This window comes from Pogoniulus pusillus, chromosome 38, assembly GCF_015220805.1.
Source record: "Pogoniulus pusillus isolate bPogPus1 chromosome 38, bPogPus1.pri, whole genome shotgun sequence".
NCBI classification, from domain to species: Eukaryota; Metazoa; Chordata; class Aves; order Piciformes; family Lybiidae; genus Pogoniulus; species Pogoniulus pusillus.
The window spans coordinates 9,256,277-9,389,639 of NC_087301.1; the positions used below are offsets into that span (position 1 = coordinate 9,256,277).

Below are 133,363 nucleotides of genomic sequence, written 5' to 3' on the forward strand. Positions count from 1 at the left end.
GCCATTTCCTCCTGTCCCTTGTTCCCTGGCAGCAGAGCCCAGCCCCAGCTGGCTCCAGGCTCCTGGCAGGGAGCTGCAGAGAGCAATGAGGTCTCCTCTCAGCCTCCTCTGCTCCACGCTCAGCACCCCCAGCTCCCTCAGCTGCCCCTCCCCAGCCCTCTTCTCCAGACCCTTCCCCACCTTTGCTGCCCTTCTCTGGCCCTGCTCCAGCTCCTCAGTGTCCTCCTGGCACTCAGGGCCCACAGCTGAACCCAGCACTCAAGGGGTGGCCTCAGCAGTGCCCAGCCCAGGGGCACAATCCCTGCCCTGCTCCTGCTGCCCACACCACTGCTGAGCCAGGCCAGGCTGCTGCTGCCCTTCCTGCCCACCTGGGCACCCCCTGGCTCCCCTTCAGCTGCTGCCACCCAGCACCCCCAGGGCCTTTCCTGCTGGCCACTTTCCAGCCACTCTGCCCCAGCCTGGAGCCCTCCTGGGGCTGCTGTGCCCCAAGGGCAGGACCCAGCCCTGGGCTTTGCTGAACCTCATCCCATTGCCCTTGGCCCATCCCTGCAGCCTGGCCTGGTCCCTCTGCAGAGCCTCCAACCCTGCAGCAGAGCACAGCCACCCAGCTTGGTGCCATCTGCACACTGCCTGGGCGACAGGGCGCAGGCAGGGCGCAGGCTGCAGGCAGGGTGCAGGCAGGATGCAGGGTGCAGGCAGGGTTCAGGCAGGGTGCAGGCAGGGCACAGGGCGCAGGCTGCAGGCAGGGTGCAGGCAGAGTGCAGGGTGCAGGCAGAATGCAGGGTGCAGGGTGCAGGCAGGGTGCAGGCAGGGCACAGGCAGAGTGCAGGGTGCAGGCAGGCTGCAGGCAGGGTGCAGGCAGGGCACAGGGCGCAGGCAGAGTGCAGGGTGCAGGCAGAGTGCAGGGTGCAGGCAGGCTGCAGGCAGGGTGCAGGCAGGGTGCAGGCAGGGCACAGGGCGCAGGCTGCAGGCAGGGTGCAGGCAGGGCGCAGGCAGAGTGCAGGGTGCAGGCAGGGTGCAGGCAGGGCACAGGCAGAGTGCAGGGTGCAGGCAGGCTGCAGGCAGGGTGCAGGCAGGGTGCAGGCAGGGCACAGGGCGCAGGCTGCAGGCAGGGTGCAGGCAGGGCGCAGGCAGGGTGCAGGCAGGGCCCATGGTGCTGACTCTCTCTCCTTGCTTGCAGGGCTGCCCAGGTGCTCCCCGGACCCCCGCCAGCACCCGCCGAGCCCCAGGACCCCCTGCTTCTCCCCGCTGCTGCCCCCCGCATGCCGCCCCCGGGGCCCCCCCGCCGCCGGGGCCTCCCCCGCCCCAGCCCCCCCACGCCCCAATAAAGGTCCCTGCCAGAGGCTCTGCTGTCCTTGGCACCGTTCCACGGCACTCCGGGGAGCGGTGAGGTGGTGGTGTGGGGGTGGGCAGGCGGTGGGGATGTCACAGTGATGTCAGCAGCAGGCAGGGGCTGGGGTGACCTCGTGCAGGGGCTGTGACATCATACAGGGGGGTGTGGCATCAGCACAGGGAGCGCCGTGGCTGGCATGGCCTCACACCCGTGTGGCTGGCCTGGGGGCACTCACAGCTGGGAGATGGCAGCTGTGACACTGGGGGCAGTGTGACGTCATGCAGGGGGCGTGGTATCACCACTGGATGTGTGATGTCAAATGGGGGGGGAGTGTGACATCACTGCTGGATGTGTGACATCATATGGGGGTGTGATGTCACTGCTGCACACATGACATCATACGGGGGGGTGACATCACTGTTGCATGTGTAACATCACACAGGAGGTGTGACATCACTGCTGGGTGTGTGACATCATACAAGGGGGTGTGACATCACTGCTGCATGTGTGACATCATTGCTGGGCGTGCTTAGGGGTGTGACACCATAAGGGCTGTGCCATGCCACTGTGGGCGGTGTGATGGGGGCATGGTGTGACATTGCTCAGGCCTGCATGACATCACCAATGGCCACATGACAGCCAGCTGATGTCACACAGGCGCCGTGACAGCACACTGAGACAGGTTGTGAGGTGTGACAACATCCACACACTGTGGCACCATCCCAAGGACCCTGTCTGGCATAGTGTGACCATCACACAGCCACAGTGACATCACCCAGGCATGGTGACCTCACAGCTGCAGTGACACCACACAGCCACAGTGACATCACCCAGGCATGGTGACCTCACAGCTGCAGTGACACCACACAGCCACAGTGACATCACCCAGGCATGGTGACCTCCCCAAGAGGCCCTAAGTCCCCACGAGTGGATCCAAGCAGCCTGCGTGGGGTCCTGCGGCCACCTTTTAATCAGAAACCATAAAAAAACATCCTCTGTGTCCCCTCTGCCCCCTGCCCTTTGTGTGCCCCCCCAGCCTCTGCCCCCTGCCCTTTGTGTGCCCCCTCTCTGCCCCCCTGCCCTTTGAGTGCCCCCCCAGCCTCTGCTCCCCACACACCTTTGTGTGCCCCCCCAGCCTCTGTGCCCCCTGCCCTTTGAGTGCCCCCCCAGCCTCTGCTCCCCTGACCTTTGTGTGCCCCCTCTCTGCCCCCCTGCCCTTTGAGTGCCCCCCCAGCCTCTGCCCCCCCTGCTCTTTGTATGTCCTCCCTCTGCCCCCCCCCGCCCTTTGTGTGTCCCCCGGCCCCTGTGCCCCCGCAGCTTCCGATGCTCTTTGCCAGACCTCCCCCACTGCCACCCAAACACGGATACAAAATTCCACCCAGCACCACCCCCACTCGGGCAGGGCCGAGGCTGCTCTGGGGGGCTGGGGAGGGTCTGCTCGGGGGAGATGTGCCCCCCCCAAGCCCAGCCCCATTAAACACCCCCAGCCGAGTCCAGCTGCTGGAGGCGTCTCTGGGACAGAAGCGCCCCCCCGGAGGGGGCGGCTGAGCCCCGCGGGGGTCACACCAAGGACCCCGCTCGGCTCTGCGCGGGCACCATGACCGGGACGGCTCCCGCCCGGGCCAGGCTGGAGGGGGGCAGCGCGGCCGGACCGGCGGGCGGCTCTCGGCGGGGAGCGGTCCCGTTAGAGGCCTGGGGAGAGAAGTTTGGGGCTCTCCCCGCTGGCCGGGGCGGGGGTCCCCGGTAGCTGGTGGCGGCTGTGAGGACGGAGGCGGTGTCGGAGGGGGGGGGCGCGCCCGTAGGGTCTGTCGCGGGTGCCGCCGATGGAGGACAAGGTGCTGGTCTTAGAGATGGTGTCCGAGGCTGCTCTCCGGGGCCACGACGGCGTCTTGGGGGCCACGGCGTCTTCCCTGCCGAGAGGAGAGGGCCGTCAGGTGGCACCGGGGGACCCTCCCCCGCCCCCCTCCCTGGGAGCTTCCCCACCAAAGGAAGAGGATCCCTGAGACTGTACAGAGCTGCTGGGCCCCGAAAGTGGGGTAAGAGTGGGAAATGCGGGAGACAGAGAGGGGAAGGCTCTTGTTAGCTCTGGCACCTGCGACGGCTCCTCCCTTCGCCCTGCCTGCCTCCCGCCCGCGGTGCCAGCGCGCAGGGACAGCGCTCGGCAGCCTCCTGCTGCTGACTGACACCCAGCGACGGCTGGGCACAGGTTGGAGCTTCCTCCCTGGCTCCTGTTAACTCTGAAACCTATCGATAACCTGGCAGAGATGGAAACCTCCTCTCTTCTTGTTAGCTCTGAAACCTAGTGACGGCAGGGCAGTGGCAGCCTCCCCCTGCCCTCTTCACCCTGAAGCCAACTGACGGCAGGGCAGTGGCAGCCTCCCCCTGCCCTCTTCACCCTGAAGCCAACTGATGGCAGGGCAGTGGCAGCCTCCCCCTGCCCTCTTCACCCTGAAGCCAACTGACGGCAGGGCAGTGGCAGCCTCCCCCTGCCCTCTTCACCCTGAAGCCCAGCGCGGGCAGTCTGAACCTCGCCCAGGGCAGGGGTGGCCTCACTTGATCTCGTTGGCTGCCTCCTCCTGGCCGTCTCGTTTCTTCCTGCGGTAGCTGATGAGGCGCTGGGTGAAGAAGACAACGGTGGCCAGAGCCGCCAGGGAGCCCAGCACGGCGCCGGCGATCACCGCTTTGGTGCTAGCTGTAGGGGAGAGACCGAGAGGCAGCGGCGGGGGTGGGTCACCTCCCACCTATTCCCACAGGGAGCCCATGGGGGTGCCCTGGGGACTTGGCAGGGACCATGTCCCACCCCAGCCCTGAGGACACGTACTCACTTGAGTGCACCTCCAGGGCGATGCTGCAGTTGGCTGAGCCTGCTCTGTTCTTGGCCACGCAGAGGTAGACGCCTGACATCTCCAGGGACAGGTTGGTCAGCTTGAGGGTGCCCCTGGCATGGTCTGCAGGTGAGAAATTCAGGTGTTGCCCCATGCCCACTCCCTATGTCCCCCCCACAACGATGGACAGAGTTAATTCCAGACTGGTTTGGGTGGGAAGGGACATCCAAAGCTCACCCAGCACAGCCCCCAGGACCATCCCCAGCCAGGGCAGGCTGCTCACAGCCCCACGCACCCTGCCCTGCAGTGCTGCCAGCCAGGGGGCAGCTCCCAGCTCTCTGGGCAGCCTGGCACAGGCTCTCCACACCCTCAGTGCCAAACACTTCTCCCTTCTCTCCACTCTCAAGCTCCCTCTTGCACTTCCAACCCATCCCCCCTTGGCCTGGCCCAACAGCTCCTGCTCCACACTCTGTGCCCAGCTTGCTTCAAGCCCTGCAAGGCCACCAGAAGGGCTCCCTGGAGCCTTCCCTGCTGCAGGCTGCCCAAGGCCACCTCTGCCAGCCTGGGCTGCCAGCACAGCCCTGCCAGCCCTGCTGTGGCCTCCTCTGGCCCTGCTGCAGCAGGTCCCTGTGCTGTGCTGAGGGCTCCAGAGCTGCCCCAGCACTGCAGGGGGGTCTCAGCAGGCACAGCAGAGGGGCAGAATCCCCCTCCCTGCCCCTGCTGCCCACCCTGCTGGGGACCAGCCCAGGGCAGGCTGGGGCTGGGCTGGCAGCGCTCAGTGCTGGCTCCTGTCCAGCTCTGCACCCCCAGCACCCCCAAGTCCTTCTCCCCAGGGCTGCTCTCAGCCCTTCAGCTCCAGCCTGGGCTGCCACTGGAGGTTGTCCTGAGCAGCTGCAGGATCTTGCCCTTGCTGAACGTCAGGAGGTTCACACAGCCCATCCAGACACCTCTGGCAGGTCGCTTGGGTGCATCACCTGCACCACTCAGCTCGGTGTCATCTCCGACCTCACTGAAGGTCACTCAGTGCTGGTCTCCACAGCAGTGATGAAGACACTAAGCAGCACTGGTTCCAGTACAGTCCCTGAGCCACCACTTGTCACCAGCCTCCATCTGGAGACATCACCACTCCCCTCTGGACACCACCATCCAGCCAATTCCATGCCCACCCACCCAGTCCCCCTTTCTCCAGTGTGGAGAGAAGGAGGTTTTGGAGGGAGCATGACAACAGCCTGTGGAGCAGCACCCGTGGGCCTTGCAGGAGCCCAGGTGGATGTCTTCAGTAGCCCTTCCCGTGCCCACTAATGTCCTCATCCGCGGAAGTGCAGAGCCTTCGGGCAGGGCACTGGGAGGGTTTGGGCTGAAGCTGAAGCTTCCAGGGGTTCTCAGCCCCCTCCCCGGTCCCACCTTACCCTGGGCCGGTGGGAAGAAGAAGCGCAGGTTGGGCGGAGCTCGCTGCCACTCGTAGGTGGGTGAGGGCTTCCCCTTCCTGGAGGTGCAGCTCAAGGTGACGTTGGCGCCCACGGCAGGGTCACCGTGCAGCTGGCAGGCGGGGGCAGCCGGCGGCACTGCGGGCACCAAGGTTGGTGGCTGAGGACAGGGCGGAGGGGACGTGAGGGGGCAGGGGGCGCCTGGCGCGGCCCTCACCCAGCACGGTCAGGTTGATGACGCCAACGTTCTTGCGCGCGCTGTTGTCGTCGTCCGCCACGTCCACCATCACCGTGTACTGGCCGGAGTCCCGCTCCCGGGAGGCGTTGATGAAGACAGAGATGTTGTGGGTGACGATTGGGTACAGGAACCCCACGCGGGGCTTCAGCTCTGTCTCCCTCACCTTCACCTCCCCTTCCATGTAGGTCAGGATCTGAGTGGGGGAAAAAACCACTTGGTCACCTCTGGCGAGGGCTGTGGCACAGGAGCCCCCTGAGGTGCCAGACCTTGTGAAGGAGCAGTTGTGTGAGTCTTCTCCACCCTCACCTGCCCTGGGCATCCACAGCACAGGAACCATGGGCACCTCCCCATCGTGGGCACCACGAGCATGCTCTGCCTCATGGGCACCTCCCCATGGAGGGCATCACTAGCACCTCCCCACTGTGGGCACCACAGGCACCTGCTCATTGCAGGTACCACAGTCATGTCCCCATCATGGCCACCACCTCATGGTGAACATCTCTCCATCATGGACACATGAACATCTCTCCATCATGGGCATCTCCCCATCATGGACCCTTCCCATTGTGGGCACCATTAAGTTCTCCCATGGTCACATCCCTGTGGTGAGCACAAGCTTCAACCCGTTGTGGGCACCACTCCATCATGGGCACCACAAGTATGCTGCTACACCATGGGCAGCACAAGTGCCTCCGCACGGCAGGTATGCCAGGCGTGTGCCCATCGTGGGCACTTTGCCATGGTGGACACTTTCCCACCATGGACACTTCCCCGTTGTGGGCACCAGGAATTCCTCCACATCATGAGCACCACCCATGGCAGTCACCTTCTCATGGTAGGTACCAAGAGCATCACTCCACCATGGGCACTGCCTCCTCATGACCAACATAAGCTTCTGCCCCACCATGGCCACCTCTTTATGGTGGGCACCACAAGCACCCACTCAGCCATGCTGGCTTGTGCCACTCCCTCCTGGCCCCACCGTGTGTCACCTGGAAGGGCTGGGCACCGTCCTTCGTCAGCAGCCAGGTGACGTAGAGCTGCTTCTGGGAGTGGCTGGTGTACCAGGCTGGCAGCACTGCCTGCTGCCCTTCCACCGAGAAGACTGTGCCTGTGCCCACGTGGACCTCCAGCGCCGCCGAGGAGAGGCCTGCAGAGGGAAGGGAGCAGGATGGGACCCAGCCACAGCTGCCCTTTTCCCATGGAACCACAACCCTCCGTGGGAAACCCTCCCTGTTCCTAAGGGAAAACCCAACGATTCCAGGCCAGCAGCAGGAAGCTGCCCCGGGAGGACCTTTCTGCTCCTTCTCCACCATGGGAAGGGCTTCCTGCCTGCTCCGCAGGATGCAGGACAAGGGCGCTCCTGCCTGGCCCTGCTCCCCCTGGAATCTCACCCCCTTCCTGGGCCTCCAGCCCATGGGATGTATTGGGGTAGGAGGGGGCATCCCACAAGCCCTCCCCAGCATCTCAGCATCCCCCCCCATGATGGTGCTGGTGGTAAATTGGAATTGCTGATGGGTGGCTTCTCCTGACCCTCCCATCCTCATCCCATCCCTTTCCAGCTCCTTCCCATCCCAAACACCCCAGCCTAGCTCAGCTCATCCCAGCCAAAGCACCCTAGCCCCACATCCCCAGCAGCCCAGCATCCCCACCGTGCTGCTGCCAGCGTTAAACCTGGATCGTTCACAGGTGGCCTCCCCATCCCATCCCATCCCATCCTATCCCATCCCATCCCATCCACCTCATCCTGTTTTATCTCATCCCACCCTGAACCTCTATCGTCCTCAGCATCTCCACTTTTCCCTGCCAGTGCCAAACTGGGATTATTCATGGGTGACTTCTCCTGATCTCCCATCTCATCCTGGACATCTCATCCCTTCACTTCCCAACCTACCCCACCCAATCTCATTCCAAATACTCCATTCCAACTGAAAGATCCCATCCAAAACCTCCCATCAAAATGTCCTTCACTTTCCAGAATCCCTCCCACAGTGCTGCCAGCATTAAACTGGGATTACTCATGGCTGGCTTTTCCTGACCTCCCATCCCAAATACTGCCTCCCACCTTGAGTAGCTCCTCTCACCTCATTCTATCCCATTCCATCCCATCCAAACCCATCCACCACATCCCCATGTCCACTGCCTCCCAGCATCCTCCCTTTTTGCTACTTGTGCCAAATTGGGATTATTCATGAGAGGCCTCTCCTGACTCCTCATCCCATCCCATCCCATCCCAATCCCCAGCATCCCCTTTTTTTGCTGCCAGTGCTAACCTGGGGTTTTTCATAGGTGGCTTCTCCTGACCTCCCATCCCAAATCCTCTATCCCAGCACCTCATCCCTCTCTGCCCTGCATCCCAATATGCTCTCTTTGTTGCTGGGACTAAATGGGATAACTAATGGATGTCTTCTGCTGATTCCATGTCTCATCCTAAACATTTTATCCTCATTTTCCCTGCATCCTGAACCCTCCTGGGCTGATTCAGTGGGACAGGAGTGGGTTCTGTGGCCTGAAGGATGCTTGGCTCCCAGGGAAGATTATTCCCTGGCTTTTCCCATCGGGCTCAGCCAGGAAGTTAATCGGCTCAGGCAAGGCTGAGCTGATCCTGGAGGTTTTTTTCCCTAGGGAATGCATCCCAGCAGCTCCATCCCTGCATCCCACCCATCGATCCCTGTCCCCAGCTGGCCCCGCTCCTGCCAGTGCCTCAGGGCTGCTCCGGTCGTGGGGACTGAGTGAGGCCACCAAATCACCCCAGATTCCTGCTGCCAGGAATCCTGGGATTGGAAGCAGGGGTTTAGGGAGCACTCTGACAGCCTCAGCCTTTTCCCTACGGACTGGGAGGCCTGCAGCAGGATTGTCCCAGGGTGGGAAGAAGGAAGCGAGGCGCTGCAGGGCTATTTTTAGCCTCCTCCTCGCATCCGTTCCTGATCCCAGCTCAGTTTCCGGACGGAGCCTTCTAGCTCCCAGCAGGAAATTCTGCTCGGGGCTGATAAAGTCTTCCCAGGGTTGGAACAATTAATCCATTAATTAATTAATTACTTCTCCTTCCTTGGGCATAAAAAAAAGGGGGGGGGAGGGGGTAAGAAACCTGCCCTGCTGCAGGGAGGATGTGCAGAAATAGCTCAGCCAGGCTAAGAACTTAAATCCCTAAATCCCGGCCTGCGGGGGGAAAGGGCTGGAGGCAGCAGCGGGAAGTGGGATCGAGGGCGGGGACACAATAACTGCGATTAGTGCTATTAATCGGTGCTATCAGTGTTATTAATTGGCATTATTGGTGGTGTTAAGTGGAGTCGTTAGCGTTATCGGCGAGCGCAGGGAGGCGGCGGGAATGACCTGGGATGGTGCTGGGATTCTCCGGAGAGTCAGCCGAAATTTAGGGAATCCTGAGGGGATTCCAAAGGGTTGGATAATGAAGTGGTGAATGAGATAATAAAATCGTTAATAGCCAATGAAAGTGACGTCATGACGGTGGGCTAATTAGCGGAGGGATAGCAGTGGGGATGGGATTGGGATAACCGAGATCGTGGTCGGGATAATCGGGATAATAATGATTAGAGTGATTAATGGTAATGGTGTTAATAACGATTATAGTTATGGTTAGTAATAATGGTATTAATAGTGATAGTGACTTGGTAAGGGCTTGATAATTGTATTAATAGCGATACTGATCTAATTATCAGTAATGCTTATATTAATAATTATAACAAGATAATAATTGATTAATAAATACATTGATGTTGATTTAATGATTATCTTAATAGTGATACTGATTTAATTATTGTCTTAGTAATTATAACAAGACACTAATTGATTAATAATTACATTAATAATGATGTTGGTTTAATGATTATCTTAATAGTGATACTGATTTAATGAGTATCTTAGTAATGATAATGAAATAATAATTATATTAATTGTGATAATGAATTAACAGCGATTTAATAATGAGAATGATAATGATATTAGTAATGCTAATAGTGACCGTAATGAGGGTCGTAATAACAATACTAACAATATAAATCAGCCTAATGATGAGCTCTTTAATATTAATGAGGATAGTGATAGCAATTAATTAATAGTGATGATCATCATCAGAATGATAATTAATGATATTAAAGATATTGCTAATAACGATGATAGAAGTGCTCATTATAATTACAGTAATCAGGATAATTGATCTCGGTGATCATGATAGCAGTGATGACAATAATGGCAATAATCATCACCAATAATTAGCTTAATGACGGCAACAATGCCATTAGTGATGATTAGAAGGATAATAAGGGTGACAGAGATTCAAGGTGATGATAATTAATAATGAAAACAATAGTGATAATAATGGGAGTAATCATGACGACGCTAATAATAACGCTAATGATGATGCTAATGGTGATGCTAATAATGATGCCAGCAATGCTAATAATTATCTAATAGTAATGTTAAGGATGCTAATGTTGGTGATGATGACAAACAATGGCAATGCTGAGCAACGCTCATTAATGATGCCAATGTTCATTAGTGATGCCAAATACCTCACGAAGCGACCCCCCCAGCTCCTGACCCTCCCAGCAGCCTCAGAATCCTGGGAAATCCCAACCTGTCCCCCCCCCACCGCCGAGCTGCTTCTATTAGCTTGGGAAACCTGGATCAAAGCGAGCAGAGCTCTCACCACTTCTGCTGCCTGCACCGAGGTCAGCTCCGAATTAGCAGGAGGACAACAATTTTTTACCAGAATAATAGTGGCAATAGCAATAGTGATGATAATGCTACACGTAGTGCTAATAATCACACTAATGATGCTAATAATCACTCTAATAATGCTAATAATCACTTTAATAACTCTAGTAATGCTAATAACTCTAATATAAACACTATTAATGTTAATGAGCACATTCATAGCTCTAATTATGCTAATAACTCAAATAATAACACTAATAATGCTAATAATCACAGTAATTACTCTAACAAAAGCACTGATAATGCTGATACACTAATGACTCTAATAATACTGATAACTCAAATAATAACAGTATTAGGGCTAATAATAACACGAATAATGCTAATAATTATGCTAATAATGCTGCTAACAGTACCAACACAGGTCACTAGTGATGCAGAGGGTATCATCAGGTGCCCCCTCGGCTCCTAAGCCTCCTGGTATCCCCAAATCCAGGAAAATTCCCATGTTTTCATCCTGGCTCTTCCGTCAGCCTCACTATGGGGGCACATAAGGAGGCTGTGCCAGCGCCTGGGATAGAGCTCCGGATGGGGGAAGAGCTGCGCCGGCCCCGGCTGGAGGCTTCCTGGGGTGCCCCACGGCAGGAAAAGAGCCCCGAAGCTGCCAGCGCCTGCCACGGGCCGGGCGCCCTGCGTGTGTTAACTCGGGAACCCACCGATGGCAGTGCCAGCTGTGCCCTGCGGCTGCAGCTGCGCTTTGCCACCCCTGAACCACGGCGAGGGGACATCGTGACCCTGGCATCGCTCCTCCAGCACCCTGAGGAGAGGCAGGTGGATCCGGATTCGGATCCGGATTCAGATCACTTCCGAAAACGCCAATCCTTTGTCCTGTTGCTCTCATCCCCAGACCCCTCACCGGGGATGGATTTGGCCCTAAGGAGGGGCTGGGAACGCTGCTGGCGGAGCGGCGGTGCCGGGATGGGACCCGTTGGCATCAGCCGCGGCTTTAGCCACCTCGGCGCTCCAAATCCTCTAATGCTTTAACCAGATCGGAAAAATTAAGCCGCTGCCGGCGCTCCTGCGCGGAGCGAGGCGGAGCGGGGGCGTGTGGACAGCGCACGCAGGACCTCGGCACCTCCCTGCTGCGCTTGGGGTGGAAAACCTGGAATTGGAGCCAGCTGCCTCCAGCTAAACACCTGCCCTGGGGCTTTCCCTCCGCTCCAGCCCATCTGCCAGGGGCCTTTCCCTAGGGAAAAATCTACCTTTGAATTCAAAAGACCTTTTGGAACGCTCCTGGATTGTTTCCCTGTGGGAAAAAAACCACTGCCTATAGAAGTACCTTTGCATTTATTACTTCTGGGGGGGAAAAAAAGCCTTTAAATTTAACTTTCAAAATACCCTTCAATTCCTCCCCTATGGAAAAAAAAAGAATACCTTTAAATTTAGCTGCAAATGTTCCCAGTGGAAATAAAAATCCTTTAAAATTTAGCTTAGAATGTTCCTTGTGGAAATAAAATATCTTAAATTCACCTTAAAAAAAATCCCTATGGAAATAAAAATCCCTTTAATTTTTCCTGATTTTTTTTCCCTACGGGGAAAAAAACAAAACACAAAGACCTTTAAAAGTAGTCTCAATGTTTTTCCCAGTGGGAAAAAAAAATCATAGAATCCTGGAATCAGGCAGGTTGGAAGAGAGCTCCAAGCTCCTGCAGGCCAACCTAGCCCCCAGCCCTGCCCAACCAACCAGACCATGGCACTAAGTGCCCCAGCCAGGCTTGGCTGCAACACCTCCAGCCACAGCCACTCCACCACCTCCCTGGGCAGCCCATTCCAATGCCAATCACTCTCTCTGCCAGCAACTTCCTAACAACATCCAGCCTGAACCTGCCCTGGCACAGCTTGAGGCTGTGTCCCCTTCTTCTGTTACTGGCTGCCTGAGGGAAGAGCCCAACCCCACCTGGCTACAGCCTCCCTGCAGGCAGCTGCAGACAGCAATGAGCTCTGCCCTGAGCCTCCTCTGCTGCAGGCTGCACCCCCCCAGCTCCCTCAGCCTCTCCTCACAGGGTTTGTGTTCCTAAATCCTTATTTTTTGCCTCCTCAGGAATAAATAACTTCACATTTGCCTTTCAAAATGTCCTCAATTTTTTCCCTATGGAAAAAAAAGAACTTTTACAACCCCCTTTTGCTTTTCTTCCCTGAGGAATATTTTTTCCTTAATATTTCTCTTGGTTTTCTTTTCCCCAGAGGCAAAATTCCCTTAAATTCACCTTCTAAAATACCTGGAAATTTATTCTCTATGGGAAAAAAATTGCTTTAAAACACCTTTACAAAATACCCCTCAGTTAATTCTCTGTGGGAAAACAATTCCCTTTAAATCTGATATTTAAATTACTCTTAAATTTCTTCCCAGTGGAGAAAAAAATCCTTTGGAATTTACTTCCCAAACACTTTGAATTTTCTTTTTTCCTCATGGAAAAAGAAGTCCCTTTCAATATATCCTTACATTTTTCCACATGGGGAAAAAATATTTACAAAGCCTTTTAAAAGATCCTGAACTTTATTCCCTATGGGGGAAAAAATTCCCTTTAAATCTACCTTTTCAATACATCCTCAGTTCTTATCCTCATGGAATAATAAAACCCTTTGAAAGGATCCTTAGCATTATTCCCTATGGAAAAAAGAACTCCAAAGGATCCCTTTAAATTTAGCTTTCAATACATCCTCAGGTTTTTTTTTTCCCTATGGAAAACAAAATCCCTTCAAATCTACTTTCCAAAATAAACTTCAATTCTTGGGAAAAAAACCCCACCAACTTTAAAAAATCCTTAAATTTATTCCCTAAGGAAAAAAATCTCCTTCCCATTTAACTTTCTAATCCCTCTATTCCCTCCCTCCCCTCCGGGAAAAAAACCCCTCTTTTATAATCCTTGTTGAAATCATTTCCCTATGGAAAAAAACCAAACCTACCTTTAAATCTACCTTCCCATTTTTTTCCATATGGATAAAAAAATGTTTTCCTATGGACAAAATTCCCTTTAAATCCCCCCCCCCCCCCCCCCCCCCGCAACCTCGTTCTGAATCCCTGTGCCCGCAGCCAACCTCTCGCTCGCACCACAGGTCCCATCGGTTCAGCCCAAATAAGCCCAAAGCCAATTCCTTGCTCATGGCACAGCTGGAATGCCCCAAATCCATAACTTCCCCCCCCAAAATCCATTCCCTCCCTCCCCTCCTCTCCCCCCCCAGTCTGACCCTATTAACTGGGGGGGAATTAAGGGGGAGGCGGTTTGATGACCCAGCTCGATGGGATTAAGGCACCAGAGCCATGTGAAACCCAGCCCCAAATTAAATCCCTGTGGATCCAGCTTGAATCCAGCCGGAGAAATGATCCCAAGGAGCTGTGGGAAGGGCTCTGGAGCATCCCAGCCCTCTCTGGCATTTTGTAGGGATTTTTGTTTGTTCCTCCCCTCAGCTCTGACTATTTATATCGGGGCAGATAGGAGATTCCGGGCTGCAGAGCAGTATCCCTTGGGAAAATCCAAGGAGCCTTTTCTCATGACCCCAGGGTGGCAGCAGCAGGAGGGGGGGGTCAGGGGGAGCTGAAGTCTTCAGAGAGGCCAAATTTGGGAAAAGAGCAATAAAATGAAATAATAAAAATGAGAGGATGAGGCTGGGCTCGGAGAGAGCTGCTCCGGGCCGGGAGCAGGAGGTGGACACAGGATGGGAACAAGGATGGGATTGGGGGTTGGATGAGGGTGAGATGGGATTGGGGACTGGGTGGGGTGAGAGTGAGGAAGGGGATGAGGATGGAAATGGAAGTGGTAACAGGTTGGGGAAGAGGATGTGTCTGGGGATGGGGATTGGATGGCATGGAGACAAGGACAGGCTTGGGAATGGGGATGGGAAGGGATGGGATTAGATTGGGGATGGGAATCAGGTGGGGATGGGATTGGGGATGAGAAGGGGAATGGAATGAGAATGGGGATGGGATTGCGGATTGGATGGCAAGGGAATGGTGATGATAGGAACAAGGATGGGATAGGTATGGGATTGAGATGAGGATAGGGATGGGATTGGATTTATTATGGGAAGAGGATGAGGCTGGGGATGAGAACAAGATGAGAATGGGAATGGAATGGGACTGGGGATGAAAATACACCTGGGATGGGATTGGATTGAAGATGGGATAGGGATAGGGATGAAGTGGGGATGGGGATAAAGATGGGACTGGGGATGGGGAGAGGAAAGCAGAGCATTGCCCTTCCTGTTGCTTTTCCCCATGACGATCCTGATTGACCCTGCAGGGTGGGAAGCAGCTGCTGGGGAGGAAACCCACCCAGGTGGGGCTCAACAGCCAAGGAGCATCCTGGGGGGATTTCAGGCTGGAGCAATCCCCATGCCTCATCCCAGCATCCTTGAATTACTTTTTATCCTGGAAAACAAACCTTCAAGGAGGAAAAGGGCTGCAGGACCTCCACCCAGCGTCCCGCCGTGGAGGAAATGGCACTGCCATTGTTTTGGGGCCGTTTCCTCTCCCCAAAGGCCTCTCCTTCTGGCTGGGAATGCCAAGGGATATTTCCCTTTGGAGCAGCCATGCTTCTTCCAAACAAAATACAAATCAGGATGGAATATATGGGGGGGAGGAACCCCACAGACAGAGAAAGATGAGAACTGTAACCCCAAAACCAGCTGGAGTGGCCTTGGAATGGAGAAATGAGGGAGCTGGGAGGATTTCACCCAGGGATGGAAAGGGGGGAATGGATTTCATGGATGTGTTCCCCTCCTGGCACCGTGTCGGGAGGTTAATTCTTGCCTCCAGCACGTCGGAGCCCCAGAGCTGGACGCCCTGCAGAGAGGCTTTTGGTCTGGGGCTGCTGGAAGGTGCTGCCCAGCAGGACAAGAAGCCAAGAGGTTTCTCTCAGAGGGTTCAGAGTCCCTCCCTCAGCGCACCCCAAAGAAGGATAGGAGTGGATCGAGTCCTCCTCAGCACCTACCTGCCTGGCGTGGGGGCAGAGAGTGATACACAGGGTCCTACCCAGTGCCCACCACCCAAGCACCTCCACGCCCTGCCTGGTGTGTCTCAGTTCTGCTTCTTGCCTTGTGCCCTCCCCAGTACCCCCAAATCCTGCCCGATGGCCCCAAGGTCCTGCCCACGACCCCCAAGACTGCCGCATGTCCTGCCTAGTTCCAGCCTTGGTACTGCTGGATCCTGCCAGGTGTCCCCAGTGTTCCCCAACATCTTGACCCATGGCCCCAATGTTACCCCCATGCCCTGCTGTCTGAAAGTGACACCTGCCCAGTACCCCTGCCCGGGCAAATTGGTGCTGCTCCAGCACCCTCTGCCCTGCCCAGTGCACCCCACCCTAGTCCAGCCTAGTATCCCCTCTGCCCCCCTGGAACCGTCAGCTCCTGCTCCATGCCCCTCTCCAATACCGAATGCCTTGCCCCATGTTGCCCTCCCTGTTCCTGTGCATCCTGGTCCGTGCCCCCTCCCGGTACCCCAATACCCACCCTGTACCTCTGGCTCCTGACCGGTTCAATCCCGTGTCCTGCCCAGCGTCCTTCAGTACGCCCAGTTCCTGCCCGGTGTCCCCCAAGTTCCCGTGCCAGCCGAGTTCTGATCGGTATCTCCCGAGTTCTGCTCGGTGTCCTCGCACCGGTAACTCAGTGCCCCCCCGAAACCTTTGGATCCTGCCCGGAGCCCCCCGCGGTCCTACCTGCGCTCCCGCCGTAACCCCCGGTCCTGCCCGGCGCTCCGCCGGTCTCCGCACATCCTTCCCGGGGCCCCCCGTGCCCTGCCCGATGCTCAGTGCCGCTGCAGCACCCCGCACCCTACCCAACGCCTTCCCCCGTGTACCCCGCACCCTCCCCGGTGTCACGCCCTGCTGCCCGCTCCCGGTGCCCCCGCGGTGCTCACCCAGCAGCGCAGCGAGCGCCAGCGCCGCCCGGCTCAGCGCGCCCATGGCCGCAGCAGGTGCCGGTAGCGGAGGGGGGGACGGACCGGGAACGGCCCCCCCCCGCACCATCCCCTTCGCCCCCCCACTTCGCAGGTGGTGGGCGTGGTCTGTGGCGGTGGGCGTGGTTTAGAGGCGTGGTTTCCTCGTGGGCGTGGTGTAGCCCCACCCCGGGGTGGGATGTCCCAGCCCCAAGGCAGCGCCCCCGCGTAATAAACAGCAGCCAAGTTTGAGACGATTAATTAATCGTTAGGGCTCCTACTAATTAATTGCGGTATTAGGGATAAGGGGGGGGGAATGCGGCACCTCGATGCCACCTCGCTCTGTAGCAGGGTGGCAAAGGGACCCCCTCAACTCTTTCCCCCTCTTCCACCCTTCGCCTTCCTCCTGCATTAAATCCTTACAAGGACGTGGGCAAAATACCCCAAAAAGGCCATTTTGGGGCTCTCCAGGTCTCGAGTGGATCCTTCCCGGTTCGGCCGAGGTTATCCCGGTTCCTGCGGCCAGGGTCAGCCCCCGGAGCGCCAGCGGGAAGGGATTATGCGAAGGAGGAGGAGGAAGGCGGGGGGGGGGGGGTGTTAATCCGTGCTCGCCCTCGGCTCCCCCCGCAAATCCAGCGCGGCCGCCGGGGCCGCGGGATCCGCCCCCGGAGGATTTAGGGGGATGGATCCCGATGGATCCCACGGGATCCCACCTTTTCCCTCCGTCAGTGCGGGCTCCCGGGAGAGCCTCATCCGCACTATTTTGGGGTACATTCTCCCACCCTGGGGCAACTTCGCCCTCCTCGGGAGGAATTTGCCCTATTTTGAGCGAAATTAACTCTCCCTGAGGGCGATTAACTCCACTTCGGGCCAGACTCGCTCGATTTGGGGCCGAGTTCACTCCATCTGGGGGAAAATTCATCCTATTTTGGAGCAAATTTAGCCTACTTCGAGCCAAACTCGTTCTATTTTCTGGGTGACTCACCCTATTTCGGGCCGAATTCACTCGGGTTTGGGGTAGATTCATCTTATTTTCGGGCAATTCTACCCCCTTTGGGCTGAATTCGCCCCCTTCCTGGGCAAATTTACCCAATTTGGGGCCACACTGACCCAATTTCAGGGAGATTCACCATATTTTGAGGCAAGTGATCCTATTTTGGGGGCATTCCTCATGTATTGAGGTGATCCACCTGATTTTGGGACAGATTATTTCTATTTCAGGGCAACTCACCCCTATTTCAGGTCAGATTAATTCTATTTTGCAGCAATTTACCCTCTTTTGGGGCAATTTCCTGTATTTTGGGGCAATTCACTCTGTTTTGGAGTGATTCAGACTCTTTTGGGGTAAATTCATCCTACTTGGGGCCAAAATTTGCTCTTTCTGAGGCAAATTCACTGTATTTGGGGGTGATTCAATTTGTTTGGGGGCAATTTGTCCTATTTTGAAATTATTCACCCTATGGGGGGGTTAATTTACCCTATTTGGGGAAATTTTTCCTTATTTTGGGGCAAACACCCTGTTTCATGCCAAATTCACCCTATTTGGGGCCAAATTTACCATACTGGCAGCAATTCACCCTATTCTGAAGTGATTTGCCCCATGTTGGGGTTAATTTACCTTATTTTGGGTCAAGTTATCATCCTTTTGAAGCATACACTCTACTTCACGCCAAATTCATCCTATTTTGTCCCAAATCCATCCTGTTTGGGGTGAAATTCACACTCTTTGGAGGGAATTCACTTTATTTTGGGGCAATTTGCCTTATGGTGAAGTGCTTTACCCTGCCTCAGGGTGCATTCACCCTATTTTGGGGTAAATTCACCTCATTTTGCAGCACCTTGCCCTAACTTAAAGTGATTCACTCCATTTTGAGGCAAACATGCCTATTTCATGCCAAATGCACCCTATTTGGGGGCAAACTTACCATATCTGGGCCAATTCACTCTCTTTTGGGGTAAATTTGTCCTTTTTGGGGGGCAAATTTACCATATTTGGAGTAATTCCCCCTTTTTTAAAGCAATTCATCCTATTTTGGAGTTCATTCACCTCATTTGGCACCGAATTTACCATACTTGGGGCAATTCACTCTATTTTGGGGTGAATTCACCCTGGTTTGGGGCCAAATTCTCCCTATTACGAGGCATGCACCAAATTTCATGCCAAACCCACCCTATCTGGGGGGCAAATTCTCCCTGTTTGGGGCCAGATTCATTCAGTTTTGAGGCCAACTCATCCTGTTTGAGGCCAAGCTCCTATCGGGCAGCACCAGACTCCAGCTTTGGCCACCTCCACAAGGGTGAACTCAGAACTCAGCCCACTCCCCCCTCAAAAATAACCCAATTAATGACACCTCCTGCTAACGAAGCCTCAGGTGGGAATCCCAACGGCTCCCTGGGCCCCTCAGAGTTCCCCCGTGGCGGGGAGGAGGAGAAAGACCTTTGGCAAAGCTGCTCTGTGTTTGCTCGGATTTTATTAGGACCGACACATTCATCGTATGCCACAACGCCACCGATCGATGAGCTGCAGGGATAAAAAACCCCGGGGGAAGGGCCGGCGCCAGCCAGCGGGGACATGGGGCTGATATAGAACACGTCTGAAAAAGGCATTAAATGCGTCCTCCCCCTCCCTCCCCCCATCCCCCACCCCCAAAACCCCTCCCTCTTCCCCCCGCCCCCCACCCTTCCACCCCCATTCTCACAGCTTTTGATTGTATTCCGTAAGCGTGGCTCAACCCAACCCCAGAGCTCCTGGCTGCCAGGAAGGATGAGACCAACCAGAAGAATAAACCCAGAGGAGCAAAGTAAAAAAACAAATAAAGAAACAACGACCCCCCCCCAAAAAAAAGGTAAGAAACCCCAAACAAAACAAGCTAAACCCCTCCACAAGCCAAACAAAAAAGCAAAACAAGAAAAACCTCCCCGAAGTTAAAAAAAACCTGAAGTAAAAAAAGCCCAAAATAAAAATAATCACAAAGTAAAACAAAAAAACAAACAAAAAACAAAACATAGAAACCAACCTAAAAAAAACCAAACAAAACCCCCAAACCAATAACAACAAACTAATTAAACCCAAAACGAAGTAAAACGAACTGGGAAAAACCCTCACACCCTAAAAAAAAATAACCTGGGGAAAAAGGAAACAGAAGCTTTAAAAAAAAGGGCAAAAAACCCAAACCAAAACACCCCCAAACTTTAAAAACAAACAAACAAACAAACAAAATACTGGGGGAAAAAAAAAACACCAAAACCAACCAACCAAACCAAGAAAAAAAGCAAAACCCAGCACCCAAACTGAAAAAAAAAAGAAAAATGAAAAGGAAAACGAAAAGGAAAAAATAAATAAAGGAAAAATAATTAAAAGGGAAAAAAAAAAAGAAAGAAAAGAAAGAAAAAAGAAAAATAATTTAAAAAAAAAAGAAAATGAAATCCAGAAGGAAAATGGAGCAAGGAGCAGGAATTCTTTTAATGGTAAAAAAACCCCAAACGAAACCCCCCAAACAAACAGAGTGGATATGGATATGGCAACGCTAACAGGAACAGGTGGATACAGGATGCGAACCCAAAGTCTCGCCGCAGGCAGCGCTGCCGGAGCCCGGAGCAGGCTCGGCCGGGCGCAGCCAGCGCGGAACCTGCAGTCCGCGCAAAGCGCTGCGGGGGGGCGGCTCCGGAGAAGTCTCCCTGGGCTGAGCCCAGCCTGCGCCGCTCCTATTGCTTAGTGACCCAGAGCCGCAGTAACACTGACCCAGACGGATGCGTCCCACAGACACGGTGGAAGAAAGGGAAAACAAAAGACCCTCCCCAAAAAACGACTCTGTCCGAAAAGCTTCCCCCCCCCCGCGCCGCTCCTGTCCCGTGTGGAATGTACCTAAAGGTGGAGGCTCCTCCTCGCCGCGGGCGGAAAGGAGCCGGGATGCGCTCGCTCGCCGGGATGCGCTCGCCGGGGGCTGGGGATGAGCTGGTGGGAAGGGCCCTCAGCGGGGGGCTTCTCATCCCCAAACAATCCCCGTTCCCAGGCGGGAAAGGCCCGGCCGCGATGGAAAAAAAAGGGAGCAGGAAGCCCTTGATCCTTATGAAGGAGGAGCCTCAGTTGTTGAACTTTAAAGGGTATCCGATGGCTTTTTCCAGGCACTCTACCAGCGAGCCGGCCGACAGAAAATCCCTCTCCACTTCCACAAATTTGATGTAGATGGATTTGGGGGAGACGCCAGGCTCCACCACGCAGTTCTGGGATAAAAAGGCGTTGATGCCCAGCCAATCCTTGCTGAAGGTTTTGGTGTTGGCCTGGAAGTGTAAGAACAGGCACTGCTGCAGGGTCCGCACCTCGGCGATGCCGAGGTAACAGTAGATGATGCGGGCGGCCTCCATCTCCACCCGCAGCGAGGCCTGAGGCGAGGGCGCCTCCAGCTCGCCCTGAGTCTCGGGGAGGGGCTCTGCCCCCCTGTGCTCGGCCAGGGGCGAGAGGGGCTTGTCGTGGCACTCCTCGTAGCCGATGGCGTAGAGCCCGGGGCTCTTGGGGATCCCCCCCGGCAGCAAATACTGCACCACGTTGCCGCCGGTGGGCTTGGAGTGGGCGATGGGGATCCAGTCGATCTCCATGTGCAGCTCCAGGCAGCGCGCCTCGCTGATGGTGATCTCCAGGAACTTGTAGTAAACGTTCTTCCAGTTCATCTTCTGCACCCGGGTCATGATGACCCTGCCCTCCGGCTTCTCCGAGTTGAAGTACTCGCGCAGGCGCTTGCCGAGCGGCACCTGGGAGCTGATCTCGGCGTAGTGGTAGCGAATGTCCTCCTTCCAGCGCGTGTTGTAGCCGATGCCGAAGATCGCCAGCTTGTTGGACAGGTGCAGCCGCGAGAAGTCCGTCCAGCTCTGGAACAGCTCCCACTTCAGCTGCACCGACTCCAGGATCTGCATGATGTTCTGCATCACATCGCGCTTCCTGCGGGAACACCGAGGCCGGGATGAGGGCGGCAGGGGCAGGGCTGCAGCAGCCTCCCGCCCGGCCGCCCCCTCTGCCCCCGCGGCAGCACAGCTCAGCTACTCCACGCGGCACCAGGGAAGGTTGTTCAGGCTGGATGTCAGGGAATATTTCTGCACTGGAAGCGTTCCCAAACTTTGGAATGGGCTGCCCGGGGCAGTGCTGGAGAGCACTGGGGGTGCACTCTGCAGCAGGGCTGCAGTCACCTCCTGCCCGGCTGCCTCCTCTGCGGCACAGCTCAGCCACTTGCAAGCTGCCCTGGAGGGGGCTCAGGAAATATTTCTGCACTGGAAAGGTTCCCAAACCTTGGAATGGGCTGCCCAGGGCAGTGCTGGAGTCACCATCCCTGGTTGGGGGGAGGTTCCAGCACTGTGTGGGCCTGATGCTTGGGAACATGGTTTGGTGCTGAGGGCTGGGCTGGAGGAGCTGAGAGGGCTCTTTCAAACAGAAGGACTCTGGGATTCTGTGACTCCAGGCTTATACAGAATGTCAGGGGTTGGAAGGGGCCTCCAGAGATCATCCAGCAGCATCACCCAGGACAGGTCACACAGGAACACACCCAGGCAGGTTTTCAAGGTCTCCACACAAGGAGACTCTGCAACCTCTCTGGGCAGCCTGCTCCAGGCCTCCAGCACCCTCACACCAGGTAAGTTTCCCCTGGGTTCCAGAAGGTACTGGGCATCACCAAAGACCTTGGCACCTTCCTCTTGGCACCCACCTCTCAGATAGTTATGGACAGTGATAAGATCCCCCCTCAGTCTCCCCTCGAGGCTAAACAGCCCCAGATCACCGAGTCCAAACCCCTGCCAAAGCAGGATCCCCTAGGGTAGGTCACAGAGGAACCACTGTGGTTGGATGAGCTCCTGAAGATCATGGAAAAGACCTTTCAGGATCGTTGAGTCCAACCCCTACCCAGCACTGTCAGGCCAGCACTAAGCCAGGTCCCTCAGCACCAGAGCTCCATGGCTCTGAAACCCCTTCAGGGCTGGGGGCTCCACCACTGCTGGGGTTCAGACGCAGCTGGCTCTGGGCTGGCAGTGCTCAGTGCCAGCTCATGCTCAGTTTTTCTCCCTTAGCACCCCCAAGACCTTCTCCACAGGGCTGCTCTCCAGCCCTTCGGCCCCAGCCTGCACGGCTACAGGAGGCTGCCCTGACCCAGGTGCAGGACCTTGCTGGAGCTCAGGAGGTTCACTCAGGCCCTAATTACCACGGGGCTGGTGGTACAAAGACCACAAAGCAAGGGCCCAGCTGCTCCAAAAGGCTCAGTCCCAGCACCGGATCAGAATCATGGCTCATGGGACTGAGCCCATGGAGCAGACGACCTGACCCATGGTCAGACACAAGCCACTGCGGGAGGGACAGCAGAAATCCCTCTGGATGTCCAGGAACCAGATCCCTGCTTTCCAGCGCTGAGAAGAGAGTGCCTGAGGCAAGCTGGAACAGCTTCCTCCGGGCTGGCTGGATGAGACGCTGGGGGTGTAATTAGCTCGTAAGGAGAACCACTAATTGCAGGAGTTATTGTCCTCTAATCAGAGTGGTGGGAAGATAATTTGACTCGTTTGGCAACGGAGAAACCTCCGGAGGTCCAACAAAGGGGATCCCGCAGCTCCCCCCTTTTATCTGCTGCGAGGCTGAAGAGCGCTCACAGGGAGGTCACCGGAGCCCCGAGGGGCTGCTCCTGCTCCCGCGTCCCCCCGGGACAGCCTGCAGCCCCTCCCGGCCCCAGCGGACAGCAGCTTCCCTCGGGCACAGAACTCCCTCCTCTTGTGGGCTCCTTTGCTGCTCTTCGGCTCTCTACAATCAGCTGTCCCCAGCAGCTCACCCACGGGGGCAGGGGTGGGGGCCACGATGGCCTTCAAGCAGGAGCAGATGTGACACAAACCACGCGAGGCTGAGACCCTGGCAGCTGCGGTTCTGTCCCACGTGGAACATTAAGTCCCCATCGAGGGTTCAGAGGAAAAAGGTTTTGGAGCTGCAGCTCCTTCCCACAGTGCTGGAGGGGTCCAACCTGGCAGCCTCTTGCCTCAAAGCCCTGCTCCTGTCGGTGCCAACAGAAGACACTGATGGTAGGAAGGTTCTGCAAGTGCTGGTTGGCATTCAGACATCTGGTGCCAGAGGTGCCAAGCTGCAGACCACAAAGCTCGGCACGGAGCAGCTGGGCACAGGGCAGTGCAGAGCCATGGCACTGTGTGGGCTGGAAAGGACCCTGAAGATCAGAGTCCAGCCCTTACCCAGCAGTGCCAGGGCAGCACCAAGCCATGGCCTCAGCACCACAGCTCCAGAGCCCTGAAACCTCTCAAGGGATGGGGACTCCACCACTGCCCTGGGCAGCCTGGGACAGGGGAGAATTTGTTCCTCATGGCCCCCCTGAACCTCCTCTGTGGCAACCTGAGGCTATTTCCTCTTGTTCTATCTCCTTTCTTGGCAGCAGAGCCCAGCCCCAGCTGGCTGCAGGCTCCTGGCAGGGAGCTGCAGAGAGCAATGAGGTCTCCTCTCAGCATCCTCTGCTCCACGCTCAGCACCCCCAGCTCCCTCAGCTGCCCCTCCCCAGCCCTCTTCTCCAGACCCTTCCCCACCTTTGCTGCCTTTCTCTGGCCCTGCTCCAGCTCCTCAGTGTCCTCCTGGCACTCAGGGCCCACAGCTGAACCCAGCACTCAAGGGGTGGCCTCAGCAGTGCCCAGCCCAGGGGCACAATCCCTGCCCTGCTCCTGCTGCCCACACCACTGCTGAGCCAGGCCAGGCTGCTGCTGCCCTTCTTGCCCACCTGGGCACCCCCTGGCTCCCCTTCAGCTGCTGCCACCCAGCACCCCCAGGGCCTCTCCTGCTGGGCACTTTCCAGCCACTCTGCCCCAGCCTGGAGCCTTCCTGGGGCTGCTGTGCCCCAAGGGCAGGACCCAGCCCTGGTCCAAACAATCCAACTGGCTTGAGAGTCCAGCAGCAGCAGGCACATTAGGAAGATTCCTCAAGTGCCCTTACAAGGCATTTTCCCATCTCACCTCCACCACATCACTGGAATTGCAAAGTGGAAACCTTCTGGGGACCAGACAGAGCAGGGGAACAGGCAGATGAGGAAAGCAGCATAGTGAGGGGAGCAGGACGGGGAGGGCAGCAGGCAGGGGTGGGCAGCAGGCAAACTCTGCAGCACAGGGCTGGGGTTTCACTCCTCTGCTTGCAGGCAGCTGAGCTGCACTTCAAGCACACGAGGCCCACCCAAAGGCAGAGATAGGAGCCAGCAGTGTGGGCAGGATTTCATTCGACAGAGGCAGAGCAGAGCTGAGCCCCAACCCTCCTGAAGTGCCCTACAGATACTCTGCCAGGCTTGGCACAAGGCAGAGCTGAAGAGCTGCTGGAAAGAAATTTTCACTCACCAAACTGCTGCTGTTGGCTGAGGAGTGGCTGCACCAGCAGCACCTGATGAAGTTCACCATGTGCAGGGTCCTGGCCCTGGGCAGGAACAACCTCCTGCAGCAGCACAGCTGAGGGGGAGCTGCTGGGAAGCAGCTGCAAGGAGCAGGAGCTGGCAGTACTGGGGGGCACAAGTGGGCAGGAGGCAGCAGTATGGGCTGGGGGCCAAGGAGGGCAAAGGTGTGGTGGGGGGCATGGAGCAGAGTGTGGGCAGCAGGGCAAGGGAGGTTGTGCTGCCCTGTGCTGTGCCCTGCTGAGGCCACGTGTGCAGTGCTGGGCCCAGCTGTGTGGTGCCCAGGGGCAGAGGCAGGGCAGTGGTGCAGAGAGTGCAGTGGGGGCTGGGAAGCTGCTGAGGGGCCTGGAGCAGCTGTGTGAGGAGCAAAGGCTGAGAGCCCTGGGGCTGAGAGGCTGCAGGAGAGCAGCCCCAGAGGGCACCTGCTGAGTGCTCAGCAGCAAGAGCTGAAGGAGCTGTGGGGGGCAGGAGCCTGGGGCCAGGCTCTTGCCAGTGGTGGGCAGGGGCAGGCCAAGGGGCAGAGAGTGGCAGGCAGGAGGCTGCCTGTGGAGAGGAGGAGAAAGTTGTTTGTTGTGAGGGTGCTGGAGCCTGGAGCAGGCTGCCCAGAGAAGCTGTGGAGTGTCCTTGTGTGGAGAGCTTCCAACCCCCCTGGCACTGTGCTGCTGGGCAAGCTGCTGGGGGTGCCCTGCTGGATCCCCAGAGGTCCCTTCCACCCACTCCATGCTGTGTCCTGTGTAAGGGAGGGAAGGGCTTTCTCCAGAGGGAATCTTTCACTTCCAACATGGAAGGAACTGGGAAAAAAAGCCATTTTCAGAAGCTGTGCTGCTTGGTCTGCACATGTCCTCTTCCTCCAGCACTCAGTGCTTCTGCAGCCATCCTGCTGAGCTCCACTTCCCCAGGCTCTATGCAGCACCTCCATGGCTTGGCCCAGCAGCCAGGGTCACATTGTCACTGCTGTTCAGTTTTGCCCAGGACAAGCCAAGCCAGCAGAGGGTTTCCCCTGCCTGCAGCCTGTGCCAGGCAATCTCATCACTCATCTGCAGAAGGTGCCCTAGAGCTGCATCTCAGCCATCACCCAGCTGCAGCCTGGCCCAGCTGCATCTCCTCCTCCTTGGAAGCTTTTGCAGTGCAGGTGAGGGAAGAGGAGAGAGAAGATTCGGTGGAAATCTGTTCTGTTTCCAAACAAACAGCCCAGGCAGCTGGTCTGAGTGCAGGATGTGGCTCCTCCTGCCTCTAGTGCATCCTCACCAAGCCCACAGCCTACAGAGTGCTCCTCAAACAAATTTACCCAGCAGAAAGGAGCCTGGAGTGGCATTTCACTCCTCAAGGCACTTGACTTGGTGGCAGAGTGGCAAGGGGAAGCAGCAGCAGAGCCAGCACTGCTGGGGAAGGAGAGCACAGCTGCTGCAGCCCAGGACCTGGACAGGGCTCACCTTCTGCTCCTCACTTCCTCCCCTGCCAAAAACAGGCAATGCAGGAAGTGCAGGAAGCCCTCGTGTGGGAGGTCAGCTCCTGGCTGCCTGCAGCTCAGAGAGGCAGTGCAGTCCCTGCTGAGGTGCCATGCAGAAGGGATGTGCTGGGTTTGGGGTTGGGGGTTCACGATGAGGCCCAATGCTGCAGGAGCAGCTGAAGCCCCCACAGGCAGCAGGAGGGAGCTGAGGTCCCAGTTCTGCCCTTTGTGGCCAGCTGGCAGCAGCAGCAGCCTCGAGTGTTCCAGCAAGAAGAGGACCCAGACCAGCACCCAGAGAGCTCAACCTCCTACAGCAAGGACTATGGCAGCACTCTCCAACCCTCTGTGCTTAAAAGGCAGCAGCAGGGTGCAGGTCTGCTCCCCTGGCTTGCTGCAGGCCCCAAACACCCTTCCAAAATCCCAAGGGAAGGACAAGAGGAAGCAAAGCCACAACATTCAGCACTGCAGCTGCTTACAGCCCAGCACAGGCACAGCTAAGGGGCTGAAGGTGCTGCTGCTGCTCCTCTGATGCAGTCGAGCTGCTCTCTGCTGGAAACCTGCACAGGCACAGAGGAGCTGAAGCCCAAACTGCTGGGAAATGAGTTACAGATGTGCTAAACAAGGCCAGAAGGTGGAGGCTGTGCTGTGCCCTGCTGAGGCCACGTGTGCAGTGCTGGGCCCAGCTGTGTGGTGCCCAGGGGCAGAGGCAGGGCAGTGGTGCAGAGAGTGCAGTGGGGGCTGGGAAGCTGCTGAGGGGCCTGGAGCAGCTGTGTGAGGAGCAAAGGCTGAGAGCCCTGGGGCTGAGAGGCTGCAGGAGAGCAGCCCCAGAGGGCATCTGCTGAGTGCTCAGCAGCAAGAGCTGAAGGAGCTGTGGGGGGCAGGAGCCTGGGGCCAGGCTCTTGCCAGTGGTGGGCAGTGGCAGGCCAAGGGGCAAGGGGCAGAGAGTGGCAGGCAGGAGGCTGCCTGTGGAGAGGAGGAGAAAGTTGTTTGCTGTGAGGGTGCTGGAGCCTGGAGCAGGCTGCCCAGAGAGGCTGTGGAGTGTCCTTGTGTGGAGAGCTTCCAACCCCCCTGGCACTGTGCTGCTGGGCAAGCTGCTGGGGGTGGCTGTTTTCCAGAGGTCACTTCCCACCCACACCAACTTCCATGTTTCTTCTGACTGCTTTGGATCTGCCAAGCCAGAATTGTAAAGTTCTGTGCTCTCCTGCTGGGGGAAATCCCAGGAATTTTCAGCAGCTGAGAGATGTTTTGTGCCTCCACTGAGCACAGAGCCTGGGCTCAGCACCTGCAGGCTTCAGAAAATGCCTGAGAGTTCAGAGTGCTCTGTGCATTTAGAGAGGAATTGATGGGGAAGGAAACCATGACCAGAGAATTCTGAAAGGTCTGAATTCAGCAGACCTGCCCCATCCACCCCTCTGCACATGAAGACCTGCAGGATCCAGGCAGTCTCAGCTCCTATCCCCAAAAAAATCAGGATTATTTTTTTCATGCACCTCTCCAAAACACAGCTTGAAAGGTAAAATGTCTGTGTCAAAAGAAAGGTGAGCAGGATGGAGAGAGGGCATCCTGCCCCTCTGCTCTGCTGAGCCCCACCTGCAGCACTGCCTCCAGTTCTGGGGCCCCCAGCACAAGGAGAACCTGGAGCTGCTGGAGCAGATCCAGGAGGCCACAAAGACTATCAGAGAGCTGCAGAACCTCCCCCGTGGGATAGGCTGGGGCAGTTGTGGCTGTTCAGCCTAGAGAAGAGAAGGTTCCAGGGAGACCTTAGAGATGTCACAGAAGGTGACTGAAGATCCCATTTGGGGATTCTGTGCTCTAGAACCTCCCTGGGCAACCTGTGCCAGTCTCTCACCACCCCCACTTCTTCCTCACATCCAGTTTCAATCTCCCCTCTGCCAGCTCAAACCCATTCCTCCTCCTCCTCTCATTACCAGACCTTGTCAATAGTCCTTCCCCAGCCCTCCTGCTGCCCCCTCCAGATCCTGCAAGGCCACTCCAAGGTCTCCTGGAAGCCTTCTCCTCTCCAAGCTACAGAGCCCAAACTCTCTCAGTCTGTGCTCAGAGCAGAGCTGCTGCAGCCCTCTGAGCATCTTTCTGACACTCCAGCCCTGCCTCCAGTTCTGGTGGCCCCAGCAGAAAAAGGACTCAGAGCTGCTGGAGTGAGCCCAGAAGAGGCCACAAAGATGCTGCCAGGGCTGCAGCAGCTCTGCTGTGAGCACAGGCTGAGGGAGCTGGGGGGGTGCAGCCTGCAGGGGAGAAGGCTCCAGGGGCACCTCAGAGCTGCTGCCAGTGCCTGAAGGGAGCCTGCAGGAAGGCTGCAGAGAGACTTCTGCTGAGAGTGCCAGAGCCAGGCCAAGGGGGAATGGAGGCAGAGTAGGCTGAGAGTGGAGCTGAGGCAGAAGCTCTGCAGTAGGAGGGTGCTGAGAGCCTGCCCAGGGAGGCTGTGGCTGCCTCCTGCCTGGGGGTGCTGAAGGCCTTGAGCAGCTGAGTCCAGCTGAGAGCTGTCTGGGCCCATGGCAGGGGCTTGGAGGAGATGAGCTTTGAGCTCCCTTCCAGCCTGAGCCATTCTTGGGTTCATTCCTCTGGTGTTGGAAGGGTTTGTGTGCTCTGTTTGTGTTTGGTACTGGTTTAACTGGCCCAAAGGGTTACAGGTCAGCTCTGGAGAGCTGTCCAGATGACAACATGAAACCAGTCCCAAGCCTTTGGGCCTGTTTCCTGTCTTCCCACCCAGGAGGGGAAATGCACAAACCTCTCTCATGTTTGCTCACCTCCACAGGGCCAAACTTCAGACAAATGGAAAAATACCCCCAGGATGACCAAGAGGTCCAAGAACTGAGCCTTGCAGCCTCCCCACACACCCCCCAGCTGTGCTCTTTGTCCCTGTTTTATTCCTGGAGTGAGCCCTGCTTGGTTCAGCAAGCCACAGAGCCCTGGAGAAGCAGAGCTGTGGAGCTCTGCAGCTGCTGTGAGGGAGCTGGGGCCAGGCCTCAAGCAGATCCAGTTTCACACTCAGAAGTTTCAACCATCCTCCCCCTCCTGCCCAGCATCCCCAGGGCAGAACAGAAGTGACTTACTGAGTGTCCTCTGAAGACTCCTGCTTGATCTTTAGTGTTCTTTTTGGGGTAGGCATCTCATCTGCAAGGGAAAAGAGGCAGCAGAGCATCAGAGGGGAACCAACCTTCCCAGGCCTTCTTTTATGTCAAGGCTGGAATTAGAAAGTGCCCCAAACCCAGAGCTGCTTCCTAAGCCAGGAGGTCCCAAATCCTCCCTAACTGAGTGGGATTTTCCACGGGAGAGATGTGGTCAGTTAAGATCTGAACCAGCCCTGCAAGGACAAAATCCTTCAGGACAAAAGGACAAGAGGATGCTGCTGGCTCTGAACTCACAAATCAATTTAACTGCAGCCTACCCTGTGAGAAACAAGGAGAAGAGGCTTTGAAGTGGCCATGTGGAGAGCCAGCAGCAGACCAAAACCATCTGCCCTGCACCGAGGTGCTGCATGCAGAGAGCTTCTCCCACCCACCTGAAGCTCAGCACCAGGCCAGGGCTGCGAACGCGCCCAAGTGAGTCACAGCAGGGCCCAGGCTGGGAAGGACCTCAAAGGTGCCACAGGCAGGGCCAGCTCTCAGCTGGGCTCAGCTGCTCAAGGCCTTCAGCACCCCCAGGCAGGAGGCCAAGAACTGGCTGGAGTGCTGGGCCCAGAGAGTGGTGGTGAATGGTGCCACATCCAGCTGGCAGCTGGCACCAGTGCTGTGCCCCAGGGATCAGTGCTGGGCACAGTCCTGCTCAATGTCTTTACTGATGATCTGGAGCAGGGGATTGAGTCCAGCAGCAGTGAGTTTGCAGAGGACACCAAGCTAGGAGCAGCGGTGGAGCTGCTGGAGGGTAGGAGAGCCCTGCAGAGGGACCTGGCCAGGCTGCATGGGTGGGCAGAGGCCAAGGGGATGAGACTGAGCAAGGCCAAGTGCAGGGTTCTGCACTTTGGCCACAACAACCCCAAGCAGCTACAGACTGGGGCCAGAGTGGCTGAGAGCAGCCAGGCAGAGAGGGCCCTGGGGGTGCTGGCAGAGAGCAGCTGCAGAGGAGGCAGCAGTGCCCAGGTGGGCAGCAGAGCCAATGGCATCCTGGGCTGGCTCAGGAGCAGTGTGGGCAGCAGGACAAGGGAGGTTCTTGTGCCCCTGTGCTCAGCACTGTTCAGGCCACCCCTGCAGTGCTGTGTCCAGTTCTGGGCTCCTCCATTGCAGAGAGATGCTGAGGTGCTGGAAGGTGTCCAGAGCAGGGCAGCAAGGCTGGGGAGGGGCCTGGAGCACAGCCCTGTGAGAAGAGGCTGAGGGAGCCGGGGGGGTGCAGCCTGGAGCAGAGGAGGCTCAGGGCAGAGCTCATTGCTGCCTGCAGCTGCCTGCAGGGAGGCTGTAGCCAGGTGGGGTTGGGCTCTGCTGCCAGGCAGCCAGGGACAGAAGAAGGGGACACAGCCTCAAGCTGTGCCAGGGCAGGTCTAGGCTGGATGTGAGGAGGAAGTTCCTGGCAGAGAGAGTGATTGGCATTGGAATGGGCTGCCCAGGGAGGTGGTGGAGTGGCTGTGGCTGGAGGTGTTGCAGCCAAGCCTGGCTGGGGCACTTAGTGCCATGGTCTGGTTGGTTGGGCAGGGCTGGGGGCTAGGTTGGGCTGCAGGAGCTTGGAGCTCTCTGCCAACCTGCCTGATTCAGCAATGATCTGGAAAACAGGACCGAGGCTCCCCCAGACAGTGTCCAGATGGCACCAAGCTGGGTGGCTGTGCTCTGCTGCAGGGTTGGAGGCTCTGCAGAGGGACCAGGCCAGGCTGCATGAATGGGCCAAGGGCAATGGGATGAGGTTCAGCAAGGCCCAGGGCTGGGTCCTGCCCTTGGGGCACAGCAGCCCCAGGAAGGCTCCAGGCTGGGCAGAGTGGCTGGAAAGTGGCCAGCAGGAAAGGCCCTGGGGGTGCTGGGTGGCAGCAGCTGAAGGGGAGCCAGGGGGTGCCCAGGTGGGCAAGAAGGGCAGCAGCAGCCTGGCCTGGCTCAGCAGTGGTGTGGGCAGCAGGAGCAGGGCAGGGATTGTGCCCCTGGGCTGGGCACTGCTGAGGCCACCCCTTGAGTGCTGGGTTCAGCTGTGGGCCCTGAGTGCCAGGAGGACACTGAGGAGCTGGAGCAGGGCCAGAGAAGGGCAGCAAAGGTGGGGAAGGGTCTGGAGAAGAGGGCTGGGGAGGGGCAGCTGAGGGAGCTGGGGGTGCTGAGCGTGGAGCAGAGGAGGCTGAGAGGAGACCTCATTGCTCTCTGCAGCTCCCTGCCAGGAGCCTGGAGCCAGCTGGGGCTGGGCTCTGCTGCCAGGGAGAGATTTGGATTGGCTACGAGGAACAATTTCTGCCCCTTGAGGGCTGCCCAGTCCTGTCCCAGGCTGCCCAGGGCAGTGGTGCAGTCCCCATCCCTGCAGGGGTTTCCTAGCCCTGCAGATGTGGTGCTGAGGGTCTTGGCTTGGCTCTGGCAGTGCTGGGCAAGGGCTGGACTCGGTGATCTTAAAGCTCTCTTCCACCCAAAACCATTCTATGGTTCTAAGCTTACAGAACCTCTCCAGGTCCCCCAACCTGCTCAGCTCCAGCTGTGCTTTGCTGCATCCCCCCAAGCTCCATGAGCCACAGGCAGTGAGCAAAGCCCCAGCTGAGCCCAGCCACTGATTCTGCTGCAGGCTTCAGTCACTCAGGCAGAGCAAGCAGGAGGAGCTCCCTTCAGGTCTCAGTCTCCACCCTGAGCCTCCCTTCTCCTCTCTTCACTTGCAGCAGGCCACACATCTGGATTCTGCACACTTCCAGATGTCCAGCAGGGCCTTGGGGGGATGCAGGGAGGAGGAGCCACAATGCCCAGCAGTTGCTGGGGCTAGCAGCAGCAGCAGCAGCTTTGAAGCCCTGCTGAGCACTTCAGGGGCAGTGGTGGCACAGCTTCAGCTGGTGCCCAGGGACCTCCGCAGCTGGAGAAAGGGAAAGTATCAGCCCAGTGCTACAAGGGGCAGTGAAAGTGAGCAGGGGAAGGGCAGGCAGGGAGTGTGTCACCACCTCCTCAACCACTCCTGGCCACGCAGTCCTCCTGCCAGGCCCTCACAACTCGAGTCCTGCTCCTAAAACACTTTGGGCACTACAGTTTGCTTTTGCTGAAGAGCTGAGGAAATGCTTCCTCCTCCTTCCCAGGACATCAAGTGTTTGTTAGACCCTTCAGAACATGGCACCTGGGACAGGAAAGGTGGCACCCAGAGAAAGTCACAGCCTGGTGGGGGGTGGAAGGGACCCTGGAGATCAGTCAGGTCCTCATCCACAGCAGCTTGCCCAGCAGCACAGTGCCAGGGGGGTTGGAAGCTCTCCACACAAGGACACTCCACAGCCTCTCTGGGCAGCCTGCTCCAGGCTCCAGCACCCTCACCACAAACAACTTTCTCCTCCTCTCCACAGGCAGCCTCCTGCCTGCCACTCTCTGCCCCTTGCCCCTTGGCCTGCCACTGCCCACCACTGCCAAGAGCCTGGCCCCAGGCTCCTGCCCCCCACAGCTCCTTCAGCTCTTGCTGCTGAGCACTCAGCAGATGCCCTCTGGGGCTGCTCTCCTGCAGCCTCTCAGCCCCAGGGCTCTCAGCCTTTGCTCCTCACACAGCTGCTCCAGGCCCCTCAGCAGCTTCCCAGCCCCCACTGCACTCTCTGCACCACTGCCCTGCCTCTGCCCCTGGGCACCACACAGCTGGGCCCAGCACTGCACACGTGGCCTCAGCAGGGCACAGCACAGGGCAGCACAACCTCCCTTGCCCTGCTGCCCACACTCTGCTCCATGCCCCCCACCACACCTTTGGCCTCCTTAGCCCCCAGCCCACACTGCTGCCTCCTGCCCACTTGTGCCCCCCAGCACTGCCAGCTCCTGCTCCTTGCAGCTGCTTCCCAGCAGCTCCCCCTCAGCTGTGCTGCTGCAGGAGGTTGTTCCTGCCCAGGGCCAGGACCTGCCCTTGCCCTGCTTGGCCTCCCTCAGGCTGCTCTCCCCAGCCCTGCACCCTGGCAGGCTGTGCTGAGCTCAGTCTGGTGCCATCAGTGGTTTCTTACCCAGCTCCTGCTCTCCAGTCTGGTAGCAGTGCAGGTCCTGGCTGTGGTTTCCCCAATCCTCCTGGGAATACTCCTCCATGGTGCTGCCATCTGACTCCAGCTCCTGGTAGAGGCCGCTGCTGTTGATGAGGACAGGCTGGCAGGGCTGTGAGTCCCATCCCCCCTGCCCAAACACCTGCTCCAGCTGCTCAAAGGTGTAGCTGCTTTTCCTCTTGCCCACGCCGTGCTCCTTCACGCGGCTGTAGCACCTGCGGAGGGTCTGAGAGAGCAGCACCAAGTTACTGCCTGGCAGCAGCTGACCTGGCAGCAGGGCACAGAGCCCCCTGCAGACAGTTGCTTGGCTGCTGGGCTGACTTTAGGGCTTGGGTTTACTTCTGCTGAGGGCATTTTGCCCCACACTCACGAGCTAAATCCTCCTGACTGACTCTGTCCCTGCCAGGAAGCATTGCCTGGCCCCAGCCCTCCTGCTGCAGCCCTCCAGCCTCAAGCAGACACCACAGCACAGAGGAGGGCAGCAGCCTCATGTCCACCAGACTCAGCTTGGGCGGCTCAGTCTCACAAGAAACTCCATCCCAGGTCAATGGAAGGTGGGAGGGCGGGGGGGGGGGGGGAAACAACAAATCCCAAGAGCCTCCCAGTCAGAGCCCCCAGGCAGCCAAGGAAACGCACACCTACAACGAGGGGGAGGAGGAAGCAGAGCTGGTGTGGTGCTCACAGCATGGAGGAGAAACAGGGAGGAGAGAGAAAGGAGAAGAGCAAGAAGAGTCCCCCAAAGCACAGATGGTGCAACCCTGCTCCTCTGCTGAGGAGCCAGGCGGCGCCGTGCGTGTGCCTGCGCCCGCAGGGTTACTTACACAGGCTGCATTCCTAACTCTGCCTCCTCAGAGCTGCTGAAATTCAAAAGAGGGCAAATCAATAACGCTGCAAGGGCCCAGCCTGCACAGCACAGCACACAGCACAGCACTGCCACGGCTCTGCCTGCTCACACCAGCCCTGGGGGGCAACCTCCCACGTGGAGAGCTCCAGCAGCCTGCCCTGCTTCTGGTCCCTCCGCTGAGCCACCAGCCTGGGACTTGCAGCCAGGTTAGCCCCTTCATCCCCAGCAGACCACCACTCCTTGGGAGAAGAAGCAACCTTCAGGGGCATCCCTCAGCCAGCACAGGATGTGCCCAGCTTTGCTGGCTCTTGGTGGGGTCTGGGCTGGCAGAAGGCTCGGAACCATCTCTCCCCCCCACCTTCCGTCGATTAGATTGCTCAGGTTGTGGCTTGAATGGGGAAGCTCAAAAGAGGCATGGAGCTTGGAAGAGCCCAATCATGGAATTGTTTGGGTTGGAAGAAAACTTTAAGATCATCCAACCACTAACCCAGCACTGCCAGGTCACCACCAAACCACACCTGCAGGGCTGGGGACTCCCTCAGCAGCCAGTCCTGAAGCTTCACAACCCTCTCAGGGAAGAGATTTTCCCTAATTTCCAATCCCATCACTTGGCCTTCTGCAGCAGGATTCTCAGGAGCACACATGCCAAAGCTGCTTGGTCTGGGGCTTTTTTTCCCCAGAAGAAGACCCTTGAGACCTCCAGATGGCTCAGACCTACCTAATGCTTCTCACCCCCTGGCTTAACAGCAGCGGCGGCAGAGGAGTTACCTCCTCACCAGTCTCCTCGGGGTACTCAGAGCCCTGGTGGGGGGCAAGAAGCAAAACTGCCAAGCAGCAGCAGCAGCAGCTCAGTTTTTACCCTGCTGTGTCAAGAAAACACACACAAAGAGAACAGAAAAATGAGAACACCCAGAAGAGCCCCAGGCAGCACCCAGCAGCGGAGAGATTCCGTGGGGTAAGGTGAAGCCCTTCCTGGGTTTGCCCAGGGGGGTGGGGGCAAAGGTGAGATCCTTTTGGATGGGCACCAACTACATGAGCTTTGGAGGTCCCTTCCAACCCAGGCCATCCTATGGTTCTATGAAATGGTAAAGGTGGTAGAGAGCAACCAACTGCCTCAAGCTGGAACCAAAGAGCTGGCCAAGAATCCTCCCAGCACTCACTGGATGCAGACTGGGGGCACAGAGAAGTCTGGGGGCTCGAATTCAGCTGTTCCCTCCCACTCCTCTCCTTCCAGCTCAAATCAGTGTTAAGCTCCAGGTCCCAAATCCCAGCTGTGATGCCTGCCCTGCTTGATTCACAGCCTCCAGCTCCACTTCTCAGCAGCTCTGCAGCTGGACAACCCAAACCCACGAATCCTCTTGGCCAAGCCCTCTGGGGAACGCTCAGCACCCACAGCCATGGGCTCTGTGCTTTGCCTTCTCTGCCTGCTCATGCAGCACTGAGCACTTCCCACCAGGCTGTAGCCTGGCAGGAGCAAACCACTTCACTTGGGCTGCAAACCATCTCCTTCTGCCATGCCAGCAGCTCAGCATCAAGTCAGAAAGAGACAGGAGGATTGGGGGGGGTGTAAAAAATCACTGAGCTCATTGCTTGTTGTCCTGCCTAGATGGATCTGCTGGCAGGAGGCCTCTCCCCTCTGCTTCTGGTGGTGGATAACCTCACATCAGGGACAGCACCTCAAATCTGGGCAGAGCACCTCAAATCTGGGTGGAGCACCTCAAATCTGGGTGGAGCACCTCAAATCTGGGTGGAGCACCTCAAAGTTCAGCAGAGAACATCAAATTTGGGTGGGAGCTCCTCAAAGGTCATCAGGAGCATCTCGAATCTGGGCAAGAGCATCTTAAACTTTACCAGGAGCACCTCACACTTGGGTGAGAGCAGCTCACAGCTGAGCAGGACCTGGGCCGTGGCTGAGAGCAGCTCAGCTTCGGTGCTTCCAGAAGCAGCAGCAGGCCTGTGGCCAGGCAGCTGCTGGCTCCTTGGTCTCCCCTCCTGGAGAATGGAGATTCCTGCCAGCTCCTGCTTCCTGGAGGCACTGCCAAAGGCCTGGGCAAGCCCTAAGCAACTGGACTTGGCCTGTGGGACTCAAGAGAAGCTCCCCTGGACATTGTGCAGCACTCCAAGGCTTCAGGTACCTTTCTCCCACAGGTTACTCTGATGGCCCAGCTCCAAATCTACTTTGATCTTCTGCACCTCCTCTACTCCTGCCGGCTTCCAGCTCAACTCCTGCTCCGTGGCTCCTGAGGTGCACAGGTTGGTAGACAAGAAACCATCAATTTAGGACAAGGACCTGAAAAGAGACCTGAGAATGGCCCAGGCTGGGAGAGACTGAAGCCTTCTGCTCACTGCTCTGCCTGCAAGCCCGAGGCAGATCTCCCCTCCCCACCTCACTCCGAGGGGGCTGCAAGCCAGAGGGGACAGCTCAGAAAGCTCAGCGTGGACCTCCTCAGCCTTTCTAACTCACAAATCCTCTTCTCTGTGAGGTCCCCACGGGACAACTGCAGCAGGATCACAGCAGCCTCAGGAGGTGACTGTGCTGCAGGCACAGCCAAAACTGCCAACAAGCCCAAGGCCATGCACAGGCTCTGGTGCCCCTCCACAGGCAGCCCCTGGCCTGCTCTCACTCAGGGATATGCTAGGGGCTCCAAGGAGCAGTTAGGTGGCTACAGACATGTCCACACCAATCTGTTTCAGTTGATTAAATGAGAGCTGCTGGCCTAGGAGAGGTCCCCATGGCCCAGAGCACCACTTAGCAAAACCTTCAGCTCTGAGGATGCTCTTCAACTTCTCAGGAGAGAGCAGCTCTTGGCTTCCCCTCCTGGATCAGCAGCAAACAGGTCTCCAGATGCTGCCAAGATGCTCACAGCCAACATGAGATGAAACTGCACCAGAAGAGAAGCTGCTGCTGCTGGAGCCTGGACTGGTGCAGGGCAGGCAGGGATGAGCTGTGGAGTGAAAGTTCTGAGATCTTCACTGCTAGGTTGGATGGAGATGGGGGGAGGGGATCCTGCCCCTCTGCTGTGCCTGCTGAGACCCCCCTGCAGTGCTGGGGCAGCTCTGGAGCCCTCAGCACAGCACAGACAGGGACCTGCTGCAGCAGGGCCAGAGGAGGCCACAGCAGGGCTGGCAGGGCTGGCAGGGCTGTGCTGGCAGCCCAGGCTGGCAGAGGTGGCCTTGGGCAGCCTGCAGCAGGGAAGGCTCCAGGGAGCCCTTCTGGTGGCCTTGCAGGGCTTGAAGCAAGCTGGGCACAGAGTGTGGAGCAGGAGCTGTTGGGCCAGGCCAAGGGGGGAGGGGTTGGAAGTGCAAGAGGGAGCTTGAGAGTGGAGAGAAGGGAGAAGTGTTTGGCACTGAGGGTGTGGAGAGCCTGTGCCAGGCTGCCCAGAGAGCTGGGAGCTGCCCCTGGCTGGCAGCACTGCAGGGCAGGGTGCGTGGGGCTGTGAGCAGCCTGCCCTGGCTGGGGGTGTCCCTGGGGGCTGCAGAGGGTTCACTGGGTGAGCTTTGGGTGTCCCTTCCCACCCAAGCCAGTCTGGAATCCTGTGTTGAGGGCAGAAGGCAGCAAAAGAGAAGCAGCTTCACCACAGGAACATCTTGGGATGATCCCAGGGTAGAGCTGTGGACTTCTTCAGAAAGAGCCCAGCAGGGCAAGGTGGTGGAGCTGCTCCTCATGGTGGAGCTGCTCCTTAGGTGTGACAGCAACTGGCTGCAGCTCTGCCCGGGGAGGGTGAAGGTGGTGATGAAGAACAGGGACAGGCTGAGGGAAGTGATTCTGCTTTGGGTGTTCACCACAGACCACAAGGCCAGGAGGAGGTCAGTGAGGGCCTTCCACAGGCCCTTACAAGATGACTCACAGAATGGTTTAGGTTGGAAGGGACCTCAAAGCTCAGCCAGCTCCAACCCCCTGCCATGGGCAGGGACACCTCCTCAAGGCCTCATCCAGCCTGGTCCTGAACACCTCCAGGGAGGCTGTGGAGCACAGAAGCACAGAATGGGATCGAAGTTCAAAGATCACATTTGGGGATTCTGTGCTCCACAACCTCCCTGAGCAACCTGTGCCAGCCTCTCACCACCCTCAACCTCTGACAGCCTCTCACCACCCTCAACCTCTGCCAGTCTCTCACCACCCTCAACCTCTGCCAGTCTCTCACCGCCTTCACTCCTTCCTCACATCCAGTTTCAGTTTCCCCTCTGCCACTTCAAACCCATTCCTCCTCCTCCTCTCATTCCCAGACCTTCTCAATAGTCCCTCCCCAGCTCTCCTGCAGATCCTGCAAGGCCACTCCAAGCTCTCCTGGAAGCCTTCTCCTCTGCAGGCTGCACAGCCCCAACTCTCTCAGCCTGTGCTCAGAGCAGAGCTGCTGCAGCCCTCTCAGCATCTTGGTGGCCTCCTCTGGGCTGGCTCAAACACTTCCATGTCCTGCTTGTGCTGGGGGCTGCAGAACTGCCCCCAGGACTGCAGAACTGCCCCCAGGACTGCAGGTGGGGTCTGAGGAGAGCAGAGCCAAGGGGCAGAATCCCCTCCCTTGCTCTGTGCCCACACTGCTCTGGCTGCAGCCCAGCACAGGGTTGTGTCTGGGCTGTGGCACATTGCTGCCTCAAAGTCCCAAGTCAAGCACCCTGGGGTCTGCCAGGAAGGCCACAGAGTGAGACACAGAGTCCAGAAGGTTCCTGCAGAGCTCTGATGGGAACTTTCTGGTGCAGTGGCTCCAGAGCTGCCAGCAGAGCTGAGCTGCTGAGCCTTGGATCAGTGAGCAAGGAGGGGCTGGGCAGGGGGGGAGGGTTGATGGCAGCCCTGGCTCTGGTGCCCATGAGATGGTGGAGGGCAGGAGCCTCCGAGGAAGAAGCTGGGCAGGGAGTGGGGCTGCAGCCCTGGGCTGCAGGAGGCCTAACTCTGCCCTCTCCAAGGAGCTCCCAGAAGGAATCCCCTGGGCTGGGGCTCCAGGAGGTTGGGTGCCCAAGAGAGCTGCTGGGCACTGTTCAAGCAGCTCCTCCAATGAGGGAGGTGAGACACTGGCACAGGTTTCCCAGGGAGGCTGTGGAGCACAGAAGCACCCAAAGATCCCATTGGGTGCTTCTGTGCTCCACAACCTCCCTGAAGGTGCCCAGGACCAGACTGGATGAGGCCTTGAGCAACCTGTTCTAGTGGGAGGTGTCCCTGCCCTGGACCTGGCTGAGCGCTGAGGTCCCTTCCAACCTAACCCATTCTGTGATTCTCTACAAAATGCAAATCCAGAAAGGCTTCTTCAAGCACACGAGCAGGGAATGGAAGAGCAGGCAAAGTGTGGGCCTGGTGCTGTGAGAGGAGGGAGCCTGGGGAAAGAGGATGTCAGGAAGGTGAAACTCCTGAGGGGCTTCTCTACTGCTAAGGCTGGAGCTCGTTCCAAGGAGGGCAGAGAGGAAGCCTGGAAGACTCTGAGTGAGGCAGGACTGGGAGAGAGGTCGCCCACGGATCCATGGGCCCTGGGGGATGCATCCACGATGCTGAAGGAGCTGCCTGAGATCCTCCAGCACTTCAGAAAGGTCCTGCAGAACAAGGGAGGTGCCGCAGGAGACCTGAGCCAGAGCCCCCAGGGAGCGCCAGGAGTGCAGAGCTGCTGCCAGGGAGTGCAGGAGGGATGGGAACTGTCAGAGCCACTATTTATTGCCGTGGAGCAGTGCCAGAGGAGTGCATCTCGGGGTTAAATGTTGCCTTTTTATACTCTTGATGCCTTCAAACTCCTTTTTTCCCCTGCTCTCTGTCCCCACCCCCAGCATGGACCTGGCCCTGGGCTGTTAGCTCCCACCAGAGCCAAAAGGAGTCTCAGCAGAGGAAAGGAGGGGACAGCCCCAGCCTGGTGGCCACCAGCACCAGAGGTGCTTCCCAGGAGCCTGAGCCAGGGGACTTTGGCCACTGGGGCTGGTGTGGAGAGCCAATGGCTGCCTCCTGCCCAGCAGCTGGGGCTGGTGGTGCTGAAACCTATCCACAGCTCCTTGGGAGTCTCCAGGGGGAGGTAAGGAATGAAGTGAGAAGTAAGAAAACAAACAACAAAGTTAAGAGCAAATTAAAGAAGAAAACAGACCAGAAGGAAGCTCTTTGGCTGTGTCCTGCAGCACAGCTGGAGGAGCAGAGCTTGGTTCAGTGGCTCCTGAGGTTGTGCTGCCCTGTGCTGTGCCCTGCTGAGGCCACGTGTGCAGTGCTGGGCCCAGCTGTGTGGTGCCCAGGGGCAGAGGCAGGGCAGTGGTGCAGAGAGTGCAGTGGGGGCTGGGAAGCTGCTGAGGGGCCTGGAGCAGCTGTGTGAGGAGCAAAGGCTGAGAGCCCTGGGGCTGAGAGGCTGCAGGAGAGCAGCCCCAGAGGGCATCTGCTGAGTGCTCAGCAGCAAGAGCTGAAGGAGCTGTGGGGGGCAGGAGCCTGGGGCCAGGCTCTTGGCAGTGGTGGGCAGTGGCAGGCCAAGGGGCAAGGGGCAGAGAGTGGCAGGCAGGAGGCTGCCTGTGGAGAGGAGGAGAAAGTTGTTTGTGGTGAGGGTGCTGGAGCCTGGAGCAGGCTGCCCAGAGAGGCTGTGGAGTGTCCTTGTGTGGAGAGCTTCCAACCCCCCTGGCACTGTGCTGCTGGGCAAGCTGCTGGGGGTGGATGACCCCCAGAGGTCCCTTCCCACCCAACCATTCCATGACTCTGTGCAGTGCCTGCAGCAGCAGAAGAGCTCTGCACAACTCATGACCTCTGAGGCTCCAAGAGGTGTGCAAGGCTCAGAAGGTCAACCAGCACCAGCAGCCCTGCTCCTGTGGTCAGCCCAGAACAAGAGGAGAGATGAACCTCCCTGGGGCTGCTGGGTGGTGGCTGTGAGTCGATGGTCTCAGGGAGCTATTCCAACTGAAACAGGTCTGAAAGAGCTCCTCAGACCCTCAAGAGGGCTCCAAAGCACCCCAGAGAGGTCCTTGCTGACTCCAAGGGTCTCCAACACGAGACACCAAGTCCTAACCCTGCTCTGCAAAGCATCAACAGCCCCACACAAACCCACCCTGGTGAGCTGCAGGTCCCAAGCACAGGAGGCTCCTTTGGCTCCAGCCCCACAGGCCTTGCCTGCGGGAGCAGGGAAGGGATGGGAATGTCCCAAGGGAAGAGGGTGGTGAGGAAGAACAAAGCCAAGGTGATGAGGTGCTAAGGGCCATGGTGCAGCACCGCAGGGCAGAGCTGCAGCATGGTTGCACTCCATGACCTCAGAGCTTTGCTCTTCCACCCAAAACCATGCCAGGAGTGCAACAGGAACCAGAGGTCTCTTCAGACAACCACCTGAAGAGGCAAAGTCACCCCAGAAGGGATCTCAGTCAAGGCTAACCACAGGTGCCCAGGTTGGGTTAGAGCTGGTCAGTGCCAGGACCCAAGGCAGAGCAGTGGTGGCTGCTGCAGCACTGCCACAGCCAGGGAAGGAGCAAAGCCTGGCCTGGACAGGGCACAGTGACAGACCCCAGCCTGGGTGAGGCAGGACTTGAGTGACCAAGGGAGAACCAAGATGGACTACAGCAAGGTCTGGCCTGGGTGGGGAGCAGCACAAGGTGGGGGGGAGCAGCCCAAGGCCGGGGGGGTGCAGCCCCCAGCGGAGCTCCCTGCAGCAGGGGAGGGCTGCAGCTACATTCTAACAGCCACCAGCTGCTGCTGTTTGGAGGTGAGGCTAAGGCTGCTCAAGCCCTTCCCAGGGATCTGATGCTGGTGGGGCTGGGCACCAGGAGAGGAGAAGCTCTCCAGTGCTGCCTGCAGAAAGAGGTTGGACACCTCCTGGCACACGGAGCTCCTGCTGTGGAGGAAGAGCAAGAAGCAGAGCTTGAGAGGGCCGAGCAGAAGAGCTCTGCTGTGCCTGGCCCCACCACAGGCCTCTTGGCTCAGTGCAGAGCTCAGGTGGGATGGATGTGTCCCAGACACAGCAGGAAGGTTCAGGCTGCTCCTCACACGACCTGCTCAAGCCCCTCGCGATGAGCTCCTGCCTCGCATGTCACAGCAAACCTGAGGCCTCATCCACCCACTGTGAGCAGGACCAACAGCTTCATGCCAGCCCCAGGCTGCAGCAGGACCAAGGAGGTCCAAAGCACAGGCAGAAGGTCAGCTTTGTGCTATCAGCAAGCCAAGAGACCACAGAGACTCAAATCCCTGCTGGGCCTTGCTCTCAGATGGACGAGGGCAATGCCAAAGGTGGCTTCAACTCCAGCTCCCACCAGGACCAGAGCTCAAGTTCAGTGAGACCTCTTAGGAGGCCTCCAGGCTCATGGACTCAGGAGGATGGAGAGCAACTGGCAAGAGTAAGGAGAGCAAACTCAGCCCCACACCACCAAACACCTCCTGCTGGCAACTCCTTCCTGACCTCAGAGCTGCCTCACTGCTGGTGGGATGCCCAAAGTGTCCACCTGGCCATGGGTGCTGGCTGAGGGCAAGCAAGAACAACCAGGAGGAGTTGTGGCACCTTCCCATGGGCAGAGAGCAGGAGACAGAGAACCTCTCTGCCCCAGGCTGAGCTGTCCTGCTGCAGTGGGCTCCTGGCCACCCACTGGGGCTGAGCCCACCTGAGAACCTCCCAGCTCACTCCCAGCTCCCCTGGGAAACATTCTGCACCCATGGGTGCCCCAGGGGTGCCCAAATGTCCAGAGCAGAGTCTGGACACAGGAGGTGGCTGCATAAGTCACTGGGCAGGGCAGACTGTGCAAAAGGAGTCAGATTCCTCCAGGCACAACACCTGCAGCAGAGGAGAGCAGCTGCAAGGTTTGCTCCACAGGATGCCTCCCTCCCAGAGATGTTCCTCTGCTGCAGCCCCACAGTACAGCCAAGGAGGGAAGCAAACAAAGCTGCCCTGGCACTGGGCACTTTGCTCTTCCCATCCTCTAAATGCCAGCAGAAAGCTGCTGGCACCTACAGAGGCCCCTGAGGTCCTCCAGCTGTGGAGAGTGCTCAGATGAAAAGCAAATGATCCAGCCAGGAAAACCCAAACCCCAAACACAGAGAGAGTGGGAAGGGAGCTCTGAGATCTTCCAGCCCAAGCCCCTCCAGCAGGGCACCCCCAGCAGCTTGCCCAGCAGCACAGTGCCAGGGGGGTTGGAAGCTCTCCACACAAGGACACTCCACAGCCTCTCTGGGCAGCCTGCTCCAGGCTCCAGCACCCTCACAACAAACAACTTTCTCCTCCTCCCCACAGGCAGCCTCCTGCCTGCCACTCTCTGCCCCTTGCCCCTTGGCCTGCCACTGCCCACCACTGCCAAGAGCCTGGCCCCAGGCTCCTGCCCCCCACAGCTCCTTCAGCTCTTGCTGCTGAGCACTCAGCAGATGCCCTCTGGGGCTGCTCTCCTGCAGCCTCTCAGCCCCAGGGCTCTCAGCCTTTGCTCCTCACACAGCTGCTCCAGGCCCCTCAGCAGCTTCCCAGCCCCCACTGCCCTCTCTGCACCACTGCCCTGCCTCTGCCCCTGGGCACCACACAGCTGGGCCCAGCACTGCACACGTGGCCTCAGCAGGGCACAGCACAGGGCAGCACAACCTCCCTTGCCCTGCTGCCCACACTCTGCTCCGTGCCCCCCACCACACCTTTGGCCTCCTTGGCCCCCAGCCCACACTGCTGCCTCCTGCCCACTTGTGCCCCCCAGCACTGCCAGCTCCTGCTCCTTGCAGCTGCTTCCCAGCAGCTCCCCCTCAGCTGTGCTGCTGCAGGAGGTTGTTCCTGCCCAGGGCCAGGACCTGCCCATGCCCTGCTTGGCCTCCCTCAGGTTGCTCTCCATATCTGCAGCTGTGAAAGCCAAAGCAGGATCAGGAGGTACCTTGAGCATGGCCTGGCCACAGCACAGCTGGAGAAGCTCCTGGGCTGATTTGCTGGGCCTGAGATAATAAGGAAAAGATCAGAGGCAGGAGGAAAGGGAAGGCAGAGCTGTCTGGAAGGGGGGCAGTGAGTGGCTGCTCCAGGACCACCTGAGCTCTTCAAACGAAATGCAGCTGCTGGGCAGCCAGCAAGGACATCTCAGCTGCAGTCCAACCTCCTGGCTGCCACAGGAGGTCCAACCAGACTGCAGCCAGTGTGGCTGCCAGCTGAGTGCCCAGCACAGCTCCTCCAGCCCGGCACACCCCCTGCGAGCACAGCACAGCCCCTGGGGCCACCACACTGCCTGCAGCCAGGGGACAGCAGCAGCTGAGGGCCTGATGCCATTTTTCACTCCTCCCTGTCCGAGGTGGGTTTGGCTCTTCCCACTGTGGCCACTCTCCCCAGAGGTGTCCCACAGGCGGCTCCAAGCTCAGGCTCCCTCTGGAGCCTCAGCCAGGTGCCAGCCACAGCTTTGGACCTGCCAGCTCCTGCAGCCCAGGGTGCTGGAGCTGCTGCTCTTGGCAGCTCCATGGGGAGGTACAGGAGGGCCAGGGGCTGCAGGGAGCCTTTCCAGAGGGATTCTCCCTGCCCCAGGAAAGCTCCTGGGCTGCAGGCAGAGCCAGGGAGCTCCCAGCAGCAGAGAGCAAAGCCAGGAGCTGGCAGCAGAGCCAGCCTGGGCATCACCTCCTGTGGGGAAAGGGCAGCAGGGCAGGAAGCCTGGAGAAAGAGTCATGGGATGGTTCTGGTTGGAAGAGACCTTCAGGCTCATCCAGTCCAACCCTCCTCTGACTCTGCCAGGGCTGGGGCTCAGCCATGGCCTCAGCACCACAGCTCTGAGGCTCTGAAACCCCTCCAGGGCTGGGGACTCCACCACTGCCCTGGGCAGCCTGGAACAGGCCTGGGCAACCCTCGAGGGGAAGAAGTTTCTTCTCAGGTCCAACCCAAACCTCTGCCCTCACCCAGCTCATGGACAGACATTAAAGAGGCCTGGGCCCTGTGCTGAGCCCTGGGGACACCCCCTGGGCCTGGCCACCAGCTGCAGTGAACTCCATCCCCACCACCTCTGGGCCTGCCTCAGGCAGTGCAGCACCCACCCATGCTGCAGCTTCACACCGTGGAGCTGAGCCTCAGCCTCCTGCTCTGGCTGAAGTGCCACCAGCTGAAGGGCACAGAGCCAGCAGGACTGGCAAGGGCTGTGCCTAATGTTCCACCAGCACCCTGAAAGGCACTGCCACGGGGAGGGCATGGCCTTGGCATACAGAGAGCCAGGCTCAGGCCTGCTCCATGGACACACAGGGGCAGTAAGGGGTGGGTGAGGCACAGGAGCTTTAGTGCAGCCAGAGAGCTGCACCCTGGGACACCCCAAAGGCATCACTGAACAGCCTGGAGCAGGGACACAGCAGGATGAGGCAACCATGGAGCACCAGAGAGCTTCTGGAGCCCAACAGCAGAGAGCACAGAACCACAGAGCTGGGGCTGGAGGAGATCACCCAGGCCAAGCCTCTGCCAGGGCAGGGCACCCAGGGCAGGGCACCCAGAACACATCCAGAGGGCTCTGGAAAGGCTCCAGGGCAGGACACTCCACAACCTCTCTGGGCAGCCTGCTCCAGGCTCCAGCACCCTCACAGGGACAAAGTTTGCCCTCCTCTTCCCCTGGCACCTCCTCTGGCCCAGCTTGCCCCCAGTGCCCTTTGGGCCACCCCTGGGCAGAGCCTGGCTGCGTCCTGCCCACACTGCCCTGCACATCTCTGGCACAGCACTGAGGGCAGCCCTCAGGCTGCTCTGCTGCCAGCTGCCAGCCTCAGCTCCCTCAGCCTGGCACCACAGGAGGTGCTCACTGCCTGCAGCAGCCTGGGGGCTCTGGGCTGGGCTCTCTGCAGCACTTCCCTGAGCTGCTTCTGCAGCTGAGTGGCCCAGAGCTGGGCACAGGCTTGCAGCTGTGGCCTCAGCAGGCAGAGCAGAGGGCAGGAGAACCTCTCTGCCCTACTCACCACAGCCCTTCTGAGCCAGCCCAGGCTGCCCTTGGCCTTCTTGCCCACCAGGGCACACTGCTGTCTCAGGGGCATCCTTCTGCCCACCAGCACCCCCAGGGCCCTTTCCCCTGTGCTCTCTGCCCCAGCTCAGTGCCCAACCTGCACTGCTCCATGGGGTTGCTCTCCCCCAGCTGCCAGGCCCTGCCCCTGCCCGTGTTGGGCTCCAGTCCATTGCTCCCCAGCCTGCTCTCCAGCCTGGCCAGGTCTGGCTGAATGGCAGCACAGCCTGAGGGCTGGCACCACTGCTGCCAGCCTGGTGTGCCCAGCACACTGCCTGGCACTGCCCTCTGTGCCCTCTGCCAAGTGGTTGATGGAGATATTGAACAGGACTGGTGCCAGTGCTGACCCCTGAGGGACTCCACTGGATCCAGGCCTCCAGCCAGACCCTGTCCCCTTGCCCACAGCTCTCTGAGTCCTTCCCTTCACCCAGCTCCCATCCACCTCCCTCCCTGCTCACCCTGCCCACAGTGCCTCTGTCCAGCTGCCAGGATGCTGTGGCAGACACCTGAGGTGTTCCAGCCCCAAACCACCAAACTGCCAAGCTCTGAGGCACGAATGGGACCCAGGTCTCACTCCAAAGGCAGGAGAAACTGCTGGGAGGGTTCTGGCTGAGTCCCTAAATCTGAAGCAGCTCTTCCTGGTGCAGCCCTGGTCTGGCCCCAGGGCACTGCTGGCTGGCACCAGAAATCCCAACCAGGACCCTGCCCTGCTCTGCAGCTGCTCTGAATTAGAGGAGAATGCACCAAAGCAGCCCAGCTGCAGAACTGCCCTGCAGGGAGATGGATTCTGCCTCGGCAGCTCCAACGCCTCAGGGCTGCAGCAGCTCTGCCATGAGGGGCTGGGGGGGTGCAGCCTGCAGAGGAGAAGGCTCCAGGGGCACCTCCGAGCTGCTGCCAGTGCCTGAAGGGAGCCTGCAGGAAGGCTGCAGAGAGACTTCTGCTGAGAGTGCCAGAGCCAGGCCAAGGGGAAATGGTTTGGAGCTGAGGCAGAGCAGGCTGAGAGTGGAGCTGAGGCAGAAGCTCTGCAGTAGGAGGGTGCTGAGAGCCTGGCACAGGCTGCACAGGGAGGCTGTGGCTGCCTCCTGCCTTGAAGGCCTTGAGGAGCTGAATCCAAGGGGGTTGGAGGAGATGAGCTCTGAGCCCCCTTCCAGCCTGAGCCATTCCAGGGCTCTATGATCTGGCCAAGCCCAGGGCAGGTGCCCTGAGCAAATCCAGCACCCAGTCTCAGGAGACAGTTTGGATCTGAGGTGGCTGAAGCACAACTCACACCACAGCAGCAAATCCTCCCTTGCTGGGCAGTAGGTGAAGGCATTGCAGCAGATGAGGGAGGCAGGGAACACTGGGGACAAGGAAGGGAATGGTGCAGCTCCTTCGTCACCAACCCAGGCCTGCTCTTGGGACTCCACAGGGCCTGCAGCCTTCCCTTGTTCCAACAGTGCCTTTGGGTCACAGAACCCAGCATGAGGGGGTGGGAAGGGACCTCTGGGATCCTCCAGCCCAAGCCCTGCTCCAGCAGGGCACCCCCAGCAGCTTGCCCAGCAGCACAGTGCCAGGGGGGTTGGAAGCTCTCCACACAAGGACACTCCACAGCCTCTCTGGGCAGCCTGCTCCAGGCTCCAGCACCCTCACCACAAACAACTTTCTCCTCCTCTCCACAGGCAGCCTCCTGCCTGCCACTCTCTGCCCCTTGCCCCTTGGCCTGCCACTGCCCACCACTGCCAAGAGCCTGGCCCCAGGCTCCTGCCCCCCACAGCTCCTTCAGCTCTTGCTGCTGAGCACTCAGCAGATGCCCTCTGGGGCTGCTCTCCTGCAGCCTCTCAGCCCCAGGGCTCTCAGCCTTTGCTCCTCACACAGCTGCTCCAGGCCCCTCAGCAGCTTCCCAGCCCCCACTGCACTCTCTGCACCACTGCCCTGCCTCTGCCCCTGGGCACCACACAGCTGGGCCCAGCACTGCACAGCACAGGGCAGCACAATCTCCCTTGCCCTGCTGCCCACACTCTGCCCCAAGCCCACCTCACATGCACAAATCATCCTACTCTGCCATCCTCTGCCTTCAAGGTGGCCTCAGGTTCTGGCCCCTCCACCCCAGGGCACAGGAGCCAAGCAGCCAACTCCACCCAGCACCTCACAGCTATTGGGAGTTTGGGGTCAGCAGCAGCTACCAAAGAGCTCTTCCAAGGCCAGCTCCTGGCTGCTGTGACAGGCTCCAGCTGCCCAGCAGTGCTCACACACACATTTCTGTGCCTCCAGGTGTGGCACCCATGAAGACCTCGTGGTGGGACCCAGGGCACGTAACAGCAGGAAAGAGGTAGGACAGCACAAGCAGCTCTGCTCTGCAGCTGCTGGAGACACCAAAAAGCCACCCTGAGCACCCTCACCAAGGGCTGGGCATGGTGATGCTGCCCACACCTGATTTCCTTCAGGCTCCAGTACTGTGGGAGCAAAGATGGTTCAAGCTCCACACCTTGAGAGAAAGGAGGAGACATCTCCTGTGCAGGGAGCTCAGAAGGCTCCCAGCAGGGTGGGACCTCCCAGCAGCCACAACCCTCAACCAGCTCCACCACAAAGCATCAGCTCAGCACACACTGGTGGCTCTGGGCTGCTTGGGCAGCCAGAGTTCTGCTCACCACTTGCTCAGCATCCCCACAGCAGTCATGGAGCAGCCCAAGTCAGTGCAGCAACTCCCAGGGCAGAGCCTCGTGGGCAAAGCCAAACCCCCTCCAGCAGCCTCCCCAGCACGCAGCAGCCCAAAGCTGGGTGGGAGGATTGAAGAGGTCTGGTGGCACAGCAACGTTCCTGCCCCCAGCACAGCTGGAAACAAATCCCTGAGCAGCAGCCCCTGGGGATGGACACCAGGAAGCCCTGAGGGCCTCATTCAGCCTCCTGAGCTCCATGCAGCTCACACACAGAAACCTCACAGCAACTCCCACCCAGGTTCCCTCCAACTGTCTGCTCTATGGGATGTGTGGAGCAGCTGCTCCCGAGCTGGACACCCAACCCAGCCTCTCCCTGTTCCCTAGGGAATGATGCAGGAAAGATCCTTCAGTTATTAAAGAGGTTTCTGAGCCTGCAGCATGCTCTGGGGCAAGCCAGCAGAAAGCAACTCCAAAGTGAGAGAGGCACAAGAGCAAGAAGGTAACCAGAGCCCCCAGCTGCTCCTTGCTACTGGGGTCACTGGGAGCCAGCTCTTCCCAGGAGGGCTTCAGAGAGCAGCCAGAGCCACCCCCCAGGGGCAGAGGCAAGGGGACAGTGACCTCTCACAGGGCCATGATGCCACCATACTCAGGGCCAAGAGAGGAATGTGGTGCCCCAAAAACCAGGAGGGAGGATGCTGGGGGGGGGTGTCCACAAGAGGGAACAGGAATGGCTGGGACAGTGCCCCCCAGTGCTCAGGGCCACCCACACCTGATGGGGAAAGCTGCTGCTGGACATGGGGCTCAGCCTGCTCCAGGCCAGAGGGGGCCACCTGGGTGCTGTGGGCACAGCCACAGGCAGGGCCAAAAGTGACCCAGGGCATGCAGAGCCTCCCCAGCCAGGCCAAAGGATGCTCTGGGAAGCTGCCAGCAGAGAGAGAAAACAGAAGCTGAGCCCAGGGCTGTGGTGCCCCCCTCAAACCAGTGCCAAAGGCTGGGCTGAGCCCAAGGGATGCCAACAGCAGGGCCAGAAGGTGCTTCAGGGGAGATCCTGAAGGGATGGAGCTCAGGGGATGTGCTGCCCCCACAGCCTGTGCCCAGGGCCAAGGATGCTGAGAACTGCCAACAGAGGGACCCCAAACTGCTGAGGCCAGGGGGCACAGGACCCCCAGACTCAGGCCCCTGGGGACACAGAGACTAAAGGGATGCCCTGGGCACGCTGAGGGGGGATCCCTGGGGGTGCAGCTCCTGCCCCCTCAGGGCAGGGGATGGCAGCAGCCGGAGCCAAGGGATGCTCTGGAGAACTGCCTGCCCCGGGAGGCCCTGAGCGACCCCAGGGGATGCTCCCACAGCCAGCACCTGAGCATGCCAGAGAAAGCTGCCAGCACAGAAAGAGCCCAGAAGCTGAGTCCCGGGGCCGTGGTGCTCCCGGAGCCAGCGCCAAGGGCTGAGCCCTGCGGACAGCCGCGGGCAGGGCCAGGGCATGCTTCAGGGACAGCCCGCAGGGACCGGCTGAGGGCAAGCGGCGCCCGGGGCCAAGGGATGCTCCGGTAAGCTGCCGGCCTGGGCTGAGCCCCAGCAGCAGCAGCAGGGCCCGGGCGGCCACACGCCGCGGCCGGAGGCGGTGCGGAGCGCGGGGAGCCTGCGCCCGGCGCCAGAGCCTGCTGCGGGAGGCAGCGCGGGAGGGAGCCCGGGGGTGCAGCGCCGCTGCATGCGGGGCCAGAGGAGAGGCGGCCCCGCGGCCGAGCCGCCCGCACCCCGCGGGCCCGCAGCCGCCCCGGGCGAGGACCCAGCCGCGGGCAGGCTGCCGGAGCCGTCCCCACCCCGCGCCCGGCGCCGAGCCGCCCGCTCCGCGCCGCGGTACCTTGATGCGCTCCCGGCACTGCGAGGGGGTGCGCTCGTAGCCCAGCTCCGCCAGGGCGCGGGACACTCGCTCGTACATGGCGGGCCCGGGGGCTTTGCTGCCGAACACGGTCCCGGCGCCCTCCAGCTGCTGGTACCGAGCCTCCACCAGCCGCTCGTTGCCCCAGACGGCGATCAGAGCGTTGGTCTCCGCCGGCGTCCAGGACATCCCTCGGCAAGCGGCGGCAGCGGCGGCGGCGGCGGCACCGCCCGGCGAGAAGGAGACCGAAGGCGAAGCTCCGCCGCGGCCCCCGGCCCCGCCGCCGCCCCCCAGCCCGGCCCCGCCAGCCGCCGGCCCCGGCCCGGAGCCGAGCGGGGAGGCGCCGCTGGGGGTGGAGGGGTCGGAGAGGCTGGGGTTGCCGTCGCTCAGCGCCCCCGGCGAGCCCGGCGACAGCACCTCCATCTTGGGCACCTTCAGCGGCGGCTCGGCGGCAGGGAGCTGCGAGGAGCCGCAGGACGCCGCCATATTGGAGCTGTCGGGCCGAGCGGGCGGAAGTGACGCGCTCCGCCCCGGCGGGAGGGACTTCCGGCGGCCGCCAGGCGGTGCTGTGCTGCCGCCGCGCGGGGGGCGGGGCTGGGGGCGGGACAATCGGGGGCGGGGCCTCAGTGTGGTGGGCGTGGTCGATGAGGGGCGGGGCGCGGTCGTGGGCGGGGCGCGGGGCAGGGGCGTGGGCGTGGGCGTGGCGCGGGGCCGGGGCTGTGGCTGGCTGCGGGCGGGGCCGGGGCTGGGAGGCTCCGGACCCCTCCCGAGCAGCGTCCCCGCAGGGTCAGACCCCCTCGGGCCCTCACCGGACCCCATCCTGCAGGCGCGGAGCAGCGCAGGGCAGAGCCCCGCACCCGCGCCGGAGCCGTCTGTGCCCCGAGGCCAAGCACCTAACGTCCTAGCGGCAAGCACCCCCCGGAGGTTGGGCTGAGCGCCCCTGCCCGGGGCTGAGCACGGCCCCGTTCCTGGAGCTGAGCATCTCACAATGCCGAGGCTGAACACCTCCAGACACAGCACTCCCAAATACCGAGCAGAGCATCCCCAAAGTGCGGCGCTGAGCACCCCTGTGTCTACCGAGCACTCCCCGTTTATTTGGCCTGAGCACCCCAAACATCAGCTCTCAGGTGATGCTTCAGACGTGGGGGCCTGACGTCTCCTAAGTGTGGAGCTGAGCACCCCCAAATGTGAGGCTGAGAACGCCCTGCCCTGCGGCTGAGCATTGCCCCGTGCCAGGGACTGAGCACCCCCAAATACCAAAGCTGAGCACCGCACAGTTTTGAGGCTGAGCGCCCCAAACTCTCGGGACGAGTACCGCCTGTACACTGGGGCCAAGCAGCCTCACAGACTGGGGCTGAGCATCCCCGTTTGGGGCACCCAAAGACCCTCCTCAGTCCTCGGGCCCGGCGGGTGGCGAATGGCGAAGAGGACACACACGGACGGGACCCGCACTGCAGCTGCGCCCCGAGCTCCTCCTGCCTGTCCCTCCCTGCCCCCGCTGGCTCCGGCCCTCCTCTGCCTGTTCTTGCCTGCTCCTGCTTGTTCCCTGCCCTCCCCTGCCTGTCCCTCCCTGTCCCTGCCGGTTCCGGCTCTCCCCTGCCCGCTGCTGCCTGTTTCTGCCTCTCCCCTGCCTGTCCCCTGCCCGCTCCAGCACCTCTGGCAGAGCTCCCCGGGAGCAATCAGGGTCCGTTAATTATCGCCCGTTAATTGCGGGGATCAGGGGCTGGCAGCGGCGTGGGGCTGGGGGACATATTCGGGGACACGGGGACGTTAACCCCTCCTTCCCGGGCCGCGGAGCGGCAGCGTCTTTGTTACCGGCTGCCTGTTCCTGGGGTGCGTCCTCAGTGCCAGACCTCTGAGTGTCTCCAGAGGGATGTCCCCGCTGCTGCCATGTCCCCAAAAGAGTGTTTCTGCTGCCACCCCTGTGTCATTTGCCCTTAAGGATGTCTTCATTGCCACTGTGCCCCCACACTGGACTCACTCCTGCTGTGTCTCCAAAGAGATGTCTCCTCTGCTAGCCTTGCAGCATGCTCCCGAAGGGATGTCCCCAATGCCACCCCTAGCTTGTATCCCCAAAAGCGATACATCTACTGCCACCATGTCCCCAAAAGGATGTCCCCACTGCCACCTCTATGTCGTGTCCCCAGCAGCCTCACCATGTGTCCCAAAAAGAGGGTCCCCAAAGGGACGCCCTCTCTGCCGCTCTGTGTCTGCTGCCAGCCCTGTGTCACGTCCACAGAACCACGTTCCTGCATCGTGCCCCTAGAGGCACCCAGTGCCACCATGTCCCCACAGAGAGATTTCCCTGCTGCCGTCTCTGTGTCCCCACTGCTGGCCCATACCCGTGGTGCTGACCCCAACCCCAGCTGCTTGCGGGGACGCACCCCTTTGCCACCCCTGTGTCCCCAAGCCGCTGTGTCCCCAAGCCCCGCCCTCGCGGTGCCCTAACCCACTGTGTGCCGCTCCCCTATCCGCTGCCCTGCATCTAATCAGACCCAAATTAGAGGGGGCTGGTGGAAGGATGCAAATTAGGTTAATTAGGGCTTGAGCAGCTGATTGCGATGCAGCCCCACGCCCTGCAGGGCCCTTCGACCCCTTGCTAATGGCCTGGCCGAGAAGGGGGGGTGCTGGGGGCCCCCGACCCACTAAATGCTGCCCAAGTCATTCCTGAGCAGAGCTGGGCGCCTGCAGTGGGCTCATGGCAGTGGTGTTCATCAGTGCCATGAGCTGGGGCTTCATCCAGGCTATGACTTGTGCCTGCCCCCAGCCAAGACCCACCCAAGCAATGAACTGTGGCTCTTCAGAGCCAGGGGTCATCTGTGAAATGAGTTGTGGCTGTTCTCAGCAGGAGCTCACTCTGCAGTGGATTGTCAGTCGGGGCTGACCTGTGCCATGAGAAGGGACTTTCCCCATCCAGGGTCACCTTCTACAATGCATTGTAGCTGTTCTCAGCCAGGGCCCACACTTGCACTGAGTTGTAGCTGGCTTCAGTGGGACTCACTCATGCGATGAGCTGTGCCTGTTCTCACCCAAGATCACCTTGTGAAATGTGGTGTGGCTATTCTCAGCCACGACGCACGCACGCAACGAGCTGTGCCTGTTCTCAGCCAGGACTCACCCATGCAATGAGCTGTGCCTGTTCTCAGCCAGGACTCACCCATGCAACGAGCTGTGCCTGTTCTCAGCCAGGACTCACCCATACAATGAGCTGTGCCTGTTCTCAGACAGGACTCACTCATGCACTTGAATCGTGGCCGTCTTCAGCTTCCTGGGAACGTGTGGGCAGCGAGATGAGCCTCTCCAGGCAGCGTCAGGGGAAGCCCCCTACTCTCCTCACTTGAGCCACCCTCCCCACCCACTAACAACGAACCGTTAGCCCAGAAGCCACTTGGACCAGCCAGGCCTCGTGTTCACTGCAATTTACTGACCCAAAACACGCAGCCAAAAATAGACACAAACTTATTAACTGCTGCAGCAGCTAATTAAAACCAAATTTCATAATTGCTCCGAGCCAGGGCCATGGGCAGGAACCGGTGGTGCCCGCTGCAGGGCGAGAACGCAGGATGCTGAGCCGCCGCCACGCCCTGGTACCCACGGATCATCCTCGGAGCCTGCACCCCGCTTCCAGCCGCACAAAGGGGACCCAGGCGGGGTAATTCGGCGCGGGGAAGCGCGTCCCGCCTCCGCCTTTGTCTCCCTTTCAAAGCCAATATCCCGGCCCCAGATGGGTTAATACATAATGCAGACAAGCAAGTAATTGCCTGCCTTTGTAGGGCCGTCAGCGCTGGGTCCCCGGCCCTCTGATCCCCCATTAAGGGCCAGGCAAACAAGCCTTCCACCCAATTAAGCCCAGCTTTGATAGAGCCTTTCCCAATGATGTGACGGTCCCAGACTGGCGATTCGCACATGAGCCACTACCTGTTAGACCCGCGGCTGCCTTCCTTCGGGGACGAGCGGCCCTCGCCTCTCGCCGTGACCCAGCTGCCGAGCCCTGCCCGCCGTGTCCCCCCCCGGCTCGGCTGATAAATGAGCTCCACAAACTTGATATTAAAGAGGTGGAAATGGGATGTTAATACACCCCGGAGTCGGTTGCCTCCAGAACACATGGGCTCCGGCTTCCCGAAGACGGTGGTAATGAGGCGGGCTGGGACGCCCCGCGAGCAGACTGAGCCACCGGCCTCCTGCGTCTGCCAGGCACGGAGAACAGACAGGCTGACACCCCTCCTTTGGGGCACCCCGATACACCGCCCCGCGGACCTGCCCCAGGCTGCCCCGACAGCATCGCAATCTGCTCACCTAAAGCATTTGCATTTCCCATCAGCCTCCAAAGCATCTCATGTCAACCCCTAAAACATACCAATGTGCTCCCCTAAAACATCTCAGCGTTATCTCTTGGTGCATCCCAGCATCATTCCTTAAAGCTCCCACAAAGCATGCCAGTGTACTCCCATGTATCCCTTAATACATCCCAGAACCATCCCGTAAGGATCTTGGTCTCATCTTCTGCAACATCCCAGTATCATTCCCTACAACGTCCTGGTATCATCCCCTACAACATCCCAGCGTCAGTCCCACAGCATCCCAGTGTCATATCCTACAACATCCCAGTATCATTCCTTACAGCATCCCAGAATTGTCATCCAAAGGTTCTCAGACCCACAGCATCCCAGTGCCATCTTCCACAGCCTCCCAGTGCCATCCTCCACAGCCTCCCAGTGTCATCCCCCATGGCATCCCAGTGTCATCATTTACAGCACCCCAGTATCACCCCAATGGCATTCCAGTGCCATATCCTACAGCACCCCAGTATCATCCCCACAGCATCCCAGTATCACCCCCATGGCATTCCAGTGCCATATCCTACAGCACCCCAGTATCATCCCCACAGCACCCCAGTATCACCCCCATGGCATTCCAGTGCCATATCCTACAGCACCCCAGTATCGTCCCCATGCCATTCCAGTGTCATATCCTACAGCAACTCCAGCCCCATGTGTGCTGCCACAACCTCTATCAATATTCAAGAGCCGCGGTTTTGGGCCCTTCGGATTTGGGGGTCCCGGGGGATATGTTAACAGCCTCTTCCTCCTCCCCCCGCCGTCAGCGCCGCTCATTTGCCTGTACAAATATCCTGCCGCTCCGCACCCCTCCTGCCTCAGTTTCCCCATCCGGATAGGGAAAACGAAGAATGAATGAAAAGAAGGAGGAATCGCCAGGATAACAGAGCGGATCTTTCGGGAGAGGAGACTCACCCCACCCCCAGACTTTCGGGGGTGTCTGGGGCGGGGAGGCAGTGATTTGAGGCGGCGGCGAAGCAAGATTTGGGCAAATCCTGCGCAAACAGCTGCTAATCGCCGAATCAAACCGCAATTAACGGCGCCGGCAGCGGGAGTAAATCCGCTAACGAGGAGGCGATGCCCCCGCGCTCCCTGTTTGCCCAGCTGATTAACTGGGATGAAGGGGAGGGAGGGAGATGGATTATCCGTCGGGATGCGGATCCTTTGTCTCCTTTCCCCATCCCGAGCCCAACGCCGCTGCCTCAGGCCTGGTAGTGGAATCCTTGGCACTCCCGAAACAACCCAGGGATCGGCATCCCATATTCCCCAGGTGGAAGTGTCTCATATCGTCGGTTTGGCACTTCAGAGACACACAAAAAGGGGGAAATCCTGCAGCATTTAGTATTCCAACATCATCCTAAACTCCCGTCCTGGGGAATTATTTTATTAAGAGCTGGACGAGTCCCTTATTCTAGGGATAATTCATTTCTCCCTGGGTTTTTGGGGATCCTACCGGGAATTCCGCCGAGCTGGCGCGTTCCCGGGAAAGCTGTTGTGGGACGATGAGATGAATATTCATTTCCCGGCTGCGGGCGCTTGGGGGTGGGGGGATGAATAATGCATCGCCTCCGCGACCCCCACACACACCTGGAGCCGGCACCTCTGCTGGGATATAGGGAACCGAGGGGGGTGCTGGAGAGCCTGAGCGGCGCCAGATGTGTGCCTGGCTGTAGCGTCAGAGCAGCTGTGAGTGGGTAGTGTGCTCTTCTAAGCTGCCCAGGTGAGCACTCATCTATCTCCTACCTCCAGATGTGTACCTGCCTCCTATCTGCAGACGTGAGCTCGTATAGCGCCTACCTCCAGGTGTTCATCCATCATGTGAGCTTAGCTAGTTCCTACCTCCAGATGTGCACACAGGTATGTGCTGACCTGCCTCCTACGTCCAGATGTGCATCCACGTGTACACTCATCCACCTCTTGCCCCCAGATATGTGCTCAACTATCTCTAGATGTCTCCAGATGTGCATCCAGATATGACCTCGGCTAGCTCCTACCTTCAAGCACGTGCTCAGATGTGTGTCTGCCTATCCCCAGATGTGCAGTCAAACATTTTCTCCCTCCAGATGTGGATGCAGATGTGCACTCACGTACCTCCAGATGTGCACCCAGCTGTGCCAGTGGGCAATGGCCCAAGCTCTCCAGATGTTTACCCCAACTCGTCCTCCAGGCTATCCAACCTCCCTCAGATGTGAGGATCTCAGAGGTTCTTGGCGCCCCAGATGTGCACGAATCCCTCCTCTCCCTTTCTCCAGATGTGCCCCAAAGCTCCCTCCTCACCTTTGGGATGTGCAAAGAGCTCCCCTCTTGCCATCCAACATGAGCCCACTTCTGCTCGCCCTGTCCAGCTGTTCAGGAGCATGTTCTCCCCACACACAAATCCTGCCCCATTGCCTCTTTTCCATCCACCTCCCACCAGGCCCTGAACCCCCTTTTACCGCTGTCCAGTTCATTAGCGACATCTTAATGAACCCTCCTCAACAAACCCGTCCAGAATGACCCCCAGTAATGTCCCCCACACTCCTTCCCCCAAATTGGGTCCCTGGCTGGGGGGCCGCACATTGCTTCACACACTCATTAATTAAGCGCCTAATTGCTAATTAGCAATTCAACGGCACCAGCCGCCAATGTTTGCCCCCACCCCCCATGTTCAAGCCCCCCCTTTCGAAGGTCACCCCAGTTCCTCTCTGTCCTCCCCCATGGAGCTCCCCCCCATATGGATCCCTTCTGTCCCCCCTCTCCAAAAGGGGGGGCACAGGGACCCCCCCATCTCCTCCCTCCACCCCCGACGGCGCTGGCCGCGCCCCCGCTCCCCGCCGGACCCGGGGGCGGTGCCGCTGCTGAGCCGAGTCGGGTCGTAGAGAGACGAGCCGAGCTCAGCTGAACCGAGCTCAGCCGAGCCAAGTCGTGCAAAGCCGCGCTGAGCTCAGCCGAGCCGGGTCGGGCCGCGCCGAGCCGACCCAGCTGAGCCAAGCCTAAGCGAGCTCGACAGAGCCGAGACTAAACAAGTTCGGCCGAACTAAGCCAGACCGAGAAGAGGCTGAAACGAGCTCTGCCTACTCGAGCCGGACAGAGCTCAGAGGAGCTGAACCAAGCCGAGGCAATTCGAGCCGTGCTGAGCTCAACCAAGCCGATCTGAACCAAGCTGAGCTGAACTGAGCTTTGCTGGGTCGGACCGAGCTCAGCCGAGTCGAGTTCAGCAGAGTTCATCGGGGCTGAGGTAAGCCGAACCGGGCCGAGCAGAGCCGAGCTCAGCTGAGCTGTGCCGAGTCGGAGCGGGCTGAGCCGAGCCGGGATGCTGCGGTACCTGCTGAAGACGCTGCTGCAGATGAACCTTTTCGCCGACTCGCTGGGGACCGAGGGCTCCAACTCCTCCCAGCTCCTGCTCGGCATCAACCGCTCCATTGCCGCGCTCGGGCTGTCCCCCGGCAACGGTACGTGACCTGTCCCCATGGCCCCGTGTCCTCCCTGCCCTGATGGCCCCGGGTCCCGTTGTCCCACCGTCCCCGTGTCCCTGTCTCCCTCTCTCCCCATCTCCCCCTGTCCCGCTGTCTCTGTTCTGCTATCCCCGTGTCCTCCTGTCCCCGGGTCCTGCCGTCTCGGCATTCCCCGTTCTGGTCCCACTGGTGGTGCTGGAGATAGCCCGCAGCACCCACAGCCCCGACCGGGACCACACTGGAACCGGCCCCTTGTCCCCAAACTGCCCCCCTGCCCCCGCTCTGGGCCCGTCTGCGTGTTCCCAAACCGGGACAGACTCGGTGTCCCCAGAGCAGCCGCATGGCTCCACACAGGAGCCTGTGCCCTCTTCCCCGTTCGGGAGTGACCTCCACACCAGCACCAGCTCCACGTCCCCAGATGGAGACTGGCCCAGTCCAGTGGTCCCCAAACCAGGGGCTGACTGGTCCCCAAATCAGCCCCATGTCACTGCTCTGAGTCCAGCTTCGTGTCCCTGGGCTGAGGACCAGGAGTGATCCCGTGTCCCCACGCAGTCCCTGTGACTCCAAAGCAGGACCAGCCTCATGTCCCCAAATCGAGAGCAACTCAGTGTCCCCAGATGACCTCAATCCAGGACACATCCAGTGCTCCCCAAACCAGCCTCACGTCCCCAAATCCCAAACCAGGATCAGCTCCCTCTTCCCAAAGTGGACCCTCACACCAACCCCCAGATCGTGAACTGAGACTGACCTGGAGTCCCCAGACCACCCTCAAGTCCCTGCACCTGCTCATAGACACCAAACAAGACCAATCCCATGTACCCAAACTGTCCCCACGTCCTCACACCACTCTGACTTGGAGCTAGGAGAAACTCCAGCTGTGTCCCTAAGCTGATCCCCAGACCCTGAACTGGAACCAACCCGCAGTGCCCAAGCCCTAGACACTGAGGCAGGACTATCTTTAGTGTCCCCACAGTGACCTTCAGCCCCTGAGCTGAAGGATGGATCACCTCCATGTCCCCAAACCAGCCCCATGTCCCTGAGCCCTTAGGAAGGACCCAGGTGTCCTTAAATTGTCACCCTGTCCACAAAACAACTCCCAGACCCTGACCAGGACAGACCTCAGGTTTCCAAGCCAATCCCATGTCCCCAGACTGTTTCTGTGTCCCCAGTCCAGTCCCATGACTCCAAACAATCCCCGAGCCAGGAGGGACCCCAACATTCCCAAACTGCCCTCCTGTCCCCAAACCAGCTCCCAGTCCCTGATCTGGGATCAATCCCACATCTCCACCAGCTCTGTGGCTCTGGGTTGAGAGGAACTCCAGTGTCACTGTGTCCCGAACCACGACTCAGCCCCCGAGCAGACAGAGATGCTGTATCCCCAAAGCACCCCCATGTCCCCAAACCATCTGCATGTCCCCAGATTGACCCCACGTCCCCAGACCAGCTGCAGACACTGGGGTGCAGGGTGGGTGAGGAAGAGGCTGTCCACCACACTTTTGGAGCTTGCCCCCTGGTTTTGAGCCCATGTCCTCCTCCCTGGGTGGTTGATGACAACGGGAGGGGTGTTCCCAAAGCCCCACGGGACCCCCACTGTCCTGGCACAGCTGGCAGGGCACAGGAGGGGGCCTAGCCTCGCCTTCCTCCTTGGCCCAATTAGCCACTGGGCCAGCTGCGGCCCCTCAGCTCCCGCTGTGCCCCCCCCCCAACCCTGATGTCACCCCACAGGGTGCCCAGTCCCCCGCAGCATCCTGCCCGGTCCCCATGGCAGCTGCATCCCATTCCCATGGCAACGCAGCTCCGTGTCCAGAGGGGGCCAAACGTGGCCTGAACATGCACACACACACACACACACACCCCCGCAGTAAAACGGGGGACAGGCATGAGTGTGGAGCTGCAGGCAGGTGTGCAGATGTGGGAGGGGGGCACACGTGGGTGTGCATGTATGGAGCTGTATGTGCCATGTAAGGAGCTGTGTGTGTGCCATGTGTGGAGCTGTGTGTGCCATGTGTGGAGCTGTGTGTGCCATGTGTGGAGCTGCGTGTGCATGTGTGGAGCTGCGTGTGCATGTGTGGAGCTGCGTGTGCATGTGTGGAGCTGTGTGTGTATGTGTGGAGCTGTGTGTGCATGTGTGTGTGTGCATGTGTGGAGCTGCGTGTGCATGTGTGGAGCTGCGTGTGCATGTGTGGAGCTGCGTGTGCATGTAAGGAGCTGCGTGTGCATGTGCATGTGTGCATGTAAGGAGCTGTGTGTACATGTGTGTGTGTGCATGTAAGGAGCTGCGTGTGCATGTGTGGAGCTGTGTGTGCATGTGTGGAGCTGCGTGTGCATGTGTGGAGCTGCGTGTGCATGTGTGGAGCTGTGTGTGCATGTGTGGAGCTGCGTGTGCATGTGTGGAGCTGCGTGTGCATGTGTGGAGCTGCGTGTGCATGTATGGAGCTGCGTGTGCATGTGTGGAGCTGCGTGTGCATGTAAGGAGCTGCGTGTGCATGTGTGGAGCTGCGTGTGCATGTGTGGAGCTGCATGTGCATGTGTGGAGCTGCGTGTGCATGTAAGGAGCTGCATGTGCATGTGTGGAGCTGCGTGTGCATGTGTGGAGCTGCGTGTGCATGTGTGGAGCTGCGTGTGCATGTGCGTGTGTGCATGTAAGGAGCTGTGTGTACATGTGTGTGTGTGCATGTGTGGAGCTGTGTGTGCATGTGTGGAGCTGCGTGTGCATGTGTGGAGCTGCGTGTGCATGTGTGGAGCTGCGTGTGCATGTGTGGAGCTGCGTGTGCATGTGCGTGTGTGCATGTAAGGAGCTGTGTGTACATGTGTGTGTGCATGTAAGGAGCTGCGTGTGCATGTGTGGAGCTGCGTGTGCATGTAAGGAGCTGTGTGTGCATGTGTGGAGCTGTGTGTGCATGTAAGGAGCTGCGTGTGCATGTGTGGAGCTGTGTGTGCATGTGTGGAGCTGTGTGTGCATGTGTGGAGCTGCGTGTGCATGTGTGGAGCTGCGTGTGCATGTATGGAGCTGCGTGTGCATGTGTGGAGCTGCGTGTGCATGTATGGAGCTGCGTGTGCATGTGTGGAGCTGCGTGTGCATGTGTGGAGCTGCGTGTGCATGTGTGGAGCTGTGTGTGCATGTGTGGAGCTGTGTGTGCATGTAAGGAGCTGCGTGTGCATGTGTGGAGCTGCGTGTGCATGTGTGGAGCTGCGTGTGCATGTGTGGAGCTGCGTGTGCATGTGCGTGTGTGCATGTAAGGAGCTGTGTGTACATGTGTGTGTGTGCATGTGTGGAGCTGTGTGTGTATGTAAGGAGCTGTGTGTGCACGTAAGGAGCTGTGTGTGCATGTATGGAGCTCTGTGTGTGTCAATCTGAGTCCTGCACATGCATGCAGGGAGCTGTGTTCATGCACGGGTCTGTGTGTGCGTGTGCAGCTGCCTGCCTGTGTGCAGCAGTGCAGGTGTGTGGCTGTTCAGGGGGGCTGCTGCATCCCGCTGAGGGGGTTGTGTGCAGATGTGTGCAGAGATGCATGTCTGTGTGTGTGCACACGTGTGTGCATTCCTGCACTGGCCTGCATGTGTATCTCAATGCACAGTCGTGTGCCAGCTGCTGTATACCCACCCGTGCCTGTGCTCACATGTGTCAGCTGCGTGTGACAGCAGTGACACGCAGTGTGCGCAGCCTGAACTGCAGAGCCAGCCGCGGTGGCACTGGGGACACGATTGGGCTCAGCCGGCCAGACCCCAGCAGTAACGGGAGCTAATTAATTACCCCAGCCTTAATTAATGAGCGTTTGTTAATTCCCATTTGTGTTAGACATTCCCACAGCCCCAGCCCGGGGCAGATTAACCCCAAATTAGGAGTGCACCCTGGCGTTAGCAGCTACTGAAAATGTCCACTTGCAGCTCACAGCAAAGACCAAAACCTTTTCTGGGCAATTCAGTCCCAACCTTTCAGCCCCAACCCCCTTCAGCTTCACCTTTTCCCTAAGGCTACCCAGTCGGAGCCTGGGAGGAAAAGGTGTCACAGGGAGCGGAGCTGCTTTGCCCTCCTGTCCTATTCTGATACGTCTGAGGTCCAACTCCCTCCTGGGCCTGCTCCCACCACACCAGGACTTCCCGTGGTGGGGGAAACACTGGGTCAAGACCGTCTCACCTCCTGGGTATGGGGAATGCCTGGGTGCACTTCGTCTCACCCAGCGGTTACCTCACCTCCTGGAGAAGTCTGAAGTGGGCTGAGATCTGGCCACACTTCATCTCACCTCCTGGAGTGGGATACATAGAGCTGAGGGGTTCCAGGAGGTGAGTCTCAGCCCCAGGGTCATCTCAGGCCACCTCACCTCTGTGTGCGTGTGGCAGAGACACACTGGGCTGAGACCTGACCTCACCTCATGTCACTTCTGGTCATCTCAGCTCCTGGGCTGAGACCTGAGCAGTCTTCCTCTCACCTCCTCTTCACTAACCACAGCAGGTTCTGGTTCCAGCAGAGAGCTGTACAAGCTGGTGGAGGATGCTCAGGTCACCCCCAGCACCTCCCCGGACGGGTTTTGGGGACCACTGATCCCTTTTCTCTCGGCAGAGTCCTACCCGCCTCTGGAGGACACAGCACCTCGCATCGTGGAGCACCCCACGGACCTCCTGGTCTCCAAGGGGGAGTCGGCCACCTTGAGCTGCAAGGCTGAAGGTCGCCCCTCACCCGCCGTGGAGTGGTACAAGGATGGGGAGCGGGTGGAGACGGACCGGGAGGACCCCCGCTCCCACCGCACCCTCCTGCCGGGGGGGTCCCTCTTCTTCCTCCGCATCCTCCACGGGAGGCGAGGCAAACCCGACGAGGGGGTCTACGTCTGCGTGGCCAGGAACTACCTGGGGGAGGCGACTAGCAGGAACGCTTCGCTGGAGGTGGCGGGTGAGGGGCTGGGGGCGGTGCGGGGGCTGAGAGAGGCTCGGTGGGGCTGGGGTGAGAGGCGGTGGGAGCCGCGGGGTGGAAATGGTAAAACAGAATGAAAAGAAAGAAAGGGAAGTGAAAAGAAGTGAAAATAAACCAGAAGTAGTCGATACAATGGAAAAGAAGTGAAAATGTGGGGAAACAAATGGAAATAAACGGGAATGAGCTGCAGGACAAGGAGGGATAGGAAAGCAAAAGAAGGGAAAGGGAATGGAAAGAAAAGGGAAAGTAAATGAAAATAAGTTAAACTAATGGAAAAGAAGGAAAAGCAAACAAAAAGAAGTGGAAATAAGTGAAATCATCTGAAAATGAGTGAACGGAAATAAGTGAAAGGAAACAAAAAGAAATGAGAAGAAGTGAAAATAAATGCAAATAAATGAAGATGAAATCCTTGGGGAAAGGGAAAAAGACATGAAAAGGAGTTAAAATAATGGGAAAGAAGGCAAACTAAGTGAAAAAAAAAGAAATAGAAGGGAAAAGGAGTGAAAAGAAGTTAAAATGAGTGGAAATAAATTGAGATGATTTGGTGCAAACGAAGTGAAAATAATAGAAATAAATGGAATGTGTTAAAAATAAGTGAAAAGAAATTTAGAAAAGAGAGAATGCTTGAAAAGAGCAGAGATTAACTGAAAATAATTGAAATAAAGAGAACATAAATTGAAATAAGCAAAAATAAGTGGGAAAGAAGTGGAAATAAGTGACAGTAAAAGAATAAAATTTAAAAGCAAAATGGAAAGAAACAAAAAGAATCAAAACAAACGAGAATGGGGGAAACCAAATGGCAGCAGCCACACAGCAATGAAAGCAGTGAGAAAGAGATGGAAACCAACGGAAACCAACTGAAAACACAGGGAAATAAGTGAAAATCTTCGACATCAGCTCAAGCGATGCAAACCAAGTGGCAGTCACAGAAATCTGTGTGCCGGCTGTCCCCCTCCAGCCTGCCCCGCGGCAGCCGTTGGGTGTCTTCAGGGGGAGTGTCTGGGGGGGATGGGACTGGATTTTGGGGGGGTCACACCTCTAGGCCACCATCGCAGAGCCCAGCGGTGGGGATCCTGCAGCAGGGCTGATGCTGTCACCCCGCCAGTGCTCCGGGACGACTTCCGGCTGTCCCCCGGGGACGTGGTGGTGGCGGCAGGCGAACCAGCGGTCCTGGAGTGTGTCCCCCCGCGGGGCCACCCCGAGCCCAGCGTCTCTTGGAAGAAGGACGGTGCCCGCCTCAGCGACAAGGATGAGCGCCTGACGGTGAGGGACAGTTTGGGGCTTGGGGAGTGTCTCTTCCCCCTGCCCTGGTTGAACTGAGTTGCCCTCTAGATCCGCGGTGGGAAGCTGATGTTGGCCAGCACCCGCAAGAGCGACGCTGGTGTCTACGTCTGCGTGGCCACCAACGTGGTGGGGGAGAGGGACAGCGAGCCGGCCGAGCTGGTGGTCTTTGGTGAGCGGGGCATGTCACTCCCGAGGGGTGGCGGGGAGCTGGGTGTCGCCACAGAGGGACTGATGGCTCCCCTGCAGAGCGGCCGGCGTTTGGCAAGAGGCCTCTCAACCAGGCGGTGCTGGTGGACGGGACGGCGGAGTTCCCCTGCCAGGCGCTGGGGGACCCTCGGCCGGCGGCTCGCTGGCGCAAGGAGGAGGGTGAGATGTCACCAGGAAGGTGAGTGGTGGCTGCTGGGACTGGTGTGGTGGGTGCCAGAGCCGGGCTGAGGTGCTCAGTGTGTTTTGCAGCCCCATTGCATCCCCATGGAATCAAGTATCCACACTGCATCCCATATCCCTGTGGGACTCTCCATCCTCTTCACAGCCCATGTCACCCTAACATCCCATATCTCCATCGTGTCCCACATCCCATCTCTATCCACATCTCCATCATATCTCGTAATCTCATCACATCTCACACACTCATCAGACCCCACATCCTATCCACATACCACATCCACATCCATCCCACATTTCCGTGAAGTCCCACATTCCCATCTCCCATCCCCACCACAGACTAAGCTCCCACATTCCCACCCCACGCCTGTCACAACATTCCCCAGCACACCACCATCCTCCACTACATACTACGCCCCCACCCCATATCCCCATCACATTCCACAGGCCCATCGCATCCTGCATCCTCCCACATCCCTGTCCCACATCCCCGCCCCGCACCCCCGGGGCGTTCCCGCGGCAGGTGGGAGGTGCTGCCGGACAACACGCTGCGGCTCACCCGGCTGCGCCCGGAGGATGAGGGCACCTACACCTGCGTGGCTGAAAACAGCGTGGGCAGGTCAGAGGCATCGGGCACCCTCACTGTGCACGGTAAGGGGGTGAGTCCCGTGGGGAGCACCCCTGGGTGCTGGTGAGATGGCTGGGCAAGCCTTCTTCTCTCCCCCTCGCTGCCCCAGTGCCCCCCCAGCTTGTCACAGGGCCCCGGGACCAGACTGTCACCCCCGGCCAGAGCGTCACCTTCCAGTGCCAGAGCAAGGGCAACCCACCACCTGCTGTCTTCTGGCAGAAGGAGGGCAGCCAGGTCTGTTCCTGCCACTGTCCACATCCCTGTCTCCATCACCATCCTCATTCCTGTCCCTGTCCTGTCCGAATCTTCATCCTTGTCCCGCTCCTGTCGTCCCTGTGCACATCCTTACTTCCAGCTCTGTTCTTGTCCCCAACCCCACCCTGTCTCTGTCTCCCTGCCTTTCTCATCTTCATCCCCACCCCTATCCCTGTTCCCATCTCAACCTCCATCCCATCCTCATCCACATCCCATCTCTGTCTGATCCCCATCCTTGTCCCCATCCTTGTGTCTGTCCCTGTCTCCAACCCTGTTCTCATCCCCATCCTTGTCCGCATGTCCTATCCCTGTCCATGTCCCATCTCTCTTCTCATCCCCGTTCCTGTCTCTATCCCCATTCCTGTCTGTGTCTTCATCCCTGTTCCTGTCCTCACACTCATCAGCATCCCTGTCCTTGTGTCTGTCCAGGTCTCCATCCCTGTCCCTGTCTCTATCTTCATTACAGTGCCCATTCCCATCCCCATCCTATTCCTGTCCCCACCCCTCCTTCCCCACTCATGCCAGTCCCTCTCCAGACGCTGCTGTTCCCGGGCCAGCCCTCGCCCGCTCCGAGCCGGGTTTCGGTCAGCCCGGGGGGTGCCATCACCATCACCGAGGTCCAGCCCGCCGACGCCGGCTCTTACCAGTGCCAGGCCATCAGCGTGGCCGGCAGCGTTCTGGCCAAGGCCCGGCTGCGAGTGGAAGCAGGTGAGCCCCGGTGCCAGCGGGGACCGAGCGCAGCTCGACACCGAGAGCCCCGTCCCACCACCCAGCTCCTCTTCCCTGCAGCTTCGGCTGAGCTCTTCCCGCCTCCGAACCACCGGGAACTCGCCAACCGGACGGTGCTGCCCGTGGGCGCTACGGCGTGGCTGCCGTGTCGGGTGGGTGACGGCAACCCCGCCGGCAGCGTGGGGTGGCTGAAGGATGGGAGCGTCGTGGTGGGTGCTCAACCCCGCGTCAGCCTGCTGGAGAATGGCACTCTGGAGATCAACGGGCTCCGGGTGAGCCGGCCCAGAGCGGGGGCTCAGGGCACCCACCCACCGCGGGCACCTGGGGGCAGGCAGAGTGGTGTTCAGGGATGTGGGTGCACAGGGTGGTGGGCACGCAGGGTGATGAGTGCAAGGGGGTTGCAAAGGTAGTTGGGGACTAAGGGTGCTGGGTACTCAGGGTGCTGTGTGCTCGTGGTGGGTGCTCAACCAGGAGTGCAAGGGGTGCTGAGGCTGAAGTGTGGTGGGTACAAGGGGCAGTGGGAGCTCAGGGTGATGGCTGCTCAGGGTGGAGGGTGTGCAAACGGGTGGATGCAGGCAGTGGTGGGTGCTCAGGGTGATGGTTTCAAGAGGTGGTGGGTGCTCAGGGCTGTGGGTGCCAAGGCAATAGGTGCTCAGGGTGATGGGGCAGGAGCTCTTCCCCTCGCAGGTGACAGACTCCGGGCACTACGAGTGTGTGGCCTCCAGCTCGGCAGGCGAGATGCGCTGGGGCAGCACCCTGGAGGTGCAAGGTGGGTGACAGGGATGTCATGGCACCAGGGGCACCATGGCACTGGGGACAAAGCCACCCCAAGTCTCCATGTATCACCCCACAGGTGATGGACCTGAACTCTCCTCACCTTCCCCTAAGCCCAGTGTCCTCCCGGGGCCACCCTCGACTCCTGTGGTCACCAACGTCACCCAAAGCAGCGTTACCCTGAGCTGGAAGGGGACTGAGGACAGTGTCGCCGCTGGTGTCACCTCCTACCTCGTGGAGGCTTTCAGGTATCACACAAGCCTGCTCTCCGGATGTGTGAGCAGTGGCCGAGTGCCACCCCACCACGGGTCACCTCTGTCCTCCAACAGCCAGGCAGTGGGTGGCCCATGGCAGACGGTGGCAGCTGATGTGGAGGGTGAGACCTACACAGTGAGCGGCCTCGCGCCCGGCACTGTCTACCTCTTCATGGTGAGGGCAGTCAATGCCTATGGGCTCAGCGAGCCCAGCGGCGTCTCGGAGCCTGTGCGCACCCAAGGTGAGACCCATGGTGACACGAGAGAGGTGCCCATGAACCCACCACCCTTGGGTCCCTCTCCCCTTGGTGACACCAGGGGAGATGTTTGTGCATCCACCGCTTTGGGTGCATCCTCAGTTGGTGGCACCGATGGAGGTGTCCATGTAGCAACCACCTTTGGGTTTCTCTGTTGTGGGCATAAGGGAATTACAGCCAAAGGCTGTTTGCAGCAGCAGTGGGGTCCATGCCCTTAGTGCTTCAGTCCTCTTCTTGATGCTGATGCTGGAAGTGCTAGTGCACCCTTCACCTTTGGGTTATTCCATGCTTGATGATGCCAGTAGAGGTGCCCACCTCTGCTTGGAGATGCCACCGTTGGGTGCATCCACACCCAACGATGTCAGTGCACATGTCTGTGGACCACTCAGAGTGCCCATGGCATCTTCACTCAGTGACACTAGTGGAGGTGCCCACGGACCCACCATCCTCTCATATTTTGGGCAGAAGCAAGCCCCACACAGCAAGAGTTGGACCTTGATCAGGTCCAACGGGAGCTGGCACAAGTGACTGTGCACCTCCAGGAACCTGTGGTGCTACCACTGGGCACTGTCCGCCTCTCTTGGACCGTGAGTGCTGCACCACCCTGCCCATACAGGTCTCCCAGTGCCTGTCTCCTCCCACCCATCCCACCCTCCTCCTTGGTCCTCAGGTGGAGCACCAAGCGCCCTTCCTTCAGGGCTACCGGGTGCTGCTCCGGCGGCGCGGCGGGCGCTGGGAGGAGGCGCGGGCGGTGAGGGAGCCGGCAGAGCGCGGGGTCCTGCTCACCGAGCTGCGCCGCGGCCAGGACTACGAGGTCAAGGTGCGAGCCTACTTCGGGCACCTCCACGGCCCCGACAGCGCTGTGCGCGCCCTGCGCACCCCCGAGGCAGGTGAGTGAGGGGGGTGAGGGATATTGGAGGTCCATGGGGACACCGTGGAGATGCCAACTCGTGCGTGTCCCTCTGGCAGCCCCCAGTGCCCCACCAAGAGCTGTCAGCGTGGCTGGTAACGGCACCAGCGTCCGCATCTCGTGGCAGCCACCACCACTGGCTGAGCAGAATGGTGTCATCCGGGACTACCGGGTAAGGGCAATGGTGGTGAGGACATGGGGGTTGGCCTCTGTGCCCCCACCAAACTGTGCCATGATATGTCCATGAGTGTCCTCCCCGTGATACCCTGTCATGGTGTCCTCATGGATGTGCATCTCATGACACCGTGCCTCGATGCCCCATGGGTGCCCCTCCATGACTCCTTGTAGTGTTGTCCCCCTGTGACACCCTGCCATGCTGTCCTCATGGGTGATTCCTCCATGGTGCCATGTCATGTGTCTCTATGGGTCCCAGCCCTGTGCCAGCCTGGTGTTCATGGCCAGGGTGGGTGAGGCCTTGAGCTGAGTCTGGTTGAGAGGCATCTCTGCCCACGGTGGTGAGGTTGGAGATGATCTCTGAGGTCCCGTCCAACATCAACCATTCCATGATGCCCATAACTGCACCCCCATGGGTGTCCCACTTGCTCCCCCCACAGATCTGGTGCCTGGGCAACGAGAGTCGCTTCCACATCAACCAGAGCGTCGAGGGGACAGTGCTGGCGACGGTGCTGCAGGGTCTGGTCCCTGGCATCCCTTACCATGCTGAAGTTGCTGCCGCCACCAGCGCCGGCGTTGGCACCCGCAGTGCTCCTGTCCCCATCCACATCGGTGAGTCCCTCACCACCACCACTGCCCCCATGGGTTGGGAGGTTGACAGGGGCCACCCCAGTGCTAGGAGTCAGCTCCTGGGTACTAGCACTGGTGTGTGCCCGTTCCCACTGTCGCCTGCAGCGCCCCCGGTGGAGCAGGACGTGAGGCCGGCGGGCGGTGGCAGCTTGGCAGAGCGCTTGGCAGAGGTGGCCAGGCGCCCAGCCTTCATCGCCGGCGTCGGCGGCGCCTGCTGGGTCCTCCTCGCCACCTTCGCCACTTGGCTCTATGGCCGACGCCGCAGGAAGAAGGAGCTCAGCCACTTCACTGGTACTGGGGGGGGCTACCCGTGGGACCTCCCCTGTAGCCCCACCCCTGGCACCCATCACCCCACCGTCTACCCACTGCCTCTCTCCTTACAGCGTCCTTTGCCTACACACCCACCGGTAAGCCCCTAGGTGCCGCAGGGACTCGGCATTGCTCTTCCCCACGCTCACCCTCACCTCTTTCCACAGTTGCCTTCCCAGCTCCGGTGCGCAGCAGCCCCAGGTACCCCCTCCCAGTATCCCCCAACCTCCCCAAGCCCCCCAGTGCTGACTACTGCCAGCCCTTTACCCTGTCTCCTTGCAGGGCAGCTGCCAGTGCTGGCTACCCATGGCTGGCAGACACCTGGCGCGGTGGTGGCAGCAGTGGTGGTGGCAGTGTGGGTGGCAGTGGTGTTGCAACCACCACTTGCTTGGGGATCACTGAAAGATACTACAATGGTGAGAAGTCACCGTGGGGATGGGTGGCTTGGGCTGGGGGGGACATGGTCAGCCCTGATGGTTCCAGTTGCCCTCCGCAGATGCTGGCATCAGCAGATACATCGCCCAGACAGAGCAGTTTGGGGCAGGGGCTGGCGAGGGGCCAGTTTACAGCACCATCGAGGTGGGTGGTGAGGAGCTCCACACCTTCCCCCGGCCTTTCTCACAGCATGGCACACCCTACCCTGGGGGCCCTCCCCAGCCGATGGATGTCTTGAGCCCCCAGGCACCCCATGGCTGGACTGAGCAAGGTAGGACAGGTGGGAGGGACATACAGGTGCTAGTGGAACCATCTCTCCCATGCAGCCCCCTGCCCTGGCATTCACTGAGCCAGGGGGTGCCCAGGTGGGCAAGAAGGGCAGCAGCAGCCTGGCCTGGCTCAGCAGTGGTGTGGGCAGCAGGAGCAGGGCAGGGATTCTGCCCCTGGGCTGGGCACTGCTGAGGCCACCCCTTGAGGGCTGGGTTCAGCTGTGGGTCCCGAGTGCCAGGAGGACATTGAGGAGCTGGAGCAGGGCCAGAGAAGGGCAGCAAAGGTGGGGAAGGGTCTGGAGAAGAGGGCTGGGGAGGGGCAGCTGAGGGAGCTGGGTGTGCTGAGCGTGGAGCAGAGGAGGCTGAGAGGAGACCTCATTGCTCTCTGCAGCTCCCTGCCAGGAGCCTGCAGCCAGCTGGGGGTTGGGCTCTGTTCCCCAGGAACAAGTAACAGGACAAGAGGAAATGTCTCCAGGTTGCCCCAGGGCAGGTTCAGGTTGGCCATGTGGAAGAATTTCTCCCCTTTGAGAGTTGTCCAGTCCTGTCCCAGGCTGCCCATGCTGGTGGTGGAGCCCCCACCTTTGGAGGTTTTTCAAAGCCCTGGAGATGTGGTGCTGCAGGACCTGGTTTTGTGGTGCCCTGGCAGTGCTGGGGTCATGGATGGACTCCATCATCGGAAAGGCCTTTTCCAACCCAAACAGTCCCACGATTCTATGATTCCATAACCCTCTGCAGGGGCCAAAGGCAAGAAGTTGGGGCACGCGGTGAAGCCACCAGTGGTGAACTGGACGGAGCTGCTGCCCCCACCACCCTCAGCCAGCGAGCTCAGCCAGTGCACCCAGGAGGAGGAGGAAGAGGAGGATGAAGAGGAAGCAGCAGCCCAAGGGTAGGTGTGGCAGCCTGGGGTGCCTGGGACATGCTAGCCTCAGCATCCATTCTGTGACCCCCACCTCGCAGGCTGGGGACAGGGGAGTGGTACCCTGGTGAGGCTGCTCCCTGTGCCACTGCTGCGTCGTCTCCCACCGCCTGCTCTGGCTGCCGCTCCACTGCCACGCTGATGCTGTCACCCCATGCCACCGAGGACATCCCCCGTGCCCGCAGCTTCGAGAGCCCCTGTCTGCCCTGGTAGGAGATGTCATGGGGGTCTGATGTCCCATCAGGGTCTAGACATCCCACTGGGGTCTGGATGTGCCATTGCCACCCAGACGTCCCGCCACGATCCGGGCGTCCCATCATGACCCATCCACGCTGTCACCCTCCAGCCCTGCTGCAGCATCTTGGTCCAGCTGTGCCATTGGGGTCCAGATGCCCCATTAGGGCCCAAAAGACCCCTGGGGTCTGGATGTGCCATCACTATCCAGTCATGTTGTCACAACCTGATCCCACCACACCACCATGGTCCAGCTGTGCTGTCAGAGCTGTCACCACCCATCCCTGCGGTTCCATCCTGATCTGGCTGTGGCACTGAGCTCTTGCAGTGGGCTCCAGATGTCCCACCACAGTCTGGGTGTCCCATCGTGATCCATCCATGTTGCCAGCACCCAATCTTGTCAGTCCATTGTGATCTGGGTGTGCCATTGGAGTCCAGAGGTGCCACCAGGCTTTAACTGCCCCACTGGGGACTGCCTGTCCCGTCACAATCCAGCTGTGCTGTCCTTGGCCCAGCCATGCCACCAGGGTGCCACCGATGCCTGGATGTGCCACCACAGTCCAGGTGTCCCTTTGTGATCTGTCCTCACCGTCACCAGCCTGCGCTCCAGCTATGCTGCCATGACCCACCCATGGTCAGGGAGTGACAATCCAGCTATGCTGTCACTGTGCAGATGTTGTCACAGCCTAGCTGAGACATTGTCATCCATCTGTGCTGTCACAAATTGGCTCTGCCATGACCCATCAGTGCCATCCAGTACAGCTGCAGTCCAGCTGTGCACTGGACATCCAGCTGTATTTTGACCCATCTCTGTCTATTACAATGCAGCTGTGCCGCTGCAGTCCAGCTGTGGCTGCAGTCCAGCTGTGCTATGATCCAGACGTGTGTTTGCAATACAGCTGTGCAGTTGCAGTCCAGCTCTGCTGAGGCTCAACCATGCAACCCAGCTGTGTGGCTGCAGTCCAGCAGTGCTGTGAGCCAGCTTCACAGCTGTAATCCAGCCATGTGGTTGCAATCCAGCTGTGCTGCAGCAATCCAGCTGGCTTTCAGCTGTGCTGTCGAGATCCAGCTGTGCCATCACAACCCTGCTCCATGCAGCTGTGATCTAGCTGTGGCCTTGCCATCCAGCTGTGCCACTCCCTTCCCCTAGCTGCCCATCACAAACCCTGCCATGCAGCTGCCATCCAGCTGTGACTCTCCAGCCCAGCTGCACCACTCTGGCTTCTCCCGTGACGATTTGGTGGCCATAAAACCCCCCGCCTCGTCCTCCACCCCAGCTTCACCCCACGCCCCTCTTTGCCAGGAGACCCTCCCTGGGCACCGCCACCCCTCCGCGAGCACCCAGCCCCCCGTCGAGTCCCGATGCCAACGAGGGTCACCTGCCGCGCTCTCGCCGCGCCCCTGGCTCAGGTGAGCCCCAGTGGGGTCAGGCTTTTTTCGGGGGGGGGCAGGGCAGTAGCCCCCGGGAGTTCCTGACGCTGCCGCCACCCCCCAGGGAAAAGCCGCCGGGAGCCGCCGCGGAGCCGCCCGAAGCCCCGGTGCAGCCGGTACCGCCGGGAAAAGCCGCAAGGAGGTGAGGGAGAGTCACACGGAGGGTGCAGGAGGTGGCCCATGGTGAGGCTCAACCTTCTTCTCCCTTCCGACTGCAGACCTGCCGCCGCCACCGCTGCCGCCGCCGGGCCAGACCCTGGTGCCGGAGCCGAGCGCGGCCGAGCGCAAGGTGCCCCCGCAGCAGCCACCCTGCGGCGGTAAGGCCGGAGCCACCCACCAGCTGCCACCCTTTCGCGGTGTCACCTCCAGACCCCATCCTTGTCCCTCTTCCTCGCAGATGACATCACCTCCTACGTCAAACCCCCTTGCTTGCCCCGTGGGCAGGTGTCTGGCAGCTGCTCCACCACGGGCAGCGTCTCCTCCCGCGGCTCCAGCAGCTCCCGCGGGCACGGCTCCGGGCGCAGCCGGACACCGGGGGACCGCGGTGAAGGGACCGGGCATCGCCGCCGCCCGGGGCCTCCATTTGCCTGCTCGGCGCAGGAGAAGCGATGAGGAGGAGGGGGACGAGGTGGCAGGGTCGGGGACGCGGGGATGGGGACACGGAGGGGTCGAGTGGGATGATCTTTAATTTTGGAGTGGCATCACTGAAACGGCGGCACAGAGCCGGCACCCGGCGGGCAGCAGCATGAGAAAGGGATGTGAGATGCTCAGGGTGGGACAAGGACAGGTGAGAGGGACAAGGATGGTCAGGGAGGGGTAAGAACTCTGAAGACAAAGTCAGTTGGGAGGAATAAAGATGCAGGAGGGACAAGGATGCTCAGGAAGAGTGACCCTGGAGACAAGGACAGCTGAGAAGAATGAGGAGAGTGGGGACGGACAGGGGAGCTTGAGAAAGATGATGGCTCTGGAGACAAGGGGAGGTGGGAGGGAAGAGTATGTTGGGGAGGGGTGAGGATGCTTAGGAGGATGAAGACTGTGGGGACAAGGACAGTTAGGATGGAAAAGGAGGATTAAGGATGCTTGGGAAGGCCAGGGACAGTCACTAAGGATAAAGACAATGGGGAAGGATAAGGATGCTCAGTAAGGATGAAGGCCATGGGACAAGGACACCAGATCAAGACAAAGACACTGGGGAGGGATGAGGATAATTGGATGGGATGAGAACCTTGGGGCAAGGAAAGTTGGAAGGGATAGGAGGTTGGGGAGGAATGAGGGTGCTCAGGAAGGGATGAGAAGCCTGGAGACAAGGATAATTAGGAGGGACAAGGATAGTTGAGGATGCTCAGAGAGGCCAAAGACAGTCACTAGTGACAAGGACATCAGGGAGGGATGAGAACGCTCAGGAGAGGCAAGGACCCTGCAGACATTTGAAGATACTGGAGAAGTCCAAGAGCAGTCATAAGGGACGAGGACCTTGGGGACTGACAAGGACAGTGTGGAGGGATGAGGGCACTTGAAGGGGCACTCAGGACATTCATGAAGGACAAGGTGGCTTGGGAGAGATGAGCACAACTGAAAGGGACAAGGATGATCAAAGATGGGACAAGGATGCTGAGGAAGGATGAGGAGAATCAGGAAGGACAAGGACAGTTGGAGTGGTCATGAGGATGGTCAGGAGGACTATGACCCCAAGGAAGGACAAGGTCACTTGGGATAGACAACAGCTCTTGGTTTGGATGGGGATGGATGGGGGGATGAGGATACTGGGGAAGGTGGAGGGCACTGGGGAAGACAAGGATGGGGACAGCTGGGACTGGCAATGGTACCTGGGCTGGATGAAGACAACTGAGGAATGAGAGTGCTGGAGTAGGACACTTGGGGAGGACAAGAAAGTTGTGGAGGAATGAGGCCTGTGGGAGGCAATAGTGGCACTTGGTGATGACAAGTGTGGGGACACTGGAGAAGGATGAGGACGTTTGGGATGGGCAATGGTACTTGGGATGGATCAGGGTGACTGGGGGGATGAGGGTGCTTGGGAAGGAGGACATGGGAAGGACAGGGACACTGGGAAGACAGCTGCCCGCCTTGGTGCCACCTACCCTCTGTGGGTGGCTTTTGCTAGCAGAACCCCTTTTTGGGGAACCACTTAATAAAGCTGGAGTTTAGCAGAGCCAATGGGCTCCTGCCCTTGCTGTGCCCTACACCCTGGGGACTGCCATCCTCCTGTCCCTTCTGTCCCCAGCTCACCACCTGCCCTGGACCGGGGGCTGCCAATCCTTGTCCCATGGCCACCTGGAAAGAAAAGGGGACATCTTCTAGCACCCTGCAACAGGCAACACCCCACACATACCCCTGGTGTCCATCACCCTGGTGTCAGGGCACTGCTCACCATGCTGTGGGCTGCCTGTGCCTGCCTCTGTCCCAGTTCTTTGCGGGCCCCCCAGTGCTGTTCCCCAGTCCCAGGTGGGGACCCCAGGAGAGAAGATCCTCTCCAAGGGTGATGGTGGCAGTGAGGGGCCTGTCAGGGACAAGGCAGGAGATGGTGTCATCACTGTGGTGTCACTATGGGGCCACTCCCCTGGGGAGATGGTAATTCTTGGGTGCAGAGAGGGGCCCAGGGTCACTTCACTCACCCCCATAGCCCACATCGGTGTCCTTGAGGCCAAAGCAGAGGCCGTCGATGGCCACGGCCAGTGCCCGGGCAAAGCTGGCATCCAGCAGGAAGGAGCCATCACAGGAGCTCACCAAGCTGCAGCGGGCACTGGCAAAGTTGTCCTCTGAGACAGACCCCCAGCCGTTCAGCAGCGACCCTTCCGGAGAGCCTCTTGTCGATGGCTGCTCTTCCTCCTCGTGCTCTTCCTCCTCCTCACCCAGCTCAGAGGCTGGTGGCCCATAGATGTAGCCATAGGTGTGCAGTGGTGAGAAGGACCGGGGGGTGGTTGGTGCTGTAGGGCTGTGAGGGACACAGTGGGGGCACAGCTGGCACCAGGCGATGCTGCTGCCATAGTGGTGCCCCGGAGGGGTGAGGGGTACCTGGGGTAGGTGCTGTCCTGGTCCATCTCCAGGTCCTCAGCCACCTGCTGCGGCGTGAGGACTCCGTCGCTGAGAGCTGGTGAAACGCGCCCAGTGACCAGGGACCTGTCCCTTGGGTGCCTGGTGGTTGGGAACATATCCCTTGGGTGCCTGGCTACCAGCAATGGATCCCTGGGGTGCCTGGTGGCCAGGGACACATCCTTGGGGTACCTGGTGCCCAAGAACATGTCTCTCCGGTGACCAGCAGCTGGAGACATCTCTTCAGGGTGCCTGGCGACTGGGGATGTGTCCTTGGGGTGCCTCATGACTGGTGACACGTTCTCAGGGTACCTGCTGGACAGGAAGGTGTCCCTTAGGTGTCTGGTCACCAGTGATGGGTTCCTGGGGCACCTGTCAGCTAAGAACAAGTCCTTAGGGTACCTGTTGCCCAGGACTGTGTCCTTGCAGTGAGCAGGGACTGGAGACATCTCCTTGGGGCGCCTGGTCACTGGTGATGACTCCCTTGGGTGACTGGTGGCTGACGATGGGTTCCTGTGGTGGCTGGTGGCTGGGGACACGTCCTTGGGGCACTTCGTGCTCAAGAACTTGTCCTTGTGATGCCCAGGGACTTGGGACATCTCCTCAGGGTTCTCGATGACTGGGCACATGTCCCTTGGGCGTCCCAGGGCTGGGGATGTGTCCTTGGCATGCCTGGTCGCTGGCAACATATCCTCAGGGTACCTGCTGAACAGGAGCATGTCTCTTGGCCACTGGTGATGGATGGGTCCTGGCATGCCTGGTGGCCAGAGACTTGTCCTTGCAGTACCTGGTGGCCAAGAACTTGTCCCTGCAGTGCCCAGTGGCTGGGGACTTCTTGGCTCCCCTGGTGACTGGGGATGTGTCCCTGGGATGGCCGCTGGCTGGGAACTTGTTTTCGGGGTGCCTGCTGGCTGGTGACATGTCCCTCTGGTGCTCGGTCACTGGCGAGGGGTCTTTGGGGTGCCTGCTCACCAGGGACGTGTCCTCAGGCTGCCTGGTGGCTGAGGTTGTGCCCCTCTGGGGGCTGGTGGCTGGTGACACGTCCCTGGGGTGCCGGGTTACTGGGGATGCGTCCTTGGTGTGCCTGTTGGCCAGGGACACTGCCTTAGGGTACTCAGTGGCCAGCGTCACGTCCCTGGGGTGCCTGGGGACTGGGAACACATCCCTGGGGCTCTCAGTGACCAAGGATGTGTCCCTGCGGTTCCGGGTGGCTGGGGACAAGTCCCTCGGGGTTCCAGGGACTGGGGCTGTGTCCTTGGGGCACCTGGTGACCAGCGATGTGTCCTTGGGGCGCTGGGTGGCTGGAGACCTGTCCCTGGGGATCCTGGTGACCGCGGATGTGTCCCTGGGGCTGGCAGTGGCTGGGGACCTGGAGATACGAGGGGCATGGTGGCTTTTGCAGCAGGGGGTACCCACCTGCATCCCCAGGGCGGGGCACCCAGGCTCACCGTGTCACCGGCGGGTGCCATCCATGGGGCGGTCTCGGGGCTGTCACTGGCGACCTGGTGACACTGGTGGCCAGCGACACGCTGCCTCGCCGCGGTTTGGGGGAGCTGAAGAGCGGCAGCCGCCACGGGTCCTCTCCGGCCACCACGGCGGTGCCGTTGTCACCGTCAGGTCCCCTTCGCTGAGCCCATCCTGCCGCCAGCCCCAGGTCCGTCCCCCACTCGCCTCCCGCGCTGCCGGTGGCGGGGCCACGGCCGGGGCCGCCCGCGAGCAGGGGAGTGCTGTGCACCTGCTGCAGCTCTGCAAGAGGGGGCGGGCACGGAGCCGTGAGCCACCTGCCGCCGTCCCCGTGTCCCCTCAGCCCCCCATACCCACCTCGCTTGTGGATGCGCTCCCAGGGTGCCGTGCCGGGGGTGCTGGGGGAGGTGCGCACCCCGGGGTGCGCCGTGTCCCCGAGGGGCGCTGGGTGCCCCCCGCGGAGGCTGCTGCGGGTAGGAGGTGTGGGGGGGCCCAGGCTTGGCTCCGAGGACAGGGCTGGAGGGATAGGAGAGGTCAGGGCACCCATGGGTGCTGTCCCTTGTCCCTTTAATCCTCTGCTCTGTCCCCAGGTCCCTGTCAGCTGCAGAGAGGCAACACCCAGCTGGGGGTCTAATGGTCGGGGGGGTCCCAGGCATAGGGTGATGATGGCTGGGCCACGTGCATTGATCCCACAGCAGCTTGTGTGAGCCCCAGATGCTGGGTGGGGATCCTGTGTCATCATGAGGAGTGTCATTGGAACGAGTGGGGGTCCCAGCCTCCATAAGGCTCACTGAAGGGGGGAGGGTTCCATGGCACTGGGAGGGCTCTCATAGTACTGAGTGAGGGTCTGAGCCCCAGAGCTCACTGGAGGGGTGGGGGTCCCATGGCACTGGTGAGGGTCTGAGCCCCAGAGCTCACTGGAGGGGTGGGGGTCCCATGGCACTGGTGAGGGTCTGAGCCCCAGAGCTCACTGGAGGGGTGGGGGTCCCATGGCACTGGTGAGGGTCTGAGCCCCAGAGCTCACTGGAGGGGTGGGGTTCCCATGGCACTGGTGAGGGTCTGAGCCCCAGAGCTCACTGGAGGGGTGGGGGTCCCATGGCACTGGTGAGGGTCTGAGCCCCAGAGCTCACTGGAGGGGTGGGGGTCCCATGGCACTGGTGAGGGTCTGAGCCCCAGAGCTCACTGGAGGGGTGGGGGTCCCATGGCACTGGTGAGGGTCTGAGCCCCAGAGCTCACTGGAGAGGTGAGGGTCGCGGCCATCGCTGCCCAGCAGCCGGCTGCTGAGGCTGCTGCTGCTGCTGAGGTTCCCGGGGGCACAAGGAGGTTTCCAGGGGCCGCCGAGCCACGGTGAGTCACCAGCCACCAGCCTGCAAGCCAAGAGGTGCCGTCAGGTTTGCCACCCCCACCAGGCTGGGGAGCCCCCCCGTCGTGTCCCCCCCGGCCCAAACTGCTCACTTGTGACGAGCTGCAGTGTCCTGGCTGGCTCTGCGCTGGCAGAGGAGGAGGAGGAGGGCGAGCAAGGCCAACCAGAGCAGCGAGCCAGCCACGGCGATGACCGCAGGCTGCCGCAGCACCCTGACCACTCCACTGCTCCCAGCTGTCAGCCCTGTCAGGGTTCCACCAGAGTCAGCCCCGTGCCACCACTTTGACCCTCTCCTCCTTGCTGCCTCCCTGTCCCCTACCCAGGATGCTGCAGGTGGCATTGCTGGGGACCCCCAGCCCTGCGCTGTTGAAGGCTGCCACCTGGACACAGAATTCGGCCCCGGGGCTGGGGAGCTGAGCCTCCACGTGGTGAGTGCCTCCGTCCACGGTCCTGTTGGTGGGGCGCTGCCAGCCCTTGCCCATTGACCAGACCTGGTAGGTACCGAGAGGATGAGTGCCCTTGGATGAATCCCCTTGATGGATCCTCACTGATGGATCCCAGCAGGGTTGACCCCTTTGGATGGTGCCCCTTAGATGAATCCTCCTAATGGACTCCCCTTAGACAGATCCCTTTATGTGGGCCCCGCTGGATGAACATCCCTTGCACAGACTCCTCTGGATGGGCCCCCCTAGCTGAATCCCTTTGATGGACACCTGCTGATGGGTCCCAACAGGACTGACCTCTTTGCATGGCCCTCTTGGATGAAGCCCCTGAGATGGGTCCCCTGGGTTGAATTCCCTTTGGATGGGCTCCCTTAGCTGAATTCCCTTTGTGGACCTCTATTAACAGACCCTACTTGGGCAGATGCCTTGGATGACCTCTGCAGATGGATTCCCTTGGCTGAACCCACTTGAATGGACCTCTCTGGGTTAGATCCACTTGGATGAACCCCTTCTTTACATTGATCCCTTAGATGGATCTCCTAGGATGGACCTGCACCTTGGTTAGCCCTTTGGGATGACCCTCCTTGTCAAGGTCCCTCTTGGATGGATCACCCTTGGACAGGCATTCCCTGGATAACCCTCCCTGGATAACCCTCCCTTTGATAGGGTTCCTGCTTTCATGGATCCCCCTTAGACAAACCCTTTGGATGGACCTTCTTTGGCTAGAAGCCCTGCAGCTCCACCTCCCCACCATGCCACCCCAAACCTTGTAGCCCAGGATGATGCCATTGTGGGCCTCAGGAGGAGGTGGCTCCCAGCTGACGACCACGGTGCTGTTCCCTGTCTCAGCCTGGCCCACGGTGACATGTTGGGGTGCAGCACTCGGCACTGCTGGGAGAGGGGTGCTGAGACCTCTGAGATCTCCCAGGTGGAGTCCCATCCTCTGCCTGGGCATCCCTGAGGCCACCCAACCCACCTTCCTCAGGGATCCAGAGGAGCCTACTGTTGCTGTCCGAGCCTTGGGTCCCACCAGCGTAGGGTCGGACCTTGAACTCGTACCGGTGGCCCCTGCGGAGCTGGGGGATGATGGTGCTGAGCAGCTTCCCAGCGTCATGTTGGACCCAGGAGGTGCTGGTGGGGAGCAGGCAGCGATACAGCACCATGAAGCTCACCAATGCTGGCACTGGAGTCAACATCTAGAGAAGATGGGATGGGTTACGAGGCATGGTGGGACCAGGTGGGACATGGGGATGAAGTCCCAGCCTCATGCCCATGTCCCCTTCCAGTGCTGTGGTGGGGCCATGCCAGCATCACACCAACCCGCCAGCGCAGCTGCACAGCCGCGGTGGGCGTCGTGGTGATGTTGTCCAGGTGAAGCCTCACGGTCAGAAGGTCTCGTGGCGTTGCTTCCCGCCGGCCTGTGGGGCAGAAGAAGGCTAGCAGCAGCACCAGGCAGGAGCAAGTTCCTGCAGCACCTGCCCATGCAGCTGCTTCTGATATCCATGCGTGGAGACCCCAATGCCTCCCCAGCTGGACCCACTCAGATGGACCCCTTGGATGGTCCCCCTTGGACTGGCAGCCTTGATAGGCCTCTCTCTGATGGGCCTTCTTTGATGGACCCTATGATAGACTTCCACTGATGCATCCCTCTTAGATGGACCCCTTGGACAGGTACCTCTTGCTGGATTCCTCTTTAGTGGACCTCTCACTTTGGACAGATCCCCTAAATGCTTCCTCTTGGAGGAACCCACTTGGATGGATGCCCTTTAGAGGCACAGTCTTGAAAGGATCCTCTTGGATGTGCCCCCCAGCTGAATGGCTCCCCTAACATGGATCCCTCTTACATGTTCGGAAGGACCCCTTAGATGGTTCTTATTGGATGGATGCTTTCAGATGGACCTCCTGAGATGGACCCTGACCCCTCTTCAATGGACTTCTGGAATGGATCTCCTTAGATGACTCATCTGGATGGACCCCTTTGGATGGATGTTCCCAGTTGGACTCCCCTTAGTTAGACCTCCTTGGATGGTCCCTCTGGGATTCCCCTCTGATGACCTTCTTGGTTTGACCCCTCTTGGATAGACTACCCTTGGATGAAGCCCATGACATGAGCCCTGTCAGATGGTTCCCCTTGCATGGACTCCCAGATGGCCCAGGGTGCCTGTGGCAGCGAAGGCCCCCAAGGTCCCAGCACTGACCCTCCACGTGGAGGCGGGCGGTGGCAGCGGCGGTGCCCAGTTGACTCTGGGCTGTACACACGTAGGTGCCGGCATCGATGGGCGTCACGGCATGGAGACGCAGCGTGTTCTCCTGGTCCACCTCATGCCTGTGGGTCACCAGCTCTCCATCAGTGCCATCTTCACCCCTGGGGATGGGCCACCTCCATCCTACCACCACCTACCTGCCCCAGGGGAGGTCCCCATGCTCCTTGTGCCACTGTACCCGCGGCATTGGATCACCTTGGGCACCACAACCCAGCTCCACGGTGCTGCCAGCTACCACCACTGTGTCACTCGGGCGCCGCACGATGGTTGGCTTTTCTGTGGGGTGACGTCAAGACTGTGGCACCGAGGTTGGGTATGACATCCACCACCCACGGAGGACCCTTGGCTTACCCAGGACAGAGACGTGGGCACCACGGCTCTGCCTTTCGCCTGCTGCGTTGGCTGCCACGCAGACGTAGAGCCCAGAGTCGCTGCGTCGTGCCGGGGACACCTTCAGCTTCCCCTTGGTGATCACGTACCGGTCACTCGCCAGGTCCAAGGCCACCCCATCCTTCTTCCAGGTGACGTGGGGCTCGGGGTGACCCGAGGGGGGCACACAATCCAGCTCCAGAACTTGGCCAGCTGTGGCCACCAAATCACCTGGCTGCAGGCGGAAGTTGTCCCGCAGTGCTGGCACAGGGAGGGGACACCATGACTGAGGGACATCAGCCATGGGGAGGGGACATCATGGGTCAGGAGACACCATGGTGTGTGGGGTGACACTGTGGGCAGGGAGGAGACATCTTGGAAGGAGACACAAACAGAATAGGTGGTGGTGGGGGACACAGTGGATGAGGAGGAGACAGACTGGGAGAGGGGACATCATAGGTGGTAAGGGGAAGGTAACTGGGGGGGCAACGTGGTTAGGAAGGGGATACCATCAAGAAAGTAGGGGTGGGGAAACCATGGATAGGGAGAGGTTGGTAAGGGATACAGACCATGGGTGGGGAGGTGACATAATGGATGAGGGCAATAAACCATGGATGGGACTGAGACACTGTAAGAGGGGAGAGGAGGAGGCCACAGGTGTCAGGACACCATGGATTTGGAGGGGAACATTGTGGGTGGGGGAAAACCATGGATGGAGCAGGGATACCACGAGTGGAGAGGGAACACCGCAGTGGGGGACATGGTATGGGTGAGGAGGTGACACCATGGGGGACAAGCACAGGGTGGGAGAGGACATGGGGCAGGGCCAGCACGGGATTTCTGGGGCGTCCTTACCGGCTGTGCTCTGGGGGACCGTGGCTGCACCAGGGGCTTGGCAGCCTGTGGGGTGGTGACATGGCACTGATGGCACACCCAAGCAGGCATGGTCTCAGCCCTGGTGGGGTTTTGGGGTGGGTGGGGGAAGTTTTGGGGTTGGAGGTTTCTCCCCACAACCTCAGGGGCTGTACTCACCTCCCCGGCGTGTTGCAACGAGGCAGAGCCCCAAGGCCAGCACCGTGGCCCAGCCGCCCGCCATGCTGGCCCTGGGAGCCTTCCGGCTGCTTCCCAGCACTGCTGTCAGCACCAGAGCCGGATCCAGCTCCGGATGGGGAAGGACAATAGCCGGACATGGGGGCCAGGAAGTGCTGGGGGGGCATGGACGGGGATGGACACACAAAGAGCTCAGGCCAGCCACAGTGGTGAGTGGCAGCAGCAGCAGCACCCAGAGGAGGTGGGGTGGGGGACACCAGTGGTTAATGACTTTAATTAATTCAAAGAAACTAATTCCCTCCCCCCCCAACAGTAGGGACCAGAGTGAAGGAGCTCTCTGCTGGGGACACCATCAGCAGGGGCAAGAGCGAAGGAGCTCTCAGCTGAGGGTGTCATCAGTGGGACCAGAGTGAAGGAGCTCTGGGGCTGGGCTGGCCTGGCCACCACTCGCTGCTTCACCGGGGTGTCAGGCCTGTGCATAGGGCACGGTGCAGCCAGGGCAGAGCTGTGGGGAGGAGGACACCCTCCTGAGTAGGCTGCTTGAGCTCTGGGGTAAGCTCGCAGCGCCGGGTGCCATGCTGGGGGGGCTCGGTGGCCTCACACGCAGGTGTGAGGTGCTCAGCGTGCTCTGTGCTCTGCACACCACTGTGTGCCCGTGCGCAGCCTCGGCCGCACGCCCGCTGCATGCTCTTTCCACACAGGCTGTGTGCTCCCCTCCTGCGTGCTGCACGCAAGCTTCGTGCCCACGCTCTGCCCTCACGCTCACTGTGTGCTCCACGCATGCTCACTGCGCCACTCATGCATGCCCTGTGCCAACGCTGCATGCTCTGAGTGCGTTCCCCTGTGCTCTTCTCTGACTCTCCTCCCTGAATGCTGTGTGTGCTCTGCAGACTCGCTCTGCAGCACTCACTCCCTGCAATCTCCGTGCTCTCTCTCTCCGTGTTCTCCATGTACACACTCTCCACACATTCTATGCAGTCTCAGCTGCACACTCTCTGCACACCCACTCTGCGTGCTCTGTGCACGCTTTCTGCATGCTCTCCACATGCTCTCTGCATGTTCTGTGATTGCTCTCTGTGCACTGTGCGTGCTTCCTCTGCATGCTCTGTGTGTGCTCTTTCTGCATGCTTCACACCTGCTCTTGCATGCTCTGGTTGATCTCTGCCTGCTCTCTCTGCCTGCATCCTGCATACCTCACACATATCCTTTTGCATGCTCTGTGTGTGCTTTCTCTGCACACTCCACATGTGTCCTTCCAAACACTTTGTGATTGCTCTCTCAGCCTGTGCATGCTCTCTGCCTGCTGTGTGGAGACTTTCTCCATGAGCCCTTCTGCACACTCCATGCACGCTGTCTGCATGCTCTATGCACATCCTCTTGCACTCTCCATGCACGCTCTCTCTGCACACTCCATACACTCCCTCTTGCGTGCTCTGTTTGCTCTTTGCTCAGTGCCTTCACGCTCTCTCTCCTCATTTTGTGCATTCCCTCTTGCACACTCCATGTGCACACTCTCTCTCTGCAGTGCATGCATGCTGGCTGCACGCTCCATGGTTGCTCTCTCTGTTCATGCACACACCCTGTGCATGCTTCCTCTACACACTTTGTCTCTGCATGCTCTGCATGTGCTGTCTTGCACTCTATGCATGCTTCTCCTCGTGCTACATGCACACCCCTTCCGCACACTCCATGCCTGCTTGCTCTGCACAGTGCATGTGCTCAGTCTCTGCACACTGCAGGCGTGCTCTGCATGCTCTGTGCTCTTTCTGCATGCTCCATGCATGCTCTGCATGCTCTGTGCCCTCTCTGCATGCTGCATGCACACTCTGCATGCCCTGTGCAGGCCCTGGCATGCTCTCCCTGCACATGGCACACGTGCTCACTCCCAGCACATGCATGCTTTCTGCACACTCCCCACATGCTCGTCCTGGCGAGAAAACCATGGAAGTGGCGCCCTGGGAAGACAGGGACGGAAGAGGGGAGCTCCGGGTGGGATCAATAGCAAATTAGTGACTTTACACCGAGCCGCGCGGTGCCCGGTGGTAGGAGCGGTGCCCGGTGGTGGGAGCGGTGCCTCGTGGCAGGAGTGGAGCCCTGCCGGTGTCCCCGCTCGCCCGCTCGCCACCGAAGTGCGCACTTGTCCCTCCTGCTCAGGCGCTGATCTCCACAGCGTTGGCCTCCTCCTGCTCCCGGATGACATGGACCCCAGCAGTCCGCAGCAGCCGCGGGGCACCACGCGACCGTGCCGGTGAACCTGGCGGCGACCTGTGCGGTCGCGCCGAAGCTGGGGAGCGAGCCGGGGAGCGATGGTAGCGACGAGTTGAACGCCCAACTGGCCCTGGCGAGCGGCCAGCTGCTGGTACTGGTGTGCTGGTGTAACCCGGTTCAACAGTGCCACGGGGTTCGGGCGGAGAATCCTCTTCTGCCTCTGGTGAGTCCTGCCAAAAGAGCAGAGTGTGTGAAGCATGCAGGGCCTGGCACTGCCACACAAAGCCAGCAGGCTACTGGCCTGCTACTGGCTGCACACCTTGTCCTTGAGGATGTACAGGGCCACCGGGTTCTTGCGCTCGTGCTCGCCACTCCGTGGGATGCCCTCGGCTGTGGGGAGAGGCAAGGTGATGGTCACCATGCTGGTGTTCTTGGCGTTAGCCAACCTGCCATCACCATGGGGCCAGGGCTGGGCCTGGGACTCACTCTCATGCTTCAGGCGCTCCTCATCCTGCTCCGTGTACTCAGAGGCTGGTTGGGTCTCCGCTTGCCGCTTGTCCCTGGGGAAGTGAGTGAGATAGGGTGGCACTGGGGTGGGGGCAGCAGAGGGACTGCCCATGGCTCAACTGAGAAGGGTGCAGAGATGCAGTGAGGGGCAGTGCGGGAGAGGTGGGACAGATGGGGTGGGATGGGATGAGATGAGAGGAGTCGAGTCGAGTTGAGTCAGGTCAAGGTAGAACAGGAAGGGATGGATCCAGGTGGGTCATGGTGACATGGGATGGGTCAAGACAGAATGGGATGGGATGGATCAAGGTGGGTCAAGATGAGATGGAGGGGATGAGATGAATGGAACAAAGGGGATAGGTCAAGATGATACGGGATGGAAATAAATAAGACGAGACAAGAAAGGACAAGATGAGATAGGATGGAATCACAGAATCATATAGGTTGGAAAAGACCTTTAAAGTCATCAAGTCTAACCATAAACCTGACACTGCCAGGTCTGTCAGTAAGCCATGGAATGATTAAGGTTGGATGGGATGAGTTGGGATGAGTCATGATATGAAGTGACAGGACAAGCTACAATAGGAAGAGACGAGATCAGACAGGATGGGATAAAATGGCACGAGGACCCCCGTCCAGCTCCCATGTCCCCCTGTCCAGCTCCCATGTCCCCCAGTCCAACTCCCACATCCCCCCCCCTCAGGACATACTTCTTGGAGGGTTTCCAGCAGGCACAAACAGTCACCAGGGTGACAAGGAGGAAGATGCCGCCCGTGGAGAGGATGATGTAGAGGGAGCTCCGACCTGCAGAAGAATGAGGAGGGACAACCCTCCTCAGACTTTAGCTGAGAGCGTCTGCAAGGGATGACCAAGCCCTGTGGGGGCAGGAGGGGACAACAGGTGACTTACGGTAGACAGTGAGCTTCACGGGAACGCTGCGGCCGTGGCTGATAGGGTTCTCCACCAGGCAGCTGTAGACATCATCATCAGCCATGAGGACACGGGTGATGGTGAGGATCTTCTGGTCAGGGGAGAGGAGCAGGCGCGAGTCGTTGCTCAGCGGCCGCCCGTCCTTCAGCCAGGTGTAGGTGGGCTTGGTGCCGTTCTCGTGCGAGCAGTTGAGGGTGAAGAACTCGCTGAGCTCCAGCACTGTGGAGGAGGCCACCAGCACTTGTGGCTTGGAGATTGGGACTGTGGGCAAGGAGCAGAATGGTGGTGACCTTTTGTGTCAGGGGATAGATGAACCCAGCGGGTGGGAAAAGGGACATCAAAATGCCATCAGGGATGTAATTTGGCTTCACAGGGGTGGTTGAACCCCCCAAACCACGTCCCATATTGAGACACCCCTCCCAAAAAGCAGTCAGAGAAGACATCCCATGGAGCACCCAATCCCCACCAGGCACTCCTCTGCTCTTACTGTCCACAGTGAGATTGATGGTCTTCTCGCCAGTGAAGGTGTCATCGGTGATGGACACCTCCACCTCGTAAGCGCCTTCGTCAGCCAGCTGCAGGGGGCTGATGAGCAGGGAGCCGTTCTCCAGCACCCGGATGCGGTCGCGGTAGTCGGGCCGCAGGTTGCCAATGATCTCAGTGCCGATGGACTGCACGACGGTGACAGGCTTGTCTCTCTTCAGCTGCCACTTGACCACTGGCTTGTCGGCGCTGGCGCTGGCGTAGCGCACTGAGAGCAGCGCGGCTTTGCCCGCCGTGCCCCGCACCAGCGGCGTGGGGCTGGTGATATTCACCCCTGCCAGCAGACCTTGGGATGTGGGAGAGACAGAGACAGGCAGTGAGGTGTGGAGGTCAGGTGGGCTGCCCCCTCCTCTGAGCCTAGAGGGACAGCAGGAATGGGAAGTGCTGAGCACCTGGCAGTGGTGCGCAAGCTCTCTGTGAGGGTGTCCACATCACCCTGGAGAGGGCATTGGGCATGGAGGGGATTGATACAACTCTTTGTGGCCTTCCAGGACCTGATGGAGGCTTCAGGAGAGCTGAGGAGGGGATGTTCAGAAGGGCCTGTGGTGACAGGACAAGGGCAATGGTTTGAAACTGGAGCAGGGGAGACTGAGGTTGGAGGTTAAGAAGAAACTCTTTACTGTGAGGGTGGGAAGACCCTGGCACAGGTTGCCCAGGGAGACTGTGGATGCCCCCTCCCTGGAGGTGTCCAAGGCCAGGTTGGATGAGACATGGAGCAACCTGGGCTGGTGGAAGGTGTCCCTGCCCATCGCAGGATGGGTTTGAAATCAGATGATTCTCAAGGTCCCTCCCACCCTAAGCCATTCTCTGACTCACTCTGTGCATCACCCCCAGAACTGCTCTGGCTGGTGGGAATCCTCCTGCAGCTAGGCTGATGTGACCCTCTGCAAAGATGCATGAATCGCCCCCAAAACTCTGTCAGGGTGAGAGTGCTTCTGTGTCCAGGGCGATGCAACGAACCCTCATGCAAAGCTGCATGAATTGCCCCCGACTTGCAGGGAGGGGAAGCGTTGCTGGTCCTGGGTTGGTGCAACCCTTTGCAAAGGTGCTTGCATCACCCCCAGGAGGTGCCTGGGGGTGGGAGCCCTCCTGCAGCCAGGCTGATGTGACCCTCTGCAAAGATGCATGAGGAGAGGCTGAGGGACTTGAGGCTGCTTAGTCTGGAAAAGACTGAGAGGGGATTGAATCAATGTTTATAAACACCTGAGGGCTGGGGGTCAGGAGGAGGGGACAGGCTGTGCTCCCTGCTCCCTGGGATAGGACAAGCAGCACTGGATGGAAGCTGCAGCACAGGAGGTTCCAGGTCAGCACAAGGGGGAACTTCTTCACTGTAAGGGTCCCAGAGCCCTGGCACAGGCTGCCCAGAGAGGCTGTGGAGTCTCCTCTGGAGCCTTTCCAGGCCTGTCTGGATGTGTTCCTGTGTGCCCTGAGCTAGGTTGTGTGGTCCTGCTCCGACAGGGGGCTTGGACTCGGTGATCTCCTTAGGTCCCTTCCAACCCCTGATATCCTGTGAGCCTGTGATCCTGTAATCACCCCCAAAGCTGCTGCAGGGGCTGGAAGTCCTGCTGTGTCCAGGTTGATGCAACCAACCCTTTTCCATCAGCCCCAAAACCTGCAGGGGCGGCAGCAACTGCCCTGCAGATGAGTTGTTGTGAGCCTCTGCCACTGCATCCATCACCCCTAAACCTTCCTGGGGTTGGCAGCTCTCCTGCAGCCAGGTTGATGCACTGAAAGCAATGCCTGCATCAACCCAAAAAGCACATGGGGCCTGGCAGGGGGGGTCAATGCCACCCTTTGCAAAGATGCACCAGAGATGGGACACCTCCTGGTCCTGGGCTGATGCAGCCAACTTTCTGCACCAGTGGTGGAGCCCCAAAGTTGCACCAGTGGAGGAGCCCTGCTGCAGGTGGGCTGATGCAACGCTCTGCAAAAGTCCATGCATTGTGCCCCCACATGTGCATGAGAGACTCCTTCTTGCTGGCTTGATGCAACCAACCCTCTGCAGAGGTGCCTGCATCAGCCCAAAAAGCACTTCAGGCCTGGGAGGGGACATACACACACAGAGTGCAGCTCGGTACCTCACCTCCAAGAGGTGCATGGAAGACAAAAGACCTCCTGTTACTGGGTTGAGGCAACCAACCCTGTGCAAAGACACCTGCACCGCCCCGAGAGCCTGCCCAGGGGTGTGTGGGTGCATGTGCTCCTGCAGCCAGGCTGCTGCAAGCCTCTGCAGCGACTGCTGCATCACTCCTGGTGGTGATCTCTGAGGTCACTTCCACACAGAGCCCTTCCATGGCTCGTTCTGTGCATCACCCCCGAGACTGCACTTGGACAGTACAGTGCACCCAACTCCTGCAGCCAGCTCAATGTGACCCTTTGCAAAGATGCAAGAAATACCCCAAAAATTTTGGGGGGGGGATTTTTGCCCCAGTGGATGCCCCAATGCAGCCAAATGCCCCCCACCCCGATGCTAAACTGCATCTCAAGGGTGGGCACACAACTATGGCTGTGTTTAAGCCTCCAGAATGGACTTTACAAATGGGAGGGGAGGGGAAAGGTATTGGGGGGGATACACCTCAAAATGTCATCATCTCACACCCCCACACACTCCTCACTCGCCCCGGGGGTCCCACCCGTGCCGCCCCGCCCCCCCCCCCCCCCCCCCCCGGGTGTCGTCACCGTGCAGTGAACAAACCCCATATTGAAGAGGGGAGGAGAGTGGGAAAAGCAGCTGGGGAGGGCACAAGAAAGGCTCCAAACAAGCCCAGCGGAGTCATGGGACCTATTGGTATGCAGCGGCCGTGCGGCTGTCCGCCCGTCTGTCCGCCCGGTGTCCGCCAGCAGCGCCCAGCTCAGCCCCCCAGGACATGGCCCAGCCTCAAAACTGAGGTGGTCCCCACGGGTCAGGTAGCCCTGGTGCAGCCTTCAGGCCACCTGTGTCCCCCAGACTGCTGCTTTTGAGTCGTTTCTTCCCTTTCTTTAACGCGATTCTGCCTTCTCCCCCCCTCCTCGCCTCTATTCCATAATAAATTTGAGAGTCAACTAAACGGCCCCAGGTGGTAATCCCATTTTTCACAGCATTCCCGGTGTAGGGATGGAGATCTCCCACTCTTCCTGGTTGGCTTTGGTTGAAAAAAACCCAAACCAGCAACACCAAAATCCTGATCTTACAGCTTTTTTTTTTTTTTTTGGGGGGGGGGACACGACAACAAAGCAGAGAAGAGTTTTTGGGGTGCCCCAGGTTTCGTTCTGGGAGATGAGCCAAGTGCAAATGCCATTGGCTTTGTTCTGCATCCTCAGCTCATCCTAAGGGGAACAGCAGCCTGCGTGGGGCTGCTTTCCGGGGTCTGAACACGGAGAAGACAGTGCCAAATCCTCACAGGTGGTTTCCCAGCACTGCTGGATCTGGGACCAGGGCGTTTGGGGGCCTTTGAGCCCCAGAAACGCAGGCAATAAGGGGACAAATGATGAGGGGGTGCAGCAGGATGGGACAGAACCAAGAAATGGGCTGAAAACCAGTTTTGGGGGAAAAGTGAAGGATGGGTGAGGAAAGAGATTTGGGGGAGCTGAAAAATGAGCAAAAAGGGGTTTGGGGGAATGACAGAAAGCTGGAGAGGGGGTGGTGGATCCACCTTCGAGCAGCAGTCACTCGGCTCCACAAAACCAGCGCTTCTACCTGGATTGATCCCCAATTCCCCCCCTTTTCCCCCTCTCCCAAGCAGAGGAGGATGCTCGATGGTGCAACAACCCCCTTCCCAAACCCTCCCTTCACCAAGTCCCACCACCCTCCTCTGCACCCTCCCACTACCCTCTGCCCGGATCCCCCCGCCCTGAAACCCCACGAGAAGATGGGAGAACCCCCCGGGAAAGCGGAGAGCCTGTGGCCAAAGGGCAAAGCGGAGGCGAGCCGGGAACGGTCCCTACCTGCGTGCAGCGCCAGGAGCCAGGTCACCGGCAGCAGGCAGGGGGGAGCGGGGCGGCCCCGCGGGGCGACCAGCGCTCCCCACATTTCGGGCAGGCTCGCCCCCCGAATCCCTCCGCTTCCCTACTCCGGGCACGTCCCTCGGCGCTCCCAGCTTGGCGTTCCGCCCAGCCCATTGAGCTTATTCCCTCTTTTTTTTGTCCTCTCTCAATAGAACTCTGTGTCCCGGCAGCTTTCGCCTTCCCAGCGGCCTCGAGCTGACATTTATTTGGGGCAAAAACACTCAAATTTGCTGTTTCCCTCCCCTCTTTGCAGCCACCTTTGCCATGTTTTCCCCATCCCGGGGTGATGCTAGAGGTCGAGGGCACCACCTCGTCAAGCCTGGTTGAGGTTTTCCACCTTCTGTGTGCACAGTGCCATGGGATGCAGGGCTTCGAGCATCACATGTTGTTGAGGGTTTTTTGTGGAGGGGATATTTGAGAAGCTGATCCCCCCCCCCAAAAGGAGCTTTCCCCCTTTTTTTGTTTGCTTCCCAGGCTTTAAAGCGAAGCTGTGATCGCATCCAGGCTTCGTTCCAGCTCCAGTGCCAATTAGCGCCGGTTCCCTGGGCACCGCTGAATAGGGCAGCAGGGTGCAGGGCAGGATGCCCAGAGTGGCCTCCAACCCCCCTATGAGCCCCTCCAAACTCATCACCCCAGTGAGTTACCCCCAACGCCCACCCCGGGAGCCTCCAAAGCCCCAACAAGGTGATTGAGGACCCCAACTACCTGGCCCCATCAGGGCAGAGGTAGTTTGAGGGTGGGTTTCGGGGAGGGCTGTTATTGGGGGGGGGGGGGGGTACTGGAAGGTATTTCAGGGGGGCCTTTTGAGAGAATGTTGTAGGGAGATGGTATGGGGGGGGGTTTCACGGTGCTATGGGGGGGGTTTGGGGTGTTATAGGGTGATGCTAGAGGAGTTTGGGGTGATGCTATAGGGAGGGGTTTGGGGGTGCTATAGGGTGATGCTAGAGGAGTTTGGGGTGATGCTATAGGGGAGGTGTATGGGAGGGATGCTGCAGGGAGATGTTAAACAAGACACCTGGGCGGGGCAGGGATGTTTTGGGGGACACCATTGGGGTGTCTGGGGCCGGGGCTGTCTGGGGATGATTCAGGGTTTCTCAGAGGGCGTTTTGGGGATACTCAGGGGAATGTTCTGGGGGCGGTCAGAGAGGCGGTTCAGGGGTGCTCGGGGGGGTACACTGGGGCTGTGTTGGGGGGACACCGGGAAGCCACACGCTCAGCTCCGCGCCCTGCACCTGCCCCCGGCGGGACTCGAACCTGCCGCGTCAGAGCCGCACGGGCGCGCGGGGCGGGGCCTGCGGCGGAAGCGGCGCCGGAAGCGGCCCTGGGACTCGAAGCGGCGGCTGCGCGCGGACGCGGCGGTTGGTGGCGTCCGGGGAGGGCCCGGGGCGGGGCGGAGGGGGCCGGGGGGGTCCGGAGGGGAGGGGTAGGGTAGGGTAGGGGTGCGGGTGCAGGGCGGGTGCGGGGGGTCCTGAATGCACAGAGCGGGAGGAGACTGAGGGGGTGTGAGTGCGAGAGGGGCCCGGGGGTGCCGGGCGGGTGAGCGGGACCGGCGGCGTCTGCGGGGGGGGGCAGGTGGGGTGCATAGGGACCTTGGGGGGGCTCCGCCGTGGGGGTGCGGGAGGGACGCTGGGGGGGGGGGCAGGTGGGGTGCACAGGGGCCTTGGGGGCTCCGCCGTGGGCGTGGGGGTGCGGGGAGGGCTGCCGTGGGGAGCCCTGGGCCTGGGCGGCAGCGCTGCGGTGCGGTGCGGTGCGGTGCGGAGGGAGCCCTGGGGCGCTCTGGCTGGGCAGAGCTGGGCTGGGGCGGGGGAGGGCGCGGGGTTGGGGTGACCTCACCTCTGCCCCATCCCCAGGGCCCCGCCCGCCATGGTGCAGAGGATGCTGCCCCCTCCAAAGGGGCCGGGGAAGCACCCTGGGGGCCATCGGGCGAGACCCCCGCGGCAGAGCTGCCAGGTGCTGGCCGAGAGGAGCCTGAACGTGGTCCCCGTGGGTGCCTGGGTGGAGAGCGGCCCAGGGGAGCTGGAGGAGAGCTTGGCCTTCGTGAGTGCTGCCGTGGGGCCCTGCCTGCCTGCCGGGCTTGTGGGTCACGCCAGGGACGGCCTCAGCGCCCCCAGCTGTGCCAGTAAAGCCCACAGCAGCCAAGGCTGAGCCAGGAGCACTGCTCCTGCAGAGGACAATTCCTCTGCCCTGGTTGAGCCTTCCCAGCCCGAGCTGGTGCAGGCAGAGCTGGCTGCCCACGCCTCGGCTGCTGGTGAATGCCAGGGTGGAACTGGTGGATTCTCACACAGCATCTCCCAGCAGTGCAGTGAGGGGAGGTGGTGAGGATGCAGCTTTGGTAGGACTTGTGGGGCCATGCACCTAAAACTGCCAACCCTGCCCTGGGCTGATCCCCAGCAGGGTGGGCACAGGGGCAGGGAGGGGATTCTGCCCCTCTGCTGTGCCTGCTGAGACCCCCCTGCAGTGCTGGGGCAGCTCTGGAGCCCTCAGCACAGCACAGACAGGGACCTGCTGCAGCAGGGCCAGAGGAGGCCACGGCAGGGCTGGCAGGGCTCTGCTGGCAGCCCAGGCTGGCAGAGGTGGCCTCGGGCAGCCTGCAGCAGGGAAGGCTCCAGGGACACATTCATAGAATCATTGGGTTGCAGAAGTCCTTTAAGATCACTGAGTCCAACCCTTCTCTGACTCCACCAAGGCTGAGGCTGAACCAGGGCCCTCAGCGCCACATCTCTGCCTCTTACAGACACCTCCCTCAGCAGCCTGGGCCAGGCCTTGGCAACCCTTTCAGTGAAGAGGTTGTTCCTCATGGCCACCCTGAACCTACCCTGGGGCAACTTGAGGCCTTTTCTCTTGTCCTCTCTCTTGTTGCCAGGGAGAAGAGCCCAACCCCAGCTGGCTCCAGCCTTCTCTTAGGAAGCTGTAGAGAGCAATGAGGTCTCCCCTCAGCCTCTGCCATGCTTCTTTAATCTGCTTTCCTATGCCAGTGGCTGGCACTAAATCAACATCTGAGTGCCTGCTGCCTCACAACTGCTGATTAGGAGCTCAGGGGGAGCATGCCAAGCTCTGGCTGCTGCTGCTGCTCCATGTGGTTCTGGCTCAGTTTCGTCCTTACCCAGGCAGGTTTCTCCCCATCTTTGTGCTCTGCTTGCTTGTGCTGCCCCTGAGAACTCAACCCCCTCAGGTTAGTTTTAAGTCACTGCTTTCAGTCTTTTACCTCAGATGGTAAAAATGTGCCTGGAGCCAGAGCCCTGACAGTGCCCTGACAGGCAGCCAACCTGGAGTCATGGAACTGTTGGCTTGGAAAAGAGCTGGAAGATCATCGAGTCCATCCATCATCTAACTCTGCCAAGACTGGGGCTGAGCCAGCTCCCCCAGCAGCACATCTCCAGGGATGGAGACTCCTCCACTGCCCTGGGCAGCCAGGCCCAGGCCTTGGCAACACTTTGGAGGAAGAAATTGTTCCTCATGGCCAATGTAAACCTCCTTGGGGCAACCTGAGGCCGTCTTGTCCTGTCCCTTGTTCTCTGGCAGCAGAGCCCAACCCCAGCTGGCTGCAGGCTCCTGGCAGGGAGCTGCAGAGAGCAATGAGGTCTCCTCTCAGCCTCCTCTGCTCCACGCTCAGCACCCCCAGCTCCCTCAGCTGCCCCTCCCCAGCCCTCTTCTCCAGACCCTTCCCCACCTTTGCTGCCCTTCTCTGGCCCTGCTCCAGCTCCTCAGTGTCCTCCTGGCACTCAGGGCCCACAGCTGAACCCAGCACTCAAGGGGTGGCCTCAGCAGTGCCCAGCCCAGGGGCACAATCCCTGCCCTGCTCCTGCTGCCCACACCACTGCTGAGCCAGGCCAGGCTGCTGCTGCCCTTCTTGCCCACCTGGGCACCCCCTGGCTCCCCTTCAGCTGCTGCCACCCAGCACCCCCAGGGCCTTTCCTGCTGGCCACTTTCCAGCCACTCTGCCCCAGCCTGGAGCCTTCCTGGGGCTGTTGTGTCCCCAGGGCAGGACCCAGCCCTGGGCCTTGCTGAACCTCATCCCATTGCCCTTGGCCCATGACAGAATGAAGCAGGTTGAAAAAGATCTCTGAGCTCATTGAGTCCAAACTAACACCTCCTAATCAGCTAATGCCTGGCACCAAGTGCCTCATGCAGCTTCCTTTTAAACACCTCCAGGCATGGTGACTCCACCACCTCCCTGGGCAGCCCGTTCCAATGCCAATCACTCTCTCTGCCAGGAACTTCCTCCTCACATCCAGCCTGACCCTGCCCTGCCACAGCTTGAGGCTGTGTCCCCTTCTTCTGTCCCTGGCTGCCTGGCAGCAGAGCCCAACCCCACCTGGCTACAGCCTCCCTGCAGGCAGCTGCAGGCAGCAATCAGCTCTGCCCTGAGCCTCCTCTGCTGCAGGCTGCACACCCCCAGCTCCCTCAGCCTCTCCTCCCAGGGCTGTGCTCCAGGCCCCTCCCCAGCCTTACTGCCCTGCTCTGGACACCTTCCAGCACCTCAACATCTTTCTTAAACTGAGTGGCCCAGAACTGGACACAGCACTGCAGGTGTGGCCTGAGCAGTGCTGAGCACAGGGTAGAAGGACTGCCCTGGTCCTGCTGGCCACACTGCTCCTGATCCAGGTCAGGATGCCATTGGCTGTCTTGTCCACCTGGGCACACTGCTGGCTCATGCTCAGCTGCCAGCCAGTCCCTCCATGTCCCTCTGCCTGGCTGCTCTCAGCTACTCTGCCCCCAGCCTGTGGCTGTGTGTGGCTGTGTGTGGCTATTATGGCCAAAGAGCAGCCTGCCCAGGGCCCTCTGCAGCCCCTCCTAAGGTACTGCTGTGGTGCTGCTTGCCTGGCTCTTAGATGCAGCAGCAGGAAGGGAAGATGGAACAAAAGCCAAACCCCTGTGAAATCTGCTTCCATCCCTGCAGGCTTCAGCCTCCCGCGTGGAGGAGGAGCTGAAGGAGCAGCAGCGGCAGAAGGCAGCCAGGCTGAGGCGCTTCCAGGCAGAGGTGAAGCAGAGGGTGAGGCAGCAGCTCCAGCTGAGGAGGAAGCAGCAGCTGCAGGAGTCCTATGAAGCAGTAAGTCCCTGCTGCATCAGGAGCCCTGCAGGAGGAACTCCCAACCCAGCTGAACTCGGGGGAAAACCTCACTGTGAGAAGGAACCCCAGGGAAGGTCACGGCCACAGCAGAACCCTGGCCACGAGTGTGTCCCCTCAGTGTGACAGCCTGGCACACTGTGGTGCTGAAGGTGCTTCCAGCCCATTGCCTCCTTGTGGAGAGGTCACTGGGCAGCAGCAGAGTAGAGTCCTGCTGCCCTCTGGAGAGCTGTGGGGAGGTAAAGAGCATCAGGGGCCTGAGCTAAGTGGTGTGGCTGTGCCCAGGGGAAAGCAAAGCAAAGCTGCTGGTGCCTGCTGCCCCCCTCCCAGCACAGTCACCAGCCAGGTTATCTCCACATACCCCTTTCCTCCCATGGGCTCCTTTTTCTTCATCCTGTGAATGGATCAAACAGCATCTGGGGAGGCCTGGCAGGAGAGCTGGAGCCAGGAGGGAACATGCTGAAGCATCAACAGTTTTGGGGTGTTTGAGCTGATTCCAGTGCTTGGAAGAGTGGAAAGTGAGAATGTCCTCACAGGGCTACTGACAGCATCACTCCATGGATGCCATCAGATTCTCTGTGCCCCTCTCAGCCCCCAGCCTGAGCCAGTGCAGCACTGGGTGGTGGTTAGGGAGCAGGAGCTGGCAGTGCTGTGGGGGACAAGTGGGCAGGAGGCAGTAGTGTGGGCTGGGGGCCAGGAAGGCCAAAGGTGTGGGGGGAGGGATGGAGCAGAGTGTGGGCAGCAGGGCAAGGGAGGTTGTGCTGCCCTGTGCTGTGCCCTGCTGAGGCCACGTGTGCAGTGCTGGGCCCAGCTGTGTGGTGCCCAGGGGCAGAGGCAGGGCAGTGGTGCAGAGAGTGCAGTGGGGGCTGGGAAGCTGCTGAGGGGCCTGGAGCAGCTGTGTGAGGAGCAAAGGCTGAGAGCCCTGGGGCTGAGAGGCTGCAGGAGAGCATCCCCAGAGGGCATCTGCTGAGTGCTCAGCAGCAAGAGCTGAAGGAGCTGTGGGGGGCAGGAGCCTGGGGCCAGGCTCTTGGCAGTGGTGGGCAGTGGCAGGCCAAGGGGCAAGGGGCAGAGAGTGGCAGGCAGGAGGCTGCCTGTGGAGAGGAGGAGAAAGTTGTTTGTGGTGAGGGTGCTGGAGCCTGGAGCAGGCTGCCCAGAGAGGCTGTGGAGTGTCCTTGTGTGGAGAGCTTCCAACCCCCCTGGCACTGTGCTGCTGGGCAAGCTGCTGGGGGTGCCCTGCTGGGGCAGGGCTTGGGCTGGAGGATCCCCAGAGGTGCCTGCCAGCCCCACCAGGCTGGAATTCATGGGATTCATGGCTTCCCCCACCCCGTCTGGCAGGCAGAGAGAGAGAGCAGTGTAGCCATGCAGTACTCGGGCCTGGCACTGCACCTGGCTGCCAGGAGGGACACCTGCCTGTTCCAGAGCCATCCTGCATCCCTCATCTGTGCCCCTGCTGCCTGCACTGGGCTGGCACAGTGTCAGGACAGGATGCAGAGTGAGCCTTTCCAGCAGCAAGCTGCCGAGATGAGTGGTTTCCATCCCTGCTTTGTCACAGCCACGGTTTGGAGTGGAGGACAGGCAATGTTTGACTTCTGCCACACATCCCTGAGGGTTTCTTCAATGCTGAATGAAACAAACCAGGAGGTGGCCCTGAGGCACCCACACTGGAGGCAGTGCTGGTTAATATCTTCATTAACATGGAGAGTGAGGTGCAGTGACCCTCAATAAGTTTGCAGGTGGCACCAAGTTGTGTAGCATCGTTGAGGGACAGGATCCATCCATCCACATGGAGAACTGGAGCTGTGTGAACCTGCTGAGGGTCACAAGGGCAAGGCCCAGGTCCTGCAGCTGGCTCAGGACAACCTCCAGTGGCAGCCCAGGCTGGGGCTGAAGGGCTGAGAGCAGCCCTGGGGAGAAGGACTTGGGGGTGCTGGGGGTGCAGAGCTGGACAGGAGCCAGCACCGAGCGCTGCCAGCCCAGCCCCAGCCTGCCCTGGGCTGGTCCCCAGCAGGGTGGGCAGCAGGGGCAGGGAGGGGATTCTGCCCCTCTGCTGTGTCTGCTGAGACCCCCCTGCAGTGCTGGGGCAGCTCTGGAGCCCTCAGCAGGGCCAGAGGAGGCCACAGCAGGGCTGGCAGGGCTCTGCTGGCAGCCCAGGCTGGCAGAGGTGGCCTCGGGCAGCCTGCAGCAGGGAAGGCTCCAGGGAGCCCTTCTGGTGGCCTTGCAGGGCTTGAAGCAAGCTGGGCACAGAGTGTGGAGCAGGAGCTGTTGGGCCAGGCCAAGGGGGGAGGGGTTGGAAGTGCAAGAGGGAGCCTGAGAGTGGAGAGAAGGGAGAAGTGTTTGGCACTGAGGGTGTGGAGAGCCTGTGCCAGGCTGCCCAGAGAGCTGGGAGCTGCCCCCTGGCTGGCAGCACTGCAGGGCAGGGGGTGTGGGGTTGTGAGCAGCCTGCCCTGGCTGGGGGTGTCCCTGGGGACTGCAGGGGAGCTGGAGTGGATGAGCTGGAAAGGTCCCTTCCCCACCAAACCAGGCGGTGACCTGGGCATTCCCTGTGCTCTCAGTCCTCCCCAGCTCTCGTCAGACCCTCACAAGGAGCAGGAAATCATTCTGGAGGATGCTGTGCAGGAGCCTGCCCCACGCTCCCAGTTAACAGGGAACCTCTGCTCCAGTCAGGTGCTGTCGTGTCGGGGAGGCGCCGCTGGGGGGCGGCAGGGAGGCGCCGCTCGCACCCTGCAGCGCAGGGGCGCTGCACCCCCCCGGCTCTGGGACTGCCTGAGGCTGCTCCCCACGGCGGCGATTCGCCTGCCTTTGGCCACCTGCCCCAGCTGAAGTCTCGCTCAGGTTGGAGCATCCCTTCTGGCGGGGGACAGGGCAGGACAGTCAGGGTGTGGGACTTGTGGCAGCTCAGCATAGCGCTCTGGGAGCAGATGAGCTGCAGCCAGACCATGCCCGCGTTGGGTTTGCAGTGCCTTGGGGCATCTTGGAAAGACACCTGGGGTGCAGGTGACGTCGTGGCGCCTGCTGTTGAGTCACACTTCTGAGGGGAAGCCACTCGTGGGAGCAGGCTGCGTTAGGAGATGGCATCTGTGCATCTCAGCCTCTCTGTGTAGCCCTCAGGAGAGCTGTCAGTGACCTCCTGCCTTGCCTTTGCTCTCCCTCTCCACGGCAGCTCAGCAGAAGCACGAAGCAGGCCCGGCTCAGGCTGGCCTCCTGCAGAACCGTCCCCCCAGGACTGGGTCCCCCCGAGCTGCCTGGCGGTGTCTGGAGGCGAGAGGTGAGCTGGGGGAACTTTCCCCACCATAATGATTTCGGTGGCCCAAGGGCTCTGCCCCTCTCTTGCTCTCTTTCGGAGCAGGCAGCAGGATGAAGTGGGTGCAGACTGCTCTGCTTTCAGAAGTGGATCAGGAGACAAGGATCGGCGGAAGACTTCGAGGCTGAGATTACCACCTGGGGGGAGCAGAGGGACAGCCCTCCCCTTAGGTGTCTGTATTCCTTCAGCCAACCTCAGCAGCTCTTTCCCTTCCAGCAACCTCTTGCTTTGTGTGGCAGAGGTCTGGAGGCTTTCCCTGCCCTGAGGCTTCCTTCTGGTGGGAACTGTTGGCACTGTTCTGTTTCGCTTGCAGGAGCCACTCGAGGTCAGCCCCGGTGCCTCCTTTTGTCATGTTGCATTTCATGTTGGTTTTGTCACCCTGGTTCTCAGGACCAGCTTTGTGTGGCAGTTCCCTCCTGCTTTCTTTGCCAGCACCTTCCTGCAGCTGGTGTGCTTTGGCCGTGCAGAACACCAGCAGCAGCCCAGCCTGGGGCTTTGTCTTGCTTCCCTCTCCCAGAACCAGCTTCCTGCCTGGCCTGCAAGTCTTCATTCCCATCTCTTCCCTGGGTTCAGCAAAGGTGAAGCAGCTCTTGGCTGGCTGTTACCTGACACATACCTTTCCCGGAGGGGCTGGTCCTGCTCCTCCTCTCTCTGCTCCTTAGTTTTGCTGAAGGAAGTCAGCTCAGCACACAGGGTTGCAGCTACAGCCTCAGCCCCCAGTGCTCCACTGCCTCCTGCGGGAGTCCCCAGTGCCAGGTGCAGTGGTTCACTTCGTGGCTGTTAGGGGCTTACAGCAGACAGGCAGGGGTGTGTGGGAGCAGTGAGAAACAAGGCTGGGAGGGAGCTGGGAAGGATCAGGACCATCCTCCCACCTGAGCTGTGCAGCAGCAGTGTGGGATGCAGGATTTCACAGCTTCCCCTGGCCCTCTGTTCCAGGAGGAGTGTCCTGCTGGACTGCACTGCTCCAGCCTCTTCTCAAAGGCTGCCACAGCCTGCCCAGGACCCTCCCTTCACCCACAGCCAGGGTGGCCATGGGAGCTGACAAGCAGAGCCCACCTCGTCCTCCCCCTGCTGTTGTGTGGACAGCTCCCAGCCTGCCCCGGGGTGGTTTTTAAGCACCTCCCATGTGCCAGCAGTTTGCCTGCCCAGGCTGGCACCAGGCCCTGTTGAGCCAAGTGTCTTCTGCTGCAGGGGCCTGAGGCCTTTCTCCCCTCTGGCGGGAGGCATCCAGCCCAGCCAAACAGGACTTGCTCTTGGCAGATTTCTGCTGCTTGCTGCTTATCTCCTTTTCTGGCAGCTGAGGGGCACTCTGCAAGGTTTCCTCTTGGTTTGCCCCAAGTCAGGCACTTAACCAACTCCTGAGGCTGAACTCTTCAGGATCTCCTTGTCCCCTCTTTTGGAGCTTTTCCTGGCAGTCTGAACCCCCACAGGTTCCTGGAGGTGGCTGTTAGCAGCTCCAGCTCCTGGCAGGAACCCAAGCCAGATCCTGCCTGCTTAAAGCCCTCAGCTCCCGGCAGAAATCCTATTTTGCCTCCCAGGGTCCTGCTCCTGTTGGCTCAGAGCATCCTGAGCATTGATGCCCAGAAGCAGAGCCCTGGTCCTGGTGCCTGCTGCCTCTGGTGCTACAGCCTAACTGATCACCTCCAGCTGTGCTTTCCTTGGAGTCTTGACCCCTGTGGCACTCCTGTGCTGGCTTTGTCCTGTCCCTTGTGCTCCCGTGGGCTCCTGCAGGGTTCCTTTGGTAATCTGAGCCCTGCTGCCCGAGGGTGGTGGGCACAAAGAGAGCTTGGGGCCTAGCTAAGGCTGCCCTCAGCTGCCTCTCTTCCTACTCTGGCGGTTTGCTCCACTCAGTTAAGGGAACTGCTTCCTCAGGCCTGTCTTTTGTGTTTTCCCTCTTTTATCCCTCCTTCCCTCCACAGCTGCATTCCCTGGGAGCAGTGATCCATGTTCACTGCTCTTCCTCTCTCCCAGACATTTCTTCTCAGGTCAAAAAACAACTAAAGAGTTTCTTTCCTGCTTTCCCAAGCAGACAGTGAGATGGTGTCACCTGGAAATGAGTTGATAGCAGCTGAAGGGGAGCCAGGGAGTGCCCAGGTGGGCAAGAAGGGCAGCAGCAGCCTGGCCTGGCTCAGCAGTGGTGTGGGCAGCAGGAGCAGGGCAGGGATTGTGCCCCTGGGCTGGGCACTGCTGAGGCCACCCCTTGAGTGCTGGGTTCAGCTGTGGGCCCTGAGTGCCAGGAGGGCACTGAGGAGCTGGAGCAGGGCCAGAGAAGGGCAGCAAAGGTGGGGAAGGGTCTGGAGAAGAGGGCTGGGGAGGGGCAGCTGAGGGAGCTGGGGGTGCTGAGCATGGAGCAGAGGAGGCTGAGAGGAGACCTCATTGCTCTCTGCAGCTCCCTGCCAGGAGCCTGGAGCCAGCTGGGGCTGGGCTCTGCTGCCAGGGAACAAGGGACAGGACAAAAGGAAATGGCCTCAGGTTGCCCCAGGGGAGGTTTGGGTTGGACATGAGGAACAATCTCTTCCCTTTGGAAGGTTGTCCTGTCCCAGGCTGCCCAGGGCAGGGTTGCAGTCCCCATCCCTGCAGGGGTTCCCCAGCCCTGCAGATGTGGTGCTGAGGGCCTTGGCTTGGTGGTGCCCTGGCACTGCAGGGGGTTGTACTCCATGGGCTCCAAGGCCTTGTCCAACCAAACAATCCTGTGACTCCCATCACCTGCTGTGCCAGCTGATCTCCTCACCCAGGCCTCAGCTGCTTGTGCCCCAGCAGGGCAGCACCCAGGTTCTTTTCCCCAGTGCTGCTGGGTTCTGTTCTGCAGCTTCTCTTCCGTTTTCCTCCACAGCATCAGAGCATCCCTGGAGAGCAGCAGCAGCAGCTCCCCTCTGTGCCCTGGGGCACCACAGCAGCTCTCCCATGCTGAGTTTCTGCCACCGCAGGGTGGATGGAATCATTCCAGTGCCTCTCAAACAAGTCCATGTTCAGGCCTGCTCAGCTGCCCTCCATCCTTCCACCCCCTCGAGGGATCCCTGGCCAGGCTCTGTCCTCCTGCTGACCCATCCTCTGCCAGCAGTGCTTCCTTTCCCTCCAGGGACAGCAAGGCAGGGGAGGAACAAAAATCCTGGCTCTGGGCTTGCTTCTGGCACTTGGAGCTCCCAGTTTGCAGCAAACAATCTGCTGCCTCTCACAACATTGCTCACTGCCTCCGGGGAGCCTGCCAGCATCCCACCCCCCCAGCTCCTTCCCCCTGCCAAACAGCTCCTTCAGAGGTCTTCTCTTCCCTTCACCTCCTTCCACCAGCTCCGTCCAGTGCCAGGGTGTGGTCAGCAGTCCCCTGCTGAATCTCTTCTGGTTCCTGTGCCACATGCAGCAGCACAGCTGAGGGGGAGCTGCTGGGAAGCAGCTGCAAGGAGCAGGAGCTGGCAGTGCTGGGGGGCACAAGTGGCCAGGAGGCAGCAGTGTGGGCTGGGGGCCAAGAGGGCCCCAGTGGTGTCCTGGGGAACATGGAGCAGAGTGTGGGCAGCAGGGCAAGGGAGGTTGTGCTGCCCTGTGCTGTGCCCTGCTGAGGCCACGTGTGCAGTGCTGGGCCCAGCTGTGTGGTGCCCAGGGGCAGAGGCAGGGCAGTGGTGCAGAGAGTGCAGTGGGGGCTGGGAAGCTGCTGAGGGGCCTGGAGCAGCTGTGTGAGGAGCAAAGGCTGAGAGCCCTGGGGCTGAGAGGCTGCAGGAGAGCAGCCCCAGAGGGCATCTGAGCAATACTTTGAGGGTGGCTGTCAGGAGCCTAGGGCCAGGCTCTTGGCAGTGGTGGGCAGTGGCAGGCCAAGGGGCAAGGGGCACAAACTGCTACATCTGAAGTTCCATCTAAACATGAAGAACTTTACTTTGAGGGTGCTGGAGGCCTGGAGCAGGCTGCCCAGAGAGGTTGTGGAGTCTCCTCTGGTGTCATTCAAAAACCACCCTGATGCCATCCTGTGCACGCTGCAGGTTGCCCCTGCTCTGGCAGGGGATTGGAGCTCTGCAGAGGTCTCTTCTGTCACTCTGGTTCTGCTCAAGCAGGCACTTTGCTGCTCACCAGATCTCAGCTGGCTTGATGGAGCAAGCAGCCTGGATGTGCCCTTGGCACCAGAGCAGCCCTCTCTGCATCCCACATTCCCACCCTTCCCCTCCAGCCACCAGAGCCCTGGGAGCCCCCTGCAGAGGATGAGGGCGAGCTGCTGCAGCCGGCAGGCCACCGCCGCCCCCGAGCTGAGCCGCAGGAGCAGGGCACAGCCCCGCCTGGAGCCAAGCCAGGGGATGACTTCTACATCAAAATCGCGTTTAAAAAGGTGAGCCTGGGACAGGGCTGAGCCAGCTGCTCCCCAGAGGATCAGCAGGTCGGGGGCTGGGTTGTTGCAGCAGCCACGAAGGCTGCAGTGGTGCAGGGCAGCTGCTCCCTCAGCAGTGGGCTCTGCTGTGGTCAGAACAGGCTGGAGGGCAGCGTCCCAGAGGAGAGATTGGCAGCTCCTGTGCTGCTCTCACCTGGCAGCTGGGGCTGCAGAGGGATTTTGAGCTGTGCCTGCCTCCTGACTCCAGCTGGCTGGAAAGCTGAGACCCAGCCTGGGCAGCTCCACAGCCTGCACCCACAGCCCTGCCCGGAGCAAGGGGCAAGAGCTGTGGGTAGAGCTTCCAGGCATGGATCGATCCCTGGGCTGGGCACTGCTGAGGCCACCCCTTGAGTGCTGGGTTCAGCTGTGGGCCCTGAGTGCCAGGAGGACATTGAGGAGCTGGAGCAGGGCCAGAGAAGGGCAGCAAAGGTGGGGAAGGGTCTGGAGAAGAGGGCTGGGGAGGGGCAGCTGAGGCAGCTGGGGGTGCTGAGCGTGGAGCAGAGGAGGCTGAGAGGAGACCTCATTGCTCTCTGCAGCTCCCTGCCAGGAGCCTGCAGCCAGCTGGGGTTGGGCTCTGCTGCCGAGGAACAAGAGATAGGATGAGAGGAAATGGCCTCAGGTTGCCCCAGGGCAGGTTCAGGTTGGCCATGTGGAAGAATTTCTCCCCTTTGAGGGTTGCCAAGGCCTGAGTCCCCATGGCAGAGGGGTTTCAGAGCCCTGGAGATGTGGTGCTGAGGGGCAGCCTTCCTAGGGAGGAGTGGTTGCACAGGGTGAGCTGACAGCGTTTTCCACCCCGAGCAGTTGTTTGATTCCTTGGATGGAATCAAATCAGCGGCAAAGCTCCTAGAAAAGGGAGCAAACAAAAGCTCTGCAGCCACTGCCTGCCGCGGCTCAGCCTCCCCTGGGGGCAGGGGAATGCCAGAGCCTGGGGGCACCCAGCTGGGGGGGTTAAGGGTCCGTGTTTTGTTCCCAGGCAGCCCCGGGGGGGTGGGCACGTCCCTGATTGCCGCAGTTAGCCAACACTTGTCCGGTGCCGCAGCCTCTGCCCAGCCTTAGCTGAGCCTTAGCTGGGAGCAGCAAACCTGCCCTGCAGCCGTGCCCGAGGGGTGGAGAGGTCTGCCCTGAGCTTTTGGCTGCAGAGCTCCCCGGAGTCTCTCGGTGTTTGCCTTGTTAGTTGTGTTATTGTTGGGTCTTCTTCTGCTTCAGGACCTTCCTGGTGGGAGCTCCGGGGAGGGGAGGTGGAATTCTACCTTCACGCCCGCCCTGAAACCTCCTCCAAGGGTGTCTTTAGAAGCGTTTTGGCAAAGCTTCTGTGCTCAGGCTGATGAGTGGAGATGTCACTTGTGTCTGTGCTGTGTAGAGTCAACCTCTGCCCCAATAAAGGTCGAGGACTGTGTGGATCACAGGCAGAGGAGCACAGGGATCATATGCAGAGGACTCTCCTCTAGCAAGGAGCCTTTTGCTGAGGGAAGGTCAGAACCCTGCCCATGGAGGTGCTGATGCCACTCTTTTACATTCTCTTCCAGTGCTGTGCTGGCTCAGTGCAGGCCTCCAGCTCACCTAAACCTCCCCAGAGGCCCCACACCCATCACCACACTCCTCCTGTGCTCTGGGCTGGTGCAGACCAAGAGGAAACCAAGAAGCAGGTTTGTCCACTGGAGCAAGTCCTCACTTCCAGCTGCAGTGCACGGGGGGTGCTGCTGGCTCAGCCAGGAAGCCTCACTGGTGGCTCCCCTGTGCAAAGCAGCTATTAAGAGATGTGTTTGGTGGTGCCTCAGGTTCTTTGGAAGCTCCATCACGACTGTAAGTGCAACCATTCTGTGCTCCTTCCTCAAAGCCTGGGGTCTGGATGAGGGCTGGAGGAGCAGGAGGCTCCCTTCTGCCTGGCAGAGCCCAGGCCCTGATCTCTGCCATGCAGGCAGAGGGGGAGCTGCCAGAAATGCTTGCAGACAGAACTGCTCCCCAGGCTGGGAAGATAAAGGTTCCTCCATGGCAACACCTTCCAGGCCTGCTGCTGAGTGCCTGGTTCCCAAGGCTCGGGCCGATCCAGGAGGATGTTCCTCTTGGATGCCTAAAGGAAGTGGCTTCCCCTGCCTCCCCCTGCCGTGACCACCTCCCCTTTCCCTGGCCAGCCTTGCTGCAGCTCACTGCATTACACCTCGGGGCTTGAGGGAATTTCTGGTTAGCTCCTTTCCTGCCGTGCCTTTTCCCATCAGGCTGCTCCAGAGCAGTTTCCAGGCAGTGTGGCAGGCAGCTGGGGCTCACCAGGCTGCCCCTTCCCTTGGCACTTTGCTATGTTCCTCACATTTTATCTCCTTGGCCCTGATCCAGCCCAGATAACACTTTACAGCTCTCCTCCTCTTTGGTTTTTTTCCATCCTGCTCTCAGCCTGGGTGATCTCTCCTGCTCCTTTACCTCCTCTGGCCAAGATGGCCAAACTCAGCCCCAAACCTCTTGGTGTTGAGGAGGACAAAGGCAAACTTCAGCCCTCTGGCTGGCTGTGTGCAGCCTGTGTGGTTCCACACAGATGGGAGCTTCTGGTGGGAGCTGTGGGCAGGAGGTTTCCTCACTCTGCTGCGGTGGTGGAGTTGAGCCCAAGCCCAGACACTCAACCTCTACATGTGGGAGTTGTTCCCTGCAGGACTCTGGGCTTTGCTGCCTCTGTGGTGCGGTGGGGCCAGCTTGGTCCTCTGCCTTCATTCATTTGGGGAGATCCAGGCCTCCACTGAAGCACCAGTGCCTGGCTGGGCCTGCACTGGCACTCGTAGGGCACTGGTGCAGTGGGCTGAGGTGGGAAGCAGGACTCAGGAGTTTGCCAGGTGACAGCTTCCATCCATGGGGAAGGCTGTTTGCAAAGGCCTGCAGTGGCAAGAGGCAATGGCCTCAAACTAGAGCAGAGCAGATTGAGGTTGGATGTGAGGAACAAGCTCTGCAGCAGGAGGCTGCTGGAAGCCTGCAACAGGTTGCCCAGGGAGGTGGTTGAGGCCCCAGGCCTGGAGATGTCCCAGGTGAGGCTGGGCAGGGTTGTGGGCAGCCTGCTCTGGTGGAGCTGTGGAGGTCCCTTCCAGCCCATTCTGTGACTCTAAGTCCAGCTGAGGGCTGCTGCTGTTCCCTCCCCTCCTGGCAGAGCACTCTCCAGCCTCCCAGCTCTGGGCTGGGCTAGGAGTGAGGTCTCCAGAGGTCGCTCAGGCTGCTGCCCCAGCCTGGTGCCAGTCCCAGATGGCCTTCTCAGGGCTTCCTCCTCTTCCCCCAGCGCCGCTGCGAGCAGCTGCGGCTCAGGCACCTCCTGATGGGCATCGAGCGGCAGCAGGTGAGGGAGCAGCAGAGGCAGCAGGAGAAGCAGAGGAGGATCCACCAGTGAGTACCTGTGGGGCTCTGTGCCCAACCTGCTCACCTCTCTGGGACACCTCAGGCCCTTCAGAGGTGCTTCTCTGTCTGCTTTCTGAGTCCTTGTGCAGCTGGGCAGGAGCTGGGAGGGGGAGCCCTGGGAGCAGTGTGGCTGCTGGAAGCCATCCAAGCTCCTGTGCTACGTGTTTGGAAACCTGGGCGAGAGGTCACATTGTCATTAAACTGATCTTTGGGCTTTTTGATATCAAAGCCTTCACCCTGGCAGCTATAAATGTGTGAAGTGTAATAAAAAGAGTTCTTGGTATTCTCACCTCCTGCCTCTCAGGGGATTCCTGAAGGAGGAGCTCTGCAAGTTCTCACCACTATGGGCAGGAGGCTTTGGGTTCTTTTCCTCTCTGCCTTGCTCTGAGATAAAATGATGGAGCTTTGACCTTCTCAGGCTCCAGCACCAGCTCGGTGGGGGCAGCTCCGACAGGATTTCCATAGCTGCCTTTGCCCAGTCTGAAGAGAAGCTCCTCCAGGCCACATTCCTGACATTTAACTTGGCACTCCGGAGCCTTGGAGACCTTTTCCTGCCCTGCGAGCACTGGCGAGGCCCCAGGGCCTGCCGAGCTGCTGCCTCAGCTCTCGTTTGCATGTTTGTGTTACCCCAGTTGCTAGAGTGCTCCTGGAGCTCTGGTGGCTGGCAGCAGAGGCAGGAGAAGGGTTGGCTTAGTAATTGCTTGGTGTAAAGCCTGGAGCTGGCCTTGGCCTGGTTTCTATAGCCCCAGGTTTATGGTGGGGTCGTTAAAGGCTCTTTGCCACTCTACTGGGAAGAACTCTGGAGTTCAGAACCTGAGGGGAGCAGCTTGGCTGCCTCTGGGATTTGATGCCCTCCTCAAAGGAGCCACATCCAGAATGTCCTATTCCAGGATGCTTTCTCCTCTTGGTTTCCACCCAGCCTTGGATCAATCTTGTGGGTCCCAAGTGCCTCTTGGCAGCCACCAGCCCACAGCGAGTCCAGCAGTGGGGATAAGACAGCAGCTGGCAGCCGAGGGGAAAGTGGTGCCCAGGTACCACTGAAAGGGACACCTGAGAATGATGAGGAAAGGTGGCACTGGGCTAGGTGGCTGAGTTGATCTGCTGGAGGGTCAGGAGGATCTACAGAGGGACCTGGCCCAGCTGGATCCATGGCTGAGGCCAATGGGATGAGATACAACAAGGCCAAGGGCTGGGTCCTGCCCTTGGGGCACAACAGCCCCAGAAAGGCTGGGGCAGAAGTGGCTGGAAAGTGCCCAGCAGGAAAGGCCCTGGGGGTGCTGGGTGGCAGCAGCTGAAGGGGAACCAGGGGGTGCCCAGGTGAGCAAGGAAGGTGCCAGCACCCTGGCTGGCTCAGCAATAGTGTGGGCAGCAGGTCTGGAGATGGGTTTGTCCTTCTCTATTCTGCTGAGGCCACCCCTTGAGTGCTGGGTTCAGCTGTGGGCCCTGAGTGCCAGGAGGACACTGAGGAGCTGGAGCAGCGCCAGAGAAGGGCAGCAAAGGTGGGGAAGGGTCTGGAGAAGAGGGCTGGGGAGGGGCAGCTGAGGGAGCTGGGGGTGCTGAGCGTGGAGCAGAGGAGGCTGAGAGGAGACCTCATTGCTCTCTGCAGCTCCCTGCCAGGAGCCTGGAGCCATCTGGGGCTGGGCTCTGCTGCCAAGGAACAAGGGACAGGACAAAAGGAAATGGCCTCAGGTTGCCCCAGGGGAGGTTTAGGTTGGACATGAGAAGAAACTTCTTACCCAAAGGGGTTGTCAAGGCCTGGCCCAGGCTGCCCAGGGGGGTGGCTGAATGCCCATCCCTGGAGGTGTTTCAAAGCCATGGAGCTGTGGTGCTGAGGGCCATGGCTGAGCTCCAGCCTTGGTAGAGTCAGAGAAGGGTTGGACTGGGTGAGCTTAGAATCATTTCAGTTGGAGAAGACCTTTATGATTGTATGAAATCAAGGAAGAGTTGGTCCAAGATGCCTCTCAAAGCTCGTTTTGGAGTAGCTGTGGGTGCTTGGAACTTTCCTGCTGTGCACAGGGGGTTCCACTCCCATCCTGCAGCGGCCCCATAACCAGAAGTCAGGAGTGGGGAGGCTGAGCTGCTGATCTAAAAGAGCTCAGGTACCACTCTTGGTCTTGGAAGGGCAACTCTTGTGGGTGGCACTTCCTACCAGGACCATGTCTGAGTGTGAAGAGGGAGGGAAGGGCATGAAGGGGCCACAGCAGTGAGGAAGCTGGAGAGTGAGGGCAGGAGAAGCTCTGTGGGCTGGGGACTCCAGACAGGGGAAAGAAAGGAGGCCTGGGAGGTGTTGTTGACCATTTTGTGTTTCGGTCTGTTAGGAAGTTGCTGCTGTGGTGAGCTCCTGCTGTGAAGCCTTGGGTGAAGCAGCAGCAGCAACATTCAGATCCCCTTTGCCCTCATCTTACCGGTCAGGATGGAGCTGGGATGGGGAAGTTCCCTCCAAGCATCTCTGTGCCCACAGGATTAAGAGCAAGAAGGAGAACCAGTGCCAGGTGGAGGAGCAGAGGATGCTGGAGATGGCTGAGCAGAGAGGACTCTCCCCAGGTGAGGGAGCCTCTGAAACTTTGGCTCAGCTTCAGCTGGAGGAGAGGAGAGTGGAGAAGGTCAAGGAGAAGCAGCAGCGCCATAAGGAGCGTGTGAGGTACAACCACGTCCCCCCTCCCTGCGCAGAGCCAGGCCCTGGGGGCACAGGTGAACATCTTCTCCCTCCCAGGTACCTTGAAGCTCTCAGAGCCCAGCTGAAGGAGAAGGTCAAACTGTGTCACATTGATCTGCCCCCATTGTGCTCCTGTGGCTCCAGCTTCTGGGACTCTCACCCGGATACCTGCGCCAACAACTGCATCTTCTACAAGAACCACAAGGGTAGGAGCCCCTCTGGGGCTGTCCCTGCGGGGAAGGGAGGAGCCAGGCCTGAGGAGATGTTCCCATGCTCCTGTCAGGTGCTGCTCTGCTTGTGTCTCACCCAGCCTCTTGCCCTGGCCCTTCTGGTGGCTTAGTGGCAAAGCAGCAGCCTGGATAGAGTCTTAAGGCAGTGGTGAGAGCCCCGAGGAAGTGGGTGGACTTGGTGGATCTTAAAGGTCTTTCCCAGCCTCAGTCATCCCATGGGTCTCTGAGAACAGGCTCCTCAGGGGCACAGAAGCACTCAGTCTTTGAGGCTGAGACTCGATGATCTTAAAGGTCTTTTCCAGCCCAAGCGATTCCACACTTCTGGAAGGTGGTGGGGATGGCCCTTGGCGGGTGCTGGAGTGCTGCGGCCCTGAGCACAGCCTGGCTGAAGAGCTGGCACTGAGCAGATCAGTGTAGGCTTCGGCATCGGAGGAGCACATGGAAGGGCACTGGCACCTCCCTGTGCCCCAGAGCCCTCCTCTGCCTGCTTGGTGCCGGAGCGCTGAACCCGGGCCCAGATTGCGGCCCTCGGGGACACTTGTGCCCCCTCATGGCACCTCTGTGTGCCCTCCTGCCCAGCTGATGGCCATGCCCTGTGCCCCTTCATGCCACCTCTGTGTCCCCTCCTGCCCAGCCTATAGCCATATCTTGTGCCCCTGACACCACCTCTGTGTCCCCTCCTGCCCAGCCTATAGCCATATCTTGTGCCCCTAACACCACCTCTCTGTCCCCTCCTGCCCAGCCTACAGCCGTGCCCTGTGCTCCCTCCTCTCCTCCTGCGAGCCCCAGGGCAGGAGCTCCTCTGCCAAGCTGCTGCTGCGGGACCTGGCTGCTCTCTGCGGGAAGCTGTGATGGGGCAGCCTCCTGTCACCGGCCCCTCCTGTGCCCCTGTGATGGGTGTAAGTGGGCAGCAGGGCTGTGCCTTGTGCTGCCTGCTCCTGCCTGGCCTCCCCTCCATCCCTCAGGACACCTCCTTTACTCTCCAGCTCCTCAGGCTCAGCTCCCAGCTGCACCTCTCCCGTTGCTGGGGCGCTGGGGCTGCTGCTGGCTGCGGAGGAGCCCTTGTGGGGCTGGTTTCTGGGCAGGCAGCTGGGCCCCGGGTGCTGAGCTGAGGAATAAACTTTGTTTGTCTCATCTGCAGTGTGCTATGAGGACGAAAGAGGTGCTCGGGGTCAATAGCTCTTAGCGTTTGAGGTTTCAGCCTCTTGCTTCCCCCTCCCTTCTCCTCTCGGGTCACAATCCAGAGCCAAGTATTTATTGCTCCTTCACTTTCTTCCGGGTGAGGACCTCTCCTCCACTGACATGAGCCGAGCTCTGTCCCCGAGCCCTGCTCTCACAACCTCCGACTGCTCTGGGAGGGAGCTTCTTTTATTAGGAAAAACCTGGATGTAATCTCGGGGTGAGTTCTCTCCGTCCCTTCCCAGGGCTGACTGGAGGAGGAGCTCCAGACGCCCTCTTCTGTCATCCCGATCTGCCCAGACCCCCCAGTTCGCGGCGGTGGTTGCACCATGCTCCCCCCTCGCAGCCTGCCGCCGCTCTCCAATATTAACCGCGGCAGGAAGGGCAGGCGGCCGAGCGTGCCCGTGCCTGTGCCCGCTGATCGCTTTTCCCTCCGCGGCCATCCCGCTGGGCGCAGAGCAAAGCCACGACCCCGGGGCCGGAGGATGCCCCTCGGCTGCCGCTGGGCAATCATTCATCGGTGCCCTCCCGCTGCCCGCCGCTGTTCATTAACCCCTGCTTGCGTCAGGGGCAGCTGCCTCACGCCCAGCCCGAGCGCTGGGGTGGGTTTGGGAAGGGCAGGATCCGACCCGGCAGCTTTTACAGGGAAACAAAAGGCCGAATGTGTTTCCAAACTGACTTCAGGGCTGGGGCAGCTGGGGACAAGTGATTCCTTGGCCGGTCCCCAGGGCCGTGCTCACACCCCGGGCACCCCAGCTCCAGCTCTCCAAACAGCAGCTCCTGAGAGCACCCTGGGAAGGATGATGGAGGAATGTGTATGGAAGGAGCATTCCAAAGGAATGATGGTTAAGGAGAGCCATCGCTGCTCCTTCACCTCACCACCCCCCAGGGCCCTGGGAATAACTCCAAATCCCTGCAAACAACCCCAATTCCCTACAAATAACCCCAATTCCCTGTCAGTAATCCCAAATCCTTACAAATAGCCCCAAATCCCGACATATAACCACAAATCCCTGCAAATAACCCCAAATCCCTACAAATTGCCCCCAAAGCGTGGCTGGGTCAGATTAGCCAAAATCTGGGCCCAAGACGTTTTTTGGTTTGGGTGGGGGTGGCTGACAACGGCGAAGTGAGTGGAAAAGTTACTGCCAGCGTTTTCCCCCGGAAAAATAACCCCACAAACCGGGAAAACGCAAAACCAGCACCTGGGGCGCGCCGCGGAGCCCCGCACGGGGTGTGGGCGGATGCCCCCTGGGACTTCTCCCCGCTTTTTCCCCGTGCCCAACGCCTCCCCTCCTCGGCGATCGGGTTCCGGTGGGTCCCCGCCGGGAGCGGAGCGGGACGGGGGCTCGGCGTTGCGCCGGGGCGGGGCCGGGCGGGGCGGGGAGCGGCGTCCGCGCGGGGCGGTGATAAGGAGCCGCGGGGGTGGGGGGGGCGGCAGCTGCTCCGCCGCCCGCCATGAGGGCACCGCTCGCCCCCGGTGTCCGCCTGCTTCGTGCCCTGCCCCGGGACAGCCGGTGAGCGGGGAACGGGGCACCGCGGGCAGACGGGCTGAGGGGATCGGGACACCGGCTTGCCCAAGGACCGGCAGCAGGATGGGGATAGGCTACACCGGGCGTCACTTGCCTGGCGACTGGCACCGGGATCGGCACCGTCCCGGGGATTGGGGACGGGCTCGGGATCAGGCAGGGACCAACAGCAGCGCAATGGACCTGGGCCGGGGGCCGCTTGCTCGGAGCCGGCAGTGAGCTGGGGCCTGGCCACGGAACGGTGGTCCTTGGCCTGAGGACCAGCACCAGGATAGGGACTGGCACCAGGACAGGGATCAGCCTTGGACTGGGGGTTACTTGCCCAGGGAGCAGCCCTGGAGCTGTGGTCACTTGCCCGGGCTCTTGCACCCCGCCAAGGGTGGGCATCGCTCCCGGGGCACAGAGAGCCTGGCTGCAGCACAGCACCGCGCCCAAGACCAGCGGAGTGGGCACGACCCGTCCCGGGCCCAGAGGGCAGCAAGCCCCGCTTGGCACCGCAGGGCCGGGCAGGGGGACTGCAGGGAGACCTCGAGATGTGCAGCAGCACCCAGCAAGGCCCTCACCCGCGAAGTGTGACAGGATGTGGCCAGCCTTACCCTCCGAAAGCGCTGGGATGTGGCCAGCGCAGGGATGCTGTCGGTCGCGCTGCCTCCTGCCCGGCGCTGCGCTCGCCGCCGCCTCGGCCTGACCCAGCGCATTTCTCTTCGGGCAGTCTCTTGCCAAACCTGCCCTCGTGCTGCGGCTTTTTAACCCTGCCAGGGCCCACTGGGTAGCAGCAAACCCAGATGGCTGCACGGGAAGTTTCTCTTCTCTCTCCCTGCTGCAGCCCGCAGTGGCTGGGGGGGTTCGTTATGTTTTCGGGGTGAGAACCAGGAGTTTCTCAGCTGCACTGTGTCTCAGAGCCTGCGCCCTGGAGCAAGGAGCTGCCCTGGATTTGCAGGGTGCCTTTAATTGCTGCCGTCCCATGAGGAAGCGAAACTGGGAAGAGGACAGGCTGAGACTGCCAAAAAAAGGCTTTGATTTGGGGTTTTGCCGGCCGGGAGTAGTCCTGTGCCACCTCCCCGTGCCGCGCCCCCCCCCCGCCCCCGACGGCTCACAGCTTCTGCGCTGCCCTAAGACCCTCCCTGAAGGCAGGATGGGGCCCCCTGGGAGTGCTCATCCTGCTCCGCAGGGTGCCGGACCCTGGCTGGGACTCTCCAAGCTTCATCCGCCGGCTGTGCGGGGAGCAGCATTCCCCTTCTAGAGCCCAAGCCGCGGTTTTGCCTCTCCTTGAACTCAAACCAAAGGGATAAAATGGGGATGCAGCGGAGGGATTTGGGCAGGTATTGCTCAGGGCATCCTCCCCCTCCTTCCTTTTTCCAGCCTGTCCTTAGTTAGCCCCGGGAATGGTGACTCAGCTGCTGCCTCGTGCCCCGTTTCCACCCGTGACGCCGGGAGGGCTCTTGCTCACCCCTGGTTTGCTGGGATGGTAGCTCAAGGAGCGGAAAAACTGATTTGTTTCCCCCCCAGCTTCAGCTTGGCTCTTTTCAGAGCCACGGCAGTGCCTGTCTGGGGGCGGCTGAGCCGGTTCAGCTTACTCCTGGGGCAGAAGAGTCCCAGTTGGTGGGAGAAATGCCCCCGGGTGTGGCTCTTCCCCTCTGTCTAACCCCCGCGGAGCCGCCTGGGTACATCCTGACCTTGCCCCCCAAGCGGGCTCAGACTGGCTGTGTGCTGCATATTCTTCCTCCAGAAAGCAGGAATTTTGGGGTAGGGGGGAGAAGAGCACAGCTAAGGGGACGCTGGAGATGCCCAAAACATCAGGGGAGGTTTAGGTGGGGCATTGGGAAGAAGTTCTTGACTGTGAGAGTGCTGAGATACTGGAAGGGGTTGTCCAGGGAAGCTGTGGACTCCACATCCCTGGAAGTGTTCAAGGCCAGGCTGGATGAGGCTGTGAGGTGGGAGGTGTCCCTGCCCATGGCAGGGGCTTGGAACTGGATGATCCCTCCCAACCCAACTCATTCTAGGATTTTGTGATCCCCACCAGGCTGGGTTTTGCCCACTGGGATGGTGATAAACCACTTGTCCCTCTCTCTATCCTTGTCCCACCAACCTTCTCCTTGCTTGATGCCACAGGTACCGAGGGCTGACACTGGTGCTGACCTTCCTCTGCTACAGCAGCTACCACCTGTCCCGAAAGCCTATCAGCATCGTCAAGGTTAGCTCCTGCCATGGCCAGAGGGCACGTGGGGACCCCTATGTCCCTCAGCACCCACATTTCACCCCTTTTCTCACCTCACAGAGCCAACTGCACCCCAATTGCTCAGCCTTGGGCCCAAACCCCCACAATGACTCCAACAGCAGCACCTGGTGCAGCTGGGCACCCTTTGGTAAGGCTCAGATACCCTACAAGTCACCCCACAAACTCCTCTCCTGGCAACCAAGCCAGGCTCACCCCTGCCCTGAGCCAGGTCGTGGCTCGTTAGGCACCGGAGGTAATTAAGCAGCGTGAACTGGCCCCAGTGCCCTCAGACCAAAGGGCACCAAAGTGGCGAAATTTGGGCCAGGATGGGGCCGGGACCCAGTGCTGATGGCACCAGTGACACTCCAGGAGCCCCTGAAATGAGGAGGAGGGATTTGGAGGCAGGGGACAAGTGGCCACAGGGAGGGCAAAGGGGATGGGGCCAGGCTGACATGGCCCTAATGTTGATTTTGCAGATGGGGATAACTACAAGGAGCTCTTCGGGGCACTGGACAATGCCTTCCTGGTGGCCTACGCCATTGGCATGTTCATCAGGTACCAGGGCCGCTGCACACCAGTCGGCACCAGTCCGCCGGGAAGCTGGCTCCCAGCAGGCTGGGGTCGTGCCAAGGGGAGAGCAGCTGGGGGGTGGCAGCTGCCCGGGGCTCTGGCAGCAGCTGGGTGTGGGAGCAGCCGTGGGTGCCAGTGCTGTGCCAGCTCTGTGCCCGCTCTTCCCTCTCTGCAGCGGCATCTTCGGGGAGCGCCTCCCACTGCGCTACTACCTGTCAGGGGGCATGGTGCTGAGCGGCCTCTTCACCCTGCTCTTCGGCCTCGGCTACTTCTGGGACATCCACGCCCTCTGGTACTTCATCGTCATGCAAGTGAGTCCTGCTCTGGCCTTATCCCAGGTCTTTGCGGGGGTCAGGGCTGGCTCTGTGCCCACACAGGAGGTGGCCTGGCACGGCCGCACCCTGAAGGACACAGCCGCGCACAGCGTGGGCACCGAAACCGCAGGGCACGCCTGGCTCGGGCAGCAGGGCGAGGGCTGGTTTGGCAGCTCCAGCTGCTCCCGGTTGAGCCACGGGAATGATGCAAATGGCTCCAGGGCTGTCCCGGCAGGAAAACAGAGAATCCAAACTGAGAGTTTTCCTAAGAGCCTGGGGGAGGGAGGCTCCTGCTGGGTGCAGCTGCCTGAAAGGAGAGCAACCTGAGGGAGGCCAAGCAGGGCAAGGGCAGGTCCTGGCCCTGGGCAGGAACAACCTCCTGCAGCAGCACAGCTGAGGGGGAGCTGCTGGGAAGCAGCTGCAAGGAGCAGGAGCTGGCAGTGCTGGGGGGCACAAGTGGGCAGGAGGCAGCAGTGTGGCCTGGGGGCCAAGGAGGCCAAAGGTGTGGTGGGGGGCATGGAGCAGAGTGTGGGCAGCAGGGCAAGGCAGGTTGTGCTGCCCTGTGCTGTGCCCTGCTGAGGCCACGTGTGCAGTGCTGGGCCCAGCTGTGTGGTGCCCAGGGGCAGAGGCAGGGCAGTGGTGCAGAGAGTGCAGTGGGGGCTGGGAAGCTGCTGAGGGGCCTGGAGCAGCTGTGTGAGGAGCAAAGGCTGAGAGCCCTGGGGCTGAGAGGCTGCAGGAGAGCAGCCCCAGAGGGCATCTGCTGAGTGCTCAGCAGCAAGAGCTGAAGGAGCTGTGGGGGGCAGGAGCCTGGGGCCAGGCTCTTGGCAGTGGTGGGCAGTGGCAGGCCAAGGGGCAAGGGGCAGAGAGTGGCAGGCAGGAGGCTGCCTGTGGAGAGGAGGAGAAAGTTGTTTGTGGTGAGGGTGCTGGAGCCTGGAGCAGGCTGCCCAGAGAGGCTGTGGAGTGTCCTTGTGTGGAGAGCTTCCAACCCCCCTGGCACTGTGCTGCTGGGCAAGCTGCTTGGGCTGGATGATCCCCAGAGGTCCCTTCCCGCCCCCTCCATGCTGGGCTCTGGGATTTTGTGGAATGGTGCTCCATGGATTGAGCTGGTGCTCGCTGGGTGCCAGTGGTGCTGCTTACCTCCTGCCAGGTGTGCAATGGGCTGGTGCAGACCACTGGCTGGCCCTCTGTTGTGACCTGCGTCGGGAACTGGTTCGGGAAGGGCAAGTGAGTGCTACTCCGGCATGTCCCAGCCTGGTCCTGGTCCCTTGCTGGCCCCAGCAGCCACCCTGGTGATGCCTACCCTCGCTCTGTCCCTGCAGGAGAGGTCTGATCATGGGCGTCTGGAACTCACACACCTCTGTTGGCAACATCTTGGGGTCTCTCATCGCTGGTGTCTGGGTGTCCTCTGCCTGGGGCCTGTCCTTCATCGTGCCTGGCATCATCATCGCTGTTGTGGGCATCATTTGCTTCTTCTTCCTTGTGGAGTGTGAGTGTCAGCTGGGGCACAGCAGGTGTCCAGTGCAAGACTGAAACCAGCAGGGCCACACCTTTCCTCCTTACCCATCCCTGAGTGCTTTCGGTAACCCCAAATACCTGTTCCCAATCTGTGGCAAGCAGGGATGTGGACCTGAGCACCATGCAGCTGGTCAGCATCCTTTGGGTCACTCCTCTCAGCCTGGAGATGAAGCCCAGCCCCAGGGGCTCCTCAGCCCCATGTTTCCCTGCTGTGGGGTGCTGGAGCAGGGCTGCCCCAGGCTCATGCAATCTCCTTCCTGCTGGCAGATCCCGAGGACGTTGGCTGCAGTCCACCTCTGCACCACGTAAGTCGCTGCTCAGTCAGGGTGCGGGAGGCTCACTGCTGTCCTGCTGGCAGCCTCCACCAGGGCATGCTGCAGCACCAGCTCTGAGGCTTCAGCCCTTCCAGCAGCCAGAGCTTCACCTCCTGCCTTCGGCTCGCTCTTAGACGGCCTCTGACGAAGATCCTGGCGGGGTGACCTGCAGCGAGAAGGATCCTGAAGGGATCACCTGCAGTGAGGGGCCGCTGAGCATCTCGGGCCAGAGCAGCAAAGATCACCTCAACAGCCCCAAGGAGCCAGCGGAGGAGCCTGAAGCCATCAGCTTCCTTGGGGCACTCCAGATACCTGTGAGTCGTGGCCTGGCCCTTCCACCATGACAGGGATGCTGGAACGAGCAAAGCCCAGGGCCAGAGGTCACTCCACGGGCAAGGAATTGGGGGAGTTCCTCCAGCTGGGTAGAAGGAGGCTTCTCTGATGTCTTCTCTCCTCCCAGGGTGTGGTGGAGTTCTCCCTGTGCCTGCTCTTTGCCAAGCTGGTGAGCTACACCTTCCTCTACTGGCTGCCCCTCTACATCGTCAACGTTGGTGAGGTTTGGAGGCCAGGGAGGCGGGGGGGGGGGGGGGCTGGGCACGGGGAGCATCTCCTCACCACTCTTCTCTCCCTCACAGCTCATTTTGGAGCCAAGGAAGCTGGGGACCTGTCGACCCTCTTTGACGTTGGGGGCATTTTAGGTTGGTCGCATAGCTGGGGGGGGTCGGGGATGACTTGAGGACTGGAAAGCATCCTGGTGCTGCATGCCAGTGGCTTTGGCACTCAGCCAGGGAAAGCTTCGCTGCTGGGAGGTGCCAGCCATCTCTGCGGCCCCTTCTTGCAGGAGGCATCTTCGCTGGCCTCATCTCCGACTACGCCGGCGGCAGAGCCACCACCTGCTGCGTGATGCTGGTCGTCGCCGCGCCCATGGTACGTCCCGGGGGAGGGGGCCTGGTCACAAGGGAGCCTCTGCTGCGGCTGCTCTGAGTCACTGCTCCCTTCCTCCGCTCCCTTCCTCCGCTCCCTTCCTCCGCTCCCTTCCTCTGCCCCAAGCGCCCCGGGACGGGCAGGTCACGCGCCCCGCGCGCAGCTGCACCGATCCCGTGCCCGGACGCGCCCGGGGCTGGGCATGCAGATATGGGGGCTGGGGGGGATCGGAGAGTCCCTGACAGATGGAAGCCTCTCCGGAGGGAGCTTTTGTTCCTCCGTCCTGCCATAATCTGCTCTGTTCCAAGGCCTTGAGGGTTGCACTGCGCAGGTCCAGCTTTGGCCTCCTTGCTTTGCCCCCAGAAGGTGTCCTGCTGCACTGGCACTTGGCTGGCACAATGTCCCCCAGCACCCGCCCAGGGTTCGTTTGGCTCCGAATGCAGTTACTTAGCTGCAATCCAGCTCTGGGCCCTGAGCCTCTTCTCTCTGATGAAGCTGGCATGCACAGAGGCTGTGCCCAGGTCCCCTGGCATTACTGAGGGGGCAGATCACCGTTTGGCCTCACTGGTGGGAAGCAGGCAAGCCCCACGGGGATGAGAATTGCAGCAGCACCTCTGTGTGCCAGCTGCCAGGGATGTCAGCTGGCAGGCAGGTGGTGGGACATGGAGCCAAGGGCGTCCTCGGCTCCCACCCTGGCTGCTCTTTGAAGGCTGCTTGGTGCCAGCTATAATTCGGGGCCTCACCTTGTGTCCTGCGGGTGCCGCTGCAGGGAGGAGGCTTGGCAGAGGAGCTGCCATAGCCACAGCTGGGCTGGTCTGTGTCTCTTTTGCAGCTGTTCCTGTACAACTACATCGGCCAGAACGGCATCGGCACATCCATAGGTGAGAAGCTTGACACAGCTGCCACTGCTGATGGGCAGTGGGGGATGCTCTGCACCCAGCCGGGCTCCCAGGCGGGGCTGGGGGGGAGGGTGGAGCCAGGTGAGCGTTCAGTGCCTGCTGGGTGGGATCTGCTGGTCAAACAGAGGTGAGCGGGCAGCAGGACAGCGACGTCTGCTGCTGGCTGCGGAGGGTGGAGTCGATGCCCTGCTGCTGCTTGACACTGAAAGCTTCCCTCTCTCCCTGGCTCCTGGCAGCGATGCTGGTGGTGTGTGGCGCGCTGGTGAACGGCCCCTACGCGCTCATCACCACCGCCGTGTCGGCAGACTTGGTAAGACACCTGGCAGGCCCTGCCGTGCCCGAAGGCTGCTCTGCCTTCCTCAGGGGGGGTCTGGCATCATGGAATCCTTTCAGCTGGAAAGCTCATCCAGTCCAGCTGTTCTCTGACTCTCCCGAGGCTGGGCCTGGACCAGGTCCCTCAGCACCACATCTCTGCCCTTTCTAAATGCCTCCACCCTGGGCAGCCGGTGTCAGCCTTTGCATTTCCAGACAACCTCCCTATTTCCAGACTCCTTACCACATGTCTCTTCCCAGCCTTTCCCACCTTCCCCTGCACTGCAGTCCAAGGCAACATGGGGATTACCACAGCTAGCAGGGGATGGTGCTGAGGAGGGGCAGTGCTGAGGACCGGGGAGTTGCCAGGGAGTTGCTCTTTCTGTCCTTCTTGCATCAGGAATAGCATTTCAAACAGGTTTGCTCCTTTGCACCAAGCTCTGCCTCAATGAAAACCAATCTGCCCAGCTCACAGCTGCTGAGCACCCAGCACCCAGAGTGGCTGGATCAGGCCCATGGTCCCCCTGATGCCAGCAGCAGGGAGCTGCCCAGTCCCCAAGGCCTGCTGGAATTCATAAGTTCACGGAAGGGTTTGGGTTGGAAGGGACCCTAAGGACCACCAAAGCCTCTGGAAGCCCAGCAGAGAAGGTCCAGGCTGTCACACCTGCTGCTGTGCTCATAGCCTCCCTTGAACGTGATGCTTTGTCACCTTGGCTGCACAACTCTGCTTTGGCCCCACTGCATCTCCCTCGAAGCACAGAGTGGGAAAAATCCACTGGGAAGTTACCTGTGGTTGCTGCCTGCTGCTGGCACTTCCAGTTTTGCTGGGCTTTGGCTGCAGCCAGTGCCCAAGTTTGGCTTTCACATCCACATTTGGGTCCAACACATGGGAATTGCTGCCCGGGGTGTGAGTGGCCTCACTTGTGCCAGGACTTGCCAGCTGCAGCCCCCAGAGCTGTTTTCCTTCTTACTTTCTGCTCCTCCATGCCCACAGGGAACCCACGAGTCCCTCAAAGGAAATGCCAAAGCCCTTTCCACCGTCACAGCCATCATTGATGGCACAGGATCCATAGGTAGGTCCATCTGGGAGATGCCAAGCGTTTATTTCCCCTTGCTGCTGTGGCACTGGGTGGGTCCTGGTCCCCTCTGCCTTGGTCTCCTGACACGGCTCCTGTGCCCTGGCAGGTGCCGCGCTGGGGCCACTGCTGGCAGGGCTCATCTCGCCCACGGGCTGGAACAACGTCTTCTACATGCTGATAGCAGCTGACGTCTTGGCTTGCCTGGTAGGTCCCTCCTGAGTGGAACTCATTTTGCCCCCCTGGGTGTTTAAGGGTTCCCTTTTATCTCCGTGCTCACCGGTGGAGGGGGTCCTCAGGAGACAGCCAGGCGCAAGGCAGCCAGGCATAGGGTAGGTTGCCAAACCCTGTATCGGCTGTGCCAAAACGCTGCCTCCATCCACTTAGCTTTTCCCAACAGCCTCCTCCTGGCACAGGGTGTGACCTTCCTTAGGAAGAGCCTTAAGATCCCTCTCGGTGGCAGCAGCTCTCAGGCTGAGGTTGGCGGCTGCAGAGCCGCTGGCCCCGTGGCAATCCTCTCCCTTTCCTCCTGCAGCTCCTCACTCGTGTGGTGGTCAAAGAGGTCCGTGGGTGGTGCGGCCCCATGGCGCGGCAGAGAGGGTACGTACAGCCTGCCCGGTGCCAGCCCGCGCCGCGCCGGGGCCGGTCGTGGCTGCCGCTGCGCAGGGAGGTTTGCGACCCCCTGCTGGCCCTGCTGCACCGCCGCGGGCTCCACCAGGCAGTCTGCCCCGTGGCTGCCAGTTGCGGGCACAAGGAGACAACCTGTCCACCGTGAGCCGGGGCAGCGCCAGGGGGAGTTTAGCCCTTGCTGCCTCCTCAGACTCTCTTGGTGCTGAACTTGGTCCTCGTGTCTTGTAGCTCTAGCGTGCAGCTAACAGAGTCAGTGCTGGATGGGAAGTAGCTCGGTGTGAGTATCCCTGAGGATTAAACACAACCCAAGCCTGATTCGCCCTGATTCCGAGTTTCACTTGGCAGGCTCGGCCCAGGATCATTTCAGATCCAGATGTGGGAATCAGAAGGATCAAATCACAGTGCCCAGGGAAGGGAGTGCAGCCAGGCGGGTGGGCAGCACGTCTTTAGCAGCCGTTAGCCGAGATTGATTGGCATCAGTTAATGCCCTTGAAATGGCCACGTTTACAGGCTGGCTTCCACCCTGCGCTAATGAGCTTGATTGCAGGGCGCCTGGGTTGGCTAATCAAACCCAGAGCACGGCAGTGAGGGTGCAATGATCTCCACAGCAGCCCTGGCCCCACTGATTGACACCACAATGATCACAGCAGCCCTGGCCCCACCGATTGCCACCACAGTGATCTCCGCAGCAGCCCTGACCCCACTCTAATTGCCACCAAAGCTGCACTGCAAGCACCGAAGGGCAAGAGGCTACAGCTAGTCCAGTCGTGGGGGTGCCAGGGGTGCCAGCCTCCCCTCCCCCAAAACGTTTGGTCCTCCTTTGTGTCTTGTGCTTGCAGGTGACACAGCAATAGTCTGGGCTCGTGGTGCGGTAAGTGCGGCCCAAAGCTCCTTCTCGGGCCGCCGGTGGAGGGCTGTGGGCTCCACTCTCTTGTGCCAGGGCTGGCTGGGCCAAGGACTGTTCTGACCGGGCTGGCACCATCCCTGTTTGCACCAAATGCAGCTGGTTTGTGCCGAGGGAAGCAGCTGGCTCCGTTTGTGAAAGGAGTCCGACGCCACAGAGAGCTTTGGGGAGCTCTGGAGGAGCTTGGACAGAAGACGCTCAAATGCTTTGGGGGGGTTCTGGGCTCCTTTCAGCTTTGGCCAGTGGCACAATGGTGGCTGAATCTCCCCCGTGCGCCTGCTTCTCCTCCTGGCTTGTGGTGCAGATGGGGCTGGGGGAGCCCGGCAAAGCCTTTCCATCTCTCCAGCAGCACCGCGGCGCTCCCTGATCCCAACACCGAAGGGCACCCTCCAGGCTCAGCCCCTTCGCTTCTCTCCCCGCAGGTTTAAGGAGTTCTGATCTGCCCCCAGCGAGCCGCCCCGAGCCGAGGGGCCGGAGGGAGGAGAGAGGCTTTGGGGCACGCCGGGAGCGTGTTGGTCTCGGCAGAGCCGAGGCACAGCCTCAGGCAGGGACCCCGCGGGGCTGCCAGCGCCGGCGCCGGGCTGCTTCGGAGGGAGGCGGCGAGGAGCAGCGCGGGGCCGCCGCTGCCTGCGCGTCGGGGCCGATCCTTCGCCGTCGGCCTTTTTATTAATAAAACCCTGCAAACCCTGCCTTGCCACCCCAGGCCCTTCCTCGGCCAGGGCTCTGTGTGCACCTGGGGGCAAGGATTGTGCCCTTCTCGCTTTTCGTCCGTGGGCAGCCTCTCGGCAAGCCTGCCCCGTCCTGGCGCCTGGTATTTCGGGGATATCGGACCGGGAGGACTGAGCCAGATCACTTACGGCATCAAAGTAACTCCGTAAAGGACAACCCCAGGCCTTTTACTGAGCCTAAATGAAGCTGGGTTTGCACCTCCGCGAGGCAAACCAAAAAGCCCAGAGCAGCATTTTCCTGGGGCTTGTGCCCCCAGACTGCACTGCTTAGCCCCAGACGAGCTTGCAGCCACGCAGGGCACAGCTGCTCGCTGGGCAGCCGCTCGCAGTCCAGCTTGGGCAAGCTGATGATGGTCTTCGTCAGACACCTCCTAATTAGCAGTCCTCAGGAGGTTAAGTCAGCAGCTCCCCCGGGCAGGACCGGGTGCGGGAGGCTCCAGCAGCATCGCCATTAAGGCGGGGGCAGCTGTGCACTTGTGGCCCCCCCGACTTTGTGTGAGGAGCTGGGGTGCATTTCCCAGCCTGCTCACCACCGGCGGGTGGTGCTGGGGAAGACTCCAGCTCTGCCCCGGGTGCCGGGGACTGCCTTAATGCCAGGTATAAATCTGAGCTCTAATTGACTTCACCTCCTTGGATCTCAGCCCGAGGAGAAAACATCTGGGTCCGATGTGATTTTATTAAGTGCTGATTTCATCAGCCAAGAGGAAAAAAAAAGGTGAGAGAAGGAAACCTGCGGAGCAGTTGGATCAGCTCCCTGTGAACCCCTGCAGGGGGACGGAAACACGGCAGGGACGGGCAGGCACATCGCCAGGGTGGCTGGATGGCGACAGCCTTCGGCCCCCTCCACTCTGACTGAAGATGCTCAGTGGGGCTTGAAAATGTGCTGGCTGCCAGGGGCAGAAAGCAGGACACGGAGAAGCAAAATCCCAAACTGCTCCAATTTCCCAGGGCAATACCCCCCCGCTCCTGGCGACCCCCCTCCTCCCCCCCCCAATGAACCACAGGGAGAGGCCCCATGTGAGGCTCTGCCCTTAGCAGAGACGCAGGGGCTGGCAGCATGGCATCGCTGTGTGGCTCCTGGCAGACGTGGCCTCTGGCAGCACGAGTGTGAAGGAGCCCAGGAGGAGCTGCCAGGCGCTGGTCTGAGGAGAGTCGTTTGGTGCACACGTGGCTGAGCTTTGCTTGATCATCCTCCACCTTGTGGAGAAGGAGCTGGGGCGGGGGGAAGCTGAAGCAGTTTCCAGTGAAAAGCATCCCCCAGGCCCTGCATGCAGGTTGGTTTGGGGTTTTTGGTTCTCTTTCTTCCTTTCCCTCCCTCCCTTCCACCCCCTGTCTGCTCTTTCAGCTGCTCTGAGTTTTTCCGGGACAGATTTAGGGCTGCTCGTGCTTGGAAAGTCTGAGCAGCCTTGGCTGAGCTGCCAGGAGTGAGGAGAAAGGGCAGCAGGAGTCAGCCCCTGGCAGCTCTAAACCTGAAAAACAAAAAAAAGAACAACCCAAAAAAGGAGCCAAAAGCCAAAGAAAATTTCAGCTCCTGCAGAGATGGGAGAGACTGAGGGGAGGGAGGGCCAGGGGGTCCCTGGGGCTTGCACGGCCATGGGACTGTTCCAGGCTGCTCCGGGACAAGGCTGAAACTTGCCCTGCCTCATTCCTGCCCTGCTGGAGAAGGGACTGCTGCTGTTCCCCTGCCAGGACCCACTTTGGCACAGGTCACATCCAACACCTCTGCTGCTGTCCTGTGGGTGGGGAGAAGTAATTGTCTGAACTGTGTCGCAGCTGCTGTCCCCAGGTGGGGTCCCCAGCGCTCAGTGCTGGGCCCAAGCCTCTTTAATGATCCAGACATGGGGGCTGAGACACCCTTAGTCAGTTTGCAGATGGCACCAAGCTGGGAGGGATCTGCTGCAGGATCAGAGGCTCTGCAGAGGGACCAGGCCAGGCTGAATGGATGGGACAAGACCAATGGCATGAGGTTCAACAAGGCCCAGGACTGCATTCTGCCCTTGGAGCACAACAGCCTCAGAAAGACTCCAGGCTGGGGCAGAGTGGCTGGAAAGTGCCCAGCAGGAAAGGCTGTGGAGGTGCTGGGTGCAAGCAGCTGAAGGTTGGATTCCCATCCCTGGAGGGGTTTGAAAGCTGCAGAGCTGTGGTGCTGAGGGCAGCAGCCTTGGTAGAGATAGAGCAGGGTTGGACTCGATGAGCCCCAAGGGCTCCTTCACCCAGAGCTGTGCCATGCTCCTGTGCCTGGTGCCCTTTTGGCAAACACAGAGCTTGTGTTTTAATCCAGGTGACATCTCCAGCCACAGCTTCCAGATGAGTCTTGCTGAGAGGTGTCTCAGGAAGGGGCAGGCTGCTGTGGAGGTGAAGAGGTGGCTGGGGCACAGCTGGTGGCATCCAGTGCTGAAGGGCTTTTAATGAGCAGCTAAAGGCAAAGTGGGACTGGGCAGCAGGAGGCTGCAGTCAGCAGGGCCAAGGGGCAAACAGAGTGGATTTTACTTGCCAGGACAGTTAGGCAGAGCAGTGGTGGGGAATGGCCTCCAGTCAGGGACTTGAAATCAAGAAGCTTTTCCTGCAGGCACGCAAGAGCATCTAGAGCAGCTGCCCTTGGGTACCAGCATCCCGCTGCAGGAGCATCCCTGCTCCTTCCAGTGAGCCAGGCAGGGAAGGAAGGGCAGGGAAGAGGCCAGCCCTCCTGAGGGCAGCTCAGGCACTCTGCTAGTGCAGCCCTCCTGGCACAGCAGGGTTCTCTCACGGGGTCACAAAGTTGTTCCAGGTGGAAAAGCCCTCTAAGGTCATCCAGTCCAATGTCAACCCAACCCCACCATGGCCATTAAACCATGGCCCCAGGTACCATGGCCCCAGGTTTCTGGAACACATCCAGGGACTCCACCAGCTCCCTGGGCAGCCTGTGCCAATCCCTGACCACTCTTGCAAGAGAGAAGTTTTCCCTCTTGCTGGGCTTTAGCACAGGATTTTGAGCTGCAAGGAGCTGGCTCCTGGGGACTGGGAGCAACCAGCATGAGGAAAGCTGGGACCGTTTGCTTGCAGGTTTGGGAGAAAGCTGGGTCAGAGCTTGGCTCCAGCAGCCACTTCTGAGCTCCCCACACCTCCACCAGCCGGAGCAGTTGGGGCATGAGCCAAAGCCACCCCCTGCTGCGCACTGATTGCGAAGTTATAGCACTCAAGGTGCTAGACAGAGACAGATGTGCAAGGGAGAAGTCATCCTCCAAGAGCTGAAGGTCTGGGGTGGGGGATGGCAGCAAAATAACCCCCTCTGGGGGTGGCTGGAAGGCAGCTCAGGCTCATACCGATTCTTTGACGCCGTCCTTCCCTTCCCCAGAATAAACAGGAACCGTCTGGAGAGCCCCGGCCCGGGGAGCAGAGCTGCCCAGGATAAACAAACACAGCAGAGGGCCCGGCTGAGCTCAGCCAGCTGCTCCCTGCCTGCTGGGCCGGGGAGGACGATGGGGCTGGGAATGCCTGCTCAGGAGGGAGAGCACATGGAGCTCTTGCCCCAGTTAATGGGATGGGAGGGAAGAGCTGAGATGGGCTCCCGGTGCCAGAGCCCTTCCTGCTCCCCAGCCCTGCAGGCAGCCTTTGGCCTGAGGTTAGTGGCAGACTAGCAGAGGTTGAGCTTGGGCTTTGACAGCACAGAACTGGAAGAAGCTTCACATTCCTACTTTTGCAGGTGCTTTTAGTGGCCCAGGTGGTTCTGCAGTGGGTTCTGCTTGCTGGACTCGAGGCCTGACTAAATGCTGCCATCTCCAGCTGGCCCAGTTTGCCAGCACAGCCAGCAAGGCTCTGTGACCACCCCTTTGCACTGGCACAAGGACTGACACTCCGCAGGCAGCTGTGAGGGCAGCTCTCTACCTTCTGAAGTGATTGAGGTGAACTAAAGATGGATTTTGTTTCAGGCCTTCACTCCACCAGCAGCAGGAGCCCTGGCATGTTGCTGCAGCACCTCTGCCCTGTTTCAAGGCGCACCTGCAGGCCTGGAGCTGACCAAGCTAGGCCTCAGGTACCAGAGTGTTTTCTGCAGGGGAAGTGAGGCCTCTGTGCCTGCTGGCTCTGCTTTGTCTGTCTTTCATGTCCTGGCAGCAACACTTTGAGACTGATAGGGCTGGAAGGAGCTGCCCAGGAGAAAATCAAAGCTTGTGTGAGAGCTGTGAGCTTCTTGCCCTCAGGCTTTGGGGCTGTTTGCCCTGCACGAAGCTCAGGGCTCCTGTGCTGCTCAGCTTTGGAGTCACAGCAGCTGTGAGGAGCTGAGCAGCTCTGGCCATCTGGGGCTGCAAAGCAGGAGCTGAGATGGAGCTGACCTCCTCCAGCACCTCTGGGAATCTCTTCCTGCCACGGTCTGGATGGGAAAGGCTCCTTCCCTGCACTGAAGCGGTCACATAACAGTCCAGGACAAACACCCTCCCCCTGCCAGCAGCTGAACCCCTGCACCTGACTGCAGGGGAGGGAGAGTTTAGTGTCCCTGTTTTGTTCCCTCCTCCACTCCAAAGGGTTCCAGCCAAAGGGATCATCCCAAACAATCCACAGCCTGAGTTTCCAAAGAACACCCTCCAAGGGGAAGAGGCAGTCTGCAGGGACACAGTCACTCCGGGGCAGCAGAAGCTAAATAAATGAAGAGTTTTATTAAACTGAAGTGAAAAAGAAACAGTAGCAAAGCACCTCTGGGGAACGGGAACAAAGCAGCCCAGGCCCGCTCCAGTGTTGAGTGCAAAGAGGGGGAGAGGTTAAAGCACCTTTGCAGCCTGCAGAGGCTTGAACTGCAGCCTCCTGCAGAGGCAGCTGCTGGTGCTGCTCGGTGCAGGTGCTGCTTTCAGAGCTGAAGGCTGCAGTGCTGGGTGGCAGTGAAGCCCTTCACCTGCTTTGTTGGCCCTCTCTGAGCCTGGCACAGCCCACACCTGCAGCCTCCTGCTGCCCAGCTCTGGGTCAGTGCCATCAAACTGAGATCTCCTCTGGGCGCAGGCTGCCGCTGCTAGCTGCCATGGAGTGGTTTGGCATAGACTGGCTCCAGGAGGTGGTAGATGAGGAGCAGGAAGAGGCAGCCCAGCACCACCAGGCTCATCACAGCCAGCAGCACCAGGCGGCCGATGAAGAAGGTGTCCACGATCTGGGGAGAGGTAGAAAGCCAAGATCACAACACTTGGTGCAGCCTCAGTCTGCAACATCACCTCCTAGGAAAGACTCCAGAGGAAAGCCAGACCTCACCAAACCCCAGAAGGGATCTCAAAAGATCACCCAGCCCGGCCCCCTGCCAGAGCAGGGCCGCCAGAGGCAGTTCACACAGGAGCACGCCCAGGGGGAGCTGGAATGTCTCCAGAGATTTCTCTTCTCACTTTTCCTTCCTGACCCAGATGCTCTCTATGGGAAGTGGAAGGTGTGACAAAAGACCCAAAGAACCTTTTTCTCCTGGAAAACAGCCACTTGTGTGGCAGGTGACACCGAGGGAGCAGCAGCACAGGGGAGAACACAAGTCAGAACCTGCAGCAGCCCTCCCTGGCCCTAAGGCTCCCAACACTGCAAGAAGGAGCAAAACTCCTCTCTTTTAAAAGGGAAATGGGGAGGAAAGATAAAAAGCTTTAAAAATCAGCAGATCCAGTGGCAAGACGAGGCAGAGTGAGGAAGCTGGGTACAAAATCACCCTCGCAGCTCCTGGGACTCCCTCGCTCAGCCCCGGCTCAGCTCCACAACCCGCAGCGGCAGAGGCTGAGCCGCGGCGCTGCCGCAGCAGTCCCCTGTGAGCTCAGCGCCGCCGCCTCCCGCACGCTGCACTTTTTAATTAGCCAATTAGCAGAGTGCGGGCGCAGAGAGCCCAGGCCATGCATTATTGATAGCCAGGGCTGGTCCAGTCCGATTGAAGATCCAAAGAGCTGCTGGCCTCCCGGGCACAGAGCGCTCGAGCTGCCCTTCATCGCGCCTCCAGCCCTCGCAGCAGCAGGTCCCTTGCAAGCAGGGGCGGGGGGGGACGGAGGAACGCCGTTAGCAGGGACTGACCCAGCTCGGGAGCTTGGAGAGCAATAATTAATGTCTATTAATAATAGAACAGAGGAAACAGCACCTAAACCACCACCAAACTTTGTGTGTTCAGACCTCAAAGAGCTCTGGGAGAGCGCAAGCTGCTAGCCCAGGCAGCAGCCACGCAGGTAGCTTGATGGGACCCAAAACTGGGGGGAGGGAGATCCCCCAATGCAGACAAGGAGCTGTCTGAAATCGAGGGCTCCATGCTGGGCTGTGGGAATCAAGGGATTCATCCAGCTGGCAGAGCCCTCCCAGCTCGCCCAGCCCAGCCCTGACCCAGCACCAAACCATGGCCCCCAGCACAGGGCCACACACTGCTGGACCCCCCCAGGGATGCTGCCTGCAGCACTGCCCTGGGCAGCCCATTCCAAGGTTTGGGAACCCTTCCAGGGCAGGAATATTTCCTGAGCTCCAGCCTGAGCCTGCTCTGGGGCAGCCTGGAACCATTCCCTCTGCTCCTGTCCCTTGCCCCCAAGGAGCAGAGGCTGCCCCCTCCTCGCCCCAACCTCCCCCCAGGTTGCTGCAGAGAGCAAGGAGGTCTCCCTCAGCCTCCTCTGCTCCAGCCTGACCCCCCCAGCTCCCTCAGCCCCTCCTCACCCCCAGCTGCTCCAGGCCCTTCTCCAGCCTCGCTGCCCTGCTCTGCACAGGCTCAGCCCCTCCATGGCCTTCCTGCAGCAGGGCCCAGAGCTGAGCACAGCACTCGAGCTGTGGCCTGCCCAGTGCTGAGCACAGGGGGATGGGCACCTCCTGCCCCTGCTGCCCACCTGTGTCTGAGCCAAGCCAGGAGGCCATTGGCCTGCTTGCCCACCTGGGCACTGCTGCCTCATGCTCACTCACTGCAGCCACCCCCCCAGGCCCCTCTCCAGGCTTCCCAACCACACCCCCCCAGGGCTGCAGCTCCCCAGGGGCTGCTGTGAGCCAGGGGCAGGACCTGGCCCTTGGCCTTGTTGCACTTCACCCAATGAGCCTTGGCCCCTGTCCAGACCCCACTGCAGAGCTTCCCTACCCTGCAGCAGATGGGCACAGCCACCCAGCTCGGTGCCATCTGCAGACTCACTGAGGGAGCCTCAATGCCCTCACCCAGACCCTGGATAAAGGTAACCTTCAAAGAGCAGTAACTGGGTTCTAAAGCACAAAAAAGAGCTGAGGGAAAATGAGAGGCTGCAGAATGAGAGAAAAAGTAGTCAGAGGCTGAGGGAGAGCTCCAGGGTGCGCTGGGAGGTGGAGGCAGGTGGGAGCACAGCAAGCCAAGGACCAAGCAGTGAAAGGGCACAGCAGAGGGGGAGCAGAAGCTGCTAGAGTTCAGGACAAAGCTGGAGGGGAATAAAAGGATGAGTGTGATTGCTGCACAGAGCCCTCCTGGGGCTGGGAGAATGGGCAGCTGAACCCCACAGCTCACACCTAAGTAAGGGATTTTGGCTGCTGCAGGAGTGACACTGCCTACACCCACAGCAGCCTGTGCTGGAGACAGAGACCAGGAGGAGCTGGGGGCTGCTGGGAGCACCCCTGAGCTACAGATCCATGCCCAGGGCCCCCCAGCACCCCTGGGGGCCACTCCTGGACTCTAGGGGCATACCCAGGGCCTCAGGGCTGCTGCTGGGGACACCCCTGAGCTACAGGCCCAACCCTGGGCCCCGAGGCACCCTTTGAGCCCATCCCCGGCCTCCAGGGCTGCTACCAGGGTCAGGTAAGGAGGTAAAGATCCGAACCTGGGCCACCGGTGGTGGCCACCCCCAAGGCAAAGTCCCCCCGCCAGGGCCTCGGAGCTGCCCCTGGGGCCCTCCCGGGGCCACACATCTTCAGGTGCTCAAGGCACTCGTGGGGGCCGTTCCTGAGGTAAAGGCTCAACGCCACCCCCGGGGCAGTTGCTGGGACCTTTCGGGACCCATCCCCGGGGCTCGGTGTGGGATCAGCACTGAGGCAGAGATCCAAGCCCTGGGCCGCGGGCAGCAGCAGGGCCCTTCCTCCCGGTAACGTCCCGCCCGGCCACGCCGGCTGCTCCACGGGGCTCACCTCCTCGGCGGCGGCTGAGGCCGGGCTCCCGTCCTCCCGGGGGAAGAGGAGCAGCGCGGCGCTGAGGACAGCGGCTCCCAGCGCCACCGGCACCACGGCGAACCTGAGGGGAGGGCGAGAGGCAGGCGGAGCGGCCTCAGCACCCGGCCCGGCCCTACCTTCCTGCCCTCCAGCCCTCCCCTCCCGCTGCTCACCGGGCCCGGCCGGCCGCGCGGGACAGCGCCAGGCAGAGCAGCAGCGCCAGGCCCCAGAGCAGCGGCAGCAGCACCACGCCCGGGCCGGTGCCCAGCGCCGCGGCCGCCATGCTGCCGCCGAGCCCTGGCAACCGAGCCCCGCAGCCAATCAGCGCCGCCCGACGCCGCACGGCGCCTCCCATTGGCTGCGGGAGGGACGAGGAGGCGGGGCCGCGAGAGGCGCGAGCGCACGGCGGGGTCTGGCTCCCTGCCCGCACTGCGGAGCCGGTCCCGGTCCCGGTCTCGATGGGCTCCCGGTGCTGCCCTCACTGCGGTCCCGGTCCCGGTCCCGGTCCCGGTCTCGATGGGCTCCCGGTCCCTGCCCGCACTGCGGAGCCGGTCCCGGTCCCGGTCTCGATGGGCTCCCGGTGCTGCCCTCACTGCGGTCCCGGTCCCGGTCCCGGTCCCGGTCTCGATGGGCTCCCGGTCCCTGCCCTCACTGCGGAGCCGGTCCCGGTCTCGGTCTCGATGGGCTCCCGGTCCCTGCCCTCACTGCGGTCCCGGTCCCGGTCCCGGTCTCGATGGGCTCCCGGTGCTGCCCGCACTGCGGTCCCGGTCCCGGTCCCGGTCTCGATGGGCTCCCGGTCCCTGCCCTCACTGCGGAGCCGGTCCCGGCCTCGGTCTCGATGGGCTCCCGCTCCCTGCCTTCACTGCTGTTCCGATGCTCTTCCTGATTCCAATCCCTGGTCCTGCTTCCAGTCCGATCTCAGTCTTTATCCCAGCTCTATTCCCAATCTCAAAATCAATCCTACTCCAGATCCTGGTCCCAATCTCTATTCTAGTCCTGGACCCGATCCTGATCCCAGTCCTATTCCCAGTCCTCAGCATGGTTCTAACCCCAGTCCTAATCTCAGTCAGGGTCCTGATCCCAATCCTGGTCTCAGTCCTGATCCTGGTTCCATTCCCTGGTCCTAAATCCAGTCTTTATCACAGTCCTGATCCCACATGTTCCCTGCACAGACTCAATCCCATTCCTGATCCTGGTCCCAGTCCCACTCAATCTCAGTTCTGGTCCTCATCCCAGTTCTAGTCTTGATTATGGTCCCAGTCCCAGTCCTGGTCCAAATTCCAGTCCTGATCCTTGTCCTGGTTCTGGTGCTCATGCCATAGCCCATCCCAATATTCCCAACATCAGTCCTGGCTGTCCTGGTGACAGGGAGCTCGAAGGACCTTCCTCCAGGTGCTGCCCCATCCCGGCCCTCGAGGCCATCCTGAACCTCTGTGATGCAGCCTGAGGCCATTTCCTCTTGTCCCTGGCAGCAGAGCCCAGCCCCAGCTGGCTGCAGGCTCCTGGCAGGGAGCTGCAGAGAGCAATGAGGTCTCCTCTCAGCCTCCTCTGCTCCACGCTCAGCACCCCCAGCTCCCTCAGCTGCCCCTCCCCAGCCCTCTTCTCCAGACCCTTCCCCACCTTTGCTGCCCTTCTCTGGCCCTGCTCCAGCTCCTCAGTGTCCTCCTGGCACTCAGGGCCCACAGCTGAACCCAGCACTCAAGGGGTGGCCTCAGCAGTGCCCAGCCCAGGGGCACAATCCCTGCCCTGCTCCTGCTGCCCACACCACTGCTGAGCCAGGCCAGGCTGCTGCTGCCCTTCTTGCCCACCTGGGCACCCCCTGGCTCCCCTTCAGCTGCTGCCACCCAGCACCCCCAGGGCCTTTCCTGCTGGGCACTTTCCAGCCACTCTGCCCCAGCCTGGAGCCCTCCTG

At 60.1% G+C, this 133,363-nt stretch overlaps 9 protein-coding genes and 1 long non-coding RNA gene across 19 annotated transcripts in view; 5 read left to right on the top strand and 5 right to left on the bottom strand.

The window, feature by feature from the left end:
- The window catches only part of NRGN (neurogranin), a 10,930-nt gene extending 9,587 nt beyond the window's left edge, over positions 1–1,343 (top strand). For both annotated transcript variants that reach the window (XM_064173055.1, XM_064173056.1), the window contains exon 3: positions 1,181–1,343. The gene's annotated coding sequence lies outside the window, so the exon portion shown is untranslated. The remainder of the gene's footprint in view (positions 1–1,180) is intronic.
- Positions 1,344–2,621: 1,278 nt separating this feature from the next.
- Positions 2,622–16,489, bottom strand: LOC135191086 (endothelial cell-selective adhesion molecule-like). The gene is given in 8 exon segments (XM_064173054.1): positions 2,622–3,130; positions 3,132–3,243; positions 3,887–4,025; positions 4,159–4,281; positions 5,568–5,723; positions 5,803–6,016; positions 6,816–6,973; positions 16,415–16,489. Coding segments are annotated over 8 exon segments (1,185 nt in total). The 5' UTR covers positions 16,461–16,489; the 3' UTR covers positions 2,622–2,893.
- Positions 16,490–19,875: 3,386 nt separating this feature from the next.
- On the bottom strand, positions 19,876–51,074 carry MSANTD2 (Myb/SANT DNA binding domain containing 2). Its single transcript, XM_064173182.1, has 4 exons — positions 50,569–51,074; positions 33,360–33,618; positions 29,347–29,407; positions 19,876–21,368 (listed from the first exon to the last, which is right to left on the bottom strand). The coding sequence occupies exons 1-4, from the start codon at positions 51,070–51,072 to the stop codon at positions 20,516–20,518; spliced, it is 1,677 nt and encodes a 558-aa protein (XP_064029252.1). The 5' UTR covers positions 51,073–51,074; the 3' UTR covers positions 19,876–20,515.
- A 6,664-nt stretch (positions 51,075–57,738) lies between these two features.
- On the top strand, positions 57,739–73,751 carry ROBO3 (roundabout guidance receptor 3). The gene is made up of 25 exons (XM_064173399.1): positions 57,739–58,354; positions 62,919–63,245; positions 64,372–64,529; positions 64,599–64,719; positions 64,797–64,935; positions 65,458–65,585; positions 65,672–65,796; positions 66,354–66,525; positions 66,607–66,818; positions 67,234–67,315; positions 67,400–67,568; positions 67,650–67,828; positions 68,300–68,418; positions 68,502–68,721; positions 68,801–68,913; positions 69,356–69,836; positions 69,929–70,055; positions 70,137–70,270; positions 70,351–70,560; positions 71,294–71,444; positions 71,516–71,683; positions 73,012–73,118; positions 73,204–73,281; positions 73,358–73,456; positions 73,537–73,751. The coding sequence occupies exons 1-25, from the start codon at positions 58,216–58,218 to the stop codon at positions 73,749–73,751; spliced, it is 4,173 nt and encodes a 1,390-aa protein (XP_064029469.1). The 5' UTR covers positions 57,739–58,215.
- A 55-nt stretch (positions 73,752–73,806) lies between these two features.
- On the bottom strand, positions 73,807–83,208 carry ROBO4 (roundabout guidance receptor 4). 6 transcript variants are annotated; one of them, XM_064173012.1, is made up of 19 exons: positions 83,126–83,208; positions 82,949–82,993; positions 82,076–82,354; positions 81,862–82,000; positions 81,659–81,786; positions 80,781–80,878; positions 80,437–80,656; positions 80,227–80,348; positions 79,337–79,508; positions 79,110–79,260; positions 78,891–79,021; positions 78,012–78,170; positions 77,639–77,936; positions 76,978–77,559; positions 76,593–76,895; positions 76,173–76,505; positions 75,773–76,092; positions 75,529–75,657; positions 73,807–75,431 (listed from the first exon to the last, which is right to left on the bottom strand). In XM_064173012.1, the coding sequence occupies exons 1-19, from the start codon at positions 83,187–83,189 to the stop codon at positions 75,286–75,288; spliced, it is 3,819 nt and encodes a 1,272-aa protein (XP_064029082.1). In that variant the 5' UTR covers positions 83,190–83,208; the 3' UTR covers positions 73,807–75,285. The 6 variants fall into 6 exon arrangements, with proteins under 6 accessions (XP_064029082.1, XP_064029083.1, XP_064029081.1 ...); XM_064173013.1 differs by having other exon boundaries at positions 76,173–76,292; positions 76,383–76,505; positions 77,639–78,170; XM_064173011.1 differs by having other exon boundaries at positions 76,593–76,892; positions 77,639–78,170.
- A 1,925-nt stretch (positions 83,209–85,133) lies between these two features.
- Positions 85,134–91,465, bottom strand: HEPACAM (hepatic and glial cell adhesion molecule). The gene is made up of 7 exons (XM_064173015.1): positions 91,253–91,465; positions 87,273–87,614; positions 86,765–87,046; positions 86,566–86,659; positions 85,838–85,911; positions 85,671–85,741; positions 85,134–85,581 (listed from the first exon to the last, which is right to left on the bottom strand). Exons 1-7 carry the CDS (start codon positions 91,335–91,337, stop codon positions 85,294–85,296), a joined length of 1,236 nt encoding a protein of 411 aa, XP_064029085.1. The 5' UTR covers positions 91,338–91,465; the 3' UTR covers positions 85,134–85,293.
- Positions 91,466–92,591: 1,126 nt separating this feature from the next.
- Positions 92,592–111,418, top strand: CCDC15 (coiled-coil domain containing 15). Its single transcript, XM_064173352.1, has 10 exons — positions 92,592–92,670; positions 93,163–93,349; positions 96,213–96,362; positions 99,541–99,645; positions 103,835–103,990; positions 105,556–105,675; positions 107,283–107,386; positions 109,860–110,039; positions 110,112–110,260; positions 111,027–111,418. The coding sequence occupies exons 2-10, from the start codon at positions 93,176–93,178 to the stop codon at positions 111,134–111,136; spliced, it is 1,248 nt and encodes a 415-aa protein (XP_064029422.1). The 5' UTR covers positions 92,592–92,670; positions 93,163–93,175; the 3' UTR covers positions 111,137–111,418.
- On the top strand, positions 93,358–94,801 carry LOC135191232 (uncharacterized). Its single transcript, XR_010308773.1, has 2 exons — positions 93,358–94,419; positions 94,523–94,801. It is a non-coding gene; the product is annotated as an uncharacterized LOC135191232 (long non-coding RNA).
- A 1,478-nt stretch (positions 111,419–112,896) lies between the features above and the next one.
- Positions 112,897–123,357, top strand: SLC37A2 (solute carrier family 37 member 2). 4 transcript variants are annotated; one of them, XM_064173348.1, is made up of 20 exons: positions 112,897–112,980; positions 115,105–115,186; positions 115,271–115,358; positions 115,687–115,765; positions 115,956–116,091; positions 117,242–117,318; positions 117,414–117,580; positions 117,877–117,914; positions 118,058–118,237; positions 118,384–118,474; positions 118,559–118,621; positions 118,765–118,850; positions 119,680–119,728; positions 119,983–120,056; positions 121,053–121,131; positions 121,244–121,341; positions 121,670–121,734; positions 121,993–122,041; positions 122,604–122,635; positions 123,091–123,357. In XM_064173348.1, the coding sequence occupies exons 1-18, from the start codon at positions 112,922–112,924 to the stop codon at positions 122,033–122,035; spliced, it is 1,554 nt and encodes a 517-aa protein (XP_064029418.1). In that variant the 5' UTR covers positions 112,897–112,921; the 3' UTR covers positions 122,036–122,041; positions 122,604–122,635; positions 123,091–123,357. The 4 variants fall into 4 exon arrangements, with proteins under 4 accessions (XP_064029418.1, XP_064029419.1, XP_064029421.1 ...); XM_064173349.1 differs by lacking the exon at positions 122,604–122,635; XM_064173351.1 differs by lacking the exons at positions 121,993–122,041; positions 122,604–122,635.
- Positions 123,358–128,008: 4,651 nt separating this feature from the next.
- On the bottom strand, positions 128,009–131,751 carry TMEM218 (transmembrane protein 218). The gene is made up of 3 exons (XM_064173295.1): positions 131,625–131,751; positions 131,431–131,533; positions 128,009–128,509 (listed from the first exon to the last, which is right to left on the bottom strand). Exons 1-3 carry the CDS (start codon positions 131,732–131,734, stop codon positions 128,375–128,377), a joined length of 348 nt encoding a protein of 115 aa, XP_064029365.1. The 5' UTR covers positions 131,735–131,751; the 3' UTR covers positions 128,009–128,374.
- Between the last annotated feature and the right edge of the window lie 1,612 nt (positions 131,752–133,363).

Excerpts from the sequence above, each read along its gene's own strand:
- MSANTD2 (XM_064173182.1), bottom strand. The coding sequence starts at position 51,072 with ATGGCGGCGTCCTGCGGCTCCTCGCAGCTCCCTGCCGCCGAGCCGCCG. Across the intron at positions 33,619-50,568 it reads AGTGCCGGGAGCGCATCAAG|ACCCTCCGCAGGTGCTACAG; the intron begins GTACCGCGGCGC and ends CTGCTCTCTCAG. Across the intron at positions 29,408-33,359 it reads GACTGGAGAGCAGGAGCTGG|ATGAGATGCCTACCCCAAAA; the intron begins GTAAGAAACCAC and ends TTTCCCTTGCAG.
- ROBO3 (XM_064173399.1), top strand. The coding sequence starts at position 58,216 with ATGCTGCGGTACCTGCTGAAGACGCTGCTGCAGATGAACCTTTTCGCC. Across the intron at positions 64,720-64,796 it reads GGCCGAGCTGGTGGTCTTTG|AGCGGCCGGCGTTTGGCAAG; the intron begins GTGAGCGGGGCA and ends GCTCCCCTGCAG. Across the intron at positions 67,316-67,399 it reads CAGCACCCTGGAGGTGCAAG|GTGATGGACCTGAACTCTCC; the intron begins GTGGGTGACAGG and ends ATCACCCCACAG.
- ROBO4 (XM_064173009.1), bottom strand. The coding sequence starts at position 83,189 with ATGGCGGGCGGCTGGGCCACGGTGCTGGCCTTGGGGCTCTGCCTCGTT. Across the intron at positions 79,261-79,336 it reads TGCCACCTGCAGCATCCTGG|GGCTGACAGCTGGGAGCAGT; the intron begins GTAGGGGACAGG and ends GAACCCTGACAG. Across the intron at positions 78,171-78,890 it reads CCGCGACCCTCACCTCTCCA|CCCTGTCCTCGGAGCCAAGC; the intron begins GTGAGCTCTGGG and ends CTATCCCTCCAG.
- HEPACAM (XM_064173015.1), bottom strand. The coding sequence starts at position 91,337 with ATGTGGGGAGCGCTGGTCGCCCCGCGGGGCCGCCCCGCTCCCCCCTGC. Across the intron at positions 86,660-86,764 it reads CGTGAAGCTCACTGTCTACC|GTCGGAGCTCCCTCTACATC; the intron begins GTAAGTCACCTG and ends ATTCTTCTGCAG. Across the intron at positions 85,912-86,565 it reads TGCTGGAAACCCTCCAAGAA|GGACAAGCGGCAAGCGGAGA; the intron begins GTATGTCCTGAG and ends TCACTTCCCCAG.
- CCDC15 (XM_064173352.1), top strand. The coding sequence starts at position 93,176 with ATGGTGCAGAGGATGCTGCCCCCTCCAAAGGGGCCGGGGAAGCACCCT. Across the intron at positions 107,387-109,859 it reads AAGCAGAGGAGGATCCACCA|GATTAAGAGCAAGAAGGAGA; the intron begins GTGAGTACCTGT and ends CTGTGCCCACAG. Across the intron at positions 110,261-111,026 it reads CTTCTACAAGAACCACAAGG|CCTACAGCCGTGCCCTGTGC; the intron begins GTAGGAGCCCCT and ends CCTCCTGCCCAG.
- SLC37A2 (XM_064173347.1), top strand. The coding sequence starts at position 112,922 with ATGAGGGCACCGCTCGCCCCCGGTGTCCGCCTGCTTCGTGCCCTGCCC. Across the intron at positions 118,851-119,679 it reads TGGTCGTCGCCGCGCCCATG|CTGTTCCTGTACAACTACAT; the intron begins GTACGTCCCGGG and ends TCTCTTTTGCAG. Across the intron at positions 121,342-121,669 it reads CTGACGTCTTGGCTTGCCTG|CTCCTCACTCGTGTGGTGGT; the intron begins GTAGGTCCCTCC and ends TTCCTCCTGCAG.
- TMEM218 (XM_064173295.1), bottom strand. The coding sequence starts at position 131,734 with ATGGCGGCCGCGGCGCTGGGCACCGGCCCGGGCGTGGTGCTGCTGCCG. Across the intron at positions 131,534-131,624 it reads CGCGCGGCCGGCCGGGCCCG|GTTCGCCGTGGTGCCGGTGG; the intron begins GTGAGCAGCGGG and ends CCCTCCCCTCAG. Across the intron at positions 128,510-131,430 it reads CCTCAGCCGCCGCCGAGGAG|ATCGTGGACACCTTCTTCAT; the intron begins GTGAGCCCCGTG and ends ACCTCTCCCCAG.